General features: G+C 40.8%; 2 protein-coding genes across 11 annotated transcripts in view; one reads left to right on the top strand and one right to left on the bottom strand.

The window, feature by feature from the left end:
* LOC128702808 (myoferlin) overlaps positions 1–69,402 on the top strand; it is a 138,323-nt gene extending 68,921 nt beyond the window's left edge. For 6 of the 9 annotated variants that reach the window (XM_070102017.1, XM_070102016.1, XM_070102009.1 and 3 more), the window contains 36 exons: positions 1,444–1,540; positions 1,738–1,911; positions 5,610–5,826; positions 9,319–9,395; positions 10,074–10,291; positions 10,686–10,870; positions 11,401–11,512; positions 12,971–13,095; positions 13,655–13,844; positions 14,947–15,106; positions 15,609–15,745; positions 17,247–17,410; positions 17,519–17,705; positions 17,949–18,098; positions 18,705–18,879; positions 22,034–22,162; positions 22,902–23,083; positions 23,594–23,711; positions 23,981–24,111; positions 24,476–24,637; positions 24,955–25,094; positions 26,085–26,123; positions 32,359–32,416; positions 33,142–33,195; positions 38,355–38,446; positions 40,408–40,540; positions 41,334–41,578; positions 41,962–42,132; positions 42,979–43,127; positions 43,625–43,859; positions 44,244–44,390; positions 45,413–45,603; positions 46,210–46,430; positions 47,042–47,151; positions 51,623–51,770; positions 62,977–69,402. In XM_070102017.1, the coding sequence (XP_069958118.1) occupies positions 1,444–1,540; positions 1,738–1,911; positions 5,610–5,826; positions 9,319–9,395; positions 10,074–10,291; positions 10,686–10,870; positions 11,401–11,512; positions 12,971–13,095; positions 13,655–13,844; positions 14,947–15,106; positions 15,609–15,745; positions 17,247–17,410; positions 17,519–17,705; positions 17,949–18,098; positions 18,705–18,879; positions 22,034–22,162; positions 22,902–23,083; positions 23,594–23,711; positions 23,981–24,111; positions 24,476–24,637; positions 24,955–25,094; positions 26,085–26,123; positions 32,359–32,416; positions 33,142–33,195; positions 38,355–38,446; positions 40,408–40,540; positions 41,334–41,578; positions 41,962–42,132; positions 42,979–43,127; positions 43,625–43,859; positions 44,244–44,390; positions 45,413–45,603; positions 46,210–46,430; positions 47,042–47,151; positions 51,623–51,770; positions 62,977–63,012 (5,259 nt within the window). In that variant the 3' untranslated portion in view covers positions 63,013–69,402. The remainder of the gene's footprint in view (positions 1–1,443; positions 1,541–1,737; positions 1,912–5,609; positions 5,827–9,318; positions 9,396–10,073; positions 10,292–10,685; positions 10,871–11,400; positions 11,513–12,970; positions 13,096–13,654; positions 13,845–14,946; positions 15,107–15,608; positions 15,746–17,246; positions 17,411–17,518; positions 17,706–17,948; positions 18,099–18,704; positions 18,880–22,033; positions 22,163–22,901; positions 23,084–23,593; positions 23,712–23,980; positions 24,112–24,475; positions 24,638–24,954; positions 25,095–26,084; positions 26,124–32,358; positions 32,417–33,141; positions 33,196–38,354; positions 38,447–40,407; positions 40,541–41,333; positions 41,579–41,961; positions 42,133–42,978; positions 43,128–43,624; positions 43,860–44,243; positions 44,391–45,412; positions 45,604–46,209; positions 46,431–47,041; positions 47,152–51,622; positions 51,771–62,976) is intronic. The other 3 variants (XM_070102013.1, XM_070102014.1, XM_070102015.1) reach the window with 3 other exon arrangements.
* A 7,421-nt stretch (positions 69,403–76,823) lies between these two features.
* LOC128702712 (lachesin) lies at positions 76,824–122,678 on the bottom strand. Of its 2 annotated transcripts, none has more exons than XM_053797123.2 (6): positions 122,445–122,678; positions 116,702–117,232; positions 81,658–81,743; positions 78,875–79,030; positions 78,095–78,196; positions 76,824–77,159 (listed from the first exon to the last, which is right to left on the bottom strand). In XM_053797123.2, exons 2-6 carry the CDS (start codon positions 116,754–116,756, stop codon positions 77,058–77,060), a joined length of 501 nt encoding a protein of 166 aa, XP_053653098.1. In that variant the 5' UTR covers positions 116,757–117,232; positions 122,445–122,678; the 3' UTR covers positions 76,824–77,057. The 2 variants fall into 2 exon arrangements, with proteins under 2 accessions (XP_053653098.1, XP_069958121.1); XM_070102020.1 differs by lacking the exon at positions 76,824–77,159 and adding an exon at positions 77,639–77,707.
* Between the last annotated feature and the right edge of the window lie 21,501 nt (positions 122,679–144,179).

The following is a 144,179-nucleotide window of genomic DNA, read 5'->3' as shown; positions in this document are numbered from 1 at the left end:
AGAATATCAAGTAAGAGTAGTGGAAGAAGAGTGTCCTTTGGTCTTGTTTAGCTAGTCATGACAGCCGCACAACTTCTCGTGTTGAGTCTGACGATTCGGTTAAAATTATCACTGAAACGAGTAAATCTCATTTATTTTGAGTTAGCAATTTACACATTAACACACAATCCTTCATCTGGTTAACATAAAAGTTATGGTTTTAGTCTCAGGAGATGTACATTCCATCAGCTGAAAGGTAAACTGGAGCAAAAGGTAAACTATGTGTACTGAAGTGGATGACGAATTTTCTCCTCAAAAGGAAAGTGCAAACAATTACATGAGGTAAAAAATCCTTATGGGATAATATCACCCGTAGAATGCTGCAAGGATCACTACTTCCAATAATATTTCTAATTTATAAAAATAACTTTGCAGAAGGAATACATATTTAAACATATTTGCAGTGTGGTGCGAATATAATGCAGAGAATTTGTAGTTTAGAAATTAGGAGGAGGTGCAGGATTACCAAACCTCTTATCCAGAGGGCTGGGGAGGGGTTGTTGAGGTGGTTTGGACATGTAGAGAGGATGGAACAAAATAAAATGACTTCGAGAGTGTATAAATCTGTAGTGGAGGGAAGGCAGGGTAGAGGTCGGCCTAGGAAAGGTTGGAGGGAGGGGGCTAAAGGAGGTTTTGTGTGCAAGGGGCTTGGACTAACAGCAAGTATGCGTGAGCGTATTAGATAGGAGCGAATGGAGACGAATGGTTTTTAGGACTTGACGTGCTGTTGGAGTGTGAACAGGGTAATATTTATGAAGGGATTCAGGGAAACCGGCAGTCCGGACTTGAGTCCTGGAGATGGGAAGTACAGTGCCTGCATTCTGAAGGAGTTTTATAACTAGTGTAAGTGCACCTCTGGCAAGACAGTGATGGAGTGAATGATGGTGAAAGTTTTTCTTTTTCATGCCACCCTACCTTGGTGGAAAACAGCCGATGTGTTAATAAAAATAAAATATTTGCAGATGATGCAAAGGTCTTAATTAAAAATTACTTTAAATCACTTCAAGAAGACATGCATAGGTTAAGTGAATGATGGAATTTAATATGGCTGGGAATCATGTAATGGAAGAAAATGAAAAGACCACAAGAAACATATACATAGATTGTATGATAAATTCTTAGAAGGATCAGACAGAGAGGGATCTGGAGGCCATCATTGATAAAAGAATTGTCATTGGAAGATCAATAATGTAATTGTTAGGAACTGTTGTTACAATGACTAATAAAAATTAGTTTTAATATAAAGATGATAAAAAGCTTAAAATATATTGAAAATGTATTATGTAGATAAAAATTTGAATCTCTGACAGTGCTTTGGTATTTGTAGCTTAAAAAATACGTATTGGTCGACTAACTATAAATGGCTTTTATTATGATGTGATAATCTCTTATTCTGTCTTTCAGTGTGAGGTTGGTATGGTATATGACCAGGCTGAGCATGCCATACTCAACCGTTGGCTGGTATTGGCCAACCCTGAGGAGCCAACACCAACAGTGCAAGGCAAGAGCAACTTATTAAGTTCTGTAAAGCACTTATGTAAAAGGATCTTAATAGAATACAAATATAATTTAAAACAAATTAATTTGATTGTATTTCAGGAATTTCTCCACAGTACGTAACCTAGGCAGTGCACCCCTGCTGTTGCTTGGCCTGTCCAGACACCAGAACAGTGAATCAAATTTCCATCTTACTTGCAGGATACTTGAAGGTGTGTGTGGCTGTGCTGGGTCCTGGGGATGTGTGTCCAGACATAACAGCACGGCAGAGTGACCAGGATGATGTAGAAGCCAATCTCCTTTGGTCAGCAGGAGTCCACCTCCAGCCAGCCACCTTTATCCTCACAGTCTACTGTGCCCAGAACCTTCCTCGAAGTAAGACTTGTTTTATTACAAAGAAATTTACACACATTTTTCTTGCATTTTCCTACATTTCTTTTTTTTGTGTGTGTATAAAGTAAGTCTGTGTATTTTAGTTTGCCTATATATTTTAAGCCCAAATTGGTCATCCTACCTTGGTGGGAAACTACAAGTATGATAAAATACAAATGGTAATTTTTTGCCTTTGAACAAAAGCAATATTTTTTTTTTTCAATAAGTCGGCCATCTCCCACCGAGGCAGGGTGACCCAAAAAGAAAGAAAAAATCCCCAAAAAGAAAATACTTTCATCATCATTCAACACTTTCACCTCACTCACACATAATCACTGTTTTTACAGAGGTGCCCAGAAACACAACAGTTTAGAAGTTTTTTTTTTTTTTTTTTAAACAAGTTGGCCGTCTCCCACCGAGGCAGGGTGACCCAAAAAAGAAAGAAAATCCCCAAAAAGAAAATGCTTTCATCATCATTCAACACTTTCACCACACTCACACATAATCACTGTTTTTGCAGAGGTGCTCAGAATACAACAGTTTAGAAGCATATACGTATAAAGATACACAACATATCCCTCCAAACTGCCAATATCCCAAACCCCTCCTTTAAAGTGCAGGCATTGTACTTCCCATTTCCAGGACTCAAGTCCGACTATATGAAAATAACCGGTTTCCCTGAATCCCTTCACTAAATATTACCCTGCTCACACTCCATCAGATCATCAGGTCCCAAGTACCATTCGTCTCCATTCACTCCTATCTAGCACGTTCACGCACGCTTGCTGGAAGTCCAAGCCCCTTGCCCACAAAACCTCCTTTACCCCCTCTCTCCAACCCTTTCGAGGACGACCCCTACCTCGCCTTCCTTCCCCTATAGATTTATATGCTTTCCATGTCATTCTACTTTGATCCATTCTCTCTAAATGACCAAACCACCTCAACAACCCCTCTTCTGCCCTCTGACTAATACCTTTATTAACTCCACACCTTTTCCTAATTTCCACACTCCGAATTTTTTGCATAATATTTACACCACACATTGCCCTTAGACAGGACATCTCCACTGCCTCCAACCGTCTCCTTGCTGCTGCATTTACCACCCAAGCTTCACACCCATATAAGAGTGTTGGTACTACTATACTTTCATACATTCCCTTCTTTGCCTCCATAGATAACGTTTTCTGACTCCACATATACCTCAATGCACCACTCACCTTTTTTCTCTCATCAATTCTGTGATTAACCTCATCCTTCATAAATCCATCCGCCGACACGTCAACTCCCAAGTATCTGAAAACATTTACTTCTTCCATACTCCTCCTCCCCAATTTGATATCCAATTTTTCTTTATCTAAATCATTTGATACCCTCATCACCTTACTCTTTTCTATGTTCACTTTCAACTTTCTACCTTTACACACATTCCCAAACTCATCCACTAACCTTTGCAATTTTTCTTTAGAATCTCCCATAAGCACAGTATCATCAGCAAAAAGTAACTGTGTTAATTCCCATTTTGAATTTGATTCCCCATAATTTAATCCCACCCCTCTCCTGAACACCCTAGCATTTACTTCTTTTACAATCCCATCTATAAATATATTAAACAACCATGGTGACATTACACATCCCTGTCTAAGACCTACTTTTACCGGGAAGTAGTCTCCCTCTCTTCTACACACCCTAACCTGAGCCTCACTATCCTCATAAAAACTCTTTACAGCATTTAGTAACTTACCACCTATTCCATATACTTGCAGCATCTGCCGCATTGCTCCCCTATCCACTCTATCATATGCCTTTTCTAACTCCATAAATGCAATAAAAACTTCCCTACCTTTATCTAAATACTGTTCACATATATGCTTCAATGTAAACACTTGATCTACACATCCCCTACCCACTCTGAAACCTCCTTGCTCATCCGCAATCCTACATTCTGTCTTACCTCTAATTCTTTCAATTATAACCCTACCATACACTTTTCCTGGTATACTCAATAAACTTATTCCTCTATAATTTTTACAATCTCTTTTGTCCCCTTTCCCTTTATATAAAGGGACTATACATGCTCTCTGCCAATCCCTAGGTACCTTCCCCTCTTTCATACATTTATTAAACAAAAGTACCAACCACTCCAACACTATATCCCCCCCTGCTTTTAACATTTCTGTCATGATCCCATCAGTTCCAGCTGCTTTACCCCCTTTCATTCTATGTAATGCCTCACGTACCTCCCCCACACTTACATTCTGCTCTTCTTCACTCCTAAAAGATGGTATACCTCCCTGACCAGTGCATGAAATTACTACCTCCCTTTCTTCCTCAACATTTAAAAGTTCCTCAAAATATTCTTGCCATCTACCTAATACCTCCCTCTCCCCATCTACTAACTCCCCTACTCTATTTTTAACTGACAAATCCATACTTTCCCTAGAAGTATATACATATAAAAATACACAATATATCCCTCCAAACTGCCAATATCTCAAACCCCTCCTTTAGAGTGCAGGCATTGTACGTCCCATTTCCAGGACTAAAGTCCGGTTATATAAAATAACCAGTTTCCCTGAATCCCTTCACTAAATATTACCCTGCTCACACTCCAACAGCTCATCAGGCCCCAAATACCATTTGTCTCCGTTCACTCCTGTCTAACACGCTCGCGCACGCTTGCTGGAAATCCAAACCCCTCGCCCTCAACACCTCCTTTACCCCCTCCCTCCAACCTTTTCGAGGACAACCCCTACCCCGTCTTCCTTCCCCTACAGATTTATACGCTGTCCATGTCATTCTACTTTGATCCATTCTCTCTAAATGACCAAACCACCTCAACAAACCCTCTTCAGTCCTCAGACTAATACTTTTATGTTAGGGAAATGAACACAGATACAAGTAATGCGACATTTTATTATGGTAACAGCTTGACAAAGCTCTTGGAGAACGAAATGTTGCCACAATAAAATGTCTCATTAGTTGCATTTGTGTGCATTTACCAAACAGTAATAGCTTGTCAGAGTGTGAAAACTGCCAGTGTTATGAGAGACCAGCAGGTCAGCCTTTACCATAAAATTAGTAATTACTTCTCTAATGTTTGTAGGTACAATATGTACTACATCATATTTCTGTATTATCTTTAAGATGTTATCCATTTTAATAAAGACTGATTTAGAGTAGAGAGGCATTTAATATGTAAATTTTATACTTTGTCAGATGACTTGTAGTTAATTTTTCAGATACCTATTTACATACCATGCTGACTTTACAAAAAAGTTTATAAAACATTTACAAATGGTAAATAGCCAACATTTTATCACTCCATATTAGATGTGTATACATGTACCTTAATATGTTTTAAGAACCTTCCAAAAAAATTTATAAAAATCATTGCATATGATTCAATTGTTTGAACATAATAAAAACTTAACATACAGTACTATACAGGTATCATTGATTAACTGTAGATCAAAAAGAACTGAATACCAGACCTGAGTAATATATACATCAAAACTACAACACATAGTCCCATACCAGCTAATGAAGAGCCAGTTGCACACCTGATCATTGACTGTATGGGACCTTCACCTAAGGCCAAGTCAGGGAACCAATATCTGTTCACTTTTGTTGATAAAACCTCTAGGTGTAACATATACATGTTTGCTGCTAATACTGGTCTTCCTCAACCTTGTCTTAAACAGTGGATGCAGGAACAATGCAGACACTGAAGGAGGTGCTGGGTATAGGGAAGGCTTCAAAGGAGCTGGTGGACCCGTACCTGATGGCTGGTTACGCTGGTCGGGAGGTCCAGACCAAGATACTTTACACCAATGAAAACCCAGAGTTCCGGCAGAACCTCCACATGGGCTTCCTCTTCCCTTCCATGTGTAATGTTATCAAGATCACTCTTAAAGATTGGTATGTTATTTTTCAAGGCCATCTCATAAATAAATAAATAATTCATGTTAAATGCTAAACCCGTGGGTCATTTAGTGCAAGATGTGGTAGAGGCTCAGTCTTCTCTCTGCTGAGCACAAGACAGATGTGCTTCCTATTTGTACTCACCTATAGGCAGGGGCAGATCTACACTGAAACTAATGAAGCTTGAGATTCAGGGCCCCTATTCCCAGAGGGGCCCCAGAAGTGACTTTAGTACACGTTGCTTAAAAATTTTGGATCTTCTGTATGAGAAGGGGTTGCGAAGGGGCCCCCATATCAGTTCAAGATTCAGGGCCCCAAAAATGTAGATCTGCCACTGCCTATAGGTTATCTTACAGTAATTTATGTTATAGAACTGATTCAATAATTTATTTTCTTTGTGATTAATAACTTAATGAAAGTTCTTAGTAGCTTGTGCCCTTCGAGGGAGGTTCAGTGAACCCGGTGACCAATCTTAATGCAAGGAGTTGAACCTGTCCTTTCCTTGAATCAAATCTGATTGCTTCCCATATTTTCCCCAGTCACTGGATGACCCTTAAAGGTTTAATGCTTTCTGTAAATATAACAAAAATTAGTAGCATACACAAGGCTGCATTCTCTGAGAACATAACATGGTAGAACAAGGGTTAGTAAGAGAAGATAGACTAGTAGGTGCTACAGCCACTGGATGCTTTTAAAACTTTACAGTAAACTAAACAGTGAAGTTGGGACACCGCCAGCTTAGCTCTGCTCTTGTAGTTACAATAGGTAATCATAAATAGGTAACCAGAAATGAGTAATCACAAATAAGTAACCAGAAATAGGTAATCACAAATAAGTAACCACAGATAGGAAACCACAAATAGTTTTGGAGTGAGATTAACAAGTTAAGGAAGCCTAGAGAACAAATCGATTTGTCAGTTAAAAATAGGAGAGGAAAATTATTAAATGGAGAGTTAGAGGTATTGGGAAGATGGAGGGAATATTTTGAGGAATTGTTAAATGTTGATGAAGATAGGGAAGCTGTGATTTTGTGTATAGGGCAAGGAGGAATAACATCTTGTAGGAGTGAGGAAGCGCCAGTTGTGAGTGTGGGGGAAGTTCGTGAGGCAGTAGGTAAAATGAAAGGGGGTAAGGTAGCCGGGATTGATGGGATAAAGATAGAAATGTTAAAAGCAGGTGGGGATATAGTTTTGGAGTGGTTGGTGCAATTATTTAATAAATGTATGGAAGAGGGTAAGGTACCTAGGGATTGGCAGAGAGCATGCATAGTTCCTTTGTATAAAGGCAAAGGGGACAAAAGAGAGTGCAAAAATTATAGGGGGATAAGTCTGTTGAGTATACCTGGTAAAGTGTATGGTAGAGTTATTATTGAAAGAATTAAGAGTAAGATGGAGAATAGGATAGCAGATGAACAAGGAGGCTTTAGGAAAGGTAGGGGGTGTGTGGACCAGGTGTTTACAGTGAAACATATAAGTGAACAGTATTTAGATAAGGCTAAAGAGGTCTTTGTGGCATTTATGGATTTGGAAAAGGCATATGACAGGGTGGATAGGGGGGCAATGTGGCAGATGTTGCAGGTGTATGGTGTAGGAGGTAGGTTACTGAAAGCAGTGAAGAGTTTTTACAAGGATAGTGAGGCTCAAGTTAGAGTATGTAGGAAAGAGGGAAATTATTTCCCAGTAAAAGTAGGCCTTAGACAAGGATGTGTGATGTCACCGTGGTTGTTTAATATATTTATAGATGGGGTTGTAAGAGAAGTAAATGCGAGGGTCTTGGCAAGAGGTGTGGAGTTAAAAGATAAAGAATCACACATAAAGTGGGAGTTGTCACAGTTGCTCTTTGCTGATGACACTGTGCTCTTGGGAGATTCTGAAGAGAAGTTGCAGAGATTGGTGGATGAATTTGGTAGGGTGTGCAAAATAAGAAAATTAAAAGTGAATACAGGAAAGAGTAAGGTTATGAGGATAACAAAAAGATTAGGTGATGAAAGATTGGATATCAGATTGGAGGGAGAGAGTATGGAGGAGGTGAATGTATTCAGATATTTGGGAGTGGACGTGTCAGTGGATGGGTCTATGAAAGATGAGGTGAATCATAGAACTGATGAGGGAAAAAGGGTGAGTGGTGCACTTAGGAGTCTGTGGAGACAAAGAACTTTGTCCTTGGAGGCAAAGAGGGGAATGTATGAGAGTATAGTTTTACCAACGCTCTTATATGGGTGTGAAGCATGGGTGATGAATGTTGCAGCGAGGAGAAGGCTGGAGGCAGTGGAGATGTCATGTCTGAGGGTAATGTGTGGTGTGACTATAATGCAGAGAATTCGTAGTTTGGAAGTTAGGAGGAGGTGCGGGATTACCAAAACTGTTGTCCAGAGGGCTGAGGAAGGGTTGTTGAGGTAGTTCGGACATGTAGAGAGAATGGAGCGAAACAGAGTGACTTCAAGAGTGTATCAGTCTGTAGTGGAAGGAAGGCGGGGTAGGGGTCGGCCTAGGAAAGGTTGGAGGGAGGGAGTAAAGGAGGTTTTGTGTGCGAGGGGCTAGGACTTCCAGCAGGCATGCGTGAGCGTGTTTGATAGGAGTGAATGGAGACAAATGGTTTTTAATACTTGACGTGCTGTTGGAGTGTGAGCAAAGTAACATTTATGAAGGGGTTCAGGGAAACCGGCAGGCCGAACTTGAGTCCTGGAGATGGGAAGTACAGTGCCTGCACTCTGAAGGAGGGGTGTTAATGTTGCAGTTTAAAAACTGTAGTGTAAAGCACCCTTCTGGCAAGACAGTGATGGAGTGAATGATGGCGAAAGTTTTTCTTTTTCGGGCCACCCTGCCTTGGTGGGAATCAGCCAGTGTGATAATAAAAATAACATTTTATTTAGTAAGTACAGTGGACCCCCTGTTTATGATATTATTTCATTCCAGAAGTATGTTCAGGTGCCAGTACTGACCGAATTTGTTCCTATAAGGAATATTGTGAATTAGATTAGTCCATTTCAGACCCCCAAACATACACATACAAATGCACTTCCATAAATACACTTAAATAATTGGTCGCATTGGGAGCTGATCGTAAACCGGGGGTCCACTGTACCTATAAAGTATTTTGGAATTACTCTATATTGTTTTGAACCAGAAAATACAGGTGTAAAAAAAAATTAGTACATAAAGACATTTCAAGACTTCAGAAGAAAAATATAGAGTAAGTATGCGAATGTACACAAGGTAATGCTTGTTCCAGGGACTGTGTAGGTGATGACAATACCATTGTTCCAGGGACCATGTAGGTGATGATGACACCATTGTTCCAGGGACTGTGTAGGTGATGATGACACCATTGTTCCAGGGACTTGTGTAGGTGATGATGATACCATTGTTAATACCATTGTTCCAGGGACCCTGTAGGTGATGACAATACCATTGTTTCAGGGACCATGTAGGTGATGACAATACCATTGTTCCATGGACTGTGTAGTTGATGATGATACCATTGTTTCAGGGACCGTGTAGGTGATGACGATACCATTGGAACAGCCCTCATACCTATATCTGCCATTTCAGCACCTGGAGAAAATGGTCAGTGCCTTTATCTCTTTATTTTCGGCTATTTCACTCCCGTGGATTCTTCAGAGTGGGTGCCCTGATGCTTGTGAAGGGCTCTTAATCCAAAAAGTTTGGGCTACCCTCCCCATCCTTGGATCAAACCTGATTACCCTTGCTCTCCAAGTGCTTATGACCCTTGTGGGTTTAGTACTTCCCATGAATATAATACACAGACATTGATCATCAATATTATGACATTATGTGCAAGATGCAGATTCTGTTTGGCAAATGTTAAGTGACTTCTAGAGTATATTGTATTAATGTTGTATTCTGTATTGCATTGCAGCCAGACTCAATGTTTAGGTAAGTGCAGTAAATAATGGTCAAGGTTTTTATGCCAAATTTGGGATCAAATATTTTCTTCATTTAGCATTTTTTATCTAATTAGTACATTTTTCCATAGCAACTGGCCCAGCAGATTTTGTTCCATATTTCTGAAGTTCGTTATACAGAGAGTTTACTGTATAATATTTAGATGAGTGCTGTCCCAGTTACATTCTCGTTTCTTATAACTGATCCCAATTTATCAGCAGGATCAGCCTATGTATGACTGTGTATGATCTTTTAGGCTCACCTGTGAATTTGTATACCCCAGTATTGATCTGAACTGAACTGATTACTGCATTTTAATTCTCTGGCATTGCATCTCAGGTTACTTACCAACCTTTGGACCATCGTGGGTGAGTGTATACGGAGCGAGGCGTGAGTGGGAGCTCCTCGACAGTAATGATGCGGAGAAGATGAATGAAGGTAGTGAAGAAGGTTGTGCGTACCGAGGGAGAGCCTTGTTGGCTCTTCACACACAGGTTGGCTCGTACCCACCATCACCCACAACAGCTCTCGACAATGAAGAATTCAACAGAATCATGGTATAGAGAACCTCATGAATGGTTTTTTATTACTTACTGAAACTTAAAATGGACACAGAATAATTTAATGAAGATTTTAGCAGTATGCTACAAAAATTTATGATATTACTAAATAAAAATCAAAGCAATCCAGCAATAGCAGCCAAAAATTCAATAAAACTTCTGATAAAAATGCAGAACCCTTGTTATAACTAAACTTCCTTTTCATCGTGCAAAACAACCATGGGGGGGGGGGGGGGTAATGATAGCTATCATTCTACTCCCCCCGTGGTTGTTTTGCATCCTGTATCACTTGGTTTGTGATAGTTGCATATTACTTTTCATTACATAAACTAAAAATTGTGTTGTTAACTACATTCTTTACAAAACTTTTTACAGTAGAACTTTCTTGCAGAGGTACCGGGGCACTCGTAAGTTTATCCTCAAGTGTCAGATCAGTGGTGCCTGGCACTTGGAGGATGCTGGTAAGCCGCTGGAAGTGGAAGTTTCAATTGGTAATTTTGGCAACAAGCTGGAGAACACTATGATGCCATCACCGTCCTCCACACATCCCTCCAACCCAGTCTTTGATGGCTGCAAGTGAGTTTTTCTTATTTTCTTGTTATTTAGATCAAGAGAAGTGGAAGTTGGCTCAAAATCCTTGAATAAAGAGCCCTTGACTAGCATCAAGGATCTGCCAGCCCTCTTGACAAGCTGCCAGACCTACGCCGTCCTCTTATGCTATTTTCATTTAATTCGCCTAACATTTCTGCATTGACATATTAATTAGTGTGAGCCATTGTACATATAGGAATTTTCAGAAAATATTCATCTACATTTTCATGAATCTTTCCTCCATAAGTCATGTATGTTGTAAGAGGTGACTAAAATGTAGGGAGCGAGGAGCTAATAATGCCTTCTGCTCTATAAATTATTACATGTAAAAAGAAATAAACTTTATAGCTTTCTTCTTTTTCAGGTCACCTTGCCTCAGTGGGAGACAGCTGGTATGTTAAAAAAAAAAGTCATCAATAAATTGTTCATTATTTTCCAGGAGTGTATTTTCATATTGCATTATGATAGTCTTTATAAGAGGATGTCTAATATTGTGGTGGTTCTTTCCTTGACAGATATTATTTCCTGCCATGGTCAGGAGCAGAACCATTTGTGACAGTCCATTGTGACTATGAGGATGTAACCCACCGCCTTCACTGTGTCAACCATATCACTGCCATCATCATGGTTAGTACATCTCTGGGAAATATGGGAAGTTGCCTGGTTATACAACTTGACTTTACAAATAGTGACCGATTAATATAAGGGCAAAAGTGTCAGTTTTCCTGAGCCTAGGGTGAAAGGGGTCACAAGGCACCACAAAGTTCCATTTTACATATAAAAATAGTTTTAACAGAGTATAAGAAATGTAACATTTTTATTTTGCTATAAATTTATATACATATATAATTTTATTGTTCAGCATTTTGAGTATGTACAGCACCAATATCCATGAATAAATTTTAAATCAAGCAATAACTGTGTCACTGATTGCAAACTGTAAAATGAGAGTCATAGCGACTTTGGCCTATTTCTGTACGTGAAGTTCTTAGATTCAGTATGTTTGATGCAGTGTCATAATTGGAATTATAAGCAAGCTTCCAAATAATTTGGTAAAATATAGATTATTAGCAAGTTCTTCAAAGGAACACACAACAAGAACTTGTATACCCTTTCAGAGTGGGTAAAGATGAAGAAGAAATCCTTAATGATTCAAGAAAACTGGTTAGCTGGACTTGAGTTCTGGAGGTGTAAAGTACAGTGCCTGTACCGTGAAATAAATGTAGGGATGTCACGGTTCAGAGGGACATTTGAAGGAATGATGGTGAATATGTTGTCCTGTTTGGGTCACGCTACCTTGGTGAGAAACAGCCAGTATGTTTAAAAATTACAAAAGAAACTTATTCATCAAAGCTGCATAGCAGAGCTTTTAGTGTATTTTTATCATGGTATCCCTAGAGATATTAGCAGTTTGGAGAGTTATGTTGTGTATCTTTATATGTATATGCTTCTAAACTGTTGTGTTTTGAGCACCTCTGCAAAAACTGTGATTATGTGTAAGTGAGGTGAAAGTGTTGAATAATGATGAAAGTATTTTCTTTTTGGGGATTTTCTTTTTGGGTCACCCTGCCTTGGTGGGAAACGGCCGACTTGTTGAAAAAAAAAAAAAACCCTTGGCTGACCATCCATCATCATTCCTTACCTGCTGTGATGGGTACTTCACTTTGTGTTGTGTTCCTCTTTAGTTCTTAACAAAGCTCAGAAGTTAGCAAGATGTCTTCTTGCTGAAGGAAGTAATAACTTCTGTGTTTACCTTCAGCTAGACACAAGACATGAACATGTTATCACTTTGTAACACATAAATAAAGGCTTGCATTTTTAAATCTCATTGTTTTATCTATTGTTTTAAAATAACAACGATATTGTTGTTCTGTTCATCTCACTCCATACCTGTATATAGCCTCTATGTCCTTGTATTGTTTGTAACGGCGTGACAAAGCTCCTGGAGAGCGAAACGTTGCTACAACAAAATGACACATTAGGTGCACTTGTGTCCTTTTACTTAACATATTGTCAGTAATTTTACCAACATTATTACAGTATTTGTTTTGCTTATGGTCTCTTATTGGTTTCATTGTTTTTCAGACAGTGAAAAAGAACTTACATAGCCTAAAGTCACTTCTGCGAGGACGTCGTTACAAACAAGAGGAAGACAAAGAAGTGGAAGACTGTATACAGACTGCCTTGTCTAACCTGGTATCAGCGTGCAAGTTAGTCACAAATTGTGCTGTTTGTCAATCTTATCTTATTTATCACCTACTGTGTGTCTCTCACATTTCTCTAATCCTCTGTATTGTTGTATTGACATCACATGTGAGTGATGCATCACTTTGTCAGTATCAATCATTTTCTCTGCTGACCAATAGCTTTTATTGAGTCTTTCCTCTCCATTTTTGTTGGATGGAGGCAGTATGTTAATTTCTACATTTTACACTTGTTTTCTACATCTTATGCTTTGCTGTATAATACTGTCCTGGTTATGCCCCTTGAAATCTTACAAGGTGACCTTATAGAGACAGCAAAAGCTGCCCAGCTGCTTTCCACAGATCTTTAAATATCAGTCATGTTAACAAGGGTAAACAAAAGTAGTACATTATGATCCTTAATCAGGAAATGTGATCGGTTTTATCCCTTACATTATTTTTAAATATGTATTAAAAACATTTACAAAAATAGGTACTAGTTTAATTTGTTATTGAATCTCCTTTATTGTTCTTCATGTATATTTTTGTTTTATATCAAAGTGGTAAAATTTGCTATCACTTGTAGCATGGCCTTGCCTGAAGTTGATCCAGTGCGTCATACTGAAACTTCACTTGACCGACACCTGAGGGATCGTCGGCGTCTGGAGTTGGACCAAATGAAGACTACCGTGCTGAAGGTGGACACATCAGATCCTCAACAGGTGGTAGTAGAGCTGGAGTCTGCTCTAGACACACTGGAGGTCTTAGCACAAGAGGTGAGGTTCTCCGTGAAGCTCAACATTTAAATAAAGGAATAAGTGGGATTTGAACCCATGGCAAGAGAGTCCTAAACCTCACAGGCCAGTGTGCATTGGCCTGTGAGGTATAGCACTTTCTTGCCATGGGTTCAAGCCCTACCCAGTCTGTGATTTCTTGGCAGTTGTCTTGTTGTATTTTGTGAGTCATGATTCATCATTTTAATTTTGTAGTCTGGTCAGTGGTTTTGTTTATCACAAGAGTCTAATTTTATTAAATGGGTTTCATGTCTTCAGGTAATTTTATTGGAACCATTATTAAAGAGTCAGCTTTAGCCACATTAAAAGATGGATAATTCTCACTCTTCTTTGCTTTCATGACATGTATATTTAATTTTTGCCACTTTGTATACACCTGACTATATTTAGTTTCCATCTTGTAATGTGATAGGGCAGATCCAGAGGCCAGATAAATTACTATGCTACAGTTAACTCTTGAGGGACACTTGATGGAGGACAATTTAAATTGTAGCACTTTTTGCTACTGTAGCCTTATCTGGTAGGCTCTCCATAGCTTTATTATTATTTTCTGGGTATTCTTCTTGTTTACTTAAACCCCATTGTGGCTTTAACTCTCAAGAATTATATTGTCCTCAATATTATAGCGTACACTTTTACATCTATCTCCATAGGGAAGTGGAACAGAATTCTTCCTCCTTAAGCTATGTGTATTGTAAGAGGCGACTAAACTCCCAGGAGCAAGGAGCTAGTAACCCCTTCTCCTGTATACATTACTAAATTTAAATAGGGAAACTTTTGTTTTTCTTTTAAGGTCACCCTGCCTTGATGGGATATGGCCAGTTTGTTAAGAAAGAAATTGACATCTAGTTCTTAAGTAGTATTTAAGCACTAGTAGTATTAGTTTGCCTAAAATGCACTGCATCCTAGTGGCTTTATTTTGTGCCTGACAGTCTTTTATTACATGCAGATTACGTATTTGAATTTGAATGTATATACGAGTTAGAGGATGTAAAATTTTTGGTAGTGGGCTTTTATATAAAATGATTCAAGATTTAGTTTTCCAAAACCAATGAACTTGTGTATGTTTGTGATGTTATGACAGCCCCAAAGCAGCATTCCAGACGTTTTCCTGTGGATGATGAGTGGCACAAAACGCCTGGCATATGTCCGCATTCCTGCCCACTCTGTGTTGTTTGCCCATGAGCCCACCTCTCAAGGTACACTGGCTGGCAAGTTCCATACTTACACCCTCAGGAAACCAGGTGAGTCACAAGTGTACATTTTAATACTATTCTGCCTCTCCACCCTGACACCTTATCAAATTTAAATTTTTATTTCACATACATGTATAAGCATATACAGTGAAACCTCAAATATCGAACTTTCTTTGGTCCAGAAGGCTGTTTGAGTGCCTTTACCGAATGAATTTATTCCCATGAGGAATAATGTAAATTAGGTTAGTCCATTTCAGACCCTCAAAAATACACTTATAAAAGCACTTACAAAAATACACTTACATAATTGATTATGTTGGGAGCAGTTTGATTTTTGAGGTTCCACTGTATATACACACCCCTCTGAGTTTTCTTCTAATTTCTTACTCGTTCTTGTTTATTTCCTCTTATCTTCATCGGGAAGTAGAACAGAATTCTTCCTCCATAAGCTGTGTGTGTCATAAGAGGCGACTAAAATGGCTTTACAGTAATAATGAGGTGTGCCTCTATACGAGTTTACAGTATCCTTCACTCGTATTCTCATTCACAGAAGACGAAACCAAATGGGGAGTAGGAGGTGTGTTACGAGCATCGGTGTGGCTGGGTCGTGAGGAGGAAGGTCGGGACTGGTGGCAGGCTCATCAAGACCTCCAGTTGACTGTCTATGCTGAGAGCTATGAAAATCAGGTAACAGTACAATTACTCATCAAATCCTGTGAAATGAGTTTAAAGGTTTTATTTTAATATCTGTATTATGCACCCCATACCCATCCTGTGAGTGGTAGTCACACCATACCCATCCTGTGGGTGGTAGTCACACCATACCCATCCTGTGGGTGGTAGTCATACCATACCCATCCTGTGGGTGGTAGTCACACCATACCCATCCTGTGGGTGGTAGTCACACCATACTCATCCTGTGGGTGGTAGTCATCCCATACTAATCCTGTGGGTGGTAGTCACACCATACCCATCCTGTGGGTGGTAGTCACACCATACCCATCCTGTGGGTGGTAGTCACACCATACCCATCCTGTGGGTGGTAGTTACCCCATACTCATCCTGTGGGCAGTAGTCACCCCATACTCAACCTGTGGGTGGTAGTCACACTATACTCATCCTGTGGGTGGTAGTCATCCCATACTCATCCTGTGGGTGGTAGTCACACCATACCCATCCTGTGGGTGGTAGTCACACCATACCCATCCTGTGGGTGGTAATCACACCATACCCATCCTGTGGGTGGTAGTCACACCATACCCATCATGTGGGTGGTAGTCACACCATACTCATCCTGTGGGTGGTAGTCATCCCATACTCATCCTGTGGGTGGTAGTCACACCATACCCATCAAGTGGGTGGTAGTCACACCATACCCATCCTGTGGGTGGTAGTCACACCATACTCATCCTGTGGGTGGTAGTCACACCATACTCAACCTGTGGGTGGTAGTCACACCATACTCAACCTGTGGGTGGTAGTCAAAAGATTACAGAGGTACATAATGGGTCCAGGGACTGGGTCACAAAGTTTCAATAGCTGAACAAGTTAGAGTGGTAAGAATGAGTTTAAAAGGTAAGACTAATAATAGGAAATGCAAAAATAACACAACAAACCCATAAGCTAAAAAGAAAACTGGACTGTAACTGAGGTCAGGTCAGGTCAGATCATGTATGTTGTTATGGTTAGAGCATCTGGCAGTGTACTGAGAGAGGTAAACATTATAGAAGTAAAGACTGGGTTGAGGGTCATGTTGAACTATTGAGTAAGAGTGAATCATGTTAGTAAATGTGACGTAATTAGGATGTTCTATGGGGAGTATTCAATAATTCTCCTGTGTAATTGTACCCTCAGCGGTAAGGGGAATAATGCCTTAATGCTGGTGAAGGGCTCTTGATCTAAGGAATTGGAGCTATTTTTTCCTTGGATCAAATCTGATTACCTCTCATTCTCCAGTTGTTGTACAACCCTTACGGGTCATACAACAACTGGGGAGTTGTTGTATGACTGTACTAATAATAATTGGTGTATTTTGGAACTCTATATTATTAGGAATTATGTACTGGATTACAATTTGAGACACTGAGTAGTAAAGTAATATAATTACAGTACCTGTCTTGGTGGGAGATAACTGGCATGTTAAAAAAAAATATAAAATTTTAAGTTACCAGAATGTTATGTGTTGCAGGTTATTTCTGTGCCTGGCAGTGGTAAGTGGGTAGACAGCGGTGTGTTGATGACACGACCCAAGTTCTCTGATGCTGACGGCCGGCTCAGTCTTCCTCTGGAGTCCATTACTTTCTCTGATGGCTGGACCTTCCAGGGAGACTGGTTTATTGACCCTGACCCCAGGTGAGTCAGTAATTCCTAAGATCATAATGTATTTTGTATTTGTATTAGAACCTGACAGTACTGTACTTCTGAAGCATACTGTAATTAATTAACTGTCTATCACATCAGTGTGAGGTTCACTGCTGATGCTGGCCGAAATTTGTTCACGGAAGAAGTGTTCGAACAGCAGATGCGAGTGCCTGGTGGCACCTGGATCCCAGCCCCCAACACTTGGGCAGATGCCAGAGGGCATCCTGCCTGTGCACGTAATGATATCAACCTTCCTGAAGGGTGGGCCTGGCGAGATGCTTGGACAGTGAGTTTCCACATTATCTTCCTGGGAATAAATGAAACTAAAAGACTATAAATAGCTGTTTAACTGGATTAAATTAATAACAAAAATTAAAAATTAACATAAACTGCTAAAAAGAAACAGGCTTCCCAAAACAGGAGCTACTGATAGTAAAATTTGTTTATGGAAGCACTAGAAACAGCAAGATGTTAATGTGGATAATGGAAGCAATTTAAGTGAGCACCACATCATACCTCTTCTTTACAGTATGATCTTCAGCGAGCAGTGGACGGTGAGGGCTGGGAGTACACAGTGGAGTCCGGACTACTGGGCTGGTCTCCCCAGGAGAAACTTTATCATGTCAGCAGACGCAGGAGATGGATTCGTGAGCGTCATCTTGTGCAGAAAGTGGAGAAGGTAAGATAATGGATGAGATAACAAAGGAATAATGGAAGTAAGAGTAAAATAAAGTAAGGTTGAGAGATAGTAAACATGAGTTAGGGTAAAGGTGAAAGTGAAAAAAAGGAAAAGATAAGAACAAAAAGAAAAAAGGGGTATTAAGTTCAAGGAAGAGACAGGAGACAAAAATGAAGATGGAGTAGATGAAACTGAGGAAGATCAAAGAATTAAAAAAAAAAAGAATAAGAAAGAGAAGATTTAAAGGAATAAAGATTGGAGAAGATCTCATGTCAGTGCTAGTTTTGTATATGATGTTAACATTCTATAAATGATGGATTTACAGATATAGAGAGTTGTGTAGAAAATGGCAAATAAATAAAATTAACAAATAAGTAAAGTCATTAAAAAACAGGGGATGGAAGAGCAAAGAAAAATACAAGACAGGTTAACATTTACACATAATAGCAAAATTAAGTTGTAATAAACAGCTGTCAGTGAATAAACAGTAGAGCATTGGACTGCCAATTTACAGACCACAGTTCAAGCCCCTCATCCACCCTTCTGTTTATTCATAATAGCAAAGTTTACCTTCTGCCTTGACACTGAACCCTCAACTTACTCCAGCATCAAGAAACACTGCCAGTGGATGGATGGGAGTATGCACCACTGTTTCGTCTGCAGTTTCATGCCTTAGAACGGAAAATGGATGTGGTAAGACGCAGGAGATGGAGAAGACGCCTGGTCCCTACTCAGCCTGGCCTCCCACCCACACCCAGGCTCTCCATTAAGACTGAAAAAGGTTTGTTTGAACTGTATAGTGCTTTCTATCACTTTTAAATTATTTTCTTCATTAGTACTGTTCCTTACCATCATTGCATTATACTTTAGTAATCACTAGATAATATAGTAGTACTGTACATTATTCTATTGATTTAATTTTCTTGTGTGTTGTTAATCAGTAGTGATTATTTTAACTAGGAGTTATCAGTGTCATTATCCTGTTTTGTGATTTGATGATGTCGAGAGACACATCTTGACTAGATAGTGATGTGGGAAAAAGATGGTTAAAAGTGACAGCTGACATCTCACTATAATTACATAATCATATACACTAGAAAAAATTCTTGCCTTCATTCCAGCAAAATATCCATGATAATACCTCAGCTGTTTAACTGTCTATGTGTGAAGTATTATGCAGCAAGTGTTACACAGCAAGTGTTACACAGCAAGTGTTACACAGCAAGTGTTACACAGCAAGTGTTACACAGCAAGTGTTACACAGCAAGTGTTACATAGCAAGTGTTACACAGCAAGTGTTACACAGCAAGTGTTACATAGCAAGTGTTACACAGCAAGTGTTACACAGCAAGTGTTACACAGCAAGTGTTACACAGCAAGTGTTACATAGCAAGTGTTACACAGCAAGTGTTACACAGCAAGTGTTACATAGGAAGTGTTACACAGCAAGTGTTACACAGCAAGTGTTACACAGCAAGTGTTACACAGCAAGTGTTACATAGCAAGTGTTACACAGCAAGTGTTACACAGCAAGTGTTACACAGCAAGTGTTACACAGCAAGTGTTACATAGCAAGTGTTACACAGCAAGTGTTACACAGCAAGTGCTACACAGCAAGTGTTACACAGCAAGTGTTACACAGCAAGTGTTACATAGCAAGTGTTACACAGCAAGTGTTACACAGCAAGTGTTACATAGCAAGTGTTACACAGCAAGTGTTACATAGCAAGTGTTACACAGCAAGTGTTACATAGCAAGTGTTACACAGCAAGTGTTACACAGCAAGTGTTACACAGCAAGTGTTACATAGCAAGTGTTACACAGCAAGTGTTACATGGCAAGTGTTACACAGCAAGTGTTACACAGCAAGTGTTACACAGCAAGTGTTACATAGCAAGTGTTACACAGCAAGTGTTACACAGCAAGTGTTACACAGCAAGTGTTACACACCAAGTGTTACATAGCAAGTGTCACACAGCAAGTGTTACACAGCAAGTGTTACACAGCAAGTGTTACACACCAAGTGTTACACAGCAAGTGTTACACACCAAGTGTCACACAGCAAGTGTTACACAGCAAGTGTCACACAGCAAGTGTTACACAGCAAGTGTCACACAGCAAGTGTTACACACCAGGTGTCACACAGCAAGTGTTACACAGCAAGTGTTACACAGCAAGTGTTACACAGCAAGTGTTACACAGCAAGTGTTACATAGCAAGTGTTACACAGCAAGTGTCACACAGCAAGTGTTACACACCAAGTGTTACACACCAAGTGTCACACAGCAAGTGTCACACAGCAAGTGTTACACACCAAGTGTCACACAGCATGTGTTACACAGCAAGTGTTACACAGCAAGTGTTACACAGCAAGTGTTACACAGCAAGTGTCACACAGCAAGTGTTACACAGCAAGTGTTACACACCAAGTGTTACACACCAAGTGTTACACAGCAAGTGTCACACAGCAAGTGTTACACAGCAAGTGTCACACAGCAAGTGTTACACAGCAAGTGTTACACAGCAAGTGTCACACAGCAAGTGTTACACAGCAAGTGTTACACAGCAAGTGTTACACAGCAAGTGTCATACAGCAAGTGTTACACAGCAAGTGTTACACACCAAGTGTTACACAGCAAGTGTCACACAGCAAGTGTTACACAGCAAGTGTCACACAGCAAGTGTTACACAGCAAGTGTTACACAGCAAGTGTTACACACCAAGTGTTACACACCAAGTGTTACACAGCAAGTGTCACACAGCAAGTGTTACACAGCAAGTGTCACACAGCAAGTGTTACACAGCAAGTGTTACACAGCAAGTGTCACACAGCAAGTGTTACACAGCAAGTGTTACACAGCAAGTGTTACACAGCAAGTGTCATACAGCAAGTGTTACACAGCAAGTGTTACACACCAAGTGTTACACAGCAAGTGTCACACAGCAAGTGTTACACAGCAAGTGTCACACAGCAAGTGTTACACAGCAAGTGTTACACAGCAAGTGTTACACACCAAGTGTTACACAGCAAGTGTCACACAGCAAGTGTTACACAGCAAGTGTTACACACCAAGTGTTACACACCAAGTGTTACACAGCAAGTGTTACACACCAAGTGTTACACAGCAAGTGTTACACAGCTAGTGTTACACAGCAAGTGTTACACACCAAGTGTTACACACCAAGTGTTACACACCAAGTGTTACACACCAAGTGTTACACACCAAGTGTTACACACCAAGTGTTACACAGCAAGTGTTACACAGCAAGTGTTACACAAGCAAGATGTCAGTCATTTGCTGGTAATATCATTTCCACTCAGACCTGTTATTTGTCACTTTCTATGCACTGTTTACATGCTTGCCATGTTTTTTCCTTATAAGATAAAAAAAAGGGCACTGCAATAAGACAACTTGTCCATGCTAGGCACAATCATTCCCAGTTATGTATTTGTCCAACCTGTTTTTAAGCTATTCACACTCTCTCTGTCTAGTCATCATCCTCTTAACCTTCCTCTCCTACACCCAAATTCATATAAATTTTCTTCTAGGTCTTATCATAATCCATTTGTTAAACAATCCTAGTTCATTGTATCATTCTCCTTTATCTTTCAAGGTGCAAACTTTATTGCTGTTGATGTATAATGATAATTTTCTTTTGTATTCATCTTTCTCACTCTGCACGTTTCTGAATTTTTCCATCTCTGATATCTCGGTTCTCACTTCATGCAAAGCTCTTACAATATTAGTTTATTCTACTATTAATATATTGCAATTGTTAATGTAAATCTAAACAACACTTAACTTTAGCTGTCTTTGGCAGTGCTTATTAACAAATACAGCAATACAGTACTGGTATATATACTGTTAGGAAGTAAACATGATATGTATAATACACTATTCATACAGGATCTACCCTTGATGACTTTCCTACAGGAGATGAGATCAGCCAGCTGACCTGCCCGAGGATGTACGTTATAAGTGCTGAACGGCACATGTACCAGCTGCGTGCTCACATCTACCAGGCAAGAGACCTTCCAGCTGGTGATAAGACTGGCCTCTCAGGTGGGTCAGGTGGAACCAAGGCTAATATCCTCACTGTAGTCTTGAGTAATTAGTATTTCGTTTTTGACCTAAAAACTGAGAAAATTTGAGAAATTCCTTGACATTTTGTATGACAAAGCTAATATTCTGTACTAAATTAATGTAATAATAAAAATATTTTCATAGTTTATTCTCTCCCAATTTTGTTGTAGTTTGCCTAAATATTTGTACACTCCATTATGAAAAACTAACTAAATAAAAGTTATAATATGTATATTGGATATATTCTTCAGTCTAAGTCTGTGGGAAATTATGCTTGATGTAAAATTCCTTCACAATATATTTTTGTTGGATTTTTGTCTCTAAATGGACGATACCTGTATGTTGTAAATTCTCCTTTTTTTTTTTTTTTCAACAAGTCGGCCGTCTCCCACCGAGGCAGGGTGACCCAAAAAAGAAAGAAACTCCCCAAAAAGAAAATACTTTCATCATCATTCAACACTTTCACCACACTCACACATTATCACTGTTTTTGCAGAGGTGCTCAGATTACAACAGTTTAGAAGCATACACATATAAAGATACACAACATATCCCTCCAACATATTCTCCTTTTTACGTATCTTAATATTTTGTTATTCTCAGATTTTGTCTTTGAGATTTATACCTGCTGCTTCTGTTAGTTAATTTTTTATCTTATCTTTAAAATATTTCCTCATCATTTCTTATCTTTAGTTTCTACCCTTTTCTCTCATTGCAGATCCTTATGCTGTAGTAAGCTTCTGCAATGGGACACAGCAAACAGACCGACAGAATGCAACCCTCTGTCCAACCTGGGACCAGACACTGATCTTTGATGATGTGGAGTTGACGGGTCCTGTGGCAACAACACGCTCTCAAGCACCTGACATTGTTATTGAAGTATTTGATTGGGATGCTCGAGTGAGTTCTGGGAGATTTTGTAAGCTTGGTTGTAAGGCTCTACAGAACAAGCATGATTTCAGGGGCACTGTCCAGTGGTCTGGTCCTTGACCAAGTCTCTTGTTGATGGCCTGGTCAGTTAAGCAAGATGCTAGTAGCCTTCCAGGCTGACCAGGAACTGCCTGAAGGAACTTACTGAGATTCTCCTTGAAAACAATTATACTTGCCTGGAATTTTAGATTCAAGGGGAGCAGGAAGACATGCAGTCATCTTATTTTCTCTTAGCTTTGTATTCATACATAAAATTATATTCTTAAAGATACAGCAATAAAAAGGTAACTAATACACTTATATTATTCTTGATATTTCTTTCTTTGATAAAATATTTTACACAAGTACTGCATTAAATATGCAAGTGTGTGGTACAGTCATTATACGTTTTAAATAAATGCATTTTTAAGATTCATCATTGGTAATGCAGGGTAATTCCAGTATGCTTCCTCTATAGGTAATAAACATATTATCTTGTAGGGTGCTCCAGAGTTCCTGGGTCGTGTATTCTGCTCACCGTCAGTAGTGGAAGCATCACTGGGTTATCAACCTCATGCTCTTCAGTGGTATCCACTGGCCAGAGGAGATGTCACCCAAGGTAACATTGTCCATTTTATTCTAGCATTCAGCAGAAAGTTCCTATAAGAACTAAACATACAGGTGTTGTTTTAGAAACATTTAAGAAAGGACTAAATTTTTAGCTTAGGTCTTGCTTGCTGAAATTGTTCAGTGACATTTGAAAATTTGTCACATTTCTTTAATTATGTCATACTTAAGGAAAGTCAAAATGTCTGTCTTTTTTTATATTAGATCAGAAAGAATATATTAATTAACATACATGGTACAGAGGATATTCTTGTATCTCAGGTGAACTTCTGGCATCATTTGAACTACTGTTGAAAGATGGAGAGGAGCTTCCCATGCTGCCTCCCACCCGCGGTGACCTTTTCATGGTACCCTTTGGTGTGCGGCCACTGCTACAGCGAACTAGGGTTGAGGTCGGTGTCCTGTTGACTTACTCCAGGTCCCCGTAGTCAAAAAACAGGACCTACACTGTATTTACTACATTTTTGCAGAAAACTGTAACATGTGGCTCAGAAGGATATACTATACCACCACAGTATTTGATTTGCCATACATCGTTATTATTCTCTTCAAAACACACAAGTTTTAACTATAAAGGAACTGTAAATGATAATGGATAAAGGGTTCCACAAAATGCATTATAGTGTACTGGAGTAGACTTGTCATATTTGAAAATTCATTATTACCCTTTTTTAAACATTCTTCCTATTATTCAAGGTGTGAGTATTAGATAACTACATTTACCATCTCCTAGAACTCTCCACCTCCATGTTTCAGGTGCTGTGCTGGGGCGTGAGGAACATGGCCACTTATGAGTTACAGTCTGTCACTCGGCCTTCCATTGAGTTTGAGTGTGGAGGAGAGCGAGTCATCTCTCCCATCATGGCTAACATACGCCTCAACCCAAACTTTGATGAGCCTCATCTTGTCTTTGATGTTGTAAGTAACAACAGAAAAACAACATTTTATATTGTAAAAATGATTGGTTCAGATAATTCTAAATTTTATCTAATTCAGTATTCCTTCACTATTGCTATGACTTACTCCATTGAACATGTAAGGTGACATTGCATTAATTTTATTTTATTTCATATTACTCAAATTACAAATATCTTTAAGCTTGCAATTATAAAATAAATTCTGTAATTTTATATAGAAATAAAAAAAATTCTTTAAAAGACTAAATTATAGCAAAACAATGATTAAAGGTATATTAAATATTAATTGTAATGTCATTCCATCTTTTTACATATCAGGAACTCCCCAAAGAGGAATTATATATGCCTCCTCTGACACTGCGAGTGGTGGACCACCGCTCCTTCGGCAGTAAGCCTGTAGTGGCCACAGCAGTAGTGAATGAACTCCATAAGTATTCTGTGGAGCCTAGAGCAGCCAGGTGTGTGTTTAGTCTTGTTCAGCATGCAGGTGGCAGGAATGGGAGTCACATTAAGGGCGAAGACAGTCTGGTGTCGTTGTCAGCACACAATGAAGAGGAACAGAGATGAGAGGATAGAGAAAGGAAATTCCTGTAAGAGGTGCTGGGTCATTGGCAGTATAGTACAGGTTAAGAGAATTAAGAAAACAAGAGAAGAACAAAAGAGAGGGATAACTGTTTAGATGTCTGAGTCATGGATCTGCAAATGAATCATAATGTATCATGGTTGGGAAATGTCAAACTGAGAAGGAAGAAAGGTAAGCATTAAAAGGAAGAAATCTTAGCATTAGAAGACTGAACCTCAGCATGAAACATCAGAAGCCATTTTGGCTGAAAAATTAAATATAAGTAAAAGAGGCACGTATGTATATTTTTGTCTCAGAGAGCCTACCTCAGCAAACATACTGCTGAGTCTCTGACTGAGGTTGAAGTATACAGCTTTCCTTTACCTGTTTCATTGTTTAGTTCAAGTAATTTCTTGCCTTTCATTGATTAATGTTCTTGACACTTGTATCCAAAGCTTAATGTTTATTTTTTTTTTTTTTCAACAAGTTGGTCGTCTCCCAAAGGAGTGTGATTAATATTTTATATAATAAGTAGCTAGCTTGAAAAGATGGCAGCAAAATAAGACCAATAATGTTACAGTAGAATCACTGGCACTGACATATGGATGAGGGTGTACTGGAAGATGGTAAGGGAGGTTAATTGCAACAGACACAAGATTATTCTAAAGCAAAGATTGACAATAAGGTTTATTACACATGCACAGTGGTGGTGGTTGCTAAGGAAAGAGAGATACAGAATTTATATTACAAACTTGTGATGCTAAATGAACTACTACTTTTATCATTCTCTTATAAGTCTGTATTTATGCATGATAATAAACATTTTTTTTTTGTCACAGAAGCATAAGAGCAATAATTTTATGATACATTTTCACTCTGTCTCCAGGCGGAAACGTAAGGGCAAGAAAACTACCCTCGCACTCAGGTATATTTCTCTCTTAGTTTTTCAGGACCTTCACTTTTGGCAATTGTATGGGAGAGCCTTTCTGTCACTTTCTCTATATATCACTGATGCTTGGTTTCTTCTAGTATAAGAAGTGGTCTTTCTCAAACATACTGACCACTCACCATCTTCTTATGAAAGCTTTATGATAGTTATTGTAACCATTGTAAATTTTGAGGATTTCTTAAATCATTCTTCAAAACTGTGGTATTAAATAAAAAGAAACAATGGATTACTTATGAGTTTCTGAATTTTTTACTCTGAGATATACAAACTCGTGGATGGGCACTTGGTATGAGCTTCATCAAGCTTATATCTTGTCTGACTAAAGAATAAGTCTTGTCCTTGCTTGTTCTTGAGCATTGCTCCTCATATAGTAGTGTCTTCAAGCAATAATATTTGTTTTAATTGGTTTACCTTGTGGTCTTGTGCTTGTCTGAAGTGTCTTCATTCTTTGCCATGGTACCATTGTATTATGATATTGCTTTCGTTCTTCTCAATATTTGCACAACTTTCCATATTTTCAAAGATTTATTTAATGCACTTAGTCACTGATGAAAGCTCTTATTTGTTTATGTACTAAACAATTGATGTTGCTAGTAGTAGTAGTAGTAGTAGTATTAATATTATTATTTTTATTGCTTGTTTCTACAAATAAATAATTTTTTACTTATTTTCACATTAAACTTGTGATATAAGTAAGCAGCCACTTTTACTCTCAACACATATTATTAGTTTTTAAAATTAAATTAACCACTTCATATGTGTGTTCTACTGTAGTTATGTATCATTTGACTCTAGCATTAATTATCTGATTCAGTTTAGTTACTAAAAAAAATGCCTAATTTATATATATGCACCTAGATGCACTCACCTAGCTGAGTTTGTACTCACCTCAATGCACTTATATCGTGTTTCTGAGGCCTTTTTTATTATTTTTACAAAAATGTGCTAAACTTTGAGGTTTCAGCTCCAGCTTCCTAACTCTGCCTCTTAATTCTCACACTTGAGTGTTTTATAATGTTAGGTAAATGGACGCACTTTCAATTAATGTGACATTTTATTGTGGCAACGACATGACAAAGCTCATGATGAACAAAACGTTGCCACAATAAAATGTCACATTAGTTGCATGTGTTCATTTACCTAACATTTTGTTGGTAATTCTACCATTATTACTAATTGTTTTATAATGTTTGGGTTGTGGCATAATATGGTGTTTATCTTGTATTGTCATCTCTTCCCCGGCATACTCCATGATGGGCCTGATATATGTTGTATAAAGGGCCCCAAATGACTACTTGTTGAGATTCCTGAAGGCTGCCCTAAGATTTGCCAGATGAGCATTGGCTGCAGAAGTTATTCAGCTGATATGAGCCTTTGGTGATATACCAGGCACTAGGCATACCACCAGGTCTTTGGTGATATACCAGGCACTAGGCATACCACCAGGTCTTTGGTGATATACCAGGCACTAGGCATACCACCAGGTCTTTGGTGATATACCAGGCACTAGGCATACCACCAGGTCTTTGGTGATATACCAGGCACTAGGCATACCACCAGGTCTTTGGTGATATACCAGGCACTAATCATACCACCAAGTCTTTCTCTTTGTGTCTGGTCTTCTTGAGCCTTCCCCAGTCTTCAAAAGCTTGCTTTTTCCAGGATTGAATTCATGATAGGTACATATATGCAGATCCATATTCCAAGCAGTTTGCCATAAAAATGCAAATAATTTAAAAAATATTTAGCCAAATGAAAAATGGGATGCCACTTATCTGAATTTGAGTCTTGGGGTGGAACATGCAGTGGCTGCACTCAGCAGCATGGGTAGGCATGTTATGTTTTGGTGAATCATTGGTACTTTGACACCCATGCTCTGCTGGAATGACAGAGGAGTGATGATGAACTTACTTCCCTTCTCTGGATCACCCTAACTTGATGGAGAAACAACCAGTGTTCTAGAAACATAATTGTATAATGCGGCAGCTTCCTAACTTGAGCTCTGAACTAAGAGTCAAGAATGCAACTACTTTTAAACACTCCACAGCTCTTGTACTTATGAGTGAGGTTGCCTACTGGACTTCCAATTATAGTCCAACATGCTTTACCCCATGGGACTCAACACTTAGATTTGCAAGCTGATACAGCATGTCCAAAATGTAAACAAATTAATCTAAATTAAAAACTTTGATATAAATACTAGAAAAAATTAACAAATTTAACTAAATCGTGCAAAATCTTAAAATCATTAATAAAAAGTAAGTACATGTGAGTTTCACCCTTGACAGAGTAACCTAAGAAAGTTAATGATGTTATAGAGTCAGACTTAACAGCCCAGTAAAGGCAAGGTAGCCATATCTTCGTGGTTTCATTTATTTGTTTTCAAATTGGACAGGTTCATTTAGAATTTAGCCTCATGATACTACCACTGTGGATTAACTGTTCTAAACTTTTAGTTTGTATATATGTTTTGTCTTTTATACTTGTAACACTGCTGAAACTGCCTACAATAGAACATAGAGTTTTAAATAAGTTTGAAGCTCTATCTTACAAATTATTCTCTGTAGACTGTACATAAACTACATGCAAGTGAAGTGTATTACAGAGGTCTGTGACAACACACTTAATATTATTGTTGGTAAGAAAAGGGGAACATTTAGGATCAGGCTGAAAATATGAGTTAAAATAAGTTCAGTCATGTATTCATGTTTAAAATAAGACTAGCAGATATGTTTGGAAGTAAAGTGATGTAAATAAATTGTTTGGTGGTGTAGGCGGTGTGTGTTAACACTTCTCTATTAATTTGAAATGTAATCATTAATAACTGACTCATGAAATTATAATGACACGATTGCAAAGAAACCATACCACGGGTGGGGATTGAACTCATGGCCTGGAGTTTTATGACTCGCTTGCCACAAGTTCAATCAATTAGTAAGAAGTTAATTATTAATAAAATGCTGTTAGTTTTGTAAACACAGTGGACCCCCGCTTAACGATCACCTCTTAATGCGACCAATTATGTAAGTGTATTTATGTAAGTGCGTTCGTATGCGTATGTTTGGGGGTCTGAAATGGACTAACCTACTTCACAATATTCCTTATGGAAACAAATTCGGTCAGTACTGGCACCTGAACATACTTCTGGAATGAAAAAATATCATTAACCAGGGGTCCACTGTAAATAAGACATGTGCAATACTTGGTCATCTTTATTGTGAAGATATTTTCCCAAGCAGTGACTTTGTCAGTCCAGTACAGAGAATAATACTGAAGACTGGAAAATGTGAAGCAGTAACATAAGGTGATCAGTCCCTCAGTGTTGATACAAAGTGGTGTTCAGTCCATTAGATCATCAAGGCTGATGAACTGAACACCTCTTTTCAAGCTGAGGGACTGATCGTATCAGTGATTCAGTTAATAAAGCCACTGACTGGCAAAGCATCTCCATGCTGATGATACCCAAGTGTTGTCAGTTTTGTATTCCATTAATATAAATAACAAAAAAGGCCCAATACCGTGACTGGAACAATACACAAATAACCCGCACATAAAAGAGAGAAGCTTACAACGACGTTTCGGTCCGACTTGGACCATTGACAAAGTCACACTAACCAGAGGTGGAGCAGGATGGCTATATATAGGCAGGAAGAGGTGGTAGTAGTAGTACAAGAGTTGTATATAATACCGACAAGATGAAATTAAGACACATGCACAACACCCGGGCATCCCCATCATAGACGTTTCGCCATCCAGCCAGCCACTGGATGGCGAAACGTCCACAACAAAGACAACCAGACGCCGCACATGTGTCTTAATTTCATCAGTAGTTGTAGTAGTAGTAGAAGAAGAAGAGGTAGTAGTAGTGGTAGTGGTAGAAGTGGGAAATAAAAAGGATGAGCCAGTCAAATACAAAGGAAGTGGAGCACTGCAAGAGAGCTAGATGCCACAGAGGGAGAGCAAGCGCACAGAGGTGCGTGAAAGGGAAGTGGTGAAATAAATGAAGAAGGAACAGAAACACGAGACAGGAGAGAGAAAGACAACCCAGAGGAGAAAAGGAAAGAGGAAAGGGGAAGAGGAAGAAGAAGAAAAAGAAAAAGAAAAAAAAGAAAAAATGAGGAATCAGGTTAAGTCACGGGTGTTCTGAAGTTTGGAGCATTTTACAATGTAGTGGGAGAGGAAGGCATCTACAGAGACGAAGCCAGGGCTAAGGTTCATACGAGGAAAGTTGTGTATTAGAGAGGATTCAACTAGACGGCCACTGTTCGAGTTGGAAGTAGGGAAGACAGTTTTAGCAGAAGACCAGTCAATAGGATGGCTATGATCTCTGACGTGACAGAAAAGAGCATTGTTAGTGTCGGCAAGCCTAACACTATTTTTGTGCTCCCTAAGTCTGTCAGAAAGAGATCGACCAGTTTCTCCGAAGTATTGAAGAGGACAGGAGGAGCAAGAAATAGAGTAGACACCAGGAATATCTGTAGAGGGAGGAGAGGTATAAACGAGATTAGTGCGAAGAGTGTTAGTCTGGCGGAAGGTAAGCTTGATGTCTAAGGGACGGAAAGAATTGTTGAGATTAGAAAGACCGGAAATGTAGGGAAGGCAGAGGATAGAAGAATTCTCATAAGTAGAGAGTTTGGGAGAGAAGAAATTGCGTTTAGCACGTGAGAGGGCAGAGTCTATGAAATGGGAAGGGTAGCCAAGACGGGAGAACGAATTATGAAGAGTGGAAATTTCTGCTGGAAGGAACTGAGGATCACAGATGCGGAGGGCATGGAGAAAGAGGGAGATAAGAACACTTTTCTTGACAGGGGAAGCATGATAGGAAAAGTAGTGAATGTACATGCCACTGTGCATAGGTTTACGGTAAACGGAAAAGGAAAAACCTGTATCTGAGCGGTGGACATGGACATCAAGGAAAGGAAGCAAGGAATTAGATTCCCATTCAGCTTTAAACTTAATGGAAGGGGCAAGATTATTAAGAGCTTCAAGAAAAGGTTGGAAGAGACTGGAGTCATGAGGCCACAGAGCAAAGATGTCATCCACATAGCGGAGCCAGAGTGAAGGTTGCACATCGAGGGTAGGAAAAAGAACAGTCTCGAAGTATTCCATGTAAAGATTAGCAAGGACAGGAGAGAGAGGAGAGCCCATAGCGACACCGAAGGTTTGAGAATAATATTTCCCTCGGAAGGAAAAGGAGTTAGTCCACACAGAGGCGGATCAGATCAAGAAAGACATCAGTGGGGATAGGGAGATGAAGAAACCCTTCATGGGCCTTCTCTCTAAGGAAATCAAGGACATCATCAAGAGGGACATTGGTGAAGAGGGACTCAACGTCAAGGTTGGGAGAGAGCGAACCCGTTCAATGAAGTCTTGAGAGTGACGGAGGTGGGCAGGAGAAAAAGTACCCAGAAAGGGAGTGAGGGTTTTGGCCAGCCAAGAAGCAAGAGAATAAGAGACAGAACCTCTAGAGGATATGATAGGACGAAGAGGAATATCAGGTTTATGAGTTTTGGGAAGGCCATAGAAATAGGGAAGAGAGGGACAGATGACACGAAACCGTTGAACAAGGTCAAAGTCAGGAGGACAGAGGTCGGAGAGAGTCCTTAGTTTTTTGTTGAAAGTTCTCTTGATGCGATCAAGAGGGTTGGAAACTAGAGGAGTGTAGGTGCGTGAGTCAGAGAGCAAGACATCAGCTTTATGGAGATAATCCTCGCGATCAAGGATAACTACCGAATTACCTTTGTCAGAAGATAGTATGACAATGTTAGTGTTGGATTTAAGAGAAGAAAGGGCAAGTTGGTAACGGCGTGGAAGGTGGTGATTCTTAGAAAACAGACTAACAAGAGCAGGAAGGAGAGCACCACGAAAAGTGGACAAGTCAGGAAGATTACTAACCTCTGGTTAGTGTGACTTTGTCAATGGCCCAAGTCGGACCGAAACGTCGTCGTAAGCTTCTCTCTTTTATGTGTGGGTTATTTGTGTACCATTAATATATAATTACTTTTATATTGGTGGGGTTGTGCAGGACTATGAAATAAGTCAGTATTTTTTCTAAGCTAAGAAATGTTATCCTAACTTCATGTTAAGCCTTTTCAGTTTCATTATATAATGTAAATGGACATTCATCCAAATCAAAATGATCTAGATTTATGTGAATTTATTTGGATTTTTGCCTTCATAACAATTACATATAAGAAATTTTCACCTTCAGAGAAAGTACGTTGATGACAGTATTGATGAAACAAGACAGCACAGCTTCTAAGCACAAGGTTGGTGACTCAGGGCTCACTCACCACATACATATGATTTGTTTAACTAATAAGACTAATTTTTATTTACTACCGAATTATTTTTGTTACCGTCATTTTATGTCCGTTCTTGTTTATTGATTTTGTTGTGCACCAGATTTCCTGTCCCATAGTTGTTCAGAATAATGTATGCTTAGAGGCTGCAGGTGTTGCATGGCTATTAGTTTTTGTCATGTTTTGCTTGTCCTCTCCTCACTAGCATTAGTTATGTTGAATTTAAGTTAGGTAGATCAGAGAAAGGTATCATTAGTGGAAAAACTAGTAATAACTTTAGTTCATGCACAATACTGCACTGTTAAAAAATATTATGATCATACATAAATGTTTGTAGATAGTTTAATTTAGCAAATGGTAGTGCAAGTCTTTAGTATAATATATAATTCCTCTCTTGCATACCATAAATTTGAGCAGTTTCATTGTCTTAAAGATCTGATATTATGTAAAAAATAATAATTTTAATAAATACATTACATTGAATACCAAGAAGCATGCAACATATTGCATTTAAAAACTTGCAAATCCAATTACAGTACAAGAATGAAATGATCATAAACATGTTACGTGTATAGCCAGAACCATAACTTAATCTACGGTACCTAGTTACCAGGGTTAACTTACGCACCTGAAAGCTTGTAGAAGATCTAAAGCATAGTATCCCTGCAAGGAACTAACTGGTTCTCCCTCAGGATGGTCCAAGCTACTCCCGTCCCACCCTCAATCACGTCCAAGCTGCAAGGGAGGTTAGTGCCCTACCTGCATCACTGTATGTGCCAACTTTCCTCCTGTGGAGTTGTGTGTTCTTCTCTTCATATGTTGCTTCTTTATCTATATATTATATGTTTTTTTATTTCTAGTCTCTTTTCTGCTTCCTTTTTGCTCCTCTTACCACCCCTTCTTCAACCTATTTTATCACAATAACAACCTAACTGAAAAACTAAATGGGCAAAATAAGTTAAATTGGTTTATTGATAAAAAATAATGAAACTGCATTTTCCTTCTTAATTTTTTAATAGAGTAGTTTTCACTGAGATGAAATACAAAGTAAATAAATGATTCTAAAGATACATAAAAGACACTACAGAAATACAAATATTATTAGAAGATTCTACAGAGATACAAGTATTCTCAGCTCTTTTTTTTTTATCATATATTATCTCGTACTGACCACATCATATCAGCAATAGTTATATTCTTTGTCATCACGCACTACATAATTTTTGTCTTGTTCGGGAATTTTAAACTGCATGTATTTAGCAGATTCTAATTATGAACTTGTGTCATAGATTTTACGTAGTATTCTTCCTGTTATCTATAATAAATGTTTTGGTAAAGAAGAATAAGATGTTTCAGTCCCTCCTGAACCATTATCATGTCACTTACGACTTGATAAAGGATTTTATAGAAAAGCATAAATTATCACATTTATTAATCAAATTTATTTTATAAGAAAAATTGCCTTAAAATCTCAGTACACTGTATTTCATATTTTAAGAACATTGGTTTTTCTCAATATTTTAAATTTTTTTGACAGACTGAAACTTTTAATTTCCATTTCCATCTTGTAAGTACATATCTGTTTATTGATTAGTAATGAGTGAGTCTCATCCACTAACTTAGGAATGCACGTCTGTGTTGTAAACTCGTAGCCTCTTGTGTACTCACATGTCTTAGAATGGGACTTGTTGTTGGTAGCTGATATCTTCCTGTGCACTCACTTGTTTGTGTTAGAGGAGGTCGTTGGCTCTGTCTCTCAGCTGTCGGCTGTCAGCTCACTCTCTTGCCAAAATGATCTCACATTTTAACTCTTAAGTATTCTTTCCTAAATTTCTTGTTAGTGCTACTTACATCATCTCATATGCAAATTACTTACTAGTGAATATTGTTTGAATTAAATTAATCACACCATAGAAAGTTTTATGAAGGTTTGTAAGGGACTCTATCGTTTCTTCACTCTAGTGCACAGCTGTCCTCCTCTCTCTTGCTGTTTACTAATTCCTCATTTTCTTTTCTTTTGTCAACCATTTCTCACTAACATAACATGTCCCAAAAAAGAAAGGTGCTCATAAGCATGCTCATTATTATTATGATTATAGTCACTTAATTTTTAATCTGTTGCTAATATTGAGAAACACTCAGACCTTGACAGGGTGGCCCATGGTTTGGTAGGCAACGCTTTCATTTCACACACAGAAAACTAACAAGCCAATGGGTCTGTTAAGGTATTAAAGTGTACTCTGGAGAAGAAGCTAAATGGCTACATAATTGAAAATATACAGTTTTTTGTAAAATAACATTAATATTTTGCTTACTGTAGGTAGTAGGTTGGTAGACAGCAACCACCCAGGGAGGTACTACCATCCTGCCAAGTGAGTGTAAAATGAAAGCCTGTAATTGTTTTACATGATGGTAGGATTGCTGGTGTCTTTTTTTCTGTCTCATGAACATGCAAGGTTTCAGGTATGTCTTGCTACTTCTACTTACACTTAGGTCACACTACACATACATGTACAAGCATATATATACACACCCCTCTGGGTTTTCTTCTATTTTCTTTCTAGTTCTTCTTCTTGTTTATTTCCTTTTATCTCCATGGGGAAGTGGAACAGAATTCTTCCTCCGTAAGCCATGCGTGTTGTAAGAGGCGACTAAAATGCCGGGAGCAAGGGGTTAGTAACCCCTTCTCCTGTATAAATTACTAAATTTGAAAAGAGAAACTTTTGTTTTTCTTTTTGGGCCACCCTGCCTCAGTGGGATACGGCCGGTTTATTGAAAGAAGAAAGATTTTGCTTACTACAAATGACTTCAGTTATTATTATAAATCTTGCTTCATACGAGCAAGGTACAAGAGTAGCATCACATCATTACTCACATGATATAAAATTATGACCCATGTGGTGCTCCAATAGGAAAACCTTGGATTTAAATAGGCTAAATCCATGGCCTCAAGGTTAAGTATTTTCACACTGAGAGTAGTTACAAGAGTGAAGTCTAATATGACTTAGGTTATCTGGCCAACATCACCACCAACTTTAATTTACTGCAAATGAATCACAAGGAAAAAGAAACACTGAATTAAGATGTGTCACAGCATGTGCAAGAGTTTACATCAGAATTTAAACATTTTACTGCACACATGTAAAGAATCAAGATTTAGAATGATTTTCAGATGTGTGGCAGTGTGCAGGTGCTGACTTTGAACAGCAGCATCATGTGAATAGGCTTGTGAACCTCTTCAAAAAAATTTGACAGGTACTACTACAATTTTGCAAGTTAAAAGTTACAGGCATGCCTTTCAGTTTATGCAAGATACATTTCACTTTGACATCTATAAATCCCAAGATTTAAACTAGTGTATGAGCACACATAAAGTAAGGAAAGACTGCAAGGAGGTTGGTCAAGAGGAGTGGTCTCAACACTGATTTTCGAAGGACACTCACTGGTAGAATGGGCATGTGACACCACCCACTGCCACTTGGACCCTTGGGTACTCCCTGAACGACTGGGCACAATGAGGCTTTGACACCCAACACTGCTACCTGAACCCTCAGGTACTCCCTGAAGGACTAGGCATGATGAGCCTTGACACCCAACACTGCCACCTGGATCCTTGGATACTCCATGATGGATTGGATGTGAAGAGGATTTAACACCAACCAAAGCATACTTCCAGAAAGCTACTCTCCCAGTGCGCCACACCCATATTAAAAGCGCCACATTTGACAGATGCTGTCTGTCAGAATAAACTCTGTTACATTGTCATGAATTTCTGCATTCTTGTCCTACTATGATGTACTGCCTGATTGCCTTTAGCATCCAATACTTGTCATTCTTTCAACTTTCTTTTTTATTCACTTCTAATGAGCTGAGCTTAAAACCTTAATAACCTTCTGTGAATAGTATTATTATTATTATTATTATGGTTACTAATGTTTATCACAGGTTACAGCTACTGCCTCATCATTGCTTTGTTAATAAATGATTATTCATCACAGTTCTTTTTGATCATTTTGTTATAAATTTATAGTGGTAGTAGAAAGACTTGGGTTGTGAATAAACATCCAAGTAAAGGTTCCATACTTGTGGATCTCCGTCTTTGATCAAACTTTCACCAATGGTTGTATGTCTGTTCTGTCAACCTAATTATGGTGGGTAAGTGTATAATGTTGATGGAGCTCCTTGGTGATCACTCGCTTTGCTTCAGTGGCTTGCACACTTGTTATTCTGTCATAATATCAGACAGCAGTATATTGTTACTTACAGGGCCCACACTCAATATTGATTGTAACACAGACATATTAAATCTATGTGCCTCTGGCAAGACACTGATAGTGTGAAAGATGGTGAGAGTGTTTCTTTTTTGGGTCATCTTGCCTCAGGTGGAAGAAGGCGAGTGTGTTTAGAAAAAATTAATATCTTTTAAACACACCTTTGACTAGAGTAATACTCCTCTGTGAATTTTTATATTTGAGAACAGTAGCACTTGTTCCATGTACATTGACATCATTGATGAAAAATCTGCTTTTATCAATCTTAATTAAAAGGTATCATTCATGAGATCATTACATTTCTCAATAACATTACAGTGACACTATTTGTCACGTATTAGTGCTCAGAAAGAAACTCCAAATTTACAAAAACTTAAAAAGCTTAAGCAGTGTGTACTAAAAGTTGTGCAAAGTATCACTGAAGGTTTTCAATTTTAACTTTTTTTTTTTTAAAACATTGACCATCTCCCACTGAGGCAGGGGAAGGATGACCTGAAAAAGAAGCACTTTCACCATCATTCACACTATCACTATCTTGCCAGAGGAGTGCAGATATAACAGTTCAGATGTCTCTCCAAACTGCAAATATCTCTAACCCCTCCTTTAGAGTGCAGGCACTGTACTTTTATCATCCTTAAATGAGGATGCCCTGATCTTTCCCCAGGCCCTGGATAACCCCTAGGGGTCAAAAATTCAGGAGAGGGCATTCCTTCATATCCTCCAATTATGCCGTTACAATTTTCCACTGGCTTCCGCAAGTTCTCCATCACCTTCTACTGTTATGTTTGAGTATAGTGGCCTTACTCACCACTAGTATAATTCCACAATTATGTTTCATAGTACAGCTTTTAAATGGCTATTTATTATGTGACTGCTTACCCATACCCTGGTTCATGCACTGCAACATTATGTCTGTCACTACTTGCACTTCCTCAATGCACTAACCCCTCTATACTCCAGCACATCACAATACCCTCATAGTGACACTCACACCTCTGCATTGTGAGGAATGCACCTGCATTATATTATCCTCACTGATCAATAGAAGGAGCTACAAGACAAGGTAGTTTGTACTAAAATACTAGAGACTTCAAAAACTTTACGATAGTCTAAACATTGAAGATGAACTTAGATCAGAATAGGATATCACAATTAATTAGTTCCTTTGCAAACTATACTTTATTTCCTCATAATTATTATTATTATTAGTATTGCTATTACCATTACACTACTAATAATACCGTATTTCGTGGCTTATAAGACATGATTTATAAGACTTGTTTGAGTTTGAAGAGCTCAGCATAGGACATATCTGGGGGAGCTACAGCTCACCTCACACCACAAACTTATAACTCCCATCACTGACCTTCAGTTTATAGGATGCAGGATGGTTTTTGGAGACATTTTATGGAAAAAATGCGTCTAATAAGCTGCGAATTACGGTATTCATGGGAATGCTAAATCTGTAAAGGTCATACAGCACTTGGAAGAATGGGAGGTAATCGTGTTTGATCCAAGGAAGGGGAGGTCAGATCCAGTTCCTTGAATCAAGAGCCCCCATCAGCATCAAAGAACTGGCCTTGCATCATATACTGCCCACTATCACAGCCACTGACTAGTACCACTCCCTGCAGCCTGGTACTGTGGACACTGAAATAGACTGGTGGGCCAAGTATTATGTGTCGTGCGGCCAGTCTGAGCGTGCTGGGGCCTACTTCTCCAAAGGGTGAGTTGAATCGTGATTTAATTGCAGTGATGCAGTTTATTTTGCAAAGTAGAGATACAGTGGACCCCCGCTTAACGATCACCTCCCAATGCGACCAATTATGTAAGTGTATTTATGTAAGTGCGTTTGTACGTGTATGTTTGGGGGTCTGAAATGGACTAACCTACTTCACAATATTCCTTATGGGAACAAATTCGGTCAGTACTGGCACCTGAACATACTTCTGGAATGAAAAAATATAGTTAACCGGGGGTCCACTGTATGTTACAGTTTTTGAACTATAGTGTCGGCATGACAGTGATGGAGTGAGTGATGATGAAAGTATTTCTTCTTTTTTGGCTTACCCTACCTAAGTGAGCAACAGTTGATATTACTAAAAAAAACTAGTAGCTTATGAGTAAAGAACTGTAAATATACTGTCAAACCTCAAATTTTGAATTTGTAAATTCTTTTCTTTTAACAAACCAGCTGTATCCCACTGAAGCAGGGTGCCCCAAAAAGAAAAACAAAAGTTTATCTTTTAAACTTTAGTAATGTATACAGGAAAAGGGGTTACTAGCCCCTTGCTCCCGAATTTGTAAATACGTATACATAATTGTGGGGAATGGGTGGTAATCAGGGTTAATTGAAGGAAGGGAAGGCACCTATAATTCCTTAGAATAAGAATCCTTTACTTGTATTCCTTCCTTGAAAGGAAATAACTTCTTAGATTTGTTCCTTTTTTTTTTAAAGCACTTGCCATCTCCCACTGAGGTAGGATGACCTAGAAAAAAAAAAGAACTTTAGTTTTTACATGTGGTAATTTATACAGAGAAGTTGTTACTAGCTTTTCACTCCAGACTTTTTTATCACCTCTAACAAAACTCATGGATTACAGAGGAAGGATTCTTTTCCACATCCCCATTCAGATTTTTAGACTTATGTTATGGACAGATATCTTCTACTGTACAGTACATTAAAAATCTTCCAAACAATATTTTTCTATGTTACTTTGTTATTACAAGTGTTCTGTTATTGAAAGATGGCAGTGTCAGGCATTTAATTCTTACAGATTGTTTGTGTTAAAATGTATGAATGTGAAACAGGTAGTAGGTCAGTAGACAGCAATCATTCAGGGAGGCACTACCATCCTCTCAGATGACTGTGAACTGGAAACTTGCTAAAGTTTGAAACTGGCAGGGTTGCTGTCTTTTCTTTATATCTTATGATAATGTAAGATGACAGGCTGATTTTACAAGCCTCTACTTATATTCATTATACACATACCTATACAGTGGTACCCTGAGTTTCGTACAGCTCCCAACTCAAACAGTTATGTAAGTCTATTATTTTAAGTGCTTTTGTAAGTGTATTTTTGGGGGTCTGAAACAGACTAATCTAATTTACATTATTCCTTATGGGAACAAATTCGTTCGATAACGACACTCGAACAGCCTTCTGGAACGAATTATGGATGAAGCTCGGGTTACCACTGTATTTTCGTATGTGCTTCTTAATAGCTCTTAGCCCTGTAATGCAGTATTTTTTCCAGCTTAGGAAGCTGAAAAATATTACTGTATTACAGTGTCCCTAGAGTATGGTCTGAGACTGGGCTCCAGTGTAGGTAATGCTCAGAACCACTAACAGTTTATTATTATTATTATTAAAGATTTGTTGGTATTCTCCTGGCCCGGGCCTTTTCCAAGTGGTGGCCCGGCCTTGGCTCCCTCTTTAGGGAGTGTCTGAGACCGAAGTCTCCCATGGGAGGAGGCACAAATACCTCCTCATCTTTGGGACCAATTGTCCCCAGGCCTAGCCACAAGCTAGGCCTCTCTGGTCTGCCATCCCCGCCCCAAGGGGGCTAATGGGAATGACAGTCTTGTGAGCTGCAAGCTCCGGCTCAGGCACCTACCCTACCCTAGAAGGGTTAGGCATGGTATCGATCACCACTAACAGTTGCTGACTAAACTTTCTTCCATCAGGTATGAGAAGCTTGAAGTGTTAGCAGGAGCACTAGAAGACGAGTCTAGATTCTCTGGCTTCAAGGATCTGGTGGATATTGTGCCCTTGTTTCGAGGACATGGCAGTCATGCGCAAGAGGTTGGAGAGTTTAAGGTTAGTGTATGGCAGTCATTTGGGAGTAGAAATGTCAGCAGATAGGTCTGTGAAAGATGAAGTGAACCATAGTATAGATGAGGGGAAAAGTGGGTGGTGTATGGAGGCATTTGTGGAGACAGAGCTTTATCCATGAAGGCAAAAAAGGAGAATATACCAGGGTATAATGGTGCAAACACTTTTATATGGGTGATAGGCATGGGATTTAAACATTGCAACAGGGAGGAGGCTGGAGGAAGTTGAGAGATCAAGTGTGAGAGTAATATGTGATGTGAATATTATGCATAAAATTCAGTGTAAAAATTAAAAGACAGAATGGGGTTTGAGGATGGAGCAGAATAGGATGTATAAATCTAGGGCAAAACAAAGAATAAATATGATTGGTCCCAGGAAGAATTGGAGGGGGTTCAGGAGGGCTTGAGCATCTAGCAGGCTTGTGCAAAAATTTTAGGTCGGAGTGAGTGAAGATGATTGGTCTTTTATTTCTTAACATGCTGTTGGAGTGTGAGTAAGTTAATATTTGTGAAGGGATTCAGGGGAAACTGACTGAGTGGACTTAGAGATAGGAAGAACAGTGCCTGCATTCTGAAGGAGAGGTGGGAATGCCGTATTTCAGAAGGCCATTTTAATTGTGATATCTGCAAACTTCTGACAAAACAGCTATTGAATGAGTAATGGTGAATATTTCCTTTTTGGGATCACCCTACCTCAATGAGAGATGGTTGGCGAGTTCAAACAATTTATGTAGTTTGCTCAAATACATCAACAAGCCTTTTGCTTTCTTCCATCTCAGGGAACTTTCCGAGTGTACCCACTATCTCCCGACGACTCAGAGGAACCACCTCTGATCCTGGATGGATTCCCTTCTCCGAGCCCGCAAGAAGTGGTAGCTCGGGTGTATGTTGTACTTGGACAGGACCTGGCACCCAAGGATGCTGGGGGCTCCTCTGATCCCTACATTGTAGTCAAGCTTGGCAAGATGATGAAGACCTCCAAAGATAATTACAGACCCAATACCCTCAATCCACTATTTGGAGAGTGAGTATTAGGGAAAGAAGAGTAGGAAGAAAGAGGAAGATTATTGGGTGGAATGGGGGAGGAGAGAGAGAAGTAGGAAAGAATAAGAGAGAGCAGAAAAGGAAAGAATTATTGAGAGAGTTACCATTATTGTCAAATTGATTCTTCTAGAGGATTTGTTGTACACAAATAGATTAATTAAATAAAATTCAAACTACATTGCTTTCCCTTATGTTCCATCAACTTGTTAAGGCTATCCATTCATTTCAGTACAATGAATTCATGAATATATAGTATTTACTAGCAAATCAGAATTTGTAATTAGAGTTAATGCAGTTAATACTTTGACTATGTCAAGAATCACATTACAGTCTTCCAGTAACTTATTTTTTCAATTTTATTAGAGTGTTTGAGGTTGCTGGAACATTGCCTCTGCACAAGGATCTCTTGGTGCAGGTGTGGGACCGTGATCTTATTACATCAGATGATCTCATTGGTGAGACAACCATAGACTTGGAGAACCGCTACTTAACCCGCCACCGAGCTACAATTGGTCTTCCTCGACAATATCATGTGTGAGTAGCAAATTTACAATTTTGATTTGTTAAATACAAAGAAAGCCACTATCATGCCGGGGCATTTCGGACAGGCCCGGTGGCCTGGTGGCTAAAGCTCCCGCTTCACACACAGAGGGCCCGGGTTCGATTCCCGGCGGGTGGAAACATTTCGACAAGTTTCCTTACACCTGTTGTCCTGTTCACCTAGCAGCAAATAGGTACCTGGGTGTTAGTCGACTGGTGTGGGTCGCATCCTGGGGGACAAGATTAAGGACCCCAATGGAAATAAGTTAGACAGTCCTCGATGACGCACTGACTTTCTTGGGTTATCCTGGGTGGCTAACCCTCCGGGGTTAAAAATCCGAACGAAATCTTATCTTATCTTACATAATAACAGCTTAAGTCTAGACAAGAAAAGAGTAGTTAACTTTTTAATAAATCTTCATTTTGTCTTAATACTAATGTGAGGTAGTCGATGCGGAGGTTTATAAGAATAATAATCTTGAAGTTGCACGTAATAAAGAATCATAATGTCAATATAAACTTTATTCTTAGTACATAAAAATGAGTCATAAGTCAGTGTTATTGTATCTTCATATCGTGGTGTTTCTCACTGCCTACAGCACAACACTCTTCCTTTTCAGTATCTTAAATTTTTCTCAATTTGTTGTACAAGAATTAGACAAAAATATATTAAACCTGATATCAACATTTCTTAAAACACTAATTCAAAGATTTTTTTTCTACATGCAGTAATTTTTTTTTTTTTTTCAAATATATTCATATATGATATTTCATGTTTTCTCATTCATATTTGTTCCCAGTTTTGCTGGTATATTATTTACTTTTTATCCTAAAACACAGGAGCGGAGGCAATAAGTGGAGAGACATTGAACTCCCAACAGAGATTCTGAAGAAGGCTGCCCATCTGAGGAACCTGGAAGGACCTGTGTGGCAATCCCAGCCTCTCAGCCTCACCCTTTCTGGAGTCCAATACTCCCTCACAGACTTTGGTAACAAGATCCCTTTGTCTAATGTTTAACTAAATGTACTACCCTTCAGTGGAGATTCCAGTGGAGGTGAAGGGCTTTTGATCTAAAGAATTAGAACTTTTAGTACTGTCCTTGTCTTTGGATTGAATCCAGTTGCCTCCCATTTCCTTGACACTGTATGATACCTACGAGTTTATCACTTGCTACACGAATGTAATAATAACTAAATGTATAATTAGTAACTCAGAGATTTCCACTAAGAGAATCCTGCCACAGTTACCTCACCAGGAGAATGGGAGACAATCAGATTCAATTTAAGGAAAGGGAGATTATATACTTTCAATTCTTTGGATCAAGTCCCTCACCAGCATCATGGCATTTCTGCATGAGACTGCAAGTAAGAGAATGAAGTTTGAGCATGAGGATAAGTACAAGAATGAGAGGATTAGAATATAGTTATAAGAGATAAATGTAGGAAAAATTAACAAGAAAGCTGAAAGGGACTTGTATATCTCCAGAGCCACCCGATAGTGTACTGCCCCCAACAGTTGGAGATTCTAAAGAGAGGCTGGCTCTCTATGTGCTGCACAAGGCCATGCCTCTCGTCCCTGAGCATGTCGAGACCAGGGTTCTGATGCACCCAGCTCATCCAGGCCTGCCGCAAGGTCAACTGAAGCTCTGGGTCGACATCTACCCATTCACCAAGGATCCATTACCCACAGCAGTTGATATTACACCCCGCCAAGCACACAAGTAAGTTTAGACATTGAACTTGCAATGTTTCCAATGCTGTGTGGCAGCCATACATTAATAAATTTATTATGGTTGTTCATTTGTTTTAAAGCCTGGTGACTGTATGAGGGGTTATTAAGGTTGCATTTCACCTGTGTCCCACCAGTCATGAATACTTTCATCCCTAAAATAAAGATAAGAGTAAATTCTTCATTCATACACACAGAATTATGTACTTTGTCTATACCCTGTCATACAGGATGGTTTTTGTCATACTCCATCATGGAGGATGTTTTTTTCAGCCATATTCCATCTTAGAAGATGATTTTTCTATTATATTCCATCATGGAAGATCTTTCCTGTCATACTTCTTCTTTACCACTTTCTCTCTCTCCCCTCCCTCAGGTACGTTCTGCGGATAGTGGTGTACAATGTGTTTGAGGCACCACTGCAGGAGACCAGCTTTGTGGGTGGAGAGAAGATGAGTGATGTTTATGTCAAGGGTTGGCTTCAGGGTACTACCAATGTCCAGAAGACTGACATCCATTACAGGTATGCTTGGCTGAAATCTTGAATTTCACATAGATAAATAGTGATACTGAAGTGTGAATGATGAGTGATTCTTTTTCAGGTCACCCTGCTTTGTTGGGAGGCAGCCAGTGTGTTAAAAAAAATAGTAGAGATGTTGTGTTTAAAAATAACAAAAAAGGCACAATACCGTGACTGGAACGATACACTACCTCTTCTTCTACTACTACTACTACAACTACTGATGAAATTAAGACACATGTGCGGCGTCTGGTTGTCTTTGTTGTGGACATTTCACCATCCAGTGGCTGGCTGGATGGTGAAACGTCTACGATGGGGATGCCCGGGTGTTGTGCATGTGTCTTAATTTCATCTTGTCGGTATTATATACAATTCTTGTACTACTACTACTACTACTACCACCTCTTCCTGCCTATATATAGCCGTCCTGCTCCACCTCTGGTTAGTGTGACTTTGTCAATGGTCCAAGTCGGACTGAAACGTCGTCGTAAGCTTCTCTCTTTTATGTGCGGGTTGTTTGTGTATGTTGTGTTTAAGATCAATTCTAGGCTGTATGAAAGATACACTTGATGTACCTTTGATGAGTTTCGAGAGTCTTACTATTCTCGGAGCCCAGCCATGGGCCAGGCTCCCAATAAGAGTCAAGCACCAGGATAGGGGTCATTGAGATGGTTTGGTTGTTTAGAAAAGATGGACAAGGTAGGGTAAATCTTGGTGGGGGATGGCCGGTTTGTTAAAAACTAAGTGTGAAAGTGGATCCTTGAAAGGCTTTTAATTTGACTTGTTGAAAGAGTTTTTAATTAGAGACAGGTTTCTTTTGAGTGAAAATAATAATTCATTGGTCTGTCAGCCTGTTTTTAATCCTACATAATCTATTTTTGTATTGTGTGTTTCAGTAAGAGCCTGAAGCTTAAAGACTGACAGTTGGCAAATACTACATAGTTGTATTGGTTGATTAACCAAATTCACTCTACACTTGTTTTATCTCTATACATATGTATAGAAAAATGTTATAACCTTTTAAGATGCATGGACGGAGATGGTAACTTCAATTGGCGTTTGGTGTACGACCTTAAGATGATGGAGGCTGAGCAAGTAATGGTGGTGGAGCACAAGGAACACCCCTGGAGCCTCCATACCACTGAGCAGCGACGACCTCCTCAGCTCACTCTCCAGCTCTGGGACAATGACCTCATTCTTAGGGATGACTACCTTAGTATGTATAACCAAATGGTTTTAGATAGCTAATTTTGTTTTAAGACTTACCAACAAAACTGTGCATATCCTGCATTCTAATAATCCAACTGAACAACCTTTGTTCAGTTGGATTATTATTACCATCAAAACTAAGCATTAAACCCACAAGGGTCATGTTCAGTTGGAGATTTAACAGTTTTGGGTTTCATGTTTACCTCTTCAAATATTCCTGGGTACTTTCGCATCCTGAGATAACATCTTCATATCAGCCTCTGATGCTAGATGTGGTCTTACTGATATATATTACTGTCTCAATTCACACAACACAGTTTTTGTTCTTACTGTTATTAATATTGTTATGGAGAAGTGCTAAATTTGTTAAGAGTGCCTGTGATTTAATAAAATTTCATCCAAGGAAGAAGAGATCAGCTTAAACTCCTTGGATCAACATCCCTTTGCCTTGATTTTTCTAGAATTGTCAATTGTAATTAGTCACTTTCTTTTTTTGGGGGGGGTTATCCTAGGTAATTTATATGTCACTATGTATGATAATTGTACATATATGGACCTGTACCTAAATAAACTTACTTGACAAATTGATCAACATACAGTATTTGTAATGCAGGTGAGATGACACTGGACTTGTGTCGCCTGCCCAAACCTGCCAAGTCTGTGGGTGGTGTAGGACCATCACAAGTGCCGCAGATGATGGGCGATGGTGATGCTAATAGTGTGGCTATCACAATGTTGGATGACCACACCAACTCCATCAACCTGTTTGAGGCTAAGAGGATTTATGGGTTCTATCCCTTCACTCGTATCGTGGAAGGCAGAACTGAGATCGCTGTGAGTTTTCATGTTATGAACTTAACCTTTTGCAGTTACCTGCATAAGAAATTATAGGTCTAATTTTTAAGTAGCCTTTAAGCATTAGGATTAGTTTACTTGAAATGGACTGCATACTAGTGGCTTTCTTTTGCACTTAATAAAGTTTTATTACATGTAAACAGCATTATGTGTACTTACTACATAAAAACTGAAATTTGAATAAGATTTATACATTCTGAAGGCAAGAGAGGTGAAGGTGAGGAACAGGGTAATGACAATGATATTCAAACTTATTATAGATGTTTTTTGTATAATACCAAAATTTCCCCAATTTTTAGATATTTGTGGTTTAAATTTGATAACTGATAGGAAGGTTGTGGGATAGATGTAAATGGGTGAGGATGTGACAGAAAATTATATAGCAGATTAAAATTACCTACATGTGGTATTATACATAAGTTACTTAAGAACTTCTGCTAGAGCAGATTTGATCTTTGAGTGCTGAGGCACATACCCCTCTTGAAGTGTTAATAATACAGTGAACAATATTAAGTATTGCAGCAGTATGACATTCTTTCACAGAATATCATCCTAAGCACAGCATATTATAATTTTACTTCTGTTTCCAGGGCAAGATAGAAATGGAAATGGAAGTACTAACAGAAGAAGAGTCTAAACTACGTCCAGCAGGCCAAGGACGGGATGAACCTAACATGAATCCTAAATTAGCTGAACCTGAGTGAGTTACTGGTATACTTTTGTGTACAATACTAGGGAACTAGTGATATGTGTGCAGATATATTATAAGAAATCCATAACTGTTAAAAAAAAAACTGAGGCAATGAATATAATACAGTTTAAGCTAAACTGTATCCCCAACCTTGTATCATTCAGCTTCACATTTTTTTTTTTTTTTTTCAACAAGTCGGCCATCTCCCACCGAGGCAGGGTGACCCAAAAAAGAAAGAAAATCCCCAAAAAGAAAATACTTTCATCATCATTCAACACTTTCACCACACTCACACATTATCACTGTTTTTGCAGAGGTGCTCAGAATACAACAGTTTAGAAGCATACACATATAAAGATACACAACATATCCCTCCAAACTGCCAATATCCCAAACCCCTCCTTTAAAGTGCAGGCATTGTACTTCCCATTTCCAGGACTCAAGTCCGACTATATGAAAATAACCGGTTTCCCTGAATCCCTTCACTAAATATTACCCTGCTCACACTCCAACAGATCGTCAGGTCCCAAGTACCATTTGTCTCCATTCACTCCTATCTAACATGCTCACGCACGCTTGCTGGAAGTCCAAGCCCCTTACCCACAAAACCTCTTTTACCCCCTCTCTCCAACCCTTTCGAGGACGACCCCTACCCCTCCTTCCTTCCCCTATAGATTTATATGCTTTCCATGTCATTCTACTTTGATCCATTCTCTCTAAATGACCAAACCACCTCAACAACCCCTCTTCTACCCTCTGACTAATACTTTTATTAACTCCACACCTTTTCCTAATTTCCACACTCCGAATTTTCTGCATAATATTTACACCACACATTGCCCTTAAACAGGACATCTCCACTGCCTCCAACCATCTCCTCACTGCTGCATTTACCACCTAAGCTTCACACCCATATAAGAGTGTTGGTACTACTATACTTTCATACATTCCCTTCTTTGCCTCCATAGATAACGTTTTTTGACTCCACATATACCTCAACGCACCACTCACCTTTTTTCCCTCATCAATTCTATGATTAACCTCATCCTTCATAAATCCATCCGCCGACATGTCAACTCCCAAGTATCTGAAAACATTCACTTCTTCCATACTCCTCCTCCCCAATTTGATATCCAATTTTTCTTTATCTAAATCATTTGATACCCTCATTACCTTACTCTTTTTATGTTCACTTTCAACTTTCTACCTTTACACACATTCCCAAACTCATCCACTAACCTTTGCAATTTTTCTTTAGAATCTCCCATAAGCACAGTATCATCAGCAAAAAGTAACTGTGTCAATTCCCATTTTGAATTTGATTCCCCATAATTTAATCCCACCCCTCTCCCGAACACCTTAGCATTTACTTACTTTACAACCCCCTCTATAAATATATTAAACAACCATGGTGACATAACACATCCCTGTCTAAGACCTACTTTTACTGGGAAGTAGTCTCCCTCTCTTCTACACACCCTAACCTGAGCCTCACTATCCTCATAAAAACTCTTTACAGCATTTAATAACTTACCACCTATTCCATATACTTGCAACATCTGCCACATTGCTCCTCTATCCACTCTATCATATGCCTTTTCTAAATCCATAAATGCAATAAAAACTTCCCTACCTTTATCTAAATACTGTTCACCTATATGCTTCAATGTAAACACTTGATCTACACATCCCCTACCCACTCTGAAACCTCCTTGCTTATCCGCAATCCTACATTCTGTCTTACCTCTAGTTCTCTCAATTATAACCCTACCGTACACTTTTCCTGGTATACTCAGTAAACTTATTCCTCTATAATTTTTACAGTCTCTTTTGTCCCCTTTCCCTTTATATAAAGGGACTATACATGCTCTCTGCCAATCCCTAGGTACCTTCCACTCTTTCATACATTTATTAAACAAAAGTACCAACCACTCCAACACTATATCCCCCCCTGCTTTTAACATTTCTGTCATGATCCCATCAGTTCCAGCTGCTTTACCCCCTTTCATTCTACGTAATGCCTCACGTACCTCCCCCACACTTACATTCTGCTCTTCTTCACTCCTAAAAGATGGTATACCTCCCTGACCAGTGCATGAAATTACTGCCTCTCTTTCTTCCTTAACATTTAAAAGTTCCTCAAAATATTCTCGCCAACTACCTAATACCTCCATCTCTCCATCCACTACTCCCCTACTCTGTTTTTAACTGACAAATCCATACTTTCCCTAGGCTTTCTTAACTTGTTTAACTCACTCCAAAATTTTTTCTTATTTTCATTAAAATTTCTTGACAGTGCCTCTCCCACTCTATCATCTGCTCTCCTTTTGCACTCTCTCACCACTCTCTTCACCTTTCTTTTACTCTCCATATACTCTGCTCTTCTTATAACACTTCTGCTTTGTAAAAACCTCTCGTAAGCTACCTTTTTCTCTTTTATCACACCCTTTACTTCATCATTCCACCAATCACTCCTCTTTCCTCCTACCCCTACCCTCCTATAACCACAAACTTCTGCCCCACATTCTAATACTGCATTTTTAAAACTATTCCAACCCTCTTCAACCCCCCCACTACTCATCTTTGCACTAGCCCACCTTTCTGCCAATAGTCGCTTATATCTCACCCGAACTTCCTCCTCCCTTAGTTTATACACTTTCACCTCCCTCTTACTTGTTGCCACCTTCCTCTTTTCCCATCTACTTCTTACTCTAACTGTAGCTACAGCTAAATAATGATCCGATATATCAGTTGCCCTCTATAAACATGTACATCCTGGAGCCTACCCATTAACCTTTTATCCACCAATACATAAACTAATAAACTACTTTCATTACATGCTACATCATACCTTGTATATTTATTTATCCTCTTTTTCATAAAATATGTATTACTTATTACCAAATCTCTTTCTACACATAGCTCAATTAAAGGCTCCCCAAATTTACCTACTACTCCCTCCATAACATTTTTACCCACTTTAACATTGAAATCCCCAACCACCATTACTCTCACACTTGATTCAAAATTCCCCATGCATTCACTCAACATTTCCCAAAATCTCTCTCTCTCCTCTACACTTCTCTCTTCTCCAGGTGCATACACACTTATTATAACCCACTTTTCACATCCAATCTTTATTTTACTCCACATAATCCTTGAATTAATACATTTATAGTCCCTCTTTTCCTGCCATAGCTTATCCTTCAACATTATTGCTACTCCTTCTTTAGCTCTAACTCTATTTGAAACCCCTGACCTAATCCCATTTATTCCTCTCCATTGAAACTCTCCCACCCCCTTCAGCTTTGTTTCACTTAAAGCCAGGACATATACAGGATCATATTTCCTCTCCCACTTAGCCAAAACCTACCATATGCTTTCCTTTTCTCATATTTTCACATCCATACCAGGCACAAGAACATGTAATTGGACTCGTGTCCCAGGCATGTCAAGGTCCTAGATAATAGAGGCAGATACTGAGGCAAGGATTGTTGTATAAGAGTATGTATGCTGTACAGCAGCATACACACTCTTATATAATAACCTTGGTGGCTTTCTGATTCGTATTCAAGGTTTTGAGAAAGTGGCAGGCCTAATGTGCTCTGCAGATGAGCACTCTAGGCCTGTAGGGTCAGCAGGACATGGGTGTTTTGACCCCTATTCCATTAAGAAGTCAATGTGATGATTCTGTATAGATTGAGGATTAAGTACAAATCTCACAAATGACAACCTAGTTTTAGGTGAGTATGCTCTTCTCTGTGTAGCTTTAATGTGTCATTCATGATTCTTACAAGCACAAGGTACCTGTTGGGACCTTTATGAACGTTTAGGTATCTTTTTTATATTGTCTTCAGTGTTTTTGTAACTGAAGTGCAGATTTTTAAACTAGAGAGAGAGAGAGTGAGAGAGAGGTGGGTGAAAGAACTTTTAAGTGGTAGGGAGCTTATTCAGGTGTGTGAGATCATGTTAGATCAGAGTGGAGCCATGTGGATTTGGGGGTTTGACATGCTCTTTGAGTGTGAGCAAGGTAAGATTTATGAAGGGATTCAGAGAAACCATATAGCCAAATTTTAGTCCTGGAGGTGGGATTATTAGAATCATGGGAGAGTGCTAAACCAATAGGGATTATACAGCACCTTGGGGAGGGGGGAATGGAAGGTATTCAGACTCAATTCAGACAGCTAGAGCACAAATCTGATTCCTTATATCAAGAGTCTCTCACCAGCATCAAGGAACTTCCCTTGAGGAGTCTGAAGGTGGGAAGGGTAGTGCTTGCACTCCTAAGGATGGTTGGGGAGGATATAGTCTAAGGTTATGTTTGATGCAGTTTTAACTTTAATTTTGTGCCAGTGTGCCTTTACATATTGTCCAGATTGGTAAGTCCCTTTCAAGACATCACCCTCAAAAATACAAAGGCTCTTTCTTTTTGTTTCTAAGCCAAAAATAAAAAACTAAAACCTGCCCTCTTTCTTCTCAGCCGACCGGCCACCTCCTTCCTCTGGATCTCATCACCATGGAAATCCTTCAAGCACATCCTCTGGAAGAACTACAAGTGGTACTGCATCACACTCGTCCTCCTCCTCCTCTTACTTTTGTTTTTGCTCCTCTTCCTATACTCCTTACCGGTAAGTGCCTCGTCTTTTATCTCGACTGGCAATTTTCCTTTTCTTTACAGCTTACTTTTTTGTTTAGTTTTTAAAATTTTTGTATAAATATTTGTCAGTCTGTATATCTGACAGTTAATGTCTTCCAAGTTCTCTTAGTGTAAGTTATTATATACACATGAAACCCTAGTAGGTTTAGCACTTTGTTTTGATAATAATATACACATAAAACTCATGTGATCATCCTTAAGTTAGACTATCAACTGACCAACTGTACCTCCAAGTATACAAGTCTGGGGACTGGGAAGTAATCAGGTTTGATCCAACAAAGGGGAAGGTAGCTCCATTTCCTTGGTCCAGGAGCCCTCAACCAGCATCAAAGTATCTCCATTGAAGCTCGCAAAAACTTTTGGTAAAAGATGAAGCTTGCTTTTAACCCCTTGACTGTCGCAACCCCCAATCCTGAGGTGTCTCGTGGTGTCGCAAAATTTAAAAAAAAAAAAAAAATATTTTTTCTTATGAAATGATAGAGAATCTTTTTCCGATTGTAATGACACCAAAAAAACGAAATTTGATGGAAAACTGACGGAATTACGCTCTCGCGAAGTTAGCGACCTTGGCGATATTTACAAATCGGCGATTTCGCCCATTTTGAGCCATATTTTCGGCTAATTCCTTTGTTTCAGTCGACCAAACTCGTAGTTATTTCTTTAGAACTCCATTTTTTCTATCGATTGAGTACAAGAAACTGCCCATTTACCAATTTCAACTACCCAATAACGTGGTCAGAAATTTGCAATTTGGCCAATTTCACGAAAATTAAAAAATATGACAATTTCAAAATAAGGTCCAGAATGAACAATGCGGATATTCCTGGCTCTAAAATAACATTTTCTTTGTTCATCAGTCATGTCTCCAGGCCCCTCTGATATTACTCTTGCTTTCTATTTTGATTTTTTATTCAAACAAAAAATAGAAAATTTACTATTATGATGCAGACTACTCTAATACTGTAATAATTGTATAAATAACATCAACCCATTCATGACTGCATATTAGAATGGCTAGTTAGACATTTATTGGATAGTGATGTCATTAGTTTACTTTTGAACATCGGCAAAAATCAGACATTTCCCCTACTTTGAGCTCCATTTCCGGGTTGTTGTTTTTATAGTAAAATCAGTCAAAATCATCTCTTTTTCTATAATATGTTTTCCATTCTATCAAATGAGACCAAGAAAACGAGAATACAACCATAAATACTATACGAAAATAGACCATAAAGTCGGCATTTTAATTAAAAAAAAACGGTCGGAGTTTTTTTTTCTCATTATGCACTGCGTGCTCCAGGATTTTTTTTATGTTGTGCACACTGACCACACAGACCCATTCTCTCACATGTGGGCCTACCAGCTTTCTCCTTGATTTGAAGCCGCTAGAATTTATGAGTATATATACGTCAAACATGGTACCTCGTAAGACGTATATATACGGCCGCGACATTCAAAGGGTTAAAAACAGCCAAGAAAGCTGTGTTGTGTTGGATAAGGTTGTAGATCATTTGTAGTACCTTCAGAATACAACCAAGAAAGTAGCCCGCCTCATTCAATCCTGGGCAAATTTTACGCATGCTGCCATTGTTAAAAGATTACTGATAAATAGATTCCTGGGTTCTGGGCCTGATATGCTCAGGCATGTTAGTGGCTTTCTTTGTGCTTAAAAATATTTTATAATATGTACATCATACAGTGTAAATTTTGCAAAGAAATAAATATTTGAATTTGAATAGTTGACTTGTGGGCTATATGGTTGGACTTGGAAGTGAGCTGAAGTATTATAATGAACAGCTCTTGGCTTGTAAATTCAACAGTGTTCAACATGAGATACAGAGGAATTTAGGGGAATAATATAAAATAATAATATATTAACATTTATTACAAACATAGTGAGTCTAATAGTGACAGTGCTGATACAGAAAATGGTGTAAATCAAAATCCCATATCTTTGTGGTATTGATGAGCTCTTCCTTGTATACTGACACGTTCTTCATAAACTCTTTTGAAATGTTATTCCATATTTCATGACAATACAGTTGTTGCCAGTGTTAACACATTTAGATCACAGCTATATTTTCTGTCATCATGGAATTGTAAAACCCAAGTCAAAATATGAAAATATTTTCTGCCTTTCCAAGTCTCCAATGTTCTAGCAAAATTTATCATACGTTCCTTTACTTCTCATAATCCTCAGTAGCATTGTGTATAACATTCATATTACTATTCTTGGTTATTCATGTCATAAAATAAATAAAATTTCCTGTTTTATTACTGTTATATAGAGTTTTCTGATTTTTTCACTATTACTCTGCACTTTGTAAATGCAGTATAATTATAATCCATCAAGAACAAAAAGGCACAATTCCATGATTGGAACAATACCCAAGTAACCTGTACATAGCAGAAAGAAAATTATAACTACGTTTCAGTCCAACTTGCACCAGTAACGTCATAATGAGTTTTTCTCCTACGTGTGGATTATTGGCGTATAGTCTATCATTTTTACTTCCTAGCTGTGATCACATCTCAGTTACAGTATACACATGGGACAAAGTGTTAAGCCCATAGAGGCCATTTAGAGCCTAAGGAAATGGAAGACAATCAGGTTTGATCCAAGGAGGAGACAATCAGGTCCAGTTCCATGGAGAAAGATCCTCCTTTAAGGGGCAACATTTCTCATTACCTGCCTCAATCATTTTTTTTCTTGTATACATTTGAATCTTTCTTTCAACACACCAGCCATATCCCACTGAGGTGGGGTGGCCCAAAAGGAAAAACGAAAGTTTCGTATTTTAAATTTAGTAATATATACAGGAGAAGGGGTTACTAGCCCCTTGCTCCCGGCATTTTAGTCGCCTCTCGACACGCATGGCTTACGGAGGAAGAATTCTGTTCCACTTTCCCATGGAGATAAGAGGAAATAGACAAGAACAAGAACTAGAAAGAAAATAGAAAAAAATCCAGAGGGGTATGTATATATATGCTTGTACATGTATGTGTAGTGTGACCTAAGTGTAAGTAGAAGTAGCAAGACGTACCTGAAATCTTGCATGTTTATGAAATAGAAAAAAAGGACACCAGCAATCCTACCATGTAAAACAATTACAGGCTTTCGTTTTACACTCATTTGGTAGGACGGTAGTACCTCCCTGGGCGGTTGCTGTCTACCAACCTATTACCTATAATACATTTGAATACCTTTAATTTTTTGTGTTTGCTTAAGTCTTGCCCAAAACAGTGTTCTCTTGAGTTATGATGGTCTTGAGTTAAAATTTGAGTTACAATTTACTCTCATAAAGGAATTTAAAGTTGTGATGAGAAAAGTCAAGATACAATATGTGTATAATGGTTGGTATACGTGGGTGGGCCTCAGCCCAGACACAGACAGGGTATGTGGGAGGGAGGAGGTGGAAGGAAGGAAGGAAGGAATGGTGTATGTGTACCAGATATGGGCTCTGGGAGACTGTGGAGTGTAAATATTACATCTAAAGTCTACAATTCTTTACCAATCTATGTTTGCCCTTCCCTCTCTCCCTGCCCAACCAACACTCCTGCCCTGCTTGCCCTGTCTGTTGTGGTCTGCCGCCTGACCTGCCAGCTCTGGCCTACCTGCCCTTCCTAACACCACTAACTCTTCAAGTCTAATGCACATGTAATTTTAGAGTTTGAGTTGCAATAGTTTTGAAGTACGATATGCCTTTTGGAATGGATTAATATCATAACTCAAGGGACCACTACATAGGCTTTGTAAATGTATATTTTTATGCACGCCTGTCTTTATTGGGATTATACAGTGCCTGGGAGTTGGGGAATGGAATGCATTCGGGCTGGAACCTGAACTGGAGCACAGATTGAATATATAAATGGTATTCAATGCCATTGGGAGCACAGATTCAATTCCTTAGATCAAGAGCCTCTCACCAGAATCAAGGAACCTCCCTTGAGGGGATTATTATTATTATTATTATAATCAAGAAGCGCTAAGCCACAAGGGCTATACAGCGCTGCAGGGCAGGAAGGAAGCAAGGGCATCAGGTGGCAAAAGGGAGATGGACGAGTAATAGGTTACGGATAACAGCGGGGCAGTGGATGGTGAAAGGGTAAAGGGCAGCAAGAGACTGAACTAGAAAGGGCTGAGGGGAGTGCGAAAGGTATCATCATCAGAGTTTGTGGAGTAAATCAGTCGTTGTCAAGAAGTCAATGAGAGAGTCAGGATTAAAGGAGGACCCATCAGCAAGAAGGGAAGGTAAAGAGAGAGTAGTAGAATGAAGACGACGTTGGAGGTAAATTCTGCGTGCTCGTTGATAGAGAGGGCAGTCTAACAGAATGTGGCTAATCGATACTGGAACTTGACACTGCTCACAGAGAGGAACAGGGTGCCTCTCCATGAGATACCCATGAGTAAGACGAGTGTGGCCAATGCGAAGGCGGGAGAGAGTGGTCTCCCAACCTCGGCACTGATGACAAGAAGACAGCCAGTAACCTATGCTCGGTTTAATAGAATGAAGTTTGTTACCGAGCAGAGTTGACCAACGTTGTTGCGAACGGGTGTGAACGTGGGTAGCTATTGCAGCAAAATTGTCCAGAAATGGAACACCTCTATAGGAAATTGGTAGGTCATGTACTGCTGACCGCGCAGCAGTGTCTGCCTGTTCATTGCCCTGTACGTTGACATGACCAGGGACCCAACAAAAAACAATATCTTTATGCTTGGTAGAGATACGGCATAGCCAAAGTTGGATACCGAGAACTAGGGGGTGAGATGTATCAAATTTTCGTACAGCCTGTAGAGCACTAAGGGAGTCTGAGACTACCACAAATGATGACACAGGCATAGATGCGATACGAATAAGTGCTGCAAGAATGGCATACAATTCAGCAGTAAAAATGCTAGCCGAAGAGAGTAAATGCCCTCACACGACGCTGTCCGTAAACAATGCTGCGAATCCGACACCGTCTGAAGACTTAGAGTCATCTGTGTACACAGCGATGGCATGAGAATGAAAGTGGAAGTGATCAAGAAAAAGAGAGCGGGAAGCCACCGTAGACAGTTGGGCTTTCGAGCAAGGGAGTGAGAAAGAACAGACCTGAACAGCTGGAACTTCCCAGGGGGGTAGGGAAAAGTGAGATGCTACATGAAGATATAAAGGTGGTAACTGAAGGGAAGACAAGAGCGAATGTAGGCGAAAAGAAAAGGGATGGAGCAAACAGGGGCGGCGAACAAATAAAGAATGTCTACTAATATCGGTGACCATTCTATAAATGGAAGGATTGTGGAGATCGTGAGAGCGTACATAGTAGCGAAGGCAATGGGCATCATGGCGATCAGACAAGGATGGAACATTCGCTTCTGCATAGAGGCTCTCAACAGGGGAAGAGCGAAAAGCACCAAGGCATAAACGTAATCCTTGGTGATGGATAGAGTTAAGGCTAGAGAGAGTAGCAGGAGAGGCCGCGGAATAAATCTGGTCACCATAATCGAGTTTCGATAAAACGAGGGTTGAATGTAGGCGAAGCAGAGTTTGACGATCAGCTCCCCAGGAAAGATGAGCAAAGGTTTTAAGAAGGTTTAGCCGGCTGTGACAAGTTGCCTTCAGAGAGGTAATGTGACGTTTCCAGGATAACCTACGGTCAAAGAGAAGGCCTAGAAACCTGACTGTCACGTTCGGGGATACGGGAGCCATAGAGATACAAAGGATGATCGTAGATGACAGAGCGTCTAGTGAAAGTAATTTGGCGAGTTTTGGTACTGGAAAATTTAAACCCATGCGTGGTGGCCCAAGTGGAAACACTGTCGACCGCATGCTGGAGAGAAGCTGCAATGAGATGAGTCAGCGCCTGCACAAGCAATAGCGAAGTCATCAACATAGAGTGATGACCAAATATTGGGTGGAAGAACAGAGCCCAAATCATTTATAGCAAGGAGAAAAAGTGTTGTGCTTAGAACACATCCCTGAGGGACACCTTCAGCTTGGACAAAGTCCAGGGAAAGCACATTATTGACTCGAACACGGAAGTGTCTGTCAGTTAAAAAGTTCTTAAGAAAGGATGGTAGATTGCCTCGGAAGCCTAAGGAGTGGGCCTGGGCCAAAATATTATACCTCCAAGTTGTGTCATATGCCTTCTCAAGGTCAAAAAATATGGCAATAACTGAGTGATTACGAACATTACGAACATACGTATCCAAGCGTAGTAAGGGGTCTATGGTAGAAAGGCTCTTACGAAAGCCATATTGACTTGCGGAGAGACTGTTGTGTGTCTCTAAATACCACATTAAACGTCGATTTACCAGACGTTCCATCACTGCAAACTGCACTAGTAAGAGCGATGGGACGATAGTGGGAGGCATCATGTCCTGTAGTACCCGGTTTACGGAAAGGGAGAACAATGGCAGATTTCCACAGCTGGGGAAGAACGCCTTGTGCCCAAATAAGATTGAAGAGGTGTAAGAGGACTACAAGGGCTGACCGATGTAAATGTTGTAACATACGAATATGAATGTCGTCAGGCCCAGCTGCCAATGATTGGCAAGCTGAGAGCGTTGCCTCTAGTTCTTGAAGTGTAAAAGGCACATTATACTGTTCTTCTCTGAGAGAAGAAAAGTCCAAGGGTACTAACTCTCTGGCAGACTTTGAGGAAAGAAACGAGGGGCATAGATGGAGCCCCCGGGAAATACGGACCAGATGTGTGCCAAGTTGAGTGGCAACGTGAAGAGGGTTTGCTACATCAACACCGGCGACCTGTAGAACAGGAGCCGGGTCAGGAGAGTATTTACAACTCAATTTCCTCACTTTTTTCCAGACTGCACTCAGAGGAAGCAGAGGTGATGGTGGAAACAGTCTCGCCAGCAAGTGCGTTTAGCATCACGGATGACACGGCGAGCGATCGCACGCTTCTGCTTAAAATCAAGAAGTCTCTCATTGGTTCTATTGTATCGGTACCTGCCCCATGCAGCGCATTTCAAACGTACTGCACGAGCACAAGCAGGATTATTATTATTATTATCAAAAAAGAAGCGCTAAGCCACAAGGACTATAACAGCACAAGCAGGAGACCACCAAGGCACGCACTTCTGAGAATGCTTGCCTGAGGTTTGGGGTATAGAATGAGAAGCTGCGGTATAAACTGACATCGAAAAGAGGTGTAGAAGCTCATAAATGGAGGATGAAGAAGGAACCTCACTAAAAGCAGTGAGCTGCGAGTTAAGGTCCCAATTTGCCCGATCAAATTGCCAGCGAGGGCTACGGAAAGGTGGTGAATATGAAGGAGAAGTAAGAATGATTGGAAAATGATCGCTGTCATGTAAGTCCGATAGAACAGACCAGGTGAAGTCTAGCGCAGTGGAGGAAGAGCAGACTGATAGATCGATGCAAGAGAGAGTATGAGTATGAGGATCAAAATGGGTGGGAGTACCCGTATTTAAAACATGGAGGGGGTGAGAGGTGAGAAAAACCTCCAACTGGATGCCACGTGAGTCACAATGAGACCCCCCCCAGAGGAAATGGTGGGCGTTAAAATCACCAAGTAACAGAAGTGGTGGTGGTAAGGATGAAACAAGAAAGGCAAAGGCTGGGATAGAAAATGCTCGAGAAGGAGAGAGATATAAAGAACATATTGTAAACCACTTATTCAAGTGGATACGGGCTGCAGTGTAATGCAGCGAGGTATGGACAAATAGTTGACAGTACGGAATATCATTGCGTAGAAGAAGGGCACTTTCATTAAAGGTCCCATCTGAGAAAGGATCCGAAGAATACAATAAATTATAGCCTGAGATAGGTTGGAAAACAGCCGAGTGTAATTTTGGTTCTTGTAAGCAAGCACCAACAGGGGAAAACTTGGAAAGCAACATCTGAAGCTCACCCCGATTACCCCTGAGGCCGCGGATATTCCACTGTAAATAGGCCATGATTGGCGATGAAGAAAATACCAGGAATCCGTAGGGAAAGGCACCTACGGACTAGAGGGGTTAGAAAAGTCAACGTGTGGTTGCATTGGAAGACGTTCAAGCAGCGAAGGAGCGGAGCGTTGCGAAGAATGGGGTTGTGAAGATGGAGGAGAGGGAAGAGAAGGAGCAGGAAGTGAATCAGCGTCCATTGAAGGTTTAGTCTCTGCAATATATTCTGAAATGGCTTCAAGTGTTTCTGAATTCAAAAATGGATGGGAGACCATATTGGAGATAGAAGGAGGAGGGTGAGTAAAGATTGGGACAGTAATGGACTGTACCAAAGTAGAGGGGAAGGGAAGAGTGTAAGGGACTGGAGATGAAGTGTGGGGGGGGGGGCAGAAGAGGCAGAAACCTGGGAGGTGGCAGAAGAGGGAGAAACTTGGGAGGGGACGGGGGTGGAAGGCATAGTACGAGGAGGAGGGTGAATCTCCACACTTGTAATAGAGCCAGAGAGGGGAAGAACTAGATACAGAGACTGGAAAGGTAAAGTGTGGAGGTGGAAGAAGGGAAGGAAGGGGCAAAGAAGATTTGAGCAATGTGGATTTTTTGGACTTCTGAGAAGTAGAGGGGCGATTGGTATTAGGTGTCGTACGAGGTCTTGTCGATACTGGGGCTTGTGAGGAAGGACGCGAAGATGCGAGAACAGACTGAGTTGTAGTCGGGACGTCAGAGCCAAGGACAGAAAAAGGATTAGGTGCCAGAGTGGCTATGGGAGGGGTAACAACAGAGGAGGCTGCAGAAGATGGGACCCCAGAAGTGGGGGGGATGTTTTGAAACACGAGAATAAGAAACACGGGGTAGTCTCCCTTGGAGGCGGAGATGAGTAACTGCCATAGCATAAGGGAGACCTTCTGCCTCTTTGAGGCAACGGATTTCACGTTCATTTAAGTAGACCTGGCAACGGCGGGAGTACGAAGGGTGAGCTTCATTACAATTAAGGCAAGATGGAGGTTGACTGCAAGATGTATTAGAATGGGCGTCGGCACCACAGACTGGGCATTCGGCCATAGATCTGCAATATTTCACTGGGTGACCAAAACGCCAGCAATTTCTACACTGTTGCGGTGTAGGTATCACCTTTCAAACTTGTAACCGATGTCCCGCGACATATACAGAGGACGGGAATTCTCGGCTGTCAAAAGTTAAACGAGCCACATTGCTAGGGTAACGTCTCCGCCTATGGCCAGGAAGGACATAAGTGTCTACTTTGAGGATTGGGAGATCCTGGAGTTCCAGCTGTTCAAGAATGTCATTGCCACATGACTGGAAATTCTGTTGGACTATGGTATGGAGCAGAATGACAGTACCACTACAAGAATTGAGAGAAAGATGTTTTTCAATAGTGATAGGAGTAGTATCGATATTTGAAAGGAGAGAAAGATCATGAGCTTGGGTAGCATTCTGGACAGTGACGATGAGCGTACCGCTCTTGAGAGCATGAAATGAAATATCTCTACCAACATGACGCAGGAGCGCTTTGCCAATACTATGGTCAGAAAGGTAGGCAGAAGAAGAAGTCGGTCTTAAAGTAAAGAATTTAGTCCTTTGTGTGGTCCGAAACTGAGCGTGGAGAGGGAGTGCTTGACGTGTCGGTCTTTGCCGAGTAGAATGGGAAGGTAACGAAGGAGCACCATCAGGAGATTGACGTTGGCGTTTAGGAGTAGGACCGGAGTTGGTCCAGCGTGAAATGGGCGGGCGATTCGAAAATTGCCGTACCGTAGAGGGAGAAGCCGGAAGCATAGTCAAAGGAGAGCAGAGTTCAGACAAATCGAAGGAGTCAGTCGAAGCCCCGGTACCTGAAGCGGGTGAGGAAACAGCACCAGCAAGAGGTACAGGGGCATCAGGAGTGTCCGAAGAGTGGTCTAAACACAAGGCAGGGTCAGAATGGGGTGCGGTATCAAGAAGGGGCCCAGGGGTAGTGGGTTCATGGATTGGGTTCTCCATGGTTAGGTTACTCTTTTTTTCTTAAAAACAAAAAGCAAAGAAAGAAAAGAAAATAAAAAAAGAATAAAAAAAGGGGGGAGCGGGGAGGAATAGTTCCCAGGAGGAATGAAAGGGCCGGAAATCTCCCTCCGCGCCCAAGAGGACCTCAGCACCGCTAGTAGCGCAGATGCAGCATGGAACCCGTGCCATACCCTACCCTTCATGCTGGTAAACCAGCAATCCGGGATAGCAACCTCACATCTGCCGAGCTACCTCGGTGGACAAAAGAGAGGGCGGCCGGATATCTGCCACAAAGCATACCTCCTTCGGCCACCACCCCCGGAATCCGAAAGGTGGCTTCCAGAGATACACTCGTCGCCCGAAAGACACCCAAAGCTACTCCGGGATACCGGAGAGGGATCGGGACATCCCCAGGCGATCCAGATTCCACGGCAAACTACGCCACCGCCAAGAACCTCAACGGAATGGGATGGACCCCGGTATCCTTTCCTCTACCTAGGAACTAGCGCGCCTGTGGGAGAAATCCCAAAGGCCAAAAAGAGGAAGGGCAAAAGGGAGGGGTGGGGAGATTGGGGGGTAATTAGGTTCGGTCTGAGGAAGAAGACCGACAGGTCTAATTCCTCAGACCAAGAGCCTCTTCACCACGCCAAGGAGCCCCCCCCCCCCCTTGAAGAGGCCTTCTTTTTTTCAGCATTCACAACTCATGCCTCATACCCATACAAGAGCGTTGGTATAACTATACTCTCATACATTCATGGATAAAGTTCTGTCTCCACAGACTCCTCAGTGCACCACTCGCCTTTTTCCCCTTGACAATTCTATGATTTACCTCATCTTTCATAGACCCCATCTGCTGACACGTCCACTCAAATATGTGAATACATTCACCTCCTCCGTACTTTCTCCCTCCAAATGATCTCATGCCAGCAAAGCTGAATACAGACAGTGAAACCATAATCACAAATCAGCACTGAACCTACAAGGGTCATACAGCACTTCCAGGCAGGGAAGGATGCAGGGGTATTGGGTAGCAAGAGAGGGATGATTATTAAGTCATGGAGAGCAGTGGATATTGCAGGGGTAGCAAGAGATTGAGGTAGAAAGGGCTGTGAGGAGCAGCAAAACTTAAATTTATTGAGTTTTATTATTAATGGTAATACTTTATAAAACACTTATATGACAATATAGAATTTTTGTAGGTTTCAGTATCTAGTTTCTATAGCTTTGTTTTGTACTATCCATTTATTATTACTTGCTAATTATGGTTTTATGATTGCAGGGTGCCACCATTGATTATCTCATCGGTGTGGATTAGACGAAGACTTCACAGACACACAGTACTCTTAATATGAGATTGAAACATTTTTAATTTTTAAACTAGGAATAAGAAGAAACTAAGGTTATATTTATTTTTTTTTTTTCCATGTAGAATTGAAAAGATGAATTTATTTAAAAAACAATTTCCGAATCATGTGAAAACTGGACAGAACACTACAAGCATGGGGGGCTCTATTCCTGAAATTGCACATTCTTTCCAACAAACATTAATCTTAATAAGATTAAAGTGTACTTGCACACTCCTACACAGTATACAGTACCGGTGACAAATGGTTGTTTAAAGTTTTACTGCCAGTCAAAAAATTCTAGTGATACTAATACTCTATTAGTACTGTACTTTTACTTTTAAAAATATGGTTTTATGCAAAATAGAATTTCAAATAATTAAAGTCATAAGTTAATGAACTGCTACCTCGATAGATTTATGGTAAAAATGTTGCAGAGGTACAGTAGTAATAGTTTAATTTTACTGTTTATTTTTATTATACAGTATTCACAAGTCCTAAACCCATATGGTAGTAGTAGTGTGCCCTGACTGGTAAGCCATGGGCTCTGGTTCAATTCCTGATACTGTATGAACAAGTACACAGCTCACTTTGTTCAATTTTCTTTTGCATAGCATTAAATTATAGGTACTACTAGGGTTAATGAAGGGGGTTTGAGGTCATCCCAGAACTACATTAGATTGTGTGATATTGTGACCATAGTGTACAGTACATTGCCTCTCAAAATTTCATCTACATCTAGTTAAGAAATGTTAACCGAATATTTGGGATTAGAGATCAAAGTAATGAACACTGATGGGAAACAAAAATGCAGAATGGTAGATTGTATATTTTGACCTCCAGTTGAGGTCTTCAGCAGATAAAAAGTAATGAGGAGAGAGACTAGGTATTAATAGGGGTAGGATCTTTGTGGGTTCTTGATGACACCTTATCGATGGCTACCTATTTATGAACAACTCTCATATTAGCTTGTCCTTGTATAAACGAGTTTTGGGGATAATACACTTTTTCAACACATTGGCCATTTCTTAATGTAGGGAGACTCCAAAAAAGAAGAAACATTATGAACATAAAAATAAAGGATTGGGGAGAAATAAATTAGATCTGCTGTCTTTCACATTTCAAGTGGCAACCCTTGTTTAAGGGCTAGTTGATGCGAGGGTGTTCAAGTTGTGCGATTGCCTGATTAAACTCTGTGCCGGGATGTTTCTTTTAATGCATATTTGGCTATTATATCAGTTTGAAATTTCCTCTTCAATTATTATGATTTCAAACAAAAGTTGCATTAATTGAAACCATAACAAACAACATTTCAAAAGAAAATTTGAAACCAGATTTGATAACCAACCACAAATAACCCACACATAGAAGAGAGGAGCTTATGACGATGTTTCAGTCCGACTTGGACCATTTACAAAGTCACACTAAGGAGAAGTAGAGCAGGACGGGTATATATATGGTCCAAGTCGGACCGAAACGTCGTCGTAAGCTCCTCTCTTCTATGTAGGGTTATTTGTGTATCGTTCTAGTCACGGTATTGTGCCTTTTTTTTTTTTTTTTGTTATTTGATAACCAAATATGAATTTTAAAAAATAATCCCAGCACTATTTAATCAGGCACTCACACAGCCCAGACACCCTCACATCAACACCCTTAAACAAGGGCTGACATTTGGAGTATTAAAGACACATTGCTCCCCAATCCTGTGTTATGTTCATAGCAAGCAGAGAGCTAATACAGGACACCATAATAATGACCCTCTCCATTATGCACCACAAAAATTCAAACCCATTTTCAAGTATAACAAAATTATTCTAACCAGTATCCAGTTATCAATGTTTCTGATTTTTTTGACTGCCCTGTAATAGTTCACGCATTGTTTGTTGCTCTTATATTAGGCATTCTACCCAAAGTATTGGCAAGACATGTGCAACACTTGGATATCTTTATTGCCAAAACATGAAGCCTTCTGTGTAGGCAAAACCAGTTGAATACCGAGGTGATAATACTGGAGATAAAATTGTAGTAGTTTTGAGGTGATCAATCCCTCGACCTTCATAGATGGTCAGTCTCTTAGCCTAAAGGTGACAAGAGGCCACGGACATTCGTACTGGAAGTGTATCATGGTACATAACTGTTTGACATGACCTACTTCCATTAGTGATGTCATCTCTAGCTACACTTCACTTCCAGCTCCATTATACAAGCCTCTGGCCTCATGTCTATGCTTTAGGCAAAAAGGCTGACCATCTTCTGTCAAGACTGAGGGACTAATTACCTAAAACCTACCTCTCTACTACTTTCATCACCTTTTGTATTCGACTGAAAAAGCCTCCTTTACAGGCAAATGTCAATACTGTTGATCATTTATAACACTCAAAAAAACTACTGGCTCTAAAGATTCAAATAAGTTTAATATTTCTAAATTTAATTTTAGTTAGAGATCAGTAGTCATACACAATAAGTTTATATACTGGCTAGATGACCATAACAGTAGCACATGGACACAGCTAAAGCTCAAGTAAAAACAAAATGGTAACAAGAAAAAATAGTTCTACCAAAACTGTTCACTTTGAAGAGGGTACTATGATGTCTTATTATCCACCATTCCCCAGATAAGGTATGACCCCTACATGTTTACTGCTTCCCCCATGATATAAATAACCAGTGACTTAATTTACAACATATTAAACATCTAGCAACCATGGAAAAAAATGGTGTCCAGCCAAAAGGTGGAGTAAAGGACAATTACAGAGTGGAATATATTGAGACATTTCAGCCTGTTTACCTGGAGAGAGTTTCGGGGGTCAACGCCCCCGCGGCCCGGTCTGTGACCAAGCCTCCTGGTGGATCAGCGCCTGATCAACCAGGCTGTTGCTGCTGGCTGCACGCAAACCAACGTACGAGCCACAGCCCGGCTGATCAGGAACTGACTTTAGGTGCTTGTCCAGTGCCAGCTTGAAGACTGCCAGGGGTCTGTTGGTAATCCCCCTTATGTGTGCTGGGAGGCTGTGGAAGAATTGACTTAAGAAACCTGTTCTAGAGGTGAAATATCTCAAAGTTCCACTCTGCAACTCCCCTCCATTTAGAAATCAATAAACATGAGCCGAGACAAATACATATACCTAACAGATTATATACATAATCAAAAGTCACACACATGAATCAATACCCATTACTAAAAAACAGTATAATGTATATGTAAAATATACATAAAAGTCACTGGACTTCCAATTAGAAAATACTTATGATTGCTACTGTATGTAACTATTTTAAAATGACAATCAGTGAATATTCTAGCTGCCAACTTTTACACTTTTATACTCAAACTGAGGATTTTGTATGTATTTTTGTACTTTACATATGTAATACTCTGTGATTTGCAATGCTTTAAATTTTTTAACCCCCATCTGTGTAATGTATATGCTCTATTCATAACTAACCTACAATTACAGAAACAAATAGTCACAATATTATGGCTGGAACAATTCACCAAAAACCCACACTTAGGAGCAGAAAATTAGGATGACATTATGTCCATCCTGGACTTTTGTCAAATCACAGTTGAGCAAGAAAAATGCAGCAGCAGCAATAATAGTAATAATAATTACAAATGAAGTGCTAGTAGTAATAATAATGACGAGAAGCAGCAACAGTAATGGCACAACAGGTGGTAAAAGACTAAGTACTGAAAAAAATTAGTGATAGTTGTAGGAGTGGTTGCGTAAATGAGCAAGAAAACAAGAGCACAGTACTAACACAACTGGCCCATGGGCCTAGGGTGAAACATCCCCATGGGACACAAACCTTGAGACAAAACCTAACAGGGCAAAGAGTCATCTTTTGCCTTGATAGGTTTTGTCCAGTGGGGGTTTTGCCCTACACCCGTAAGCTAGTTTCCCTCCTACAGTGCTCCTCTAGTCACCTGTTCTTTTACACTACCACTATTTCTAATTCTGTCACTACTAGTCTACTACCACTTATTTTACCATTACTGTTGCTACTTCCATACTGCTATTACTACCACTGCTGTGCTACTATTACTACTGCCCCTCCCTCTCCCCAGTTTTGTCTTCCAGCCTTTGCCTTTTTCTCTCTCACTTGTGATCTGACATTGGTCAAGGACAGACCAGTGTCATCCTAGTGTTCCTCTCTTAAGTGCAGGTTTTTTGTGAATCAGGAAATATTTTGCTGTCATGAAACATTATTAAGTAGCAAGCAAGACAAATATATTGGTTTAAGTGTCATCCCTGATTTGTGAGTTAGTTGTGAATTTTTTCAGACAGTATTGAGACTTATTCTACATTGTGTGAATCAAATCTGATTTTATTTCAAGTGGTGCAAGTGTTGAACGAGTTATTTTGTAGCCTACTGTATATGATAAAGCCACTACAGTAATATTCTGACCTGGTTAATGTCTTTCAAAGCATATTACATTATTGGTCAAAAATCAAAGGTAATCAATTTGGGTGATAAATCCAATTAGTTTTGAAATGTGAAGTTTGAAAAATTTTACATATAGCTATTAATTTTTTGTTTATTCCTTTTATTTCTGTTGTGCAGCAACTTTTATAGTATTTAAAGCTAATTAACGAGTTAATACCCCTAAGTACTAACTAGTTACTATTTCCACATTTCAAATGTCATTGTTTGAGACTATTACAAAATTTTATTTAAAAGATTTAATGTGCAAAGTATATTTATAAAATGACCTAGCACAATACTTGATGTATAATGAACTAAGCTTATTATATTGTCAAACATTTTTCACAATGTGCAGTTTTCTAGTATTAGATCACTGCCTGTAAATAAGTAAAGCAGAAAGTTCATTTAATGAGCTTTGAACTTACACGATTCTTGATTGTTGAAACTATTCCTGTTGTCCCTGTATATACTAGATATAGTTGTTAATGCTGTATCAATGGGTATGGTGGAAATGTCATACGTGTAATCTGTCTGTGATAGAGCTCTTAATACAGTATAGTTCAATGAGGCAGGTTCACATGAACAAAATACATTTTTTTGTCGTATTAAAACCAATTTTTATCCTTTGAATAAAAATGCAGGTGAAAGGAAGACCTAAATTCATGTGTTGGCTGTGATGCTATTTATGATAGTGGAATTCTAATGAAAGTTATTCACATGTATCAAGGAAATGGGTAAATATAATACCTAAGCTTTTGTATTTTAAAAAAGACCCCTTCTGAGACACAGAAAAGTAATTGAAACATGTACTTGTAACTCTTAAACTGTGGGGGCACACATGCACTGCTGTGTAGGGAAATGGGTATGGCATATATATATTAGTTACAATTTCTAATAGGTTTTATTTAAGCTCAACACTTATTTTCTGGACAACAAAAATATTGATTCTAATGGTAAATTTATATCCAGTAAGAAAATGCTTGTGCTTTGTTTCCCATTAGAAAGGCTCTTTAATAACCAAGTGGACCTCATGGCAAGAAAATAATCAATGGGAAGCAACTATTAGTGCTATTTATCATACAGTATAATAGTATTCCAGACAACAGCAACAGTGATGCTGTAGAACAGATTTTCTAAGATTTTTTTGGTCTTCATATAAGTCAGATCACTTACGTGGTTTGTCTAACTGACTTCACAGGACCAGGCCCAAGGGTTGTGCACATAGTCAAGTCTACTCTTATCTTTGGTTAGTCACACACATTATTCACACACTATAAGAACTAGGTAGTTTTAGATGGGCCCTCTTGTTCTTGACTTGCCATTCTTTGGACATATTATGGCTGTAGCAAAAGTATTAATACAATATTTTATATTCAGTATGTTGTATACAATAATATTTGTTTCAAGTAGTGCAATTTAATTGTATGATATATAAATATTCAGATTTGAATTAAAGTATAAGTGCCAATTAATAATTAGAAAAATAAACTGTTTTAAGAGGACTAACTATGGTTTTTCCCCTTAATTCTGAATGAAATCCCATTATCTTTGTTTTCTTCTCTAAATTCTGCACTAACATATCTGGCCAGAAGTTTAATGTTGCTAAGAATATAGCAATTTGTTGATTTTATCAATTGTTTGAGGCTTAGACTTGAGCACAATTCCTTGTGAATTTACAGCTTCCTCGTCAATATTACAATTTACTTCGCAGAATGGTAATGTGTTCAGATTTTTTAACTGTTTTATTTTATACTCTTTTTACACATTTTACAATATCATAAGACAAACTGCCTAGTGCAGGACTGGCAAGATGACCCACTGTGCACAGTTTAAGGGTTCAAACCTAGAATACAAAAGCTCTCGTTATTTTTTCCTAGTTTCCTTAAGTTTATATGAATAAAGGTTATATAATAAAAGTATCTGAATATCAGCCTTAATACTGTAGTATAATTAACAATCCTCAATTTCATGATACACAAACTAAACAAAAATGGGCAAAAAACTGATGGAGAAACATGTCCCAACACACAAATACGGTACTGAAATAATATAGATAGTAATTACAGTACTGTACATCTCCTTTCTACTTCCTGCTGACAGGCACTCTACAACCAACCCACCTGGCTACAGGTTTAACTCTGTTCTTTAGACTGCTTTTTTTTTTTTTTTTTTTTTTTTTTTTTGGGGGGGGGGGGGGTCACAATTAGAGTACATCTCCAACAGCCATTCTTACCTGCTGGGTCAACTGAAATATGTTCTTACTCACCTGTTTAACTTGAAGGTTCAACTTTTGCAATTGCTGGTCAAGCCTCCTGGCCCACTCTGCTTAGGGCCACCAACTACTGATAAACATTGCTTCACCTTAAATATTACTTGCCACTACAGCTATTGTCTCAAACTGCCTGTGTGCTGCTGTCATCTTACCGAGTCACAGCATCACACGAGTCTGCTGCTGTAATGTCTGCTATACATGCTGCTTTAACTGGCACAACCTGCAGTAAACTGTCCATCAAGTGCTATAGGTCTGGTTCTCTACTTACCAGCTGCTCTTGGTATACTTCAAATTGCCAATGTAATATTTAAAATTAGCAGAGGACTAGGTAATCCACTGTCACAAATAATCAGTCCTAGTGATGCCATATGTTAGGCAAGAGTTGCTTGTGGAGAACAAGACTGCAATTGAAATCTTTGTATTTAATGCTGAGCTCTGCAAGGAATTAAAATATATATACTCGAAGAGTAATTACAAAGTACAAAATGGCTACTAATAGATGCTACCAAAACTCAACTTTTGCATTAACAGTAAATATACAAAAAATACAATCTACTTTTTATTAGTTTAAGCAACATCTGCTTCAGTTTACATTAGTAGTGCATAAAGAACTTATTAATCTTCATAGCCAGAAACACTGTACTTATATGCCAATGTATACACAAGCACAACAAAAATCTGTTTACACCAAATGACAAAGCAAGCTTAGGATATTTTCACGTCAAAAAAAAAAAAGTAGGTAAAATAGAAAAATTCTAAAAATATGCTACAAAATATCCAGGACTAAAAAAAATACGAGCTACTGAGAAAAGTTGGAACTGACGACACCCACACTGATTGCTAACATCAATTTAACAACTTGCATATTCTGGGTTCACAGGAACTGCACCTGCCCATGAAAGTAACTAACATCAGCGTTTAAATAATCTTCTGCTTCTCTTCCCTTGCATAATAAAAGGTTAAAAAATTAAAGTAACCTGGTTGCAATGTGCATACATTACTTAATATACATTGTGCATCAGTTTATCAACTTGTATTTTGTAATAAACAAAACATGTGAGGGTATCGGCAATGTTTGCAACTGTTCATCCCTCCAACCATCCTCTGCTCCTTAAAGCTCTATTTTTAGTATTGAATATGAATTTAAACCTGGTGTAAAAGGAGATCAGTCTTGAAACTTGTTATACAGGAATGTTTGGTGCTTGAAAATATGTCCTTGGGATACACAACATTTGATCTGCCGTGTCATCATCCACCTGTTTGTTGGTTAAAATGATGTACCACGCCAGATGTAAGGTTAACACTCGGATAGAATTTAATAAGAAAAATTCAAAGTCCATTAACCAGTAAACGGTCCAAGCAGATCTACGTTCACATGTGTAGTGCTACAAAAGTAGATCTACGTTTTTTTTTTTACATATTTTCAATAAAAAAAAAAAAGTAGATCAGTTTTTTTACACATTTTCAAATGTAAAAAAACAAAAAGATTACTTTTTTTACATACTTTCAAATGTTGAAAAAACGTATATATACGTTTGGACCGTTTACGGGTTAAGTAGTATTTGGATCAAAATCAATCAAATACACCGATGGAATTTCCCCATCACTAAAAAGAATTAGCTTTGCTAGATGTGGGTAGCTGAAACGGTGTACTCCCTGTTGTCTGTCCCTTCCTCACTACTACCCCCTTACCGACTGCTGCCACCAACACTTTAGAAATACAACTACAGTACAATAATTAGCCAGTTTACTATCAGATTTGCAAATCTGGATTCATTAGGATTCTTAGTTTTACCCTCCATTATATAGGTTTAGAAATGAATTTTCTGAGCTTGCTTTTCAATGAAATATACTAAATTTTTTTTTAATCAAGGAAACCACAACTTTAAGAGAGTTGTTTATTACCTGGAGTTTACCTGGAGAGAGTTTCGGGGGTCAACGCCCCCGCGGCCCGGTCTGTGACCAGGCCTCCTGGTGGATCAGCGCCTGATCAACCAGGCTGTTGCTGCTGGCTGCACGCAAACCAACGTACGAGCCACAGCCCGGCTGATCAGGAACTGACTTTAGGTGCTTGTCCAGTGCCAGCTTGAAGACTGCCAGGGGTCTGTTGGTAATCCCCCTTATGTGTGCTGGGAGGCAGTTGAACAGTCTCGGGCCCCTGACACTTATTGTATGGTCTCTTAACGTGCTAGTGACACCCCTGCTTTTCATTGGGGGGATGGTGCATCGTCTGCCAAGTCTTTTGCTTTCGTAGTGAGTGATTTTCGTGTGCAAGTTCGGTACTAGTCCCTCTAGGATTTTCCAGGTGTATATAATCATGTATCTCTCCTGCCTGCGTTCCAGGGAATACAGGTTTAGGAACCTCAAGCGCTCCCAGTAATTGAGGTGTTTTATCTCCGTTATGCGCACCGTGAAAGTTCTCTGTACATTTTCTAGGTCGGCAATTTCACCTGCCTTGAAAGGTGCTGTTAGAGTGCAGCAATATTCCAGCCTAGATAGAACAAGTGACCTGAAGAGTGTCATCATGGGCTTGGCCTCCCTAGTTTTGAAGGTTCTCATTATCCATCCTGTCATTTTTCTAGCAGATGCGATTGATACAATGTTATGGTCCTTGAAGGTGAGATCCTCCGACATAATCACTCCCAGGTCTTTGACGTAATAGAAATTTAGACTTTTAGAGAGATTAATGGGTTGGAAAAGGCTTAGTGAATTATCTAGCTTTTGTGAATTAATGGTTCAGACAATGACTGTATAAACACAACTTCTCTGCTTTGAAATAAATTAAAACTTGTGCAAAAAATTATCAAGGTCAAAGAAAATTGCAATGATCTACCCTTCTATCAACTGAAAAGGAATTTTTGTAAACTCTTTCTAGTAAGTCAATTTTAACCCTTTGACTGTCGTGGCCGTATATATACGTCTTACGAGGTACCGTGATTGACGTATATACACTCAAATTCTAGCGGCTTCAAATTAAGCAGGAGAAAGCTGGTAGGCCCACATGTGAGAGAATGGGTCTGTGTGGTCAGTGTGCACCATATAAAAAAAATCTTGGAGCACGCAGTGCATAATGAGAAAAAAAACTCCGACCGTTTTTTTAATTAAAATGCCGACTTTGTGGTCTATTTTCGTATAGTATTTATGGTTGTATTCTCGTTTTCTTGGTCTCATTTGATAGAATGGAAAACATATTACAGAAATAGAGGTGATTTTGATTGATTTTACTATAAAAAGAACCTAGAAATGGAGCTCAAAGTAGGGGAAATGTTTGATTTTTGTCAATGCTCAAAAGTAAACAAATGATGCCATTGTCCAATAAATGTCCAACTAGCCATTTAATATGCAGTCATGAATGGGTTGATGTTATTTATACAATTATTACAGTATTGCAGTAGTCTGCATAATAGTAAGTCTATTTTTTGTTTGAATAAAAAATCAAAATAGAAAGCAAGAGTAATATCAGAGGGGCCTGGAGACATGACTGATGAGCAAAGAAAATGTTATTTTAGAGCCAGGAATATCCGTATTGTTCATTCTGGACCTTATTTTGAAATTGTCATATTTTTTAGTTTTCGTGAAATTGGCCAAATTGCAAATTTCTGACCACATTATTAGGTAGTTGAAATCGGTAAATGGGAAGTTTCTTGTACTCAATCGATAGAAAAAATGGAGTTCTAAAGAAATAGCTACGAGTTTGGGCGACTGGAACAATGGAATTAGCCGAAAATAGGGCTCAAAGTGGGCGAAATCGCCGATTTGTAAACAGCGCCAAGGTCGCTAACTTCGCGAGAGCATAATTCAGTCAGTTTTCCATCAAATTTCGTTTGTTTTGGTGTCTTTACAATCTGGAAAAGATTCTCTATCATTTCATAAGAAAAAGTATTTTTTTTTTTTTAAATTTTGCGACACCAGGAGACACCTCAGGATTGGGGGTTGCAACAGTCAAAGGGTTAAAGCAAAATTACTAATCATCTGCTCAAGAATTCCACTGAACTAAACACAAACATTCATTGAAATTTATACTTTAACGTTACCAAAAAATGTCATTTGTTTAACCTAGCATTTTTTTCGTAACACACCAGTGAATTCAGTGAATTTAGTAGCTAATCCAGCTCACACAAACCAAGTACCTTTGCTATCATTTCTCATGATCACAAATGTGAAAATGGCATTCAGGAACCTAAATGTTATTATTATAATCAGTTAAGCATTAAACCAAAAGGGTCATAGTGTGTGAATCTAAATAAGGAAGCATTTGGAACACCACTTTCCGAGCCCTACAGGTTTATTGCTTTCCCACAAAAATAAGCATAACCATTTGCAACAATATACAGTAAAACATTCATTCAACCAATTCTCAAGTGTGTGGAACCATATCTAATAAAACAACGAAAACTGAGATCATTTAAAGTTTCTCGCGAGAATAGTATCCGAGCTGAGAAAGTTAAAAAGGAAGAGAGAGAGCAATTGATCACAATATAAACACTGTACTCAGAGTAATAAAACACTTAAGCACGAGACACCACACCGAAAGACACCACACTGAACGGATACAGAAACAATATAAAAATGACTCGTACACATGGAAACCTTCACAGAATTACAGTAGAGATGTGGAACAACCCATAGAGCAAAAAATCATAATTAAAAGTATTTTAGAGGCATGTTTTTTCAGCACACCAACTGTCTCCAACCAAAGCAGGGTGACCCTAAAAAGAAAACCAAAGCTTTTCTTTTTTTTACAATTAGTAATTTATAGAGAAGAAGGGGGTTATTAAGTGGTAATTATATACATAAAAGTCAGGTCAACTGCTGGAAAAATGGAAAAATTACACACTATTTACTGACAAAAAAATAAAAAGAGAAAACACTTCAGAGTATAGGCTTGTCTCACTGACAAACATTGTTGTAAAAATACTGCAAAAAGCTAATAAAGAGTAAGGAGGGCAACAATATTTGAAGAGAAAATACCTGCAAACTATCATGCAATTTAGTTTCCAATAAACAAAGTCACTTACTATATCAATCTATTAAGCAATTGGACCGACTTTGATAATATACGTACTGAAAGCATCATAAAAAGAAAATGGCGTAGAGTAAAGTAATTATAGACAAAAGATTGTCACTGGATGATCATAAAATTAAGTAGAGACATGTTATATTGGCAGTTTGGAGGGATATGTTGTGTATCTTTATACGTTTATGCTTCTAAACTGTTGTATTCTGAGCACCTCTGCAAAAGCAGTGATAATGTGTGAGTGTGGTGAAAGTGTTGAATGATGATGAAAGTATTTTCTTTTTGGGGATTTTCTTTCTTTTTTGGGTCACCCTGCCTCGGTGGGAGACGACCAACTTGTTGGGGGGGGGGGGGGGAAATATATTGGCAAATTTGAGAATAGCCTTCAGATACATTTTTAGAAAAATGCTTTAAAACTTCCCAGTATATAAATAACATCAAAATTGGAATATGCAGCAGTAGGGTAATGACTTCACCTTAAAAAGTTTTATAAAAAGAGAACAGTGCAAAAAAATACAAAACTGGTTGTGCATCTAAAAAAAATTATGAAAATATGAAAAACACTTAAACTGCTCTAATTGGTTGGTAGGAGGAAACAAAGAAGCATGAGTAAATAAAGATTATGTAGCACCAAGAGAATAAAAACCTGTGTTAAACAGGAAAAGTGTTGGAGAATAAAAAAAAAAAAAATTTGCTTTAGTTTTCCTTCAGTGATCAAATACTGGAATGAAATACACAACAAAGGTAGCAATTGCTACAGCCACCAGAAAATGTAATAATAGCATGTCAATTGAAGATGGGGTACCTACAGGTGTACATAGCTACAGTGGTATACTGTATGTACCAGTGTACCACTGTCCAGACACAGTGTATAGGTACAGTAATTATAGAAACAATATTATGCATTTGTTGTCTCATCTTTAGTGATAAATTAGTAATATTTTTTTTAAAATCCGACTCTTAACTCGGCGACAGTATTTGACTCTTACCAAAAGAATATGGGTACAATCCCTAGGCAAGGCAATACATACGTGTAAATCTCCCGACACCCATTTCCCACGTTTACCTAACAGTAAATATGGAGTTAGCCGACTTGTGGCTGCCATCCTGAGAAAGGGACTAAAGAATCCAAATGGAAATAAGTCATTATGCTTGGCTCTCTTGGGTTCAAGGTTACTACTTACTCCTCCAAAGTGTTTTTCTTGGATCCAATCTAGTGTTCAACCACTACAATACAGTAGTACCTCGGTACTCGAACAGCTCCCTGCTCAAACAATTCAGTAGTATTCGAACGCTCTGTTCAGTAAAAGAAATTGCTTGGTAGTCCACTCAACTAAACAAACTCGACCTGCCAGAACTTCGCTGTAAACTATTTTGTGCTTCTTCGGAATTTTTTGGTGTTTTTTTTTATATTATTTGCATAAACAAATAACCATGGGGCTTAAAAAGATTAGTGATAACAGCCAACCAAAGAGAAAATTGGGCGGGAAAAATTTGTTCGGTACTAACAGATCGGCACTCAAACAGCCTTCTGGAACGAATAGTTTGAGTACCGAAGTACTACTGTATTTATGACAAAAAACTGTACGTGTGTCTGCAAGTGTAGTACTGTATATATATTTGCACAGAGGCTAATTTCACAGCTACAAGAAAGCATAAGATACTACTTCCAGAGCATAAAATGCCACTTCTGGAGCACAACATACCATTTCTGGAGCCCAAGATACCACTTGCAGAGAATCAAACACGTGACTAACAATAACATTCTATCACTGGCTAGAAAGTTTGTGAAGTTACAATGGTTAGTTATATTCAAACATCAGCACATCCAGCCCAACAAAACATCACAAACCACTAGCCAAAACATCAGACATCACAACCTCTCACACAATCCTACTTACCAACATCAGTCATTAATATATATCACCTATAGTATACAACTTTGCATCCCATCTACAATACAGTACTGTATACATTTTAAGAAGCGTATATGTGAGAAAGCATATCTAGATCCCATTGTTTTTCTAATTTCATTATAGGTTAATATAGTTAGGTCTCCAAACACATCACTTCATATGTTTTTTAATATGTGGCTTTCTTATGACTGGGGCCTCAATCAATACCAAACCTAAATAAAAAAAAATATAATTTTTTATTTATTCATATTTGATCAACTCAAAAGTTCTTAGAATATCATCTCACCAATAACAAGATTTCCAAATCTATTATAACATTAATCACATAATTATTATCACAAGGCCAAAATATTTAAGTATCTTGAGATATATGGTGTATCATGAGTCTCATCTGGCCAGGGCAGCCAGCAAGCACAAGAGAGCGAGGCAGGTGCTGCTGCTGCTGGTCATCCATACTGCTGACACACTCTCCTCACCCACAAGCGTAACCTATGAATATACAAAAGTATATTTATTTAGGTACAGGTCCACATCAGTACAATTATACTTCTTTTCTTTCAACAAACTGGCTGTATCCCACTGAGGCAGGGTGACCTAGAAAGTCAAACAAGTTTTTCTATATAGAAGGGGTTACAATTATCCTACATAGTAACATACTTTCAAACATTATCTCAGTCCACAGCAGGATTCAAACCTGCACACTCTAAATCTTAAGTACTGCTGTGGATTGAGAGTCAATGTTTGTAAATAATTCTGCCAGTTTGCATATTGTTAAGCATAGTAACATGTGTAAATTACCTAGGATAATCCAAAGTAACAATTACATTTTAAGATCAACGGATATCATTGGTTAGAATATATAGGCTGACTAGAAGCATTCAGCTCACAACCAGAGAGAAACCAAAGATTGACTACTGGTCAGGGCGAGATGTATAGGCAAGTTTCCCCATCCCCTGAATTAATGCTTGCAAGCGCTTACTTGGCGAGGTCTAAAGCTTGGCGAGTAGGTTTAAAGCTTGGCAAGTAGGTTTAAAGCTCTGCAAGTACACAAAGTATATTAGGATCACACAAAATATTTATACACATACAGGCATACCTTACTAATATAGTGGGTTAGGTTCCAGCCTTTTTTTTTCCACCTGCCAGTGCACATGTTTACACTATCATTTATTACAAGCCTAAAAAATGATGTGAAGGTAAAAGTAAAGAATAAAACCATTTTAAATACTGCCAAAAACCATCTTAAGAGCAAGGCAAGCACTGAAAATAAGCATGAATATGTAAATGAAAAGCGCCATATTAGCGAAGCAATACTAAATAGCCCACACAGGTTTACTGCTTCCTGTGTGTGCAACAACAAAACTAATAAAAATAAATAGTAAAAATAACAATACTACTAATAAAATAACTGCAATAATACTGACCACAACTGGTGGGGCTGCCTCTACTCTTAACTCTTCCTCATCAGAGCTGACAGGTACCTGACACTGGTAGCTGCCTGCGTCTGCTGCTGATACTTCACGTATCTGGGAGTGAGAGAGAGAGGTGTTAGTCTGGGTGTCTATTATTAAGGATGCCTTCATTCTGGTGGAAGGTTTTTGATCCTAGGAAATGAGGATACCCTACACCTCCTTGCATCAAATCTGATTATACATAGTTATAAAGTATTAGTTTTGAAGAAAAAGTCTTAAATTTATAGATTTTAACAGGTCTTTCATATTTAATTACAAAATAAAAATTTAACCATTGGCTTAAAAAAAACAAAAGCCCAATAGTTTAAACAATTCAACCAGACCTGAAAAAACACTAATGGTTAAAATAATTCAACCACTGGCCAGCAAAAATAAAAAGCCACTGATAGAAATCATTCAACCATGGGCTGGAAAGTAAAACTGGCTGAAATAATTCAACCACTGGAAAATAAACCAGCTTAAGCCATGTATTTACACTTAATGAAGATGTGTGTTCCTCTTCAAGTGTAGTTAACTCATGAAATCGTAGTAACACAACTGCAAACTCACTCACCATAGGTCAAACACCACGGAATGGGTGGCGTTTGACCTATGACAAGCGAGTTTCAGAACTCCATGCCTATGCGTAAACCACTGGGCCAGTTGGCTACAGTGGTGGAGTTTAACAACTCACTCACCATAAGTTCAAACCTCACCCGTTTGCAGTAAGACCTTAACGAATCTCATCCTCACCTTGACAGTGTAGACATTCCTCTCTGGGATATGGAGGACAGAGAACCTAGGGTCCTCAGTGATGATGAGATCACCATGGGACAGCAAGACATGGCTGTGGGGGTCTCTGGGGTCCAGCTTGAGCCAGATGGCAGGTCCTGCTGCTTCTGACCCCACCTGCAATAAAGGATACAGTTTACTGACATATTTATTTATTTAATGTCTTTGCAAACAGTACATTGAGATTTTGTATTTACAATAGTGGGTTGCAATGCAAAGAGAGCCTCTATTATGCCTAGGCATTATGGGCCAACTTAACATTATTGGCTTACAGCCTACTTAAGACTAAGGAGTATATCATAGTTGTACAATAGGAAAGTAATTATTTCATAGTTGTACAGTAGAATATTAATTATAAGTGAATCAAAATTTGTATAATACAAAGATATATTTATATTCAAAAATGCTTTTTATGAAAACAATGATTCAATTATATTCCTGTCAACAATGGATAAAAGGTTCAAAGTGATTGTTTCAGTTATGATGTGGGAGTACATAGGTGAGTAAGTGTGTACTGAGTATTTAGCATTTAGTCTAGGGTGATTAAGTGGCTTTTGAGAAGAGTCTTAAATTGATTTTCAGACTGGGTTTCTTCAATGAATTCCATATTTTGGGGCCCTTTATGTGCATAGAGTTTTTACATAGTGTGATATGGACACGAGGTATATCAAAAAGAGATCTGTGTCTTGTGTTGTGGTCGTGTCCTGTTTAGGTTGGTGAGGAGAAGTTTGAGTGGAGGGTTTATATTTGCATGTATTGTTCTGTGTATGTAGTGGGCACATGAATAAGTATGGATGTTCTTAATGGTGAGCAGATTCAGACTTTTTAATATAGTATTGGATGGCAGGTATTGCCAACAATTGTGGTAAAAGAACTCTTGGTGCTCAGCAAACATGAATGAATGGATGATATTTCACTGTGTAGTTTATATCAAGTCATGACTTTATAAAGCTCTACACAAAGCAGAACAGTCGTTCATAAAAGTTTGCTGAGCACAAAGTGTCTTCCTGCCACAGGTATTCTTGCAGAGGTGTGCGTATTTTTCTAGTAACATCATTAAGCTTTAACCTGGATTATGAAATTAACATCAGTTTGATGCAAAGTAGGATTTTTATATAATAGCCCTTGATTAATTAATTGACATTATCTCATTAATAAATGTCTATATTCCACTTGCATGTTTTCAAATTTATAAAGATTAAAATTTAAAAGTCCATGAAATTTGATTATTTTTATCCATTATATTATATTTTATCATACATGCAAAAAAAAAAAAAATCAATACAAACAAGTTTTTAATATTCTTAAATATTAATGATTTACAAATAATAATATAATCAATTTAAGCACTAAACTCGTATGGGTCACAGCAAAATCTACAACAATAAGATATGCCCAAGTGCAGTGCATATTGTACCAATACATGTATACCTACATTATTTGTATGGCTCAAAGAAATAAAACATTATCATTATCTTAGTTAAATCTGCATAATGTATTCTGTGTGCTCAAAAAATTATTTGCTCTAAAAACTCTGAAAATTATACTACTGTTTGTAAAATCATCTGTAGATTTTACTCCTGTTATGGGAGGTGAGTTAATGCTAATAAATGTCTTTTGATCCAAGGAATTGTTGCAACTCCCATTTACCCAATTACTGTTATGCCCTTTATGGATTTAGCACTTAGGATCAAATGAGATGTTGGAAAGTTAAGTTGACACTGGCCTTCTCAAGATTACCCTGTCGTAGAGGCAGAGTTCACATTGTTTCATAATGAGAAGTGGATACATCTACAGTGTGTTGCTACACTATTCAATATGATAGTTATACTGTATAAACATCCACAGTGTGTCTATTTTATATGATAGTTTAATAATGGGAACACCCACAGTGCAGTGGCTATGCTACAGTATTCTAGGAGTTAGGTAAATTTATTCATGAAGAGGTACATATAAATAATTACATTATCATACATAGCACCATATGTGGTTACATTATGGCAAGTCCCACAATATGCTACTACACTTATTGTACATGATAGTTACATTCTGGAAACTCCCACAGTGTGCTAGTACACTATTTTGTATAATAGTTACGTGCTGGGAGCACTAGCAATGTGCTGCTACAATACTGCACATGTATGATAGTAACTGTGCCAACACCAGCAGTGTACTGCTACACTATTCTATGTAATAGTTAGTTATGGGAACACTCGTTATGTTCCGCTTCTCTGATCGACATGACAATTACACAGTGGGAATGCTACAAGGGTACATCCCCTTAAAGTACTTGGCAAGTTGAAGAATAAGATACTTGCACAACATTTGGGAATTTTATTGACGAGAAGTTTTGCCAGCCAATGGCTTTCTCAGTCCAGACTCCAGGCTGAGGGACTGATTACCTCGAACTCCTCATCCTCATCTGTTTTTCTATGTACTGGACTGACCCCTCAAGGAAGGTTCCTTGATGTTGGTGAGGGACTCTTGATTTAGGGAATTGGATCTGTGCTCCAGTTCCCCGAATTAAGCCTGAATGCCTTCCACATCCCCCCCCCAGGCGCTGTATAATCCTCCGGGTTTAGCGCTTCCCCTTGATTATAATAATAATAATAATAATAATAATGTACTGGACTGAAGTAGCCCCTGGCTACCGAAACGTCTCCTCAATAAAGATTCCCAAATGTTGGTTTTCAAAACCATTTTCACCACACGTGACCCTCGAAACCCTCTCCAGGTATACGTACCTGGCACTGAAGCTGGACAGTATCACCTTCCTCCACAGCAGTGCCTGGCTGCCACCACACACGAGGCAGCTCTCCCCCACACACCCCTGCAGGAAATACAATGTTAATATAATAGTACAGTAATAATAAATTCTTAAACTACCGCGTTTTCTGATCAGTGGTCAATACATCTGAGAAAATTAGCCAATAATTGAATTAACTTGCTTGCATTTGGTCTGGTGGCTAAAGCTCCCGCTTCACACACGGAGGGCCCGGGTTCGATTCCCGGCGGGTGGAAACATTTCGACACGTTTCCTTACACCTGTTGTCCTGTTCACCTAGCAGCAAATAGGTACCTGGGTGTTAGTCGACTGGTGTGGGTCGCATCCTGGGGGACAAGATTAAGGACCCCAATGGAAATAAGTTAGACAGTCCTCGATGACGCACTGACTTTCTTGGGTTATCCTGGGTGGCTAACCCTCCGGGGTTAAAAATCCGAACGAAATCTTATCTTATCTTATCTTAGGCCCCCCATGTTATCTGCCTCATCATCTGCATCATAAAATCCGAAAATATAAATACAGGTTGTGTGGGGGTAAAGATGGTTCCCTGGGTAAAGATCACGCTCTTGTTCCCTATATGGTGGAGGTGGCCTCCATGTGGCTGGCATGGAGGGGGCACACACGGGAAGGCTGGAAGGGAGGTCCACACCTCTCCAAACACGACAGCTTTTGCCCTCGTTAAGAGGGAGGATAAACCAGTGTGTGATCTCACGTTTTTGTGATTTATGTCTACTCACTCGCTGGCGTCGTCCATCTTCCAATTTTTTGACAAGTCATTCAATATTTAGCTTGTCTAGTCCTCTTCTATGGCCGTAATGTTGAGAGAAGTAGATAATTCCCAGCAGATAGCCTCATTGTGGATTTCTAAGTTCTCGCTATCAAAAGGGTTAACAGTTGCACATAAAATCTATATATCTAATTTAATCTCGCTATTTTTTCCATGGGCTTTTATGTACCGTCCAGGCTTAAACTTTTCGGTTCTCTCTTATTACACTGTAACCATGTATAGACGTGTAAATGATTCATTACCTTTGTAACTGGTCATAATTGTGCCCAGATTACCTGGAGCTCATTGCCGTTGTAACTTTATTAGCTATCAAAACTTTGTGGCCCAGTCCCTGGACCAATTATGTGCATCTAACCTTTTGACTACCACCCACAAGATGGGTATGAGGTGCATAATAAAGATATTACACTAACTTCCCTAAAATTGGGTCATATTCCCTGGGAGTGCACTGTGCTTCATTGGCAAGCCTTGTACGAGGCACTGAGGGTTTAGTGCTTTCCCATGAATATAACACTGCTTGGGTGACTACTGTCTTCATGGCAATCCATGGACGAATCCAATATATTCTTGGGTTTTAATGCAAGGATATTTTCAAATTCGTCAAAATTTCAGGGGTTTGACCTATTGGGTTAGCACATTCGCGAATTAAGTGAAATTTAGCTAACCAGATGTAACGTGCACACATGTTAACGGTAACCTAAAATTTACATATTACTAGGAGCTAGGCTTCCATTTCTTTCTCGCTGCCAGTATTTCACTCTTGCCTCGTGCCTATCTCGCATTTCTTAAAATTGTCACGTTTCTTTCCACTTGCATCTCTTCCTCTCCTCTCTCTTTCCCCCAGTAACATAGCACTTCCTCTCCTCCTATCTACTGCCCTCACCATCCCCCTCATTTCCTCTCCTCCCTTAGGATATAAAAGAACTTTTCATTTTTTTGCACTACTTCCTGCTTCACTTGTTCTCCAGTAACTTTAATAACAGCCATTTGATTTTGATTTTCACCATTATATGATTTTCTCAACTTTTCAGTCAAGACAGTACTATCCGTGTGGGCAAGTCAGTCAATGGTTGTCTCTGTCAGTCAACTTGTAGGTCAGTTATCGAGTTTACCAGTCAATAAATCAGTCACATAATAAGTTGGTGGGTCGTTAAGTAAATCAACTTGTGGGCTGAAATGTGCAGAGCAGATTTTTATTTTACTCAAAATTGGATTCGCCTGAAGTGTATGGCAGTAAAATTGTGGAGTACCCACAATGTATACCTACAAATCTGTGTGTGTGTACCTCCTTTAAACGTACTTAAGGGAAATGCTACACATGGTATACGCATTAATTAATATTGTGAGGTTGATAATTTGATAATTAATCTGGAGTAACTTCATAATACCAACACTTAGTTGACTGGGATGAGCTGTGTTAAACTAGCCTGCTGCAGGTTGTCTTCAAGACACTTGGTTGTAATCTTGTACGCAATGTTTCCTAATTTAGCACCGAGATGTTATCTTAACGTGTTTATACCTAGGCTAACATTTATTACGTTCCACGGAGAGTTGGACTGGCTAGTGTTGGTATCCTTTACACTCAGGCCACGAGGCTATAAATTCAGACCTACAATGTTTAGAGACAGCCTCACTGCCCCTTGCTGGCTGGTGTCCCATAATTAAATAGCAATTTCTGTTCCAAAATGCTTACATTGGTTGCAAATAATAAGTGGCACGTGTTAAAAATTTTAATGGAAAGCCCCTAACTATGCAGAACATTTCTAGCGTTCCTTCATACTACACAACCTTCACAATTCGCACACCACAATCTAAACATCGAAATATTCGTATTTTTTATACTAATGAAAGGGAAGCAGGTATCCATATATGGAAAAATGAGTCAGGTCAAGTTATATTCTCTTCAAAAGGAAACGAACAAATCAATACACGTCACAGCTTGGGGTAGAGTTTCGGATCACAATTGAGTGTTCGTGGTTCGATCCCCGGTCGGTTGAAAACGCTGGGAATGTTTCCTTACACCTATTGCCCTTGTTCACCTAGTAATAAGTAGGTACCTGGGTGTTAGCCTACTATTGTGGGTCGGATCCTGACGGGTAGCAGTATACCTTAGATAAGGCTGGGCTTCGAAATGAGCCGAAGTAGGATAACAGGTCTCAGCCTGTAAAATGTGTGTATAAAATAAAAAGGATCCCGTTACAAACGCTAGGCGAGAGGTATAACTTTCCTTAACCCTACTGTCCCCGTTTACTTACAAGGAAACGGGTACCCAAGTATGTATTAAGGCGACTTGTTGTTAAGTAGCATCTAGTGGAAGAAGACCTAATGACCAGATGAATGAAAAGAAAGCTACACTGCTTTGGTTTTTTTTTTTTTTTTTTTTTTTTTTTGTAAATAACTCACAGTGGAAAGTTTACTAGAGATGACGTTTCGGACCAGGATAGACCAAAACAGTCTAATAAAGAGCAAAAAGGCAATACCGTGACTGGGAACACTACACAGACAACCTACACATAAGAGATGCTTACGACGACGTTTCGGTCCGACTTAGACCACTTACAAGTCACTTGTAAGCAGTCTGTTTCAGACCGAAACGTCGTCGCAAGCTTCTCTCTCCCATGTGCGGGTTATTTGTACACCGTCTAATATTTCCTCAACACAGCGTGGGTTATTTGTTAATAATTCTAGGTACCCACTCAGCCAGCAAACACGTCACAGCCATGATGTACGAGGCTGCTCCAAATGGTATTTTGACAATGTTACATGAAGACACGTCTGCAAGACCTTATTATCGTCTAATATTACTAACAATAAAATAAAATGTTGAACACTATTCTTCACTTTGTAAACACACTTCCTACAAAATAATCCTTACATTTTAAGAACATTTTGAACATTTTAACACATATAAATATATACTGCACTGAATTTTTAAATACCGGAAAACTCACTATCACTGTCTTGCTAGAGGCGTGTTGACACTACAGTTAACAAAAACTGCAACATATCTATACCCCTCCTTCAAAGTGCAGGCACTGTACTTCCCACCTCCAGGACTCCAGTCCGGCTAATCGGTTTCCTTGAATCCCTTCATAAACGTTACCCTGCTCACACTCCAACAGCACGTCGTCAATATCATAAATCTCGCTTATGAGAAACCCTTCCTACGAAGATAGGAATTTACACTCTCCGCAAGACGAAAAGTTAATGAAGATATGACTGAAGCTGTATAGATGAAAAACAAGAATAAATAACGGAGATATTAAGAGTGTTGAAAGTATCTAGCCAAGACCAGACCCGCAATAATGGATTCAAATTGGATAAAAAAAAAATGGAAAAGATACAAGGAAGGACTAGTTTGGCAACAGTTGTAGATGAGCGGAACCAACTCCCAGGTAGCGTCACTGACTCTGAACTTTGGATAACTTGAAATGTAAGTTGGACGAGAACACAAGTAGGTGTGGGCGAGTACGAGTTGAACCTGCCTATTATGGGTCAATTTTCCTACTGTAGTGTTCATTCTTATGTTCTTAAGAGGAGCCTTGCTACGGCTGCGTGTCTGGTTGATAAGAGAACACGGCTTCCTAGCATCCGGCAATCCCAGTAATCCTTCCTAGTGCCTTGATGGGATCACAATCTGTCCTCTGGAAGAGTGGCAGACAGGTGCGTATCTTCTTTGGTTGACACTTGTATCCGTGTTAGTGTTGGGCAACAGGGAAGGGGGATGCTGATCACAGGAAAGATTCTAAACTTAACAAATATGGGGACTTGGGCCATCAGTGCTATCTTGTCCCAGTAAGTTCAGAGACCCCTTGGATCCTGGGGCAAACATGCAACAGGCTTCCTTACTGACTGGAGTTCCAGGCTCCTGTCCAGCTTCTGAGGAGCTGGAGATCAATGATAAAGTGCTAAAATATTGCTGTACTGTATACATGTTTTTGCCAATAAAAGCAATCATATATAATACATACACATATAGAAAACATTCACCATCATTCATTCAATTGCTCTCTTGAATGCATTTCCTTTTTATTGGGTTATTCTACCTCGGTGGGAGACATTTTGAAAAAACTGCAATAACGTCAGATGAACTTTGCTACTTCTCTCGCAGCATTATGTAATGTGGAAAGTAAGTAGAAGAATGTAAGTGGTGAATGATGATGTACGTTACATTGTTGAGACAACCTCACACATCAACGTAAATGAAACATTATCATAGCGCGCCTCTAACCTAACCACAACGTTTAACAGTGCTGTTACCACCTAAAATTATTTGCTGGGCATGCGCAGGCTCTTCAAAACAATTTCCAGTCGCGCCCTAAGCGACCCACTGAATTTAAGGTTACTTTCCTGGCCACCACTGGAAGCATCACCACCACCACCTCTACCCCCACTGCCTAGACGACGATGTAGTAGTGCATTAAAGTCACTCGTGGACGCGCAAACAGCCGCTTGTTAACCTTGAGTCTTGCTGAGTAAGTGATGACCTCCCCAAACATGGGTAGAGATCCTGGAGGAGGTTCAACAACTAACAAGCCTAGCCAAGCCTCGACACTATCCCAAGCGCGCTCTTAAACCAAGATTAGAATACAAGCTGTAAATCTTAGGGTAGGTTATCTCACGTGCAAATATAAATTATCTGGGGTGATAAAATTCACTTATGTATAGTTAAACTTGACACAGAGCAAATTTCTCATGTGTCCGGGAGATCTGAGGGAGGCGCAAAGTATGTAAAAATATGCATTTCAGTATTATTAGTATTATATTGTATAGCAGAAAGACTGTGTGTAGAGCAAACTTTATTTATAAACCAAATTTCGTGCTATAAAGATCTCTATAGTTTTATCAATTAATTTGCTAGTTTTTCACCATACTTTTGTCGGCAAGGCTTGACTCGCAATATTTATAGAGAAAATTCCAAACCCGTAGGAGTCATACAGTGCCCGGAAAAATAGGCTATATTTGAAGCAAGGAAGGGGATGGTACCTCTACTTCTTTCACAATCATCTACGTACACTCCTTTGAAGGGTGTGACCAGGAGAGAGATCAATAATCCCAAACCAGAAGCAGAATCGAGTAACTTCAGCAGCAGTTTAATCACTCCAGACGAACTTTTACTGAATAATAAAAAAAATGAACATAATGCTTTTTGACTATTTAGACACTAAAAATAAAAGTGGAAATATGAATAACGGGCAGATATACAGGACAAATCGAACAAAATCTTAATATTTTATATAAACTGTAAATGGGAAATTTCATTCTTCCTAAAATTGCACATTATGCTCTTTTGGGCAGCATTTTCATTCAAATTATATATTCCTAAAACTGCAAGAGAAAATTTTGTTTTATACCTTCAATCATATCTGACAAGAGCCGAAATACATGTTACCACAAGAATAAATTAGAAGAACGAAATGACAAAACTGGAGAAATGGGACAAATCATGGAAAAATGGAATAGCAAACTAGAAAGGTTTGGTGAGAACGAGAGAAGCAGGTTCTTGGTGTTGATAATGCAAGAACTTAGGCGCCACTGTTATCAAATTGAACACGACGGGAAGCATGGCAGATAGCCAAGACTTACTATGTTGTGCCCTTCATGTCTCCTGGCCTGTCTTCCACTGATCTTTTTTCGCCCTCTATTCCTGACATGCCCTCCACTTCTCCTGGCCTATCCTCCACTAATAAGAAAGAAGGAACACTGCAGTAAGCATACTGGCCCATGCTAGTAGGTCCAACTGACCACCCACTCATGCACCCCGTCCAACTTGTATTTAAAGTTCTTGCATCAATGACGCTACCTGGAAGCTTGTTCCACTCATCTACAACTCTATTACCAAACTCGTACTTCCCAATACCCTTTATAAATCAAAATCTGTACTACACGAGTCCACTGCTGCGATTCCTATCTTTGTTACATATTTTCAACATGCTATGTATATCCCCTTTATTCCAGTGCTCCAGTTGTACGTTAATCATATCTCCCCTAATTCTAAGCATTTCGAAAGAATGCAAATTCAATGCCTTCAGCTTATTTTCGTAACAAAGGTTTCTAATACATGGAATCAACTTCGTCATCCTTCTCTGTATATTTTCGAGTGCTTTTACAGCCATTCTGTAACATGGAGACCAGAACTGAGCAGCATATTCTAAACGAGATCTAACCAAATATATATACAGTTGATATGAAACCATGAATTATATTAGCTTTATTGTGAACATTTTTGTCTTGGCTTTAATTTCTGCTAACCAGATCTCCTTGATTTTTGTCGCATTCACTTTGACTAAGATCTACATTATTTAGCTTATATGTGCCATAGTTTATTCCTTTTCCTAAGATTAGAACCTTACATATGTCATGTCTCCGACCACAACATCAACCTATCCAGGTCATTCTGTAGCCTCCTAGAGTCCACATCAGATTTACGTATGTCGCTGTTTATTCCCTCGTGAATGTCGTTTATGAAGATTGTGAATAATAAGGATCCCGACACTGATCCCTGTGACACTCAACTCGTAACAGGTCCCCATTCCTATCCTGTCCTCCACTCATGGATGGCCTGCCGTGCGATAGGCAGTCTTGTTAAGTGACTAGGCTTGTAAATAAGAAAGCTACTGTAAAATATAAAGTCATAAACTTTTATGAAATGCTGAAGATAGTCCTATAGGGCTCCAAGCTATCTATAACGAGGTTCTTAATCTTGGAGCCTAATTCCCATAGTGATCGTTTTAAGAAGTGAGGGTATATTGGAGATAGGCCTATATGGCTCCACACTACCTCAGAAGCCAACCTATTCTGGCACCTTGAGCGATAAGCGAGATTGTCCCCGCCTTGTTTGCGAGGTACATGTTACCTACCCTAAAAGAAAATAGTAGGCGTAAGATTACGAGGAAGGTTCAGTAACTGACGTCGAGAATAGCGGCGTAATAAAATGAGGGTATATACACCGAGGTATACATCGCAAATGTTCCCTCGTCAGGAAACAATTGTTTTGTTTCCTGACGAATCTTACCTAACCTAACCTCAGTGTGAATATATCGAGAAGTGTATATTCCTCTGTTTATATACATAAGGTGACATTGTAGCCTTAATGACCCTCATGTAATCGATAAGTCTTAATTGTAATAAATCACTGAACATTACAACTTCAACGCGTCAATTTCTGAAAGATCTAAACAACATACACAATGTTTTCTAAAAGAAATTAGGTATGGGCAAGAGAATGAGAAGAGAAAGACAGTAAGCAAAACAAGGCGAATGAAGAGAGAGTATTATACAGAACTGAGGAAAGAAGTGATATAGAAGATAAAGGGTGGGATACAAACTTGATTTGAGCAGGTGGAGAGATGAGAGGGCGACGAAAATGGTAATGTCTAAAATGGACAAAAAAATGGTCGACTAAGATAGGATAGTGAAAAGGATCAAAGCTTTTCGTGTGTCCATATGCTCTTGCACAAACGTCCACGGGATGGTTATTGGGTGTACAATAAACTAGCCACTTTGGCTGCAAAATCTAAGAGGAGGATGCATAGAGTGGGATAATAACAGTGCAAGGGAAAAGAAAAGCTAGAAACACAAACAAATATACGAGATATGATAAAGCTGCATAAAGAAACCAGCGCTTGTAGGATATCATAAAACCTCCTGGTTACAGGGGTGATTTACGTACTTTATCGCGACAAAGAAAATATTTGGTTCGAGTGAGCCAGTCTTGGGCTGCGCCGAGGTATTGGAGCCTCAAACTTGGTATGCTCATCAAGGTGATGATGGAGGCTAGAGCCAACAAGACGCAGGAAGGCATAAATACCTCACGACAAGACATAAAGGGGGATTATTGGAGCTCCGGGCGAGAGTTGCTATCTGCCGAGTGTATTGGAATGTCAGCAGGTATTGTTGACAGTTGCTCGCTATCACCTCCACAATTCTGGTACTTCGAAAAGTTTCAAGTTAACATCGTACTTCGAAACATGCGCTGATGCTAACGGGTGTCCATTTTTGTTATTATACAGTGTTAGGTTTGTTTATTATCTGCCATCCTCTTCAGAGACGGAAGCACTTTTTGACATCCATATGAATTGTGTGTTTAACTTACATTTGTGCCCCTGAATACCCGTTTCCCACATCTCCGTCTATATCCAGCCTATGAACTCTTCTGATTATTTTGTATGTTTATCATACCTTCCTTGTTTTTCTGTTCTCTAATGTCGTGAGGTTCGGTTCATTTATCCTCATTATGGCTCAAACTCAGTTATGGAACAAGCCTCGATGCAAACCTTACTAATAATAATAATCTTCATTTCTACAAGTACATGATACATCTTGTACAGACCATAGCTGACATCAATGACTTACTATATAGAAAGCCCCTAGTTCTGCAGAGCATTTCGGGCAACTTAGATAATTTTGTCCCCCAGGATGTGATCCACACGAGTCGGCTAACACCCAGGTACCTACTTATTGCTACGTGAACAGGGACATCAGTGGTCTTAAAGAATTTTTTCGACGTTTCCACCCGTACCGGGATCAAACCACGGACACTCCTATGTGTGAGCTAAGTGCGCTACCAATCGAGCTACGGGACACCTTAATACTTTCTCCTGTTTCTTAACTTGCTTTATCAGTCGTGGGTTCCACGCTGGTACTGCACAGTCCAAGATGGACCTGGCATGTCATATAAAGGACAACGATTCTCCGTTGAGATTCCTATGCATGTGTGCGAGTACACGTAATATTTTACTCCTACGTACATATTTATGAGAAGTGCTAAACTCGGTGGTCATTGCAAAGTGTGACGGAGGTTCGATTCTCCGTGCAACTAATCGCTAAACAGTAGGTAATGCTACTGGAAGAAATTGTGGATGAATTTTCGCAAGTATAACCATGAATTAACATTTCACCCACATAACTGGGGGAGAACTCCGGTACCTTTAAAACAATGGCAATATAAACACAAATGCAGTATAATGTGATCCTTTATTGACTACGTTTCGCCCACACAGTGGGCTTTTTCAAGTCACAAACAGACTGAGTTCTGTTTGTGACTTGAAAAAGCCCACTGTGTGGGCGAAACGTAGTCAATAAAGGATCACATTATACTGCATTTGTGTTTATATTGCCATTGTGTCGGTATTTTATATCATTTATTTCCACCTTTAAAACAAACTTTACTGATCTTGATGTACCTAGGAGACATGTGGAACTTTAGGAACAACAGGTCTCTGATATTGTCCTTCCTTTAATGGCCACAGTCTCAGCTCCACAAATCATACTTAGTTACCATAAATTAGGAACATATGGTTCCTGAACAATTAATAGAAAAAAAATTAAGCCAGTAAACTGGCATGGTATGGACGGTATGAAAATTATTAGGTGACTATGTGACGTAACTAAAGTATTTTTTGTGTGTATTAATGATTATACATTAAAGTGGTTTATTTACATTGTAAAGAACACAGATGCAGAACATACGACTTGCCAAGGTATTACTTTGGTGATGTATCCTAACGCCTTCTCACAGTAAGGAATATTGTATATTAGCCAATACTAATTACCTTCTGTTTTATGGAGTTCAATACACATTGGAAAGCGTACATTAAATTTGATGATGTGTGTGGCAGGTAATATGACGTCACATTCAGCTACCGCCTCATGGGTTCAATCTTATCATTATGTAGACAGTATTAAATATCTGGATACTTCCAGATGCACTGCCTCTTCATTTATCCCGACGTTACAACACTTCGGCCGATATCATCTATATCGGCTGCGATTACATTGGATTAAATGCCCACAAATTCGGGTCCGTTTTTCCATTACTCCATATTCGATGCTCTCTCCCAAACGTTTCTATTATACACATATATTAAATTTAGTGACATTTCCAGATGTGTAGTACATTTTCCCTATCAGAATATTAGTTTTTCCGATATTATAACAATTACGTTAACTGATTACCATAAATAAGTAAATTATAGGGAATGTTGGTTCCCCTGTGGCTTATCTTTTAAAAGTCACATCAACAGTACACACTTATACTGTTATATAAACACTATATCCTTCAATTACTACACAAATCACAGGAAAATTATAAACATTTTCCACAGCTACTCCCACAGGCAGACTTTCCAGACATGTACGAGTAAAAACGTAAATTTACCCCCTGCGTGGTTTGTGAGTGCCTATATTAATTTAAACGTCACTCATCGTACAATAATTTAAATATGCTCTTAAATCTTCAGCTTAAGCCTGCCATAAACAACGTCAAAAGAATTTCTCACTAAATTAGGGCCAGAAATGCACAAATGCCTAGTCCTCCAGCAGTTGTACCAGTCAAGTGGGTGTACAGTATACATTTCTGGGTGAATATAATATACAGATACACCTCTCGGTGTATATACGTGTATATACAAAGAGATACACCTCTCAGTGCATAGTTTACTGTGTTTGAACCGTCTGGTTCCTCATTATACATGCAATCTTTGACGTGTCTTCAGTGACAGAGCAAGTTAGTCAATATCCTCGTAAACAGTGAGACGGCAGCTTAAGAATTAATTCTTCTACATGTCAGATACATTGACCGCCAAATGAAGCCTATTCAAAGGGACTCATAAAAATGAAGTCCGCTCTCATATGGGAGCCACCATCACACGAAGCCTATTCAAGGGAATTCACCATTAAATGAAGTCGAAAAAGGGACTGAAATAAAGCCTGTTCAGGAATTAATCATATGAAGCCCATTTATGGGGATTTACTATTAAAATAATCCCATTCAAAGGGATTCATAATAAAATTACGCCCCTTCAGAGGCATTAACCACCAAAAGAAACCTATTCACCGGGAATAACCAGCCAGCGAAGCCTATTCAAGGTCCCCTACCTGGCTAGACTGAGGTACCAACAGAGTCCATAACAAACAACTTATCTCGCGATCTTGAACAGCTTGTAGTCAGTTAAAGCATTTCGTATTAGTTCTGGTTGTAAAAACAATCGCTAAACAAAAGCTTATCGGGAAGAGAATGTATTTTAAGAGGCTTAGTGTTATCGGGTAGAGCTTAAGTCAATACGTGCCCAGCCAGCATGCCCTGTACCCTACCCTTTGAGGATGAAGGAAAAACTGATTTTATCTGTAGCTCATCTTAAGTATGTTAAAATTAGTACGAAGTGAACACAGGTTGATGTGGCCACGACTACCACCAATTGGGAATATATATATACACTGAGCGGTATATCTTTGTACATACAGAGGTGTATTGAGAGAAATAGTTTTAACTATGGCCATAATTTTTAAAGGGGTGGAGGGGTAAGCCAGCGAAAGGCTGGCTTACCCCTCGGGTCATCGAAGACCAGCATCAGAAAACACTTATTTCCTGGCAAATCTTACCTAACCTAGAGATGTATTGTATCTCTCCATATACATCAAGAGGTGTATGTATATACACAGTTGTGTATATATCTACACCATGAGGTGTATTTACAGTGAGGTATATATTTGTGCATATACATGGGGTAAATGTCTGTGTATTAAGTTTACATATCTTGTGTATATATATAATGCGAGGTGTACATCTCAGTAGTTTATAAAATGATATTTTAATCTTTATATACATAGTTTAACTATCATTGGTGTACAGGTGAAATGCAGCCTTAATGACCCTCGTACAGTCGAGGGTCACTAAACCCACGACAACCACAACCATCAAAGACCACACAACTACCACCATCACCAAAAGAGACCACACAACTACCACCACCACCAAAAAATCACACAACTACCATCACCACCACCAAAAAAGACCACCCTACTACTACCACCATCACCAACTGACCACACAACTCCCATCACCGCCAAAAAAGACCACGCAACTACCACCATCACCACCAACAAAGACCACACAACTACCACCACCACCACCACCACCAAAAAAGACCACACAACTACACCATCACTACAGCAAGGAACACAAGATGATGCCAGCAGGGATGCTGGGTATCAGAGAGGTGATCTGAACACAGCCATACTCACACCTCAGACACCATCACCAGTGCTGTCTTTCACTTTAGTCCCTGTCAACCAAAAAAGGGAAGAGGCTGCCCATACTCAATCTTCTTATCTACTCGCGCAGTAGGTCCCAAAATTATTTTTTCCTATCTCAAAAAAGTTTTAAAATAAGTGTCTACATTTATAGAACACTATCGGGCTTATCAAAGTTTCTTATTAATAAAAATTAACCTGGTACAGAAGTTTATTGGCAAATTTTGGTGTGGTAAATCTGTCATAAAATCATAAGTTATTGGAGAAAAAGTTGGAGGAAGTGATGGTGTTTGTTTATCAGACAACAGAACAAGCAGATCTTGACAAATGCATTAGATCATAACCTGTGTGGTGGTATATATCAGCTGACCTACCTCGACTAGGTTCATTTAAAAAAAAAAAAAAAGGAATTACTACATTACCGATTCCTAAGATGGCAGTGTCTAGAACACAAGAATACTGTTGTAGGCCTACTGGCCTATGTAAATCAGGTCTAACTCACTCAACCGTACCCAATCAATCATGTATCTGTCCATACTATATTCAGAGCTACTCAAAATTTTAGCTTCAGTAACGCCACATAGGAGTTTGCTCCACTCATTTACATCTGGAATGCCAATTCAGAACAGGTATGACTCACTGTTATAGATGTGTTTGCTGTCTCTTCCACCGAGTCTGATCCCGCCGTATAAAGCAGCACATAATTTGCATATGTATTCCAGAGTGGATTCCAAAAATGGTTTTGCACCATCATCCTTGATGTCTCGGTCGTTTCGGTCCATTTCGAAACGAAAACTGAACTTCTGGTAATGTCATTTCTAATATTTTTACCCAGCGGTTTTTTTTTTTTTTTTTTTTTTTGGTAACTCCTGGGAAACCCTATTGTCCAGTGTTTATTTTTTCAGGTATAGCTATTGGTTAGCCATAATTGGTATTGTAAAATTAGGCTACAATACATTAAGATAATTATATATAATCACTGATTAAGGGTAGCGAACAGTCACCCATTTGAGTGTCATACTCAATGTTATCAGGAAGACAGGCTTAAATTATCATGTTGGGCGACTCTGTATCACTGACAACTTTCCCATCCACACAAAAAACTATATTTCAAGGGTATACGAAGGTGCAAGAGGCATCCACGAAGGAAAAAGAATTAAGCTGATCACTACATTGTTTCCCCTGTCACCCACAAGTGAGGAAGAGGTCGAGATGACTAGGTGTTTAAATTCTGGCAGATACATGACCCGGTGTATATGTTGTAGAGATACATGACCCGGTGTATATGTTGTAGAGATACATGACCCGGTGTATATGTTGTAGAGATACATGACCCGGTGTATATGTTGTAGAGATACATGACCCGGTGTATATGTTGTAGGAGATATGACCCTGTATATATGTTGTAGGAGATATGACCCTGTATATATGTTGTAGGAGATATGACCCTGTATATATATTGTAGGAGATATGACCCTGTATATATGTTGTAGGAGATATGACCCTGTATATATGTTGTAGGAGATATGACCCTGTATATATGTTGTAGGAGATATGACCCTGTATATATGTTGTAGGAGATATGACCCTGTATATATGTTGTAGGAGATATGACCCTGTATATATTATATATATATATATATATATATATATATATATATATATATATATATATATATATATATATATGCATGTATATAATTTGTATACTCAGATACAACTCTTGTATATATGGTAGATATAATCCAGGATATATAGGAAATATAAACTCAAGCAGATATACCTTTCGTATATACACTAAGACATGACCCTGTGTGTATGTTGTATGATATAACCAAGTATATATACACTTGAGAGACTGACTAGTTTAAATACTCAAGCAGATGCAAATCTTGTATATACTCTAGCTATGACCCAGTGTGTAATATTCAAGAAGATATAAACTTAGTACCTAGGGGCACCACACTAGCCCAGACACACCACAGCTTAAGATATACCTCACAAAGCCTCGTATTATTTTCTCTCCAAATTTCGGGCTGTTTTAACGAGTACGTAACTTCACGGGCTTTGAAGGCTGGTAGGTAAGAATGCAGGCTGGCGGGTAGGTTCACAATAAGCTATGATAATATTTTCACTATTACAGAATGATTAAACTGTTCAAAGGATCCCATCTGCTCCTCTTTCTTCTCCTCTCCCAGTCTCTCACCCCCTGCTGTTCTTTCTCTCCTACCCATCCCTCCCCTCCCCTAACACCACCCGACGAACCCAAGAAAAAAAAACTAATTTACATATAGGTTTATTTTGTTTGAAAGGTGTGTTGTTAGTGTTAGTTTACACGTGATGGAGAGAGAGAAAATGGTATTTGGAACATTTACACAACACTGACCTACGAGATCAACAATTTTTTTAAACTTCAAAATAAAAACCTTGCACAATAAAGCATACAAAAATACTATACCACTAAGTTAAAATAACCTGCAGCAGTTTAAAAAAATATATAATTGTTACCGTTAAAAAGATTTCGCTGAAAGTTGCCCGAGGTTCCTACAGGTACCTCAGTAATTATAACCACCACGCCAGACATAACCCAGGTGGCAGAACAATTGAAATAGAGACCAACTCGCCACAAAGTGTTAGAGAGCAGCAGAAAGCTATGGGTTATGTGCATCTCGTCCTCAATCTCATGGTGTGAGAAAGAAACAGAGAAACGTGTGGATCATAACACAACCATCATGGGCATGGCAAACCTTGACAGGAGTTAGTTAAACGCTATTCTCAACATCCGCCCTGGGACCTTGTTTCTGTACTCCCCTGGTTGAAGTTGCAGAGGTTAAGTCACATCTGCACCTGCCTCGATTTCTATTATCTAGTAACACTTTCCTAGCCCCTTGGGCCTTATCGTACCTATAGTTGAAGCTACGTATCGAGTCAGCCTTCACCACTGCCTCAGCCAAATCATTCCATTCTGAACTAAAGAATGTCCCGACATCTCGATGGAAAAATTCTCGTTTATAGCTTCTATGTCCTCACATCCCTGTCCTCTTCTTTTAATTAGTCTATGTGCCCTCTCAGTGTCTCCTGGGTATCTTCTACGTCGTGAATATGTCGCCTCTGGTTTTCTTGTCTTGCAAGGTATCTACGTTCACTTCTGCTCGTTTCTTCTAATGTCAATCCTTCCAACTCGGAACCTGCTCTGGATGTTAATCTCTTAGACTTCGTCAAGCTTTGTTGAAACTCCAACTCTGATGGAAAGAAATATCTCAAGCTGCCGTAGTTGACTTTAATGGAATACTTTATATCCTCATCGCCTTACTGAAGCTGCCGTACCTACTGAACCTTTAATGGAGTACTAAACCCAGATCAGTTCTTTATAATAGGGGAGATAAGAGCATTACTTAAACAAGAGCCGGACCCTCCTTCATTAGCCTAGCAAAGGGTGATAAGCATATGAAGTTACAGATTGTGCACTCAAATTTCATCCCAAGCTGACAATGGGACTGAAACATCACAGTCCTAGTGTTTCTTCTCAGCTTCTTTACATCCTCATCACACATGTCAAATACTTCTAGCACGTCACTTGTATTTGGAGCGAGCGCTGAACCTTATGGTATCTGATTTTATCCAACCAGATATGTCTTCCCTAACCATCACGCTCTGCACTATAGTGCATTTTCTATCTCAAACTTAAGAATTAGCTTCCGGTGTGGTATTGTTTCGAAAGTTTTTCTTGCAATCGAGTGAATGGCATCTACGTATCCCTCTTTATTATCCTCATAGGAACTCAAGGCTTCCAAAGGAAACCAAGTAGCTATTATCCTAGCGATTTACACACAAATCCTCTCAGAAACGAATTACTTGTTAACTATTCCATCCACGGTATTGTGATGTTCATTCTTCCGTACGTTGCCTCTGTCTGTATTTCCAATCTCAGTGTCTGTTCTCTGTCCCCTACCTACCATCACTCCAATCCCAACCAATTACTGGCAGAATTAGGGTCACTCCGCCCACCTCGTCCTCCTCCTTACCTACACCCTCACTCCAGTCCACTTCATCCTACAACCTGCAACTCACCTGTCTACAGTAAGCCACTTCGCGCATATGCTGTATTTTTCTTATTTTTCTCAAGAGTGATGGACTTAACACACCGACTCCAGGCTGAGGGAATGACTACCTCAAACTCCTCATTCCACCGTTATTCTCTGTACAGAACGGAAGAAACCACTAGCTGGCGAGACGTTACCATAATGAAGATTCCCAAAAGTTGGACAAGCATCTCGTTTAACACTTATTCCCCTCCGCTTCGTCCTTCCCACTCCCCTTCCACTCCTATCGCCACTACAAAGTTAATTACGTCACGTCTCAGTGACACGAACTCTCGCTTCTCTCAATTTCGGGGAAGTGTCAGCTGAGCGACTTCCATATAACTCCAGACTAGCAGAGTAATATAGGTCCCAGAACCGAAGCAGTCAAGTCCCAGAGCCGAAATTATCAAAGGCCCAAGACCGAAATGCTTTTCATTAAACATTTCTTTGTGTTTGCTCATGAGTTTTTTAACCATCTGTCGGTATCAGTTACCAAGAAATATACCAAACAGAGCAGGAGAGAGAGAGAGAGAGAGAGAGAGAGAGAGAGAGAGAGAGAGAGACTAGTACTGGGGTAGTGTGAATGTACTGGGTAAGTGGTCAATTAAGCAGACACAGAAAGACACTAGAGGTTTGTGTCATCTGTGTACCATTTATTCTCTTCTCTGGCAGCGTTTCCTCTACCATACTCCCATGCGCCATACCTCTATTTGCAGCCTCTCATTTTACATATACATTACCATTAACAATATTTTAATCCCAAAAATAGGGATTCAAGTCAGTGTACGTACATATATACATACACCTTTAGGGATTCCTTTATACTGTAAAACTTTCACGCTGTAAGTATATCTTAAATATTTCTGTTAGTGGGTTTGGGTCTGAGAAGGACCTGCCTAATATGGGCCAGTAGCCCTGCTGCAGTGTTCCCCCTTTCTTATGAAACCCGTAGGGATCATACAGCGGCTGGGGAAATGGGAGGCAATCAGGGTGGATACAAGGGAAGGACAGGTCCAACTCCTTAGATCACCAGTATCAAGTAACCTTGAGGGTGACCTCAAACAACAGCAGCTAAGAGTGTTATTACTGCTGGTTCAAGTGTACAATTAACCTGACATTGTCTCAGTCTCAAATGGTGCAGAAAATTGCTAAGGTTAAGTCTTTTATTTTTTAAATCTTTTGAAATTCACTCTAATCTTAATTAAATCTTAAAAAGTATGACGCTATTGGATAATTTGAGAGAGAGAGAGAGAGAGAGAGAGAGAGAGAGAGAGAGAGAGAGAGAGAGAGAGAGAGAGAGAGAGAGAGAGAGAGAGAGAGAGACGAGGATCAAGACAGAAATGAAGTGTAACATACATGCACACGCGCACGCACGCGCACACACACACACACACAATACGTCTCCTACCTAAGCCAAGTTACTCCCCCCCCCCCCCAAAAAAAAAAAAAAAAAAAAAGATCATTCACACTATCACTTTTTGCAGAGGCGCGCAGATACGACAGCTTAGATGTCATTAAATAGCAAATATCCCTAACCTCTCCTTTAAAGTGCAGGCACTGTACTTCCCACCTCCAATACTCTAGTCCGGCTAACCGGTTTCCCTGAATCCTTTCACAAAATATCACCCTGCTCACATTCCAACATCTCAATTCCCAAAAATCATTCGTCTCACTTCTAACACGCTCACGCATGCCTGCTGTACGTCCCAGCCCCTTGCACACACAAACCTCTTTTTACCACTCCTCCATCCTTTCCTAGGACGACCCCTACCTCGCCTTTCTTCCACCACAGATTTAAACACCCTCCAAGTCATCTTATTTTGCTCCATCCTCTCTAAATAACCAAACCTCCTCAACCCTTCCTCAGTCCTCCGAATAATACTTTTAGTAACTCCACATCTAATTTCCACACTACGAATTCTCTGCATAATATTTACACCACACATTGCCCTTAGACACGACATCTCCACTGCCACCAGTTTTCTTGCTGCAACATTCACAACCCATGCTTCACACCCATGTAAGTGTTGGTATCACTTTTCTCTCGTACATTCCCTTCTTTGCCTCCATGGATAACGTTCTTTGTTTCCAGATACCTCAATGCACCACCCACTTTTTTTTTTCACCAATTCTATAATTTACCTCGTCCTTCATAAACCAATCCGCCGACAAACTGACTCCCAAATATCTGAACACATTCACTTCTTCCATACTCCCTCCAATGTACTGGGAACGCTTGGAAGCACTTGACTTGTACTCGTTGGAACGCAGGAGATGTATATATATAATCTACATTTGGAAAATCCTGGAAGAAATGGTCCCGAATCTGCATACAGAAATCACTCCCTACGAAAGTAAAAGACTGGGCAGGCGATGCAAAATGCCCCCAATTAAAAGTAGGGGCACCACTGGTACACTAAGAGAAAACACCATAAGTGTCCGGGGCCCAAGACTGTTCAACAGTCTCCCACCAAGCATAAGGGGAATTACCAATAAACCCCTGGCTGCCTTCAACAGAGAGCTGGACAAATACCTAAAGTCAGTGCCGGATCAGCCGGGCTGTGGTTCGTACGTTGGACTGCGTGCGGCCAGCAGTAACAGCCTGGTTGACCAGGCCCTGATCCACCAGGAGGCCTGGGCGTGGACCGGGCCGCTGATCCCCGGAATAACCTCCGGGTAGACTCGTTTGATACCCTCATCACCTTACTCTTATCTATGTTCACTTTTAACTTTCTGCCTTTATACACCCTCCCAAACTCGCCCACTAACCTTCGTAACTTCTCTTCAGAATCTCCCAAAGCACAGTATCATATTATATATATATATATATATATATATATATATATATATATATATATATATATATATATATATATATATATATATATATATTATGTATACATATATTAATATTACACACACCGTTGCTGCCAAGGCCAGACACCAAGGTTCGTCACATTAGGCAGGATATGACAAAAAATAATACCAGCAAAAAATTTATTTCTTATTTTTACCCAGTGTTATTGTGGAGAAAATTACCAAGACAGCCTCGTCATGCCTCTTAACTATAACTGCAGTTGAAAAAACGCATAAAAAGAATCCAAAAAAAATGGAATAGGTAAAACAGAGAAGTGTTAACAGCCGCCCCTCAATAAACAAAAATAACTTTTAAAATGACATAAAAGACGCCTAAAACCCTAGATTTTATGGTGGACAAATAAATTTTAACTTATTTTAACCCGAGTTATTCAGCTTAAACCTGTAGGCATGGTACAGCAGCTGGTGAATGAAAAATAATCATTCATGAGTTCAGGAAGATGTGTAGTTCTCATTCCTCGGATCAAGAGTTCTTTACAAGCATGAAGTCACATCCCTCCCGAGTTTTGAAGAGAGACTGACCACATGTGTGCAGCTGCCGATTTTTACGACCCTCCTGGGTACTCTTATGATGACTGACGTTTCTCCAGCTTATGTAAGTGTAAGGCTCTTAGTAGAGAGCTAAATTGTAAGGCTCTTGATGTTTTTAATTTACTTTTATGTATTTTTACTGGTTTATTAACAGCACCTCAATTTGAAGCTGTTTAGGAGTTGCATTCAGGTTGATGTATTTGTGTATCAATTTGTATATTGATACACAGCGCTTGATCAACACAAAAACTGATCTAGCTGAGATACACCAACGTTTAAAAGTTTGAAGCCAATCAGAAGTGGCATTCTTCAGTTATTACACAGAAACTAGTGTTTAATAAGTAAATAAAAACTTACACAGCTAATAACAATATGAACCCCAATGGAAATCAGTAACTTTGAATTCTTTTTGGGTTATCCTGGGTAATCTACACATGTGCTGTTACGTATAATAATTTATGTAATTTTATTTGTGTACCTGAATAAACTTACTGAACTTTCAACTGAACAATACCCACAGAATCCAACAAATCTGTTTAGCTATATTTGTAATTTGGCAAATCTGCATCCTAATGTTTGAGAGTATTATGTTCATAAGATGTATCAGATATTAAGGAATATAGATGCTCAAGTGAACCAGGCTCAAGTTATCACAATTTTTTATTATTATAATCAAAAAGAAGCGCTAAGCCACAAGGGCTATACAGCAAGTTATCACAAGATAATACAGAAGGCCCCGCTTATACAGCAGGTTAGGTTCCAGGCTACTGCTGTAAAGTGAAGCATGCCCCCTTACTCCCCCCCCTTTTTTCTTCCAAATGAATATAAAAGCCTGATAACATGTTTCCACTATCATTTGTTATACGAGCAATAGAAGTAGGCCTAAAAAATGCACATACAGTACACACATTACTTACCTTAAAATATTTTTGTCCTTAGCTTATAATTAATATATTTATTGTAGGAAGTTTGAATAAATGAAGAATGGTTGTAACTGAAAACCGCTGTATTAGTGAAGCAGTGTAAAGCAGGGACCCCCCCCCTGTACCTGGAGTGTTCTGGGGGTCAACGCCCCCGGGGCCGTTTATGACCAGGCCTCGCAGTGGATCAGAGCTTGATCAACTAGACTGTTACTGAATCTGCACCTTCCTAAAGCAATCAGATAAAGTCTTGAAGATTTGAACCCGATCAGAAGAACCATTGTAAAGTTACTGCATGGAAACCAAAATGGGGAATGATCTACATAACACTGAGAGGACAGCTGCAGTGTCCAGAGTTGTATAAACCTTTACCCTAGTTACAGTACACTAGTGTTAGGGATTTAAAGCCGATCGGTTGTGGCATTCTCAAGTCATAAAGGAAAACCGTGCAGGAAGAAAAATTAAATTGTCGACTACTAAAAACTTTCCCTTCTAGGATACAAAATATAAAAAAATACTAATAGAAAATATAAATAAACTAAAAAAATATAAACAATTACAAAGAAATATTTATTACAAAATTACAAAAGCTATTTTTTTTACTAAAAGATAAACTATAAATATTTCGTATTAAACAAAATATAAAACATTAATATAATATTTAATACAAAATATAAACAATATCACTGATAATACAAATAACTAATAATGTTCTTCCTAACTTAAAATTATAATTTGTCAGGAAGCGCCAAACCCGCAGGGATCACAGCACCCGGAAAAATTTTGAGGTTATTAAAAGGGGGGGGGGGCTGATCCAAGGAAGTGGAGGGGAAGCTCAAAATTCCTCGGATCAACACTTTATCGCCTGCAGTAAAGAACAGAGAAAATAAAATACAATAAAGACAGTTGTTGGTCACCACAAATTTTGTAAAAGGCCAAAAAAAAAAGAAAAAAAATGAGAAAAAGAGGAAAATTGACGCAAATTACATTTCCGGTGAGGAAAATGACGCAGCTGATGGAATTACGTCACTTGGGGGGAGGGGGGAAAGTGACAGTCACTGGCGGGGAGGGGAAAGTGACAGTCACTGGCGGGGAGGGGAAAGTGACAGTCACTGGCGGGGAGGGGAAAGTGACAGTCACTGGCGGGGAGGGGAAAGTGACAGTCACTGGGGGGAGGGGGAAAAGTGACAGTCACTGGCGAGGAAAGTGACAATCACTGGTGACTGTCAGTGGGTGTTGGCGACAATCTTTATTAATGAAATATCTGAACTGTTTTACTAGTATAACAATGGTTACCTGGAGGTTATTCCGGGGATCAACGCCCCCGCGGCCCGGTCCATGACCAGGCTTCCCGATGGATCAGGGCCTGATCAACTAGGCTGTTACTGCTGGCCGCACGCAGTCCGACGTACGAGCCACAGCCCGGCTGATCCGGCACTGACTTTAGGTATCTGTCCAGCTCTCTCTTGAAGGCAGCCAGGGGCTTATTGGCAATTCCCCTAATGCTTGATGGGAGGCTGTTGAACAGTCTTGGGGCCCGGACACTTATGGTGTTTTCCCTTAGTGTACCAATGGCGCCCCTACTTTTTATTGGGGGCATTTTGCATCGCCTGCCCAGTCTTTTACTTTCGTAGGGAGTGATTTCTGTGTGCAGATTTGGGACCATTCCTTCCAAGATTTTCCAAGTGTAGATTATGATATATCTCTCCCTCCTGCGTTCCAACGAGTACAAGTCAAGTGCTTCCAAGCGTTCCCAGTAGTTAAGGTGCTTGACAGAACTTATACGTGCAGTAAAGGATCTCTGTACACTCTCTAGATCTGCGATTTCACCTGCTTTGAATGGAGATGTTAATGTACAGCAGTATTCCAGCCTAGAGAGAACAAGTGATTTGAAAAGGATCATCATGGGCTTGGCATCTCTCGTTTTGAAAGTTCTCATTATCCATCCTATCATTTTCTTTGCACGTGCGATCGTGGTACTGTTGTGATCCTTGAAAGCGAGATCCTCAGACATTACTACTCCCAGGTCCCTTACATTATTTTTCCACTCTATTGTATGGCCGGAGTCAGTAGTATACTCTGTTCTAGTTATTATCTCCTCCAGTTTTCCATAACGGAGTAGTTGGAATTTGTCCTCATTGAACATCATATTGTTTACCGTTGCCCACTGGAAAACTTTGTTTATATCTTCTTGGAGGTTAACCGCGTCCTCAGCAGATGACAGCCTCATGCAGATCCTAGTATCATCCGCAAAGGATGATACGGTGCTGTGGTGTATATCTCTGTTTATGTCTGATATGAGGATAAGGAATAAGATGGGGGCGAGTACTGTGCCTTGTGGAACAGAGCTCTTCACTATGGCAGCCTCCGATTTAACTCTGTTGACCACTACTCTTTGTGTTCGATTTGTTAGGAAGTTGAAGATCCATCTCCCCACTTTCCCAGTTATTCCTTTAGCACGTATTTTATGGGCTATTACGCCATGATCGCATTTGTCAAATGCTTTTGCAAAGTCTGTGTATATTACATCTGCATTCTGATTTTCTTCCAGTGCATCCAAGGCCATGTCATAGTGATCCAGTAGTTGTGAGAGGCAGGAGCGACCTGCCCTGAACCCATGTTGCCCTGGATTGTGCAGATTTTGGGAATCCAGGTGATTTGCAATCCTGCTTCTTAGCACTCTTTCAAAGATTTTTATGATGTGGGACGTCAGAGCTATTGGTCTATAGTTCTTAGCTAATGCTTTGCTGCCACCTTTATGGAGTGGGGCTTTATCCGTTGTTTTAAGTGACTGTGGAATTTCACCCATGTCCAAGCTCCTCCTCCATAGTGTACTTAGGGCACGCGAGAGGGGTTTCTTGCAGTTCTTTTTCGAAATCTATCGGAGTTAGGGTAATGTCGGAAATCTGGCATACATTTATGGAGTTTTGAGGTAATTGAAAAGTTTCATAAATACTCCACAAACAAGGACGAGAGACATGATTACGATATACAAAATACCTGAAGGATTTTTTCCGGGGGGTTAACGTCCCCCTCGGCCCGGTCCCAGACCTGATCAACCTGGCTGATACTAAAAAGGACACAAGTGCAACTAATGTGACATTTTATAGTGGCAACGTTTCGCTCTCCAGGAGCTTTGTCAAGCCATTACGGCTTGACAAAGCTCCTGGAGAGCGAAACGTTGCCACAATAAAATGTCACATTAGTTGCACTTGTGTCCATTTACTTTACATATTGTCGGTAATTCTACCAACATTATTACAGGCTGATACTGCTGGCCGCACGCAGTCCATGCTAACCACAGCTCGGGTGATCAGGAACGAACTTATCTTGAAGACAGCTATGGAATGTCTTATATAAGGTTTGTCAGGAAACAGGACAAGCGTTTCCTGACGCGGGTCTTGGTCATCTGACCGAGGCCTTCCACTGGCTTACCCCTCCACCCCTTTAAATATTACATTTAGGGGATGTCTGCTGAAAAAAACCTTATGTATAGTGGGAGGCTGTTGAATAGTCCTGGGTCCCTTACACGTATTGTGTTGTCAGTGTACTGATGGTATCCTTTTGAGCTGCCATTAAAATTTAATACCCAAATCTTTAATACCCGGATATTAAGACTTTTGATACATGGTTAAGAAATTTGCTAACCAGACATTAAAAATTCCTAAAATAATACCAAACAAAATATGACCTTTAAAGCTTTCGGGTGAAATCAGTTTCAGGAATGGTCTATAAAGGAGAGAACACTGCACGTCCCAGTTGTTCCTAGAATCTGGTCCTCGTTACCGTACACAAGTCTTCAAGATTTGAATCCGAGAGGATGAGGAGCTCTCGAGGATACCTAATTAAGAGGAAACGTGTATAGTGAACTGGAGATAATCAAGTTCGATGCAAGAAAGGAAAAAACAAAGACAGGTTTAATCCCTTGGAGTAAGAGCCTCTCGCTAGTATCAAGGTACTCCTTCAACCTCCCCCTTGTAAGAGGTGGGATAAATATGACAGCAACTCTGAAGTGAAGCGACCATTAGGTTCTCTCTCTCTCTCTCTCTCTCTCTCTCTCTCTCTCTCTCTTGTATGCTTTTTCACTCCTGTAATTTACCACTGTGCTCCAGGAACGTGTTTTGAGAAGGCACGAGGCTGTAACACGAGCTGGGACATTACTGCCCGTCATTGTAAAAGAAAAAACACTTGTTTAAAATGTGTTATTTACTATTTGGCAAGTCATCACTTATCTTATTACTAGTCTCTCTCTCTCTCTCTCTCTCTCTCCCCCTAGTAGCGACCAGTGAAGAGGCGGGACCAGGAGCCGTGAGTCGACCCCTGCAACCACAATTAGGCGAGTGTACACACACCTGGACTCTGACTGCCACATAGGCCGTGTCTTCAGCTTAATCCCTGGCTGTGTTGGAATGCCTCGTGGATCTATAGTTTTCGGAAACAAGAATGTTGAACCCCACGCTTACACTCAAAAGATACTCGTAGTAGGTGAAACAGCAGCAGTGGCTGCTTACACCTGGGCAGAGCAGTCTGGGCGAAACAGCCGGGAGTGAATCCCTCACCCAGGGTCATGGCCCTCCCACCTTAATGGGTGACAAACTTACTGATATTGTAATATCAGTAAGTTTGTGTTAAAATTTAGTGAAATATCTGGCTGTTCCAAATGGGAAGGAATCGAGGGATGAATGATCACTGGTAATGTTCTTGGGAGAGTACAGTCAGGAGTGTCGCTGACTGCCCGTCTTGTGATTGTCCATGACGTTGGAACAAGTGGGGAAATATTTGATAATACGACAGGCCAAACCAGATTCATAAAGCATTTTTTTTGCATTCCGCATCGTTCTCCTATTTCTTTCCATCTTCACCTTATTTCCTGCAACCAACATCCCTCTATTTCTTTTTACTCCTTCCCCCTCTCCTTTTTTTCGCCATTTCCCTCTCTTCCTTCCCCCTCACTCAAACCGGACATTACCACCCACAACAGCTCGCAAATAACATTTACTAAGATTGTTTTGGCCTCTGGGACAGTGACTTGGTGTGCTGGTGAATTATACTCTCAAACAAACACACACACACACAAACTGGTTTTAATTCATCTATTTCTGAAGTCCGCAAAATATATCTGCACACATACCCACATAAGCACACACACTAATATAATGTATATATATATATATATATATATATATATATATATATATATATATATATATATATATATAATATATATATATATATAAAATATATATATAATATATATATATATATATATATATATAAATAGATATATATATAATATATATATATATATATATATAAAATATATATATATATATATATATCTAGATATATTATATATATATATATATATATATAGATATAATATATATATATATATATATAAAATATATATATATAATATTATATATATATATATATATTTTATATATATATATATATATATATATATATATATATATATATATATATATATATATATATATATATAATTGTGTGTGTGTGTGTTTGTTTTATACACAGCACGAGTCCTGCAGTGTTTTTGTGCCATGGTTGTGGTTATTCTAGACCTGCCAGACCAGAGGAATTATGATAAAACAGTTCTGGCTTGTGCAGTTGCTGTCTCTGGCCGCCCACCCTGACCACCCCTCCTGTATTGGCCGCCCACCCTGACCACCCCTCCTGTATTGGCCGCCCACCCTGACCACCCCTCTATTGGCCGCCCTCCCCGCCCCCTCTTCTTTACTGGCCGCCCACCCTGTCCCTTTCTTCTTTTACTGGCCGCCCGCCCCGCCCCCCTTTTCTTTACTGGTCGCCCACCCCGTCCCTATCTTCCTTTACTGGCCGCCCACCCCACCCCTACTTTACTGGCCGCCCACCCCTCCCCGCGAGGGCCACCCCCTGGCCACCCAATGAACACTCAAAACTGCAGTTGTTGAGCGGAAGTGAGGGTGAGAATAACTGTGTACGTGTGTATGTGTGTGTGTGTATGTGTGTACACCCTGCACATCCCACCTCAAGACTTACACACTACACAAAGACCAAACACCAATCACAGACTGTTTCAACTAACTTGACAGGAACTACCGTAAACGCGCCAACAGAGGACACAGCTGTGTATATCTTGTCAGTAAAAAGAGTCGGCTTAGACGCCAGCAAGGTGTGAAGATAACAGTACTTAATACATTCTGGTATGCAAAACAACCACGGAGGAGTTGAATGACAGCTCTAGGCCTTTCGTGTTGCAATCAACACATCAGGAGCTTGCAAATGCGTTCAGAGGAAAAGTCTTTGCTCAGAGACTTCCTTTTTGCAACAATGAAAGCTCCTGATGTGTTAATTGCAACACGAAAAGCCTAGAGCTGTCATTCAACTCTCCCCGTGGTTGTTTTGTACTTTGTATCGCTTGTTCGCTAGTATTGCATGATATTCTGGTATATATTGTTGCTTCTATGAAAACAATGTGTGGCGCCTAGTTGATGGTGGTCACGCTGTTAACTAATGCTGATGGGCTGAGATAGTACTTTTAATTACGACCATTAAGTAAACAATATAGGTGACAACAGATTAACTTTTAAAGTATATAGTACACCAACAAAGTCCTCAAACACTTCTATTCACAACACCTCACCAGCACTGATGACACTCTTCAGGTCACTTGTTCTATCTAGGCTGGAATATTGCTGCACACTAACAGCACCTTTCAAGGCAGGTGAAATTGCTGACCTAGAAAATGTACAGAGAACCTTCACGGCGCGCATAACGGAGATAAAACACCTCAATTACTGGGAGCGCTTGAGGTTCCTGAACCTGTATTCCCTGGAACGCAGGCGGGAGAGATACATGATTATATACACCTGGAAAATCCTAGAGGGACTAGTACCGAACTTGCACACGAAAATCACTCACTACGAAAGCAAAAGACTTGGCAGACGATGCAACATCCCCCAATGAAAAGCAGGGGTGTCACTAGCACGTTAAGAGACCATACAATAAGTGTCAGGGGCCTGAGACTGTTCAACTGCCTCCCAGCATACATAAGGGGGATTACCAACAGACCCCTGGCAGTCTTCAAGCTGGCACTGGACAAGCACCTAAAGTCGGTTCCTGACCAGCCGGGCTGTGGCTCGTACGTTGGTTTGCGTGCAGCAACAGCCTGGTTGATCAGGCTGATTCACCAGGAGGCCTGGTCACAGACCGGGCCGCGGGGGCGTTGACCCCCGGAACTCTCTCCAGGTAAACTCCAGGTAAACAACACAAATGACTTCAAGTTATTTCAATACCTAAAGACTGTGCTGTGGATATTTATTAAGGAAACGTTTTGCCCACTAGGTGTGTCAATCCTTTACCGAGTTTACTGAAAGTAAGACTAATACTGGAGAATGTCACTACTGCGCAAGTTAATGACAGCTTTGACATGTTCTTTAGCAACAAGGTCTTCGTTTACCTGGTTGAACTATGTATTAACCAATAGTATTTCAGGTACCGAGAACAATGTTTTGGGATGGCCATGGGTTCACCCATCAGCGGGGTTTTAACGAATCTCTGCATGGAGCACCAGCAATCCCCAACAAAAGGTGGCTAAGTCACAAAGAGAACATATAAGTCATTTCTCCTAAAATACTGAAGTATCCTTAAACATCAATACCATAGACCCAGCCATACAATTTACGATCGAGGAGGATAACAATCAGCTCCCACTCCAAGAGGTTCTCTAGAATATAGGTGACAACAGATTAACTTTTAAAGTATATAGTACACCAACAAAGTCCTCAAACACTTCTATTCACAACACCTCACCAACACTAAGAGGCGTAATCATCGGTTTCTTCTTGAGAACACAACTGCTAGCCCAGTTCCTAGAAGATAAGTGTGACTACACAAGACAAGTATTCAGCCTCTTGTAATTCTGGCTATATTTCATCACAGACTGTAGGAAGTGGGCCCTCCACACCATCAACACTACTACACATGAGAGCAGTCACCAGATACAGTTCTCATCGTCAGCAACGTAGCCAGCAACTTATCGTAAGAACTAGCTAGCTTCAAAGTAGCAACGAGCCACCATTCAGGACTCGATAAAAAAACGAGGCTAACCAAAGCAGAAGAGTCAGAGTTGGTGTACACAGAATCCACTGCAGAGAGTGCGATAAAGTATACCGAGGAGAGACATCTAGAACCCTGTAAAAACGAGTTAAGGAATCTAAGTACTGGTGCAGCCAGGACAACCAGAACATATGTTACAGCATAGCGCATATGGGCATCTCTTGAAGTGGGATGAAGCTCGTCTGTTAACTAAAAGAGGAAGACCTACAGAAGTGGCGTTGTTTTGAGGTAGCCATGATAGAAATATCTAACAGTCGTGAAAAACTCGAGGGTATTCAGTATCTTTGGTGTACTCGTGAAGATTTTACCTCAACAAGACAGTGCAGCCAGGTAACACTGACCCCAACAACGAACCACTCACTACCGTCACTTAAACTGCCCTCTTGCCTTACTATTTAATAACTTTTCAGTAAAATTTATAGGATTGACAAAGGCCCGAGTGGATGAAATGTTTCCAAAATGTCCTAAGTGTTAGACATGTGTAACTCACATCAGATACACACAGTTTCTACGTAACACTTTAATACTTTCAGCAGGTACTGGAGCTTCTTACACAATATAACATTCCAGCAGGACTAGTTATACCCAACATTTTTTTCCCTGTATGCTACCCACAAGAGTCTTAATACAGATACCTATTTGTATCGCTAGATGGGCCGGGGTGCAAGGAAACTCGCCCATATATTTCTCCGTGCCAGGGAAGAGATAAAGGGAGATGGTAAATGGTGTGGATCACGTAAAGAGGCGATAATATTGATGATGGTTAAGAGACAACAGAGACGCTGACTGTGGTGTTGGTGGTGTTGATATGGGAACTTTGAGTGCCAGAAGAGAGTGAGGGAGGGCGAATGAAGGGAGCCATGGAGGGATATGAGAATGCAGTGCCACACAACTGAGGTTTTAAGGGAAATAGCGGAGATTCCTATCATGATGTTCTTGTTTCTACAGCACCTCCGTGCATGGCCACGGGCGCTCCCTTTCTGCTTTGCTTATTATCTGGTACAGTTAAAAATATTAGTAGAGCTATGCTAGAAGTCCGTAAAACCAGCTACAGACAAAGAGCAACTCTGATTACAAAATACGCATCTCAAACACTGCTAGAAGTGTGTAAACATAGCTACAGAAGCAGAGATGATACCAGCAGCTGGGTTAATTTCCTGATTTATAAGTGACGGCTGTTATTGGATCTATACTCTCTCACAAACTATTCGTCATTGTAAGTCAGATCTACGAAGGGGGAGAGAGAGAGAGAGAGAGAGAGAGAGAGAGAGAGAGAGAGAGAGAGAGAGAGAGACAGACAGACAGAGACAGAATCTTGGCAAACAGGTAGAATACTGTCCAAAAACAGGTAAATATCAGTTGTAAAGAAACCTGGATCCCAACTCAAGGTGACAGGTGAAGAGATAACCCGACCTTCAGGGAGGCAAGGTGACCACCCTCCCCAGACGGTTGCCAACACTGCACTGTGAAAAACATACCAGCTATAAAACTAGCTCTTACTGGGACGTTTCGCTCTGTGTAAAGCTTTTATCATTTTTTCGAGCTGTATAGAGCTTTACAGAGAGAGAGAGAGAGAGAGAGAGAGAGAGAGAGAGAGAGAGAGAGAGAGAGAGAGAGAGAGAGAGAGAGAGAGAGAGAGAGAGAGAGAGAGAGAGAGAGAGAATGACTTGAAACTCCTACACAGTTAAACTCTCTCTCACCAGCTGCTGTAATTGTAGGGAAAGGTCACCTGTCAAAAGGTCGAAAGGTCAAAATATGGCAAAACAAATGGGTTGTCTTTGCTAATAAACACATAAGGTCATTTTTTTCTGCTAACATTCAACATTCTAAGTCTGCCAGTTTATTAAGGCGCATGGTGTGTGTGGTTCAATAATTTTGTCAACTTCCCTTGGGTCAGTAGTCGAGGTGATTGTATAGACTAACCTTCAATGAGCATTGAGCAATGGATCAATAGTTGCATCTCGAAACTGTTGGTGAATGGATTTGAAACCCTTAACGAATGACATCAAAACTCTCATTTACCTATTTGCCAACAGACTCAATATGTACTCGAGGTGAATCTCTTCTGAGTTGGTCACGTTTTTCTGCCAATCATTCTGAATTTTTTGTGACAATGTAATCTCTCTCCCCCCCCCAACCCTGTGTGGTGTGTGTGTGTGTGTGTGTGTGTGTGTGTGTGTGTGTGTACCCACCTAATTGTGTGGGTGAGAATTTCTTCAGTCACAGAGTTGTCAGGAATTGGAACACACTGGGGAGTAATGTAGTGGAGGCAGGATCATACATAACTTTAAAAAGAGGTACGATAAAGCTCTTGGAGCAGGCAGTGGACTTAGTAGACACCAGCGAAGAGGCAGGGCCAGGAGCTGTAACTCGACCCCTGCAACCACAAATAGGCGAGTACACACACACACACACACACACACTCTCTCTCTCTCTCTCTCTCTCTCCTGAATGTGCCAATCAGAGTTGCCTCACACGGAACTCAAGTGTTGGTTAATCAGACCAGTTTTAGATCGTATGTAATTACTGCCAGTTGACCTTGACCAAGGTCAGCTCTGGTGAAGGAAGGGTCTTGAGGGAGGGAGGTAGAGAAGGATGAGGAGGAAGAGGGAGGAAGGATAAAGAGGAGGGAAGGATGGGGTAGAAGAATTAATAGCATATGCAACTAAGAGTCTACACTCTACCAGACCCCGAGTGTGTGTGTGTCCTACCCATGTAAGTGATCATGTTTGTGTGTTTAAATGTTTTATGCTTGCTTTGTTGGCCCTCTCTCTCCCTCTCAAGTTATACACGTGTTTCAACAAACTTCACCATTCCCGGATGTAGTAAATTCAGTCACAACATGTGACATTAAGAAGCGGCTTGCATTACGTCCTATATCAACATCATGTGAACCAAGCTAAGGCAAATAAACCTCACTTTTACTCTCAGTATTCCCTCCCTCCTATAACTGCTGTACCAAGAAGCAATAACACATTTTGCATTCCTCTACGTTATTATACACATGGGGTAAAGATCTAAGAAAAATTGGAAGCTCCCAAAGTTGGTTTATAACTGGAGAATAACTCACCCGATTGGGTTCAAATTCGTAAAGCCGTGTACTATAATTAGGGAAAGATTCATACAATTAGTGGCATATGCGGGTGCCTTCTGCTTAGTTTCATATAGACAATGTCGATAAATTAAACACATGACACCGCCTACGACTGCTTCACCTCACCTGTCTGCAACATATAAGCGTATGTTATATTATCAAGACTGATTACATCGACTCCAGGCTGAGACTTATTACCTCAATTTACTTCTGATTTTCACTATTCTTTTTAGTACTGGACTGATGAAGCCACTGTGTAGCGAAACGTTTACAAAACAAGGACACCCGTGTTTAACTTATCAACTTGTTTCTCTGAACCATTTATCTACATATAGATCATTCCTGGTTTTGGTTTCTGTGCGATAACTTGGCAATGCGTCCTCCGATCGGCTCCAAACTTTCAGCAATTGTGTATTCTACTTTAGGAGGAGGTTGGTACTGTTATTGTAGTAGAGAAGTCCAACAAGAAGTATACAAGTGCACTTCTCCCCTTCGTTCACGACTGCAGAGAACAGGCACGACAAATTCTCAACAGGTGTGATGAAAAGCAGTTTTGAAAACCGAGATGGTGAAGAATGAGGCACCTGTGCAACATCTGGGAATCTTGCACCAGTGTTTTCACTCTTCAAATTCCCGAGACACAGTAGATCTATAAATCCACAGATGTGCAGTCCTACCACATTATTAGCATTGGTGCCACCGCTGTCACTTAGAGGAGCTGACAGTGGTTACTGCTCACAAGAAAAAAAAAACTTATCGCTAGTAAAGCCAGGGTATACACTTCCCCGAAAACCTGCATTTCTTTCATAGGTATATACGATACGAGATATACTCGATACCATGCAGGGAGGCTGCAACAGTCTGCGTAGGGAAAATCTCCCACAGAACTACAAACACGCATTACTTAACACACATCTGTCTTGTTATACAATCTCAATGAAGGAATGATACATAGGAAGTGATCCCACACCATGGCGACGACCAGTGACCCCACACCATAGTGACGACCACAGTGATCCCACACCATAGTGACGACCACAGTGATCCCACACCATAGTGACGACCACAGTGATCCCACACCATAGTGACGACCACAGTGATCCCACACCATAGTGACGACCACAGTGATCCCACACCATAGTGACGACCACAGTGATCCCACACCATAGTGACGACCACAGTGATCCCACACCATAGTGACGACCACAGTGATCCCACACCATGGCGACGACCACAGTGATCCCACACCATGGCGACGACCACAGTGATCCCACACCATGGCGACGACCAGTGATCCCACACCATGGCGACGACCACAGTGATCCCACACCATGGCGACGACCACAGTGATCCCACACCATAGTGACGACCACAGTGATCCCACACCATAGTGACGACCACAGTGATCCCACACCATAGTGACGACCACAGTGATCCCACACCATAGTGACGACCACAGTGATCCCACACCATAGTGACGACCACAGTGATCCCACACCAGTGACGACCACAGTGATCCCACACCATAGTGACGACCACAGTGATCCCACACCATAGCGACGACCACTGATCTCACACCATGGCGACGACCACAGTGATCCCACACCATGGCGACGACCGCAGTGATCCCACACCATGGCGACGACCGCAGTGATCCCACACCATGGGGACGACCACAGTGATCAAAAAATAAAAACATACCCAACACTCACTCAGCCATTTCCAACAAGAAATCGTCACTGGTGGTGGTTAAAGCAATTATCGCCCGTAACCACCAATTTGCCACATAGGTAATTGGTAACTAGGCGCTCACTTGCAATTAGGTGCCATATATGTCACCTTAATTAGGCACTAATGTGTTAGTAGACCCGCCTAGGGCACTGATGCCACGCGTGTGTGTGTGTGTGTGTGTGTGTGTTCTATTTACTCACTTATTTGTGGTTTCAGAGGTCGATTCACAGCTCATGGCCCCGCCTCTTTGCTGGTCGCTCTTAGGTCCACTCTCTCCCCGCTCCACGAACTTGATCGTACTTCTTAAAACTCTGTAAGCATCCTGCCTCCACTACATCACTCACCAGACTGTTCCACTTCCTGACAACTCTGAATACATACTTCCTAACATCCCTGTGACTCGTCTGTGGGTACACACGTTCTCACCTATCTGTGGTTGCTAGGGGTCGAGTCTCGGCTCCTAACCCCAATTAAAGACAGACCTACTATTATACTGTTGGAAACTTCTAAACTGAAATGGATCGCACAGCACAATGGGAATTACACGGGAAGAGGTTTAATCCGAGGAAGGGGAATCGTGGAATCTACTCCATGGATCAAGAATTCTTTGGCATCAAAGTAACCCTCCTCCCCCTCTACGTGTAGTAGATAGGCTTTAAACCTAACATACTAGCTGTGACAAGCACCATCCCCCCTCCCCAAACTTAGCAGGGGGGGGATCACTCAGGTCAGCCCGGGAGGGGGGAGGATCCTACCGCCATTAAGAAAAATTGAAGACATAATAGAATGGATTAAGACATGCAGTATTACCAACTACGGTGACTTACCTTTCAGAGATACGAGCCACAGTGTTGCCAAGTAGATGTTTGCGGTGGGACGCATCTTCGCCTTTCTGGCAACTATGGCTTCGTTATAAGGCACCGCTCGATATACGTATATAAACGTTTTTCTTCACACTTGCATAGTCTCCAGCACACTCACCGCTTCAAAGTTATTTTCTATTATGGATTAAAAATGTGCTGGAAGGACGGCCATGGTGGCTCCTCTGACTAGATGATTACTGTTATTTTTACAATCAAAACTAGGTGCTAAACCCACAGGGAGATTATTATATCATGATCATTCTGCGTTCAAGAATCATGTCTATTTCTGATGGAGGTAGTGACCACTGACCACCAGGTTATTCACTGACGACCTCCTGGACAAGTAATTCCTGCAGAATATATTGGCCAGTGCCCACGATACTGTCACTTACTAAGTCCTTCCTGTACAAGCACTTCCATCCTGCAGAAGATACTGGCCAGTGTCCACAACACTGTCACTAAGGACCTCCGAAGTACAGAGTGCGTCCTCGAAGTCTGTAAGCAAAAATATTTACTGTACAATTATTATATTCAGTCCTGTTTAATACACAGTTTATGAAGAAAATGTTGAAACACAGGATACAAGGAAAAAACTACAAACTCCTCCACACACTATTTCTAACTTCTCTCACTGTCTCGTGCTGTCCCTTCACATTCAGAATGTTGTGCGAGAGAGAACGCAGAGCAGCTGTCAAACACTACTATTAAGATTAATTTGCCAGTAGTAGCAACTGTCAGGTGGAGCGAGGGTTTCTCAGGGTTTAGGTGGAAGCCTCCTCTACCCTCAAGGGCAAACCTTGTCCCAGACTCACCCAGTGAACCATAACACTCACCCTCTACCCTACACCCGAGGACTAAGGACCCACTTAATTATTGGGATAACTGACGATACCTAATGTTGACATATATAGGAGCTGGGCACATGCCCAACCTCTCACCCGGGCACATTCACAAGACTTGTACCTGGACTTAGGAAATAGTTCAGTACCAGGTACCTGTCTGAATGGGCAATGCCAAGACACTTAAATAGCTTTTCTAAGTGGTTAAGTGGGTGGTGAGCGATGGTGATCCGAGTGTCAAGTGGTGGAGGGCTAAGTCACATATTCCTGCAAGCAAGCGCACAATATTGACCGAGGACAGAGGCTCTGAACTTCACTCAGAGAAAGACCTAGGGGTGAGCATAGTGCCTAGTTTATCACTAGTCTACCTACCTGGAGTCTACCTGGAGGGCATTCCGGGGATCAACGCCCCCGCGGCCCGGTCCATGACCAGACCTCCCGGTGGATCAGGACCTGATCAACGAGGTTGTTACTGCTGCCCGCACGCAATCCACCGTACGAACCACAGCCCGGCTGATCCGGCAGTCTTTAGGTATCTGTCCAGCTCCCTCTTGAAGACAATCAGGGGCTCGCATCAACCAAATAACTTTTGCAGCCAGTGCTCCCCGGGCAAATCTAAGTGTCTGCCTTCAGGAATCTCAACAAAGTCATTCCGGGCTCTTTAAACAACGTATGTCAGGCCCATCTTAAGAGTACACAGCACCAGTATGGAACCCACACTTGAGGAAGCATGTTAAGAAAGTGGAGACAAGTACAACCAGCACAGTTCCACAACTGACTGGTATGAGCTGCGAGGAGAGGCTAGTGTAACTGAATAACTAAACTGGAGGACAGAAGAACCATAGGAGATATAACATACAAATTACCCAGAGGATGGACAGGGATAGGCCGAGAGGCGAGACACAGCTGGACGAGCCACAGGGATGTCAGAAAGTACCTCTGCAGTCCAAGGGTTGTCGTGAAATGAAATGAAATGACCTCTACTACGAAGTAGAGGCAGGTTACATAAAAAATGATAAGAACAGGTACGATAGGGCCCACGTGGATAGGATTCGGTGAACCCGAAAACGACCAATTAGCTAAGAGGAGGCAGAAGCAGAGGTTCGACCCTCAACAAACCTTAATAACTAGGCGCGCACACAGCCAGGAGCTGTGACCCGACCCCTGTAACCACATATAGGAAAGTACACACACATTGTCCTGCTCATCCCTTCATAAACAAATCACAACATACACAAAAAAGGCCGAAAAATACCCACAATGTCCATTAGGTTGCCAACATATAATTATTGAATTAGGATGAGGCTAGTGTTTCTTAGGGCGCCGCTCTGAATATAGTATTACTGCTGACTACTGGCGCACGTATAAATGTACTCATGTACTCACCACTAGTGAAGCTAATGCACTCACCACTAGTGAAGCTATGCACTCACCACTAGTGAAGCTAATGCACTCACTAGTGAAGCTATGCACTCGCCACGAGTGAAGCTATGCACTCGCCACGAGTGAAGCTATGCACTCGCCACGAGTGAAGCTATGCACTCGCCACGAGTGAAGCTATGCACTCGCCACGAGTGAAGCTATGCACTCGCCACGAGTGAAGCTATGCACTCGCCACGAGTGAAGCTATGCACTCGCCACGAGTGAAGCTATGCACTCGCCACGAGTGAAGCTATGCACTCGCCACGAGTGAAGCTATGCACGCGCCACGAGTGAAGCTATGCACGCGCCACGAGTGAAGCTATGCACTCGCCACGAGTGAAGCTATGCACTCGCCACGAGTGAAGCTATGCACTCGCCACGAGTGAAGCTATGCACTCGCCACGAGTGAAGCTATGCACTCGCCACGAGTGAAGCTATGCACGCGCCACGAGTGAAGCTATGCACGCGCCACGAGTGAAGCTATGCACGCGCCACGAGTGAAGCTATGCACTCGCCACTAGTGAAGCTATGCACTCGCCACTAGTGAAGCTATGCACTCGCCACTAGTGAAGCTATGCACTCACCACTAGTGAAGCTATGCACTCACCACTAGTGAAGCTATGCACTCACCACTAGTGAAGCTATGCACTCACCACTAGTGAAGCTATGCACTCATTACTAATTTGCAATTATCGAAATTATACAATAATTATATATAAAAAATATCGGTCACACTTCATTGCATCAGTTCCAGACGAGCTCATCTGAAGGACCTTTCAATTTTACGATATATACACAGAGAAGTGTATATCTTTCAGCGTATATACAGTATACTAAAAGTATAACATGAAGCCAGGTCTGATCACATGGAGGTCAGGCGTTAGTCATGCGAGGTTATATCACATATTCCAAGGTTAATTTCCAGTCTTTGATGAATAGCGGATTTCTATTATATATTCACTGGTATATTTCGGGGGTTTATATATAAAATCGGTGGTCTGGTGGCTAAAGCTCCCGCTTCACACACGGAGGGCCCGGGTTCGATTCCCGGCGGGTGGAAATTCCGACACGTTTCCTTACACCTATTGTCCTGTTCACCTAGCAGCAAATAGGTACCTGGGTGTTAGTCGACTGGTGTGGGTCGCATCCTGGGGGGACAAGATTAAGGACCCCAATGGAAATAAGTTAGACAGTCCTCGATGACGCACTGACTTTCTTGGGTTATCCTGGGTGGCTAACCCTCCGGGGTTAAAAATCCGAACGAAATCTCTCTCTCTTAAACAATACGAGGGTGAAGGTGTTAGGGTCATTAAGCCTACACGTTACCTGTTCACCTGTCAAGAATACTTTAATGCCTAAGACACTGTATGAACTTAGTATATACACAGATACACTCCCCTTAATGTATATCCAGTGTTATAGTGTTTAATATTTTAACAACTGCATATCCTCATAAGGAGCAGCACTGCAGCAGGCCTACTGGCCCAAGCCAGTCCAGATCAGTCGCATACCTGGAGAGGGTACCGGGGGTCAACGCCCCCGCGGGCCGGTCCGTAACCAGGCCTCGTGGTGGATCAGAGCCTGATCAACCAGGCTGTTACTGTCGGCCGCACGCAGACCGATGTACGAACCACAGCCTGGCTAGTTAGGTACTGATTATGTCATAAGTTAACTTTGCTAAACTAATATAAAACAGTATAATTTACCTAAACTAAGAATTAACATAAATTGATTGAAATTTTTCTGGGTAACGAGTCAGCAGGAGACTAGACTTCCTTACAATTATGTTATTACTCACGGGTTTATAAACTGCTTCGGTAGAGGTAATTAGGTCTGATCCAAGGAGAGGAGTAGCTCCAACCCCCTGAATCAAGAGACGCCTCACCCCCTCCTACCTATATTTAAAATATGTTAAGATACTTCCTGGAAGGCTACAAACATTATTAATTATCTAAATTACTCTGACGCTGCTCGACACCAGATCATTTATCAATGTCATTAACAGACCTTAACAAAACAATGCTTTTTCCTCTTAATTTTGATGTTAATATCTATGAAAAATATATAAAAATAAAAAAATATATACTATTATTATTATTAATATTAACCGTTTTCAAGGGAAGAGATAAAGCCGTATGGGCCATACAGCACCTGGGGGAGTAACTAAATATATATTAATTATGGTTAATATTTAACTAGAAATATGGTATACACAGAGGTATATACACTGAAGTGCATATACCACGTCACCAGCATCTATTACAGTCACTGTAACCACTACATTGTTACCAGTATATTACACTGCAACCAGCATCTATTACACAGCTACCAGCATTATTACACTGCTACCAGCATCTATTACACTGCAACCAGCATCTATTACACAGCTACCAGCATTATTACACTGCTACCAGCATCTATTACACTGCAACCAGCATCTATTACACTGCAACCAGCATCTATTACACAGCTACCAGCATTATTACACTGCTACCAGCATCTATTACACTGCAACCAGCATCTATTACACTGCAACCAGCATCTATTACACAGCTATCAGCATTATTACACTGCTACCAGCATCTATTACACTGCTACCAGCATCTATTACACTGCAACCAGCATCTATTACACAGCTATCAGCATTATTACACAGCTACCAGCATTATTACACAGCTACCAGCATCTATTACACTGCTACCAGCATTATTACACAGCTACCAGCATCTATTACACTGCTACCAGCATTATTACACTGCTACCAGCATTATTACACTGCTACCAGCATCTATTACACTGCTACCAGCATCTATTACACTGCTACCAGCATCTATTACACTGCTACCAGCATCTATTAGTTACCAGCATCTATTACACTGCTACCAGCGTCTATTACACTGCTACCAGCGTCTATTACACTGCTACCAGCGTCTATTACACTGCTACCAGCATCTATTACACTGCTACCAGCATCTATTACACAGCTACCAGCATCTATTACACCGCTACCAGCATCTATTACACCGCTACCAGCATCTATTACACCGCTACCAGCATCTATTACACAACTACCAGCATCTATTACACAACTACCAGCATCTATTACACAACTACCAGCATCTATTACACAACTACCAGCATCTATTACACCGCTACCAGCATCTATTACACCGCTACCAGCATCTATTACACAACTACCAGCATCTATTACACAACTACCAGCATCTATTACACCGCTACCAGCATCTATCACACCGCTACCAGCATCTATTACACCGCTACCAGCATCTATCACACCGCTACCAGCATCTATTACACCGCTACCAGCATCTATCACACCGCTACCAGCATCTATTACACCGCTACCAGCATCTATCACACCGCTACCAGCATCTATCACACCGCTACCAGCATCTATCACACCACTACAAGCATCTATCACTTACCATCTATCTATAACAGTTACTATCGCCGTGAAATTGAACAATCACCACTTTTCTCAACACTACAAAGTTGTTACAACTGCAACACAGTCTGTAACAGCCACCACGTCACCGTCACTGTCTCTACGGTGACAACACACAGTGATACTAGTCACTGTAGTGTGTTAAGCGTGTGAGGAGCGAAGCTCAGCACGTCTACCCTCCCCCGTGTCTCAGAGGTGACTGACCAGTGACCAACCCTCTACAAGCCACGTGAAGCAGCTTCCACCACACACAAGTTGGGTTTTAATGGGGGGGGGTTTTGAAACCTGCCACGTTTTGAAACCTCTCACTTTCTGAAACCTGAACCACTGCATGCATGCCAGTAACATACTGGTTGGGTAAATGCGATGTTTCACTCAATGGCACCTTATTAATGGCGACACTTCGCCCATAATCATTGTAGCCATGATAGTAGTCTTGAGAGATACGTCTGGGACTACACCTGTTCTGCCACTGTGGTGGACACCTGCTTGCCATACTCTGAAGCTGAAGGGTCTGGAGCCGCCAGCTACAGGGAGACCCAGACCCGTAAATATGAAGACCTACCCCCTTGTTTTAACTTCATCCCAGTAGAGTCAGAAACCCATGGGGCAAGTGTGCTCTAAAGTTCCTCAGAGAACTGGGCGAAAGGCTCATCACAGAAACTAAGGATCACAGAGCGGCCAGCTTCCTCTTTCAGATACTCAGTGTTGCGATCCAGAGGGGAAATGCCTGTAGCATTCTGGTCACGCGACCCACCGCCAGGGAGCTGGACGAGTTATGTTGTTCTACTCCCTATTGTGTTTTAGTCAATGTATCTTGTCTTTAAATAAAGTCTACATAGAATATAGAATATAAGGGGTGGTAGGAGAAGAAAATATTCAAACAGTTCCGGGGAGAACCTCGAGTTTTCCCGGAAGTTTATTCTTTTCTCTGAGGATGAGGGTCCCCAACACAGTTCCAAAAGTGGTACTTCCCTATATATATATATATATATATATATATATATATATATATATATATATATATATATATATATATATATATATATAGATATATATATATATATATATATATATATATATATATGTATATGTCGTGCCGAATATGTAAAACTGGTCAATTAGCAAGAACTCATTTAAAATTAAATCCTTTCTAAAATTTTCTCTTATACGTTTAAAGATATATTTTTTCATTAATGTTAATGTAAAAAATTTTAATTTTGCACCAAAAGAATCTTAGAAAACTTACCTAACTTTATTATAACAAGAGTAATTTATTTTAGCCTAACCCAACTAAATATATTTTAGATTTGTTTACAATGATTTAATACTAAACAAACCCAGTGAAATATAAATTTTTTTTCGTAAGGTTAAGAATGATTTTGGCGAAATTATTGCATACACAAATTTTCGCTTGTCCTATATGGCAAGATGAGCGTTGCTATTTAAGCCAAGATCGCAAGTTCTGCCTATTCGGCACGACATTATATATAATATATATTATATATATATAATATATATATATATATATATATATATATATATATATATATATACGTATATATATACAGGGGTTTTTAAAAGGATGAACCCAGTAATGTATATATATTTTGAGTTAATTAAAATAATCACTAGATGGTTGGAGTAATAAGAGGGTATATTGTACGTTGTTGAGGCTATACTGTACGTTGTTGAGGCTATTGTACGTTGTTGAGGCTATACTGTACGTTGTTGAGGCTATACTGTACGTTGTTGAGGCTATTGTACGTTGTTGAGGCTATTGTACGTTGTTGAGGCTATTGTACGTTGTTGAGGCTATTGTACGTTGTTGAGGCTATACTGTGGGTTGTTGAGGCTATACTGTACGTTGGTGAGGCTATATTGTACGTTGTTGAGGCTATACTGTACGTTATTGTAGTATACGACACGAAAATTAACAGGGGGAAATGGTTATCTTCTACGCCATGAACATGTCTCCCACGATCATGTATTTTAATAATGATGTGGTAAAGTTAATTTCTTGTTTCTTAGCCTCGCCTCGTGATTCCTATTCACTGTTTGCACCATACAGATTTATCTCTTCCCTATTATCATAATAATAGTAATGTGTGTGTACTCCCCTATATGTGGTTGCTGGGGTCGAGTCACAGCTCCTGGCCCCGCCTTCGGTGTGTGTAAAATGAACGTATCTAGTTGTAAGTCTCCTTTTAATTATATCTTTGCTTAAAATACATGTAACTTATGTTCTGTAATCTGTCTCTCTCTCTGTCTCTCTGTCTCTCTCTGTCTCTGTCTCTGTCTCTCTCTGTCTCTCTCTGTCTCTCTCTGTCTCTCTCTGTCTCTCTCTCTCTCTCTCTCTCTCTCTCTCTCTCTCTCTCTGTCTCTCTGTCTCTCTGTCTCTCTCTGTCTCTCTCTGTCTCTCTCTCTCTCTCTCTCTCTCTCTCTCTCTCTCTCTCTCTCTCTCTCTCTCTCTCTCTCTCTCTCTCTTTCTGTCTCTGTCTCTGTCTCTGTCTCTGTCTCTGTTTCTGTCTCTCTCTCTCTCTCTCTCTCTCTCTCTCTCTCTCTCTCTCTCTCTCTCTGTCTCTCTCTCTCTCTCTCTCTCTCTCTCTCTCTCTCTCTCTCTCTCTCTCTCTCTCTCTCTCTCTCTCTCTCTCTCTCTCTCTCTCTCTCTCTCTCTCTCTCTCTCTCTCTCTCTCTCTCTCTCTCTCTCTCTGTCTCTCTCTGTCTCTCTCTGTCTCTGTCTCTCTGTCTCTCTGTCTCTGTCTCTCTCTCTCTCTCTCTCTCTCTCTCTCTCTCTCTCTCTCTCTCTCTCTCTCTCTCTCTCTCTCTCTCTCTCTCTCTCTCTCTCTCTCTCTCTTCTCCTCTCCTCTCATGCACGCTTTACTAAGCAATGTTTCGCTCTTTGTAGAGTTTATCTGCACTGAGCAAAACGTCGAAAAAGATAAAAATCTTATCATGAAGGTTGTGCTTATGTCTGGAACATTGTTCTCCCCCAGTCCAGCCCACGACCTGGGGGCTGCCACACATTGTTCTCCCCCAGTCCAGCCCACGACCTGGGGGCTGCCACACATTGTTCTCCCCCAGTCCAGCCCACGACCTGGGGGCTGCCACACATTGTTCTCCCCCAGTCCAGCCCACGACCTGGGGGCTGCCACACATTGTTCTCCCCCAGTCCAGCCCACGACCTGGGGGCTGCCACACATTGTTCTCCCCCAGTCCAGCCCACGACCTGGGGGCTGCCACACATTGTTTCTCCCCCAGTCCAGCCCACGACCTGGGGGCTGCCACACATTGTTCTCCCCCAGTCCAGCCCACGACCTGGGGGCTGCCACACATTGTTCTCCCCCAGTCCAGCCCACGACCTGGGGGCTGCCACACATTGTTCTCCCCCAGTCCAGCCCACGACCTGGGGGCTGCCACACATTGTTCTCCCCCAGTCCAGCCCACGACCTGGGGGCTGCCACACATTGTTCTCCCCCAGTCCAGCCCACGACCTGGGGGCTGCCACACATTGTTCTCCCCCGTCCAGCCCACGACCTGGGGGCTGCCACACATTGTTCTCCCCCAGTCCAGCCCACGACCTGGGGGCTGCCACACATTGTTCTCCCCAGTCCAGCCCACGACCTGGGGGCTGCCACACATTGTTCTCCCCCAGTCCAGCCCACGACCTGGGGGCTGCCACACATTGTTCTCCCCCAGTCCAGCCCACGACCTGGGGGCTGCCACACATTGTTCTCCCCCAGTCCAGCCCACGACCTGGGGGCTGCCACACATTGTTCTCCCCCAGTCCAGCCCACGACCTGGGGGCTGCCACACATTGTTCTCCCCCAGTCCAGCCCACGACCTGGGGGCTGCCACACATTGTTCTCCCCCGTCCAGCCCACGACCTGGGGGCTGCCACACATTGTTCTCCCCAGTCCAGCCCACGACCTGGGGGCTGCCACACATTGTTCTCCCCAGTCCAGCCCACGACCTGGGGGCTGCCACACATTGTTCTCCCCCAGTCCAGCCCACGACCTGGGGGCTGCCACACATTGTTCTCCCCCAGTCCAGCCCACGACCTGGGGGCTGCCACACATTGTTCTCCCCCAGTCCAGCCCACGACCTGGGGGCTGCCACACATTGTTCTCCCCCAGTCCAGCCCACGACCTGGGGACTGCCACACATTGTTCTCCCCCAGTCCAGCCCACGACCTGGGGCTGCCACACATTGTTCTCCCCCAGTCCAGCCCACGACCTGGGGGCTGCCACACATTGTTCTCCCCCAGTCCAGCCCACGACCTGGGGGTTGCCACACATTGTTCTCCCCCAGTCCAGCCCACGACCTGGGGGCTGCCACACATTGTTCTCCTCCAGTTCAGCCCACGACCTGGGGACTGCCACACATTGTTCTCCCCCAGTCCAGCCCACGACCTGGGGGCTGCCACACATTGTTCGCCCCCAGTCCAGCCCACGACCTGGGGACTGCCACACATTGTTCTCCTCCAGTCCAGCCCACGACCTGGGGACTGCCACACATTGTTCTCCCCCAGTCCAGCCCACGACCTGGGGGCTGCCACACATTGTTCTCCCCCGTCCAGCCCACGACCTGGGGACTGCCACACATTGTTCTCCCACGTCCAGCCCACGACCTGGGGACTGCCACACATTGTTCTCCCCCGTCCAGCCCACGACCTGGGGACTGCCAAACATTGTTCTCCCCCGTCCAGCCCACGACCTGGGGACTGCCACACATTGTTCTCCCCCGTCCAGTCCACGACCTGGGGACTGCCACACATTTTTCTCCCCCGTCCAGCCCACGACCTGGGGACTGCCACACATTGTTCTCCCCCGTCCAGCCCACGACCTGGGGACTGCCACACATTGTTCTTCCCCGTCCAGCCCACGACCTGGGGACTGCCACACATTGTTCTCCCCCGTCCAGCCCACGACCTGGGGACTGCCACACATTGTTCTTCTCCGTCCAGCCCACGACCTGGGGACTGCCAAACATTGTTCTCCCCCGTCCAGCCCACGACCTGGGGACTGCCACACATTGTTCTCCCACGTCCAGCCCACGACCTGGGGACTGCCACACATTGTTCTCCCCCAGTCCAGCCCACGACCTGGGGACTGCCACACATTGTTCTCCCCCGTCCAGCCCACGACCTGGGGACTGCCAAACATTGTTCTCCCCCGTCCAGCCCACGACCTGGGGACTGCCACACATTGTTCTCCCCCGTCCAGTCCACGACCTGGGGACTGCCACACATTGTTCTCCCCCGTCCAGCCCACGACCTGGGGACTGCCACACATTGTTCTCCCCCGTCCAGCCCACGACCTGGGGACTGCCACACATTGTTCTTCCCCGTCCAGCCCACGACCTGGGGACTGCCACACATTGTTCTCCCCCGTCCAGCCCACGACCTAGGGACTGCCACACATTGTTCTCCCCCAGTCCAGCCCACGACCTGGGGACTGCCACACTTTGTTCTCCCCCGTCCAGCCCACGACCTGGGGACTGCCACACATTGTTCTCCCCCGTCCAGCCCACGACCTGGGGACTGCCACACATTGTTCTCCCCCGTCCTGCCCACGACCTGGGGACTGCCACACATTGTTCTCCCCCGTCCAGCCCACGACCTGGGGACTGCCACACATTGTTCTCCCCCAGTCCAGTCCACGACCTGGGGACTGCCACACACATTGTTCTCCCCCGTCCAGCCCACGACCTGGGGGTTGCCACACATTGTTCTCCCCCAGTCCAGCCCACGACCTGGGGACTGCCACACATTGTCCTCCCCCCGTCCAGCCCACGGCCTGGGGGCTGCCACACATTGTTCTCCCCCGTCGAGTACACGACCTGGGGGCTGCCACACATTGTTCTCCCCGTCCAGCCCACGACCTGGGGCTGCCACACATTGTTCTTCCCCGTCCAGCCCACGACCTGGGGACTGCCACACATTGTTCTCCCCCGTCGAGCCCACGACCTGGGGGCTGCCACACATTGTTCTCCCCCGTCCAGCCCACGACCTGGAGCTGCCACACAACTATTGAAGTCTATTTTCACGAAGCAGCTGGAGAAAGATAGATGGAGGGGCTGTGGGGTGCGTTGATGGCAGTAAATTTGAGAATAATGGAGCAATTGAGAGAAAGTTGAGTGTGGAGGTGGCGTTGTTGTGGTGGGTTGCTGGCCCCCACTGTGTTTCTTGGTTGGTGGTGGTAGTGGTGGTGATATTGGTGGTGGTGGTGGTGGTGGTGATATTGGTGGTGGTGGTGGTGATAGTGGTGGTGGTGGTGATAGTGGTGGTGGTGGTGGTGGTGATAGTGGTGGTAGCTGTAGTGATGATGCACTTCAATAGTTGATAACAAGCACCAAGTCCTCTCACCCAGTGCATTTGTTCTATGTAACAATGTTATTATTATTATTATTATTATTATTATTATTATTATTATTATTATTATTATTATTATCATCATCTTTATTATCATCATCAATCAGTACATACAAATAGTTGCCAGATTTTTTCTCTCCAACACTTCCTTTTCATTTCGTTTATAACACAAGAATGCTTCAGCGGATCGGCTTCAAATTTTCTCCGCTGGTGTACGGTAACTAGGGCAAGATTCTTGCCACTATTGGCATGTGTAGGTGCTCTATGACCAGAGTTCTAGTACCTATTCCAAGATTCCTTTAATGGGTCTGATAACTTACAAAAGCCTCTTCTGCTTGGCTTCATTCCATACAAAGTTGCCTTTAACTTCACTGATGGCGGAGAGTGAAAATGAAATGTGTTCGGTGCCAATTTCATGTGTAAAATTGTGAGGAAAATGCGTTAATTTCCTGTGGATGACGTTAAATATATTTGAGTATAGCTGTTTTGCACGGCCGTCATGTAATAATCTTGAGACTAGTAAGACATTATTGACGGTACACAATACCGTCAGGTCCATGAATATGATACATTGGTAGGACTTGAGGGACTGACCACCTCTTACCAAGGATCAGGGACTGATCACGTCAAAAATACTACTGCCTAAGGTATTTATTTGTCTGTTTTGGACTGAAAAATATTGTTTTCAAGTAAAAGGTTTCCTTAGTAAATATATCCAAGTGTTGCACATGTGTCTTGTTTGTCAAGTTTGAAGTTCTCTCGACACCAGAACTGCAAGTCGGCCGCCCGAACTGTAAGTCGGGCGCCCGAAGACTTTCGATCCGGCTGAATTAATAATAATTAATGCCGGTAATTACCCGCACACTCGACGGGGGGATAATCATTTCACCCTGATCCTTGCTATCACTACACTTTACAACACTAAGCCACACTTCACACTGATCCTTGCTATCACTACACTTTACAACACTAAGCCACACTTCACCCTGATCCTTGCTATCACTACACTTTACAACACTAAGCCACACTTCACCCTGATCCTTGCTATCACTACACTTTACAACACTAAGCCACACTTCACCCTGATCCTTGCTATCACTACACCTTACAACACTAAGCCACACTTCACACTGATCCTTGCTATCACTACACTTTACAACACTAAGCCACACTTCACCCTGATCCTTGCTATCACTACACTTTACAACACTAAGCCACACTTCACCCTGATCCTTGCTATCACTACACTTTACAACACTAAGCCACACTTCACACTGATCTTTGCTATCACTACACTTTGCAACACTAAGCCACACTTCACCCTGATCCTTGTTATCACTACACCTTGCAACACTAAGCCACACTTCACACTGATCCTTGCTATCACTACACCTTGCAACACTAAGCCACACTTCACACTGATCCTTGCTATCACTACACCTTGCAACACTAAGCCACACTTCACACTGATCCTTGCTATCACTACACCTTGCAACACTAAGCCACACTTCACACTGATCCTTGCTATCACTACACCTTGCAACACTAAGCCACACTTCACACTGATCCTTGCTATCACTACACCTTGCAACACTAAGCCACACTTCACCCTGATCCTTACTATCACTACAACTTGCAACACTAAGCCACACTTCACACTGATCCTTGCTATCACTACACCTTGCAACACTAAGCCACACTTCACACTGATCCTTGCTATCACTACACCTTGCAACACTAAGCCACACTTCACACTGATCCTTGTTATCACTACACCTTGCAACACTAAGCCACACTTCACCCTGATCCTTACTATCACTACACCTTGCAACACTAAGTCACACTTCACCCTGATCCTTGCTATCACTACACATTGCAACACTAAGCCACACTTCATCCTGATCCTTGCTATCACTACACCTTGCAACACTAAGCCACACTTCACCCTGATCCTTGCTATCACTACACCTTGCAACACTAAGCCACACTTCACCCTGATCCTTACTATCACTACACATTGCAACACTAAGCCACACTTCACCCTGATCCTTGCTATCACTACACCTTGCAACACTAAGCCACACTTCACCCTGATCCTTGCTATCACTACACATTGCAACACTAAGCCACACTTCACCCTGATCCTTGCTATCACTGCACCTTGCAACACTAAGCCACACTTCACACTGATCCTGGAGTTTACCTGGAGAGAGTTCCGGGGGTCAACGCCCCCGCGGCCCGGTCTGTGACCAGGCCTCCTGGTGGATCAGAGCCTGATCAACCAGGCTGTTGCTGCTGGCTGCACGCAAACCAACGTACGAGCCATAGCCCGGCTGATCAGGAACTGACTAGGTGCTTGTCCAGTGCCAGCTTGAAGACTGCCAGGGGTCTGTTGGTAATCCCCCTTATGTGTGCTGGGAGGCAGTTGAACAGTCTCGGGCCCCTGACACTTATTGTATGGTCTCTTAACGTGCTAGTGACACCCCTGCTTTTCATTGGGGGGATGGTGCATCGTCTGCCAAGTCTTTTGCTTTCGTAGTGAGTGATTTTCGTGTGCAAGTTCGGTACTAGTCCCTCTAGGATTTTCCAGGTGTATATAATCATGTATCTCTCCCTCCTGCGTTCCAGGGAATACAGGTTTAGGAACCTCAAGCGCTCCCAATAATTGAGGTGTTTTATCTCCGTTATGCGCGCCGTGAAGGTTCTCTGTACATTTTCTAGGTCGGCAATTTCACCTGCCTTGAAAGGTGCTGTTAGTGTGCAGCAATATTCCAGCCTAGATAGAACAAGTGACCTGAAGAGTGTCATCATGGGCTTGGCCTCCCTAGTTTTGAAGGTTCTCATTATCCATCCTGTCATTTTTCTAGCAGATGCGATTGATACAATGTTACAGTCCTTTAAGGTGAGATCCTCCGACATGATCACTCCCAGGTCTTTGACGTTGGTGTTTCGCTCTATTTTGTGGCCAGAATTTGTTTTGTACTCTGATGAAGATTTAATTTCCTCATGTTTACCATATCTGAGTAATTGAAATTTCTCATCGTTGAACTTCATATTGTTTTCTGCAGCCCAATGAAAGATTTGGTTGATGTCCGCCTGGAGCTTTGCAGTGTCTGCAATGGAAGACACTGTCATGCAGATTCGGGTGTCATCTGCAAAGGAAGACACGGTGCTGTGGCTGACATCCTTGTCTATGTCGGATATGAGGATGAGGAACAAGATGGGAGCGAGTACTGTGCCTTGTGGAACAGAGCTTTTCACCGTAGCTGCCTCGGACTTTACTCTGTTGACGACTACTCTCTGTGTTCTGTTAGTGAGGAAATTATAGATCCATCGACCGACTTTTCCTGTTATTCCTTTAGCACGCATTTTGTGCGCTATTACGCCATGGTCACACTTGTCGAAGGCTTTTGCAAAGTCTGTATATATTACATCTGCATTCTTTTTGTCTTCTAGTGCATTTAGGACCTTGTCGTAGTGATCCAATAGTTGAGACAGACAGGAGCGACCTGTTCTAAACCCATGTTGCCCTGGGTTGTGTAACTGATGGGTTTCTAGATGGGTGGTGATCTTGCTTCTTAGGACCCTTTCAAAGATTTTTATGATATGGGATGTTAGTGCTATTGGTCTGTAGTTCTTTGCTGTTGCTTTACTGCCCCCTTTGTGGAGTGGGGCTATGTCTGTTGTTTTTAGTAACTGTGGGACGACCCCCGTGTCCATGCTCCCTCTCCATAGGATGGAAAAGGCTCCTTGCAGTTCTTGATGAACACAGAGTTCCATGAGTCTGGCCCTGGGGCAGAGTGCATGGACATGTCATTTATCGCCTGTTCGAAGTCATTTGGCGTCAGGATAACATCCTTGCTATCACTACACCTTGCAACACTAAGCCACACTTCACCCTGATCCTTGCTATCACTACACTTTACAACACTAAGCCACACTTCACACTGATCCTTGCTATCACTACACTTTACAACACTAAGCCACACTTCACCCTGATCCTTGCTATCACTACACCTTGCAACACTAAGCCACACTTCACCCTGATCCTTGCTATCACTACACCTTGCAACACTAAGCCACACTTCACACTGATCCTTGCTATCACTACACTTTACAACACTAAGCCACACTTCACACTGATCCTTGCTATCACTACACTTTACAACACTAAGCCACACTTCACCCTGATCCTTGCTATCACTACACCTTGCAACACTAAGCCACACTTCACACTGATCCTTGCTATCACTACACCTTGCAACACTAAGCCACACTTCACACTGATCCTTGTTATCACTACACTTTACAACACTAAGCCACACTTCACACTGATCCTTGCTATCACTACACTTTACAACACTAAGCCACACTTCACCCTGATCCTTGCTATCACTACACCTTGCAACACTAAGTCACACTTCACACTGATCCTTGCTATCACTACACTTTACAACACTAAGCCACACTTCACCCTGATCCTTGCTATCACTACACTTTACAACACTAAGCCACACTTCACCCTGATCCTTGCTATCACTACACTTTACAACACTAAGCCACACTTCACACTGATCCTTGCTATCACTACACCTTGCAACACTAAGCCACACTTCACACTGATCCTTGCTATCACTACACTTTACAACACTAAGCCACACTTCACCCTGATCCTTGCTATCACTACACTTTACAACACTAAGCCACACTTCACACTGATCCTTGCTATCACTACACCTTGCAACACTAAGCCACACTTCACATACTTCTCAAATCAAGAACAATGTAGAGGAATATTACATGGAAATATACGATTATATGAGCCTGATTATATAAATACATGAGTGGCAATAATTTGTGGGAGGGAATGACTTTGTTTATCTAGCAGTAAATAGGTACCTGGGTATTAGTCACCAGAAACCTGGTGTCCCTGTTCATCTAGCATTAAATAGGCACCTGGGTGCTAGTCTCCGTAAAGCTCGTGTCCCTTTTCACCTAGCAGCAAATAGGTACCTGGGTGCTAATCGAGTGCTGTGGATGGCATCCTGGGGAAGAATCTTGACGACACATCAGGGGGATATAAGCCTCACTTCTTAGTTCTGGGGTTTGGCGACACAATAGTCAGAATAAGTTCTGATTGAGGCAACATTTCTCTCGGGGTAGAGCTTCACCAGGTCATGATAAAACTCTACCCTGAACGAAACGTTACCCCAAGAACAGACTAGTGTTTGTATCGTGTCTAGTCGCTCACATCTGTGGGTATTACACGACATATACGTGATGAGTGAATTTCTTGTACACTCGTAGCCTATTATTTAACCTAGACATAAATAATTCGAATAAATTATTCTTCCTCGTACTTCTCTTGTTTTTGTGGGGACCTGGAACTAGTATCCACACCAGCAACAGAAATAACAGACAGTAAGAGGAGAAAAGCAGGAGGAGGACTAAGAGAACTAGGAGGAGCAAGACTAAGAGGAAGAGGAGGACTCTTGGAGGACAATGTAGCACTCCATGAAACTTAACCTGGAGGTAACAGGTCCTTCTTATCTTGTCCTGCCATCTCTCTCTCTCTCTCTCTCTCTCTCTCTCTCTCTCTCTCTCTCTCTCTCTCTCTCTCGTTCTCGCTCTCCCTCCCATCCTCATGTTCCCCATTAAACTAGATTTTTAATATAGAATCATTATTATTATTTAGGCGGAGCGGTAAACCCGCGTGGGTCATTTAAACACAAGGTGAGAGTGGAGGCTTGATCCTCCGTCCTCGGAACCCAGACACAAACATGATGCCTCACTCTGATCTATTTATTATTATTATTATTATTATTATTATTATTATTGTGGAAAATACTGTATATATTTTCCAGAAATTCAGTATTTATATGTAAATAGATGGCCATACTGTATTTAATAATATTTATGTCATAGAAAACGGAAAGCCTGCGTCTGGGCAGGAGACTCGCCATCTTGGTTTTGAATTTTGTACAAACGTTGGTGTAATGGGAAGAATTTTTCGTGCTCTAGAGGTTAAAATTGTGTTGACACCTCTCAAATAGGAGGCGAAATTGTTGGATGTGCATTCCTGCATAACTTGAGCTATCAGACGACTGGACAAGACAGCTCCAGGAACCTCAGATAAGCTCTCTAGATTTGTGTGTAATTCTGGCCAGCATTATTTTCATAGATTTAGTTAGAGTGAGGTTTTCTAAGTATGATACACATTATTCTCCAGTCAAATTGGTGAATGATATTAAGATATATTTTCCTTCTGTTATGTAATTGTGTATATATATATAACCATTTATTATTTTTAATATACAGTCCACAAATTTATATATTTACCAACATTCCTGGTGTATGTATATTTCATTTAATTAATAGGTCCAGAGCAACTTGTGGTTATGACAGTGGTAGGTATCGAAGGGAGACATTTTTTGCGACCTAGGTGTCCCAAATTCCTACTTGTCTATGTAACATTGATAAATAATAATTAACTTTGTTCATTTACTGTTATGTACATAATTAGTTACATTCAGATAAATGCAATTTTCCACAATTATTATTATTTTCAGCAGTAGTAATAATAATATATTTTTTATTATTATTAATAATAGTATGATTATTATTGTATTATTATTAATAGTATTAGTACTATATACATGGGGAACGCTGAACCCGTAAGGGTCATACAGGTTGCGGGTGAATGGTAGAGCAGCCAGGTTTGATCCGAGGAGTGGACGGCTTCAGCTTCTTAGAACAAAAACCTTTCACTGGTCTCCTAGTGTTTCACTGCCCTCAGGGTTGGTGGGGGGCAGGGCTCTTGATCCGAGGAACTGGACGTATCCTCCCTTTCCTCGGATCGACCCTGCTTACCTCCCATCAGTGGGATGTATTAATTTTGCAAGACTTTAGCAACATTCTTAGCTGTATAAGCCAAGTCTGCAAATTCTGGTTGAAAAGCGTGTAATGACTGGTTCCCCCTGATCCCCTGGCCGGCGATAAAGGGGGATTAGGGGTTTTAGGGGGAGGGGTAAATTTCATTGATGAGTGTTCTCCTTGAAGGAGGAGGACGTGAAGTGTATTGGAGGTTTAGTGAGGTAACGAGTGTGAGGCGTGACTCCATGTTGACCAACCTGCTGATTATCCTGCAGGAGGAGGTAGTGGTGGGGAGGACTACGTAGGAGGAGGTGGTAGTGGTGGGGAGTATTAGGAGGAGGAGGCAGTGGTGGAGAGTACTAGGAGGAGGAGGTAGTGGTGGGGAGTACTAGGAGGAGGTAGTGGTGGGGAGAACTAGGAGGAGGAGGTAGTGGTGGGGAGAACTAGGAGAAGGCGGTAGTGGTGGGGAGAACTAGGAGGTAGTGGTGGGGAGAACTAGGAGGAGGAGGTAGTGGTGGGGAGAACTAGGAGGAGGAGGTAGTGGTGGGGAGAGATAGGAGAAGGTGGTAGTGGTGGGGAGAACTAGGAGGAGGAGGTAGTGGTGGGGAGAGATAGGAGAAGGAGGTAGTGGTGGGGAGAACTAGGAGGAGGTAGTGGTGGGGAGAGATAGGAGAAGGAGGTAGTGGTGGGGAGAACTAGGAGAAGGAGGTAGTGGTGGGGAGAGATAGGAGAAGGAGGTAGTGGTGGGGAGAACTAGGAGAAGGAGGTAGTGGTGGGGAGAACTAGGAGAAGGAGGTAGTGGTGGGGAGAACTAGGAAAAGGAGGTAGTGGTGGGGAGGACTAAGAGAAGCACTTGTAACAAGACAGATAATAGAGAAGTTGGAAGTCCACACTCAGAGTATATACCTACCTACATGTAGATTAAGTAGTAGTCAGTAGATCAAGAATTATGGTGTATTATCTATGAGCATGAGTCAAGGATACCACAGAAGAAGTAGAAGAAGAAAAGGGTAAAAGAAGGAGCAGGTAGATGAAAAAAATATAGGCTAGATTATAGAATTTCAAAGATCTTTGTGAATGATCTAAGTGATAGGCTTCAACATTCATGAGTAACATTTTTTTTCATTCTCATCGGCTGTTGATCCAAGGAACTACACCCCGGGATTAAGGGCCCTGAAGCTTAAGGGCCCGAAGCTTAAGGGCCCGAAGCTTAATGGCCCGAAGCTTAAGGGCCCGAAGCTTAAGCTTCATTAGTTTCATAGCAGATCCGCCCCTGGCAACGACAGCTTCAAAGGTTTCCTTCCAGAAGAGCTGCAGTTAATATCACTCGGGAATTACCATCTCTCAGAATAGTCTATCTCTCACACACACGAGACATGGAAATTTTATGAAGATATCTCCCTCATCCCAGAGGGATGGATGAGGAGGAGGGGGAGGAGAAGATGGATGAAGATTAACGAGGAAATTAAAGAGGGAAGGAAATGCTAAAGCTTCACACAGCTGTAGTGCAGTGCTAAAGCCTGACCCAGCTTCAGGTTGGTCTGTTTTTTTTATTAACATAATCAGACAAGGCATTAAACACTTGCATCAAGACTGGAGCTTTCTTGTCCACATCTGCACGTTATGGCTTCCAGCAAGACCAGAGTTTCTAACTTGTTTGCATAGTATTTTCCCCTCCCCCCCTGGATGCGACCCACGATAGTTGACTAAGACACAGGTACCTGTTCACTCTTAAGTAAAGAAAAATAACTATGGGATGTTGTGATGATGTCTATAATAGGATACCAGTTGACAGTGTACTGCCTGGAGAACGCTAGGCTTTTCCTTGTGCGATATTAAATAATTTTTGCATTCTATGAAGATCTTTCTCTTAAACTCTCTCTCTCTCTCTCTCTCTCTCTCTCTCTCTCTCTCTCTCTCTCTCTCTCTCTCTCTCTCTCTCTCTCTCTCTCTCTCTCTCTCTCTCACACACACACAGCCTCAAGAGGTAGGGTGAACTATGAAATAATTTTCTCTCTGAGCCTCGAGAGGGTGAAATATGCTGTTAAGAGTGATCACTGTATCAGAGGAGGTAAAGAGTATAATCACTAGCAATAACTACAGCCTGGTCAGGTGATCCTCACACCTCCAGCACCACAAGAGGAATAATAACTACCTTGGAGAGAGGTTGTAGGGCCAAGGGTCCTGGCTGTTTTATGAAGATACTGTGGCTGTTTCAGCTCTTGTAGATGTTGTTGCTGCTGCTACAGTTAATGCCACTGTGGCTGTTGTTCCTGCAACTGTTTCTGTTACTGGTGTGCTTCAGTTGTTCTTTAATGAGACATTTGCAGTGTAAACTAATGTTGTAGCAGTTAGCCTTAGGCTCGGTTACAAGTACTTCTGACAGTTTACAACACAGACGATGATCAAACTAAGTGCAAATTATGTCTTCAGCCTTACGATATGAGTATGCCAAAGCTATAATACCCAGAAGGCGTATGTGAAGCAGCTAAGTATCTTTATAGACATCTATAAAGATACCCAGGTGTTGCACCTATGTCTTATTACTTATAATCAGCCTTATGGTCATTTTCTTAAACACTGTGTGCTCGACTGTCATCTTTGTAAAGAATATGGAGAATCCTTGTAATATGTCAATGCATCTTTTCTTTGAGGCAGTTCCAGAGATGACCCTTAAAATGCATGCAGATTCAAGATCTCCGAAAACAGACGGAGTTCAGGGCGGTGTCTGTTAAGAACGATGGTTCAAGACCCCTGTTGTGTCGAGTGCTGTGTTGGGAGACAACTTGTGACTGTTTATGTAAGGTGAGGTCAGGAGGTCAGGTGGCAACAGGAGTGATCAGAACACAAACCTTGCAATCTTACTCTAGACACTAGGACATAAACACACGTCCAGACAAAAATAACCTTTCTAAATTGGGCATGGCATTGAGGTTTTGGGCAAGAGTGAGAGGGAAGGGGGGTGAGGGGGAATTTAGAATTGACTGGGGTGGTGGTGAGTGGGAATTGGGTGGATGGGATAGGAGAGGAAGAGTGTGTGGGGGGGGGGGAGCTTCCCAAACAGGCAGAACCAACCAGTTCTTTGCCTTAAGATGGTAAGGAGTTGATACCACGACCAGCAGTCTTCTTGCTACCCTGTCAGCTACCCTGTCAGCCACCCTGTGAGGTACCTTGTCAGTTACTCTGTCAGCTACTCTTAATTAAAAACCTGGTTCCTTGAACTGCTGACAATTATTCCTTGACCAACCATGATGTGAATGTATTGAAGATTCTGCAGCAGAGGTAGGCTTCTGCCTCGTAAGATAGCCTACCAGTTGAGGCTAGTTTTACCATGTAACTGTACCTATATTTGTACCCTGAACTGTCTCAATATATGTTCCTGGGATATATGTCTACAGTGTCTCGTGCCTCAGCTTCTGTTTTTGAGTGCACCTGACTCTACACCTTTGTGCGTAATTAACCTGCACCTGTGTCGGCACTTAAATTTATCAAGTTCTCTTGCGTAAACATGTGTACAATATGAAAAATTGGGATGTAGATTTGGGCGTGCAGATTTATCGTGATGGACCAAGGCTGCAGTGATGGATCAAGACTGTAGTGATGAGCCAAGGCTGCAGTGATGGACCAAGGCTGCAGTGATGGACCAAGACTACAGTGATGGACCAAGACTGCAATGATGGACCAAGGCTTGGGTGATGGACCAAGACTGCAGTGATGGACTAAGACTGTAAGTGGTAGACCAAAGCTCTAGTGATGGATCAAGGTTGCAGTGATGGACTAAGGCTGCAATGATGGACCAAGACTGCGGTGATGGACCAAGGTTGCAGTGATGGACTAAAGCTCCAGTAAGTTTGGCTTCGTCTTTCACTTCACACGCACTTCTCTCACTTCCCAGCCACTCTCTCACTTCCCAGCCACTTCTCTCACTTCCCAGCCACTTCTCTCACTTCCCAGCCACTTCTCTCACCTCTCAGCCGCTTCTCTCACCTCTCTTCTCCCTCAGTATCCCCGTGTCCTTGTTGTCCTGCCAGTCTTAATCTGAGTATTTACGACAGTTGTATATTCTGAGTAGCCTTCCCTTTACTACCCCCCCCACCCTACCCTTTTGCAGAGTGGGCACTGAGTTTATACCCATGGTCCCTTCCTCACCCCCTGGCCCTGCCCCCTAGGATTATCAGCGGCCCTTCTCGCTTTAATGTGTTCCCTAATGGAGCTTTCTCTTATAAGAGATAGTGCTCAAACCTCAGACCTTTCTTAAGATGACCCCAAGTAGCCGCTGGAGAGAGAAAGAGAGACAGAATTATTTATTCCTTGGATGACAAGGACCCCAATGAAAGTAAGTCACTTGACTTTTTTTGGAGTTATCCTATGTAATCTATACATGTGCTGCTATGTACGATAATCTATGTAACTATTTATGTGTAGCTGTACCTGAATAAAAACCTACTTGACTCGCGTCTGGAACATGTTCGTACCAATAGACCCCTGGTTGTGTTCAAGCAGGCGCTGGACAGGCACCTAAAGTCAGTACCTGACCAGCCGGGCTGTGGTTCGTACGTTGGATTACGTGCGACCAGCAGTAACAGCCTGGTTGATCAGGCCCTAATCCACTATGAGGCCTGGTCACAGACTGGACCGCGGGGGCGTTGACCCCCGGAACTCTCTCCAGGTATTAGGACATCAACGAAATAGTTGACTATCTCACACATGGCTCCAACTTCATCTTGTTCCCTATATGTATATTTCATAACAATAAAAGGAAAGGCTTTTACATGAGCTGATGTATGTAAAGCGTGCAAACAAAGTTAGAAACCCTTAACTTAACCTTGTAAGACCCTGTGTAAAAGAGAGAGAGAGAGAGAGAGAGAGAGAGAGAGAGAGAGAGAGAGAGAGAGAGAGAGAGAGACCGTATCTTAGACATTTATGACACTATTGCTTTCTTAGGACACATTTACTGGTGTGGAAAATTACTCTCAACTTTTCTCTGGCACAATTAACCTTCCGGTGGGACACTTGTGATGACTTTAAGCACCAAGGATATCTGTGAGAGCGTCACTTAAACGCTGACTGAGAGGAGTTACGACAGCCACAAGTCGTAACTCTAGTAGGTTGGTCCTCTGAAGGCTGGGTACAGGCGCCTTCAAGACCCTGCCCCTGTCGTCTGATATACCCAACTGGATATAACGTGCGTCTTGTACAACGAAGTGGAGAAGTGGGTATAAGTTATATCTGATATAACGAAGTGGGTATAACGTATGTATGATACAACGGAGGGGATATATCGTACGTGTTGTACAACGAAGTGGAGAGGTAAGTCTGTTTAGGTACAAGTACAAATAAGAACAATTATCATATATAATTTAAATTACCAAGAACAGCCCAGAAAAACTAAACAAAGTGATTTATTTTCATCGGGGGCCTTGAGGTAGCGAGTGCCTGAGCCTGGAAGTAGGTACTGACACATGTGTCGTATGAGGATGGTTCACTGAAGAGACGTTCAGCCACTTGTGGATTCCTCAGGGCTGAGGAACCTGCTCGGGGCGAAACGTTTCCTCGGTAAATTTCCTGACATTAGACATACCTGGAGTTTACCTGGAGAGAGTTCCAGGGGTCAACGCCCCCGCGGCCCGGTCTGTGACCAGGCCTCTAGAAGACCAGCAGGCGTGTTGTTGTGATGGAATGTAAGGGCGACATATTTCTAACTTCACAACTGTCAGCAATATTTATCAGCTTTTACTAGTAAAATACAATGTTCTCTTTACTGATGTGTAGCTCATTATTATTATTATTATTATTATTATTATTATTATTATTATTATTATTATTATTATTAATAGTAGTAGTAGTAGTAGTAGTAGTAGTAGTAGTAGTAGTAGTAGTAGTAGTAGTAGCAGCAGTAATAGTAGTGGTAGTGTTGTAATTATAATAATAATAATAATAATAAAAATAATAATAATAATAATAATAATAATAATAATAATAATAATAATAATAATAATAATTATTATTATTATTATTATTATTATTATTATTATTATTATTATTATTATTATTATTATTATTCACGTTACAGAACGACTTTTACTAGGCCTCCCCGAGAGTGAACCTTGAAGTGGTTGTCTGAATTTTTGTCCTAAGGTTTTCGTTTATAACCTGGTAATGGCTCATCCGATTGGCTTCAAACCTTGAACGCCGATAACTTGAGAACGCAGCTTCTGATCTGGTTTAAATTTTCAATGGCAGTGAATCTTAGCTGAAGGTTCTTAGTATTTGGCGCCAGTTTTCTATTTTTATTGGAAAAATTGGGATTTTGGTCTCAAATAATATTGAAATGGGTGTTCTGACTGGCTTCAAATCTTCAGTTTTGATATTCAGCTATACCAGAAAGGGGTGAAGGATGGGGAGAGAGCCTTCTGCCTTACTAGCCTTGCCTCAAGCACCTAGATAAAACAGGATAATCCTTATTCTAGACACAACTAGGTAATTCTTAGCTGGTAGTCTCGGAGTGGGCTGCCGAGTCCTCAGTTATCTGTCTTGTCTAAGTTTTCCCCATGCAATATCAAACTCTTCTTATGTTTTAATTGTTTTGTTCCACGGAAGCTGCATCTGCATCACCTGACACCTGGTCATCTGTACTGTGGAGATGCTTCGTCAAACTCTGGCTTTATCTGTCAAATCCAGGGGTTTTCTATAACCAGGTGGGGCTTTCTATAACTAGGGGCGTTCTGTAGCTAGTTACTAGAGCTTTCTGTAACTAGGTGCGTTCTGTAGCTAGTAACTAGAGCTTTCTGTAACTAGGTGCGTTCTGTAGCTAGTATCTAGAACTTTCTGTAACTAGGTGCGTTCTGTAGCTAGTAACTAGAACTTTCTGTAACTAGGTGCGTTCTGTAGCTAGTAACTAGAGCTTTCTGTAACTAGGTGCGTTCTGTAGCTAGTAACTAGAGCTTTCTGTAACTAGGTGCGTTCTGTAGCTAGTTACTAGAGCTTTCTGTAACTAGGTGCGTTCTGTAGCTAGTAACTAGAGCTTTCTGTAACTAGGTGCGTTCTGTAGCTAGTAACTAGAGCTTTCTGTAACTAGGTGCGTTCTGTAGCTAGTAACTAGAACTTTCTGTAACTAGGTGCGTTCTGTAGCTAGTAACTAGAACTTTCTGTAACTAGGTGCGTTCTGTAGCTAGTAACTAGAGCTTTCTGTAACTAGGTGCGTTCTGTAGCTAGTAACTAGAGTTTTCTGTAACTAGGTGCGTTCTGTAGCTAGTAACTAGAACTTTCTGTAACTAGGTGCGTTCTGTAGCTAGTAACTAGAACTTTCTGTAACTAGGTGCGTTCTGTAGCTAGTAACTAGAACTTTCTGTAACTAGGTGCGTTCTTTAGCTAGTAACTAGAGCTTTCTATAACTAGGTGCGTTCTGTAGCTAGTAACTAGAACTTTCTGTAACTAGGTGCGTTCTGTAGCTAGTAACTAGAGCTTTCTATAACTAGGTGCGTTCTGTAGCTAGTAACTAGAACTTTCTGTAACTAGGTGCGTTCTGTAGCTAGTAACTAGAGCTTTCTATAACTAGGGGCGTTCTTTAGCTAGTAACTAGAGCCTTCTGTAACTAGGTGCGTTCTGTAGCTAGTAACTAGAGGTTTCTGTAACTAGGGGCGTTCTTTAGCTAGTAACTAGAGCTTTCTATAACTAGGTGCGTTCTGTAGCTAGTAACTAGAACTTTCTGTAACTAGGTGCGTTCTGTAGCTAGTAACTAGAGCTTTCTATAACTAGGTGCGTTCTGTAGCTAGTAACTAGAACTTTCTGTAACTAGGTGCGTTCTGTAGCTAGTAACTAGAGCTTTCTATAACTAGGGGCGTTCTTTAGCTAGTAACTAGAGCCTTCTGTAACTAGGTGCGTTCTGTAGCTAGTAACTAGAGGTTTCTGTAACTAGGGGCGTTCTTTAGCTAGTAACTAGAGGTTTCTGTAACTAGGGGCGTTCTTTAGCTAGTAACTAGAGGTTTCTGTAACTAGGTGCGTTCTGTAGCTAGTACTAGAGCTTTCTAGAACTAGGGGTGTTCTGTAGCTAGTAACTAGAGCTTTCTGTAACTAGGGGCGTTCTTTAGCTAGTAACTAGAGGTTTCTGTAACTAGGGGCGTTCTTTAGCTAGTAACTATAGCTTTCTGTAACTAGGGGCATTCTTTAGCTAGTAACTAGAGGTTTCTGTAACTAGGGGCATTCTTTAGCTAGTAACTAGGGGCATTCTTTAGCTAGTAACTAGAGGTTTCTGTAACTAGGGGCATTCTTTAGCTAGTAACTAGAGCTTTCTGTAACTAGGGGCATTCTTTAGCTAGTAACTAGAGCTTTCTGTAACTAGGGGCGTTCTTTAGCTAGTAACTAGAGCTTTCTGTAACTAGGGGCATTCTTTAGCTAGTAACTAGAGGTTTCTGTAACTAGGGGCATTCTTTAGCTAGTGACTAGAGCTTTCTGTAACTAGTGTCGTTC

The sequence above is a fragment of the Cherax quadricarinatus genome, chromosome 79 (genome assembly GCF_038502225.1).
Source record: "Cherax quadricarinatus isolate ZL_2023a chromosome 79, ASM3850222v1, whole genome shotgun sequence".
NCBI lineage: Eukaryota > Metazoa > Arthropoda > Malacostraca > Decapoda > Parastacidae > Cherax > Cherax quadricarinatus.
The sequence above is the reverse complement of the archived record's forward strand: the minus strand, read 5'-3'. Positions and strand labels throughout refer to the sequence as shown.

What these genes read in the sequence shown, in the direction of transcription:
- LOC128702712 (XM_053797123.2), bottom strand. Translation starts at nt 116,756, where the DNA reads ATGCGTCCCACCGCAAACATCTACTTGGCAACACTGTGGCTCGTATCT. An exon ending in GTGGCTCGTATCTCTGAAAG is followed by an intron (nt 81,744 to 116,701) that starts GTAAGTCACCGT and finishes TATTTCCTGCAG; the next exon opens with GGGTGTGTGGGGGAGAGCTG. An exon ending in GGAATGTCTACACTGTCAAG is followed by an intron (nt 78,197 to 78,874) that starts GTGAGGATGAGA and finishes TCTCACTCCCAG; the next exon opens with ATACGTGAAGTATCAGCAGC.